The following is a 117741-nucleotide window of genomic DNA, read 5'->3' as shown; positions in this document are numbered from 1 at the left end:
ATCTGTTTTGTCAGGTGGGGAGCAGTGTGGGGAGCAGGTTGCCCTGGTGATTAGATGTAGTGGTGGAGGCTGGTCTGTTCCAGGACAGATTGATGAGCTGACAGAATGAACAGGTCTCTGGCTTCCAAGCTGGCCCCTCATGTTTGGTCTTAGTTCCTCCAGGCTGTTGATTAAATGGAGGGACCAGGGCGGGGAGGGTGGGGATCATCCTCCCTTCCACAGCCCAGCACAGCCTGTCCTCAAGCAGACAGCCCTGCCCTGCTGCTCCTTCTGTCCGCACTGCACACTCAGGGGGTGGGGCGCCCCACCTGCACCAAGAATGAGGACTGCAGGGGAATCCTGTGGGCCTCATGGCCCAGCCTTGGGTCCAAATGGCTTGACAAGGAGGCAGATATGCATACAGTCTGTGACTCCCCGACCCCTACCCCTTCCATACGGCAGACACTGCTCATCAATCGGACTCAAGATTCTCATCATGGGGTCTCCTTTGCAATGACATATGTCCTGATGGCTTATGAGAAGTGTCTGGAGACAAATGAATCCAGGCTCTACCTCAGAAGCTCCATCCCCCTTCCTTTTAGATTGATGGGGAAGTCTGATGCACAGAAAAGGGGAGACGTGTCCCACACAAGGATTGGAACCCAGGTCAGCTTCCTAGCGGAGCCTTTGAGCCAGTTCTGAGAACAGAAGGGGCTCTGGATGGAAGTAGAGGGAAGGAGGGGCCCCATGGAAGGAAGGACCCAGAGACTGGACCCTGCCCCACTCAGCACCCCCACCCAGGCCCGGTCAGCATCCTGTGCTTCCCTCTGGTCCCAGAAGTTTAGTGTGCTGCCGAAGATAAAACTCCTCCAGTGGGCCTGCCAACACTACACCGTAGTGGCCCAGGAGCAATTTGGGTCCTGGTTCCAGGACCTGGAGTGTCTCAATGAGACTGAGAGGTAAGGCCTAGGCAGAGAATTGGGCACCGCAGAGCAGGCTCTCCCTGGTGGCTGCTCTGCAGAGCCTGCAGACTTGGTTTCTTAGTCAGCGGCGGACCTCGTTCCCTGATGATAGCTGGGGTTCCTGGACTCTAGCTCCTGGGCAGAAACTGGGTGGGAGACAGTGAGGTGAGGCTCCTGGCAGCCTCACAGCTTTCTCTCTATCGTGCAGCTACAATCTGTCCTGTGAGCTAGAGCCCCAGACACAGCTGTCTAGCATCACCCACCAGTGCAGCAAGAAGACCTAGGGGATCTGGCCATCTTCAAGAGCTGGCACAAGTGAGTGCCTGGTTCTCGGTGGGCAGGGGTGGGCTACCTTGGTGCTCAGTGAGACTTCAGAGCCTGGCATGAGTGGGGCACATCTCCTCACCTCTCTGTGCTTTGGTTTTCTCCTCTGTGAAATGGGCTGATGCAAAATGATCTCTTAGATGGCTGGAGTGGTTGGGGTACCATTGATTGACCAAGCCTGTACCACAGTGCCTGATATAGACAGCATGGTGATAATTGGGGTAGGGTGGGCTATGTCTCTGGGGAGCACCTCAAGGTAAACCAACTTCAAAGCAGAGCCCAGTACCAGCGGAAGATCCCACCCCTGTGACTGGTTTATTCTGTCTCTTTTCTCGGAAATGGGGAAACAGGAAGCATGGAAGGCATTGAATACCACAGGGAAAGTTCAAAGGCAATGGACACCATCCTAAAGGTTGCCCTCTCAACTTGTTCAATCTGATCCTTTCAGAACATGAGGGGTCCGAGAACTCCTAATTCTGGGTCCCACAGCCCACCCCAGTGCGTCCCTCCTCCATCCATCTTGGTACCTCCCCAGTGAGTCCCATCCCTGTGTGCGTTGCAGATTCTGGGCTTGAGACCAGTGAAGGCCGGGACCTGGAGACCTGAGCCTGAGCAGAGCTGGATATGACCCAGTGTTTATTGTTATTTACTGTTGATTTATTACTTTATTCTTATTTATATTCATTTATGAATATTTTCTCCTCAAAATTATTAAATATTCTTATTTCAATCATCCATGTTCTTTGTTTTTTGATAATTTATGTTTGAGTGACTTAGTTTTATAGTTATAAATTTTCACTTTATATTCATTTATTTTCATGGGGATATGGTTCTAGCTATAGCAATTTGTATTTAGTTATTAGTTATATTAGTTTATTTCTTTTTCTTTAACGTCCCAGTCCTATACGTGCAGGGTCATGTCTAACAGCACCTACAGTTTTATCAGCAAATGGGTTTTGCTATTATGCAGCAGACACCAGGCTTCTGCATGGTGTCTTGTGCATATCACAGGGTCTCCACGGATTGTCCTTGAATACTTATCCATTCTACATTCAACACCACTATTTTGGAAATAACCTCTATGAAGAAAGAACTCTTAAAATTTTCTTTACTGCTTTTTTAAAATTTAAATCAGCATAATAAACACATCAGCCACATTATACCATAAATCCTATTACTGAACATCTTGAAATCATGCATATAAGTTAAGGATTATGTAGCTCAAAACCACAGGAATATTGGGCTCTTACACATGGGCTCACATTCCAGGACTTCAAAAGCGTTCTCCCAGGCTCCCTGCACTCTGGAATGTTCTGGTGTTCACTGACTGTCATTGGTGGAAGTCGTTGTAATAGATTCAAAGCTGTATCTGAAACACCCTCCTGTGTCATCTCACTTTATAGAATATTAGAGTTGGAGGGCCAAAGGCTCCAGCAGGTCATCAGTAATAGTTGTTGAGTGAATGAATGGTCGTTTAGTTCAAAGATTCTTGGTCTGTGAACAGTGGATTACTAGGTAGGTTTTAGGTGTCCATGAAGCTTCCTAAAATTGTGTTCAAATTACTTCATATGTATGCACTGTTGGCATGAAGAAAGAAAGAGAGAGAGAGAGGGAATACTCCTGGTGTCTCCAGACCTGTCATCTCTGCAGAAGGTAAGATAAATGGGGATTAGAAGGGCCCAGACAGGTACAGTCCCTCTGACCTCTGAGTCCCATGGCCTGCAGCTCAGCTGGAGCTCCTTCAGTCTTCTTAGTGGTTACTCCAGAGCCCTGAGAAAGAATTCATTTTGAGTCTATAGTAGTCTTCTGTGCATATGAGAGCCACCTTGAGGGCAACATCACCAACAAAATAACCTCACGTACGAATACATGTAGCATGACATCTCCATGGTCTTTATTCACACCCTGGGTTTATTCTCAGTGTTAGCTACTATGGAGGAATCTTTTAATGTCCTTGAGATGTTCACGAGTCCCCAAAGTAAATTTCTCATACTTGATAAACCTCTACAATTTAAGGCATATTTCTCCAAAGACAATCAACTCAGAAAAAATAAAATAAAAATAGAAAATCCATATAGTCAATATATGGTAACAGAAATAATAAGAAATTTAAGTTTATACATTTAGATTAATAACTTTGAGTCCTACCTACCCTACTAGCAAAAATTTGTGTTCGATAGCCATGTCCTCAGTTGTCCAAGAGCCCCACCAGCCAACAAAGGAAAAAAGGACTCATTTTGGAAGAGAAGGGAGTGTCTTGCACCCAACAAGGCTGCCTTAGGCTAGGTTCTCTAGAGGTGCAAAATGAGTAAAGCACATGAATATAGAGAGATTTCTATCAAGGAAATAGCTCAGGTGGTTGTAGAGGCTGGAACATTCCAAGGCCGTAGGTCAAGATAGAGGCTTCTCATGATTCATGTAGCCACAGGGGCTGGCGAACCTAAAATTGGCAGGTCAGAGAGCGGAGCTCTTGCTCATAGGCTGCAAAGATTGACAAATCCCAAGATCGGCAGGGAAGACCGAAGGTAAGCTGCTAGCTCAAGTCCCAAGAAGTGGCGGTCACATGAACAGGAGCCAGCTGCAGGATCCAGAGCGAGCAAAAGCCCATGAGCCTTGCCAGAATGTCCACTTATATTCGATGCAGGCCACACAGCTGAGGAAACTCCCTTTCAACTGATTGGCTACTCACAGCAGATCCATCATGGAGGTGATAACATTATATCAAGTCTCATCATGGAAGTGATCACATTATACAACTGCCAAACTACATCATAACTGTCAAACCACTAAGAATTATGGCTCTGCCAAGTTGACACATACCTTAACCATCACAGTCCACCCCTTGTCATCTTGGCACCTGTACATTTCTCCTTAAACCATACATAATCTCTGAATAAAGACAATTATAAAGTCATACTTGCACCTAACATGATACAATGAACACACAACTAAAAATGTACTAGCCCTGTTTACATCTTATATTTTTTAAGTGAAGAAAACAAAAATACTTGATGCACACATACAAAGCAGAAATACTCAACAATTACAGTCCTCGTTTCTGCAACTGGTCACATGGTCATAACTGGTAGTTAGAACTACCTTCTTCCACCACCCATTCTGTATTCCCTTTGCCCTCAGCAAACACCTCAGCTGGTCGTGGTTCTTTGCCTGGTAGGATGACCCAAACCTTCATTCCTGAAGGGTATGGGCCATTAGTAGTCATGTTGGAACTGAGGTGCTGTAGTTTTCCATTGGCTTTAATCACAAGGAATAGTAGTACCAAGAGACACCCTAAGGGATTGCCTGCATTCAAGACATACTCTTCTTTACTTCCATTATGTAATAATATCAATCTGATCTCCTCTTGGTAATCAGAATCAATCACACCAGGCAGTAGGGTAACTCCCTTCTTTGCCTGTTAATCCAGAGGCATAAGGAGCCCAAAGTGGCCAGGTCGCATTCTTAGCTTTCGGTTCAATGGAATAAGTGATGTGTCTCCAGGTGAGAGCAATCCTCCCTCTGGAACTAAGATCTCTAGAGGTACAGAGCATAAGGTCATAGAGACAGGAAGCAAAAATCTTGGGAGTGGGACACTAGGGGTAATGGATGCCAGTTTAGAGCATATACAACCTCCTGGAGAACACTGCCCCAACCCTGCAAGGTATTGCCACCTAGTTGGTGCCGTAATTGTGTCTTTAGGAGGCCATTCCATCATTCTACTAAGTCAGCTGCTTCAGGATGATGGGGAACATGAATTTCATGAGCATAGGCCCATTGCTGAACTTCATTTGCTGTGAAGTGAGTTCTCTGATCCGAGGCAATGCTGTGTGGGATGCCATGACAGTGGATAAGGCATTCTGTCAGGCTACAGATGGTAGTTTTGGCAGAAGCATTGCCTACAGGGAAGGCAAATCCGTATCCAGAGCAAGTGTCTAGTCCAGCAAGAACAAAACCCTACCCTTTCCATGACAGAAGTGGTCCAGTGTAATCAACTTGCCACCAGGTTGCTGGCTGATCACCTCGAGGAATGGTGCCATACCGGGGATGCAGTATTGGTCTCTGCTGCTGGCAGACTGGGCACTCAGCCATGGCTGTAGCCAAGTCAGCTTTGGTGAGTGGAAATCCATGTTGCTGACCCCATGCATAACCTCCATCCCTGCCACCATGGCCACTTTGTTCATGAGCCCATTGGGCAATGACGGGAGTAGCTGCAGAAAGGGATGACTGGTTTCCATAGAACACATCATACTATCCACTTGATTGTTAAAATCCTCCTCTTCTGAGGTCATTCTTTGGTAAGCATTCCCATGAGATACAAATATCTTCACTTCTTTGGCCCATTCAGAGAGGTCTAACCACATACCTCTTCCCCATAAATCCTTGTCTCCGGTTTTCCAATCATGTTCCTTCCAAGTCCCTGACTATCCAGCCAAACCATTGGCCACAGCCCGTGAATCGGTATACAATAATACTTCTGGCTATTTCTCCTTCCAAGCAAAATGAACAATCAGGTGCACTGCTCAAAGTTCTGCCCATTGACAGGATTTCTCTTCACCACTGTCCTTCAGGGAGGACCTGGAAAGGGGCTGTAGTGTTGTCGCTGTCCACTTTTGAGTGGTTCCTGCATATTGCGCAGAACCATCTATAAACCAGGCACGAGTATCCTCGTCAGTCAACTGATCATAAGGAATCCCCAGGAGCCATAGGTGCAGACTGCGAGGTGGAAGGTAAGGTGACAGCAGTACAGACCGTGGGCGTTTGGGCTACTTCCTCATGCAACTTGTGCCTTCAGGTTCTGCTCAGGCCCTATCTTGTATATACCGCTATAATTTAATGATGGAGTGCTGTTGTGCACATCCAACTTTATGACTCTGTGGGTCAGACAACACCCACTTCATGATGGGCAGCTCAGGCCACATGATGACTTGGTGTCCCATGGTAAAGCTTTTCAAAAACTGTTTATCAAAAGGAGAGCAGTTATCTGCAGCAGATGGTAGGGCTTCGCTCCAAAATCCTAAGGGCCTGTGCTGTGATTCACCAACAGGGACCTGCCAAAGACAGCAAACAGCATCTTTATCTGCCACTGACACTTCAAGCACCATTGGATCAGCAGGATCATATGGCCCAAAGGGCAGAGCTGCTTGCATGGCAGCCTGAACCTGCTGCAGAGCCTTCTCTTGATCTGGGTTCCAGTCAAAACCAGCAGGTTTTTGAGCCACTTGATAAATAAGCCAGAGTAGCACACCCAAATGAGGAATATGTTGCCTCCTAAATCCAAAGAGGCCCACTGGGTCTTGTGCCACCTTTTTAGTTGTGGGACGAGCCAGATGCAATAACTTATCCTTCACTTTAGAAGGAAGGAGCCCTGGTGGCACAGTGGTTAAGAGCTCAGCTGCTAACACGCCAAAAGTCAGCAGTTTGTATCCACCAGCCACTCCTTGGAAATCCTATGGGGCAGTTCTACTCTGTCCTATAGGTTTGCTATGAGTCAGAATTGACTCAACAACAGTGGGTTGGGTTTGGTCTGGTTTTTAAGAAGGAATATCTTGACATGCCCCACACCACTAGACCCCTAGAAATTTCACTGAGGTGGAATGTACCTGAATTTTTGTGAGATTAATTTCACACCCCCTAGCATGCAAGCATGCAAATATTTTACCAATAAGTCCAGAGTCATTGACACTTCTTCTTTACTAGGTCCAATCAGCATAATCACATCAATGCAACAAACCAGCGTGACATCTTGTGGAAGGGAAAGGCAATCAAGGTCTTTGCAGACTAAATTATGACATAGGGCTGAAAAGTTGATATAGCCTTGAGGTAGGTAACTGAAGGTGTACTACTGGACTTGTCAGCTAAAGGCGAACTGCTTCTGGTGGTCCTTTGAAACAGGTATGGAGAACAAGGCATTAGCCAGACCAATAGTTGCATGCCAAGTACCAAGAGATGTATTAATTTGCTCAAGCAATGAAACTACATCTGGAATGGCAACTGCAATTGAAGTCACCACCTGATTAAATTTTCAATAATCCACTGTCATTCTCCAAGATCCATCTGTTTTTTGCCCAGGCCAAATAGGCAAATTGAATAGGGATGTGGTGGGAATCACCACCCTGCATCCTTCAAGTCCTTGGTGGTGGCAGTAATCTCTGCAATCCCTCCAGGAGTGCAGAATCGCTTTTGGTTTACTATTTTGCTATGTGGGAGGAAGTTCTAATGCCTTCTGCTTGGCTTTTCCTATCATAATAGCTCTTACTCCATTTGTCAGAGCTCCAGTGTGGGGGTTCTGCCAGTTGCTAAGTATATATGTCCAATTATGCATTCTGGAATTGGGGAAATCACTACAGAATGGGTTCAGGGACCCACTGGATCCACTGTGAGATGGACATGAGCTAAGGCTCCATTAACAACCTGACCTCCATATGCCCCCAGTCTGACTGGTGGGCCACAAAGATGTTTTGGGTCTCCTGGAGTTAGTGTCAGTTCAGAGCCAGTATCCAGCAATCTCCCAAAACTCTGATTATTTCCTTCTCCTCAATGAACCATCACTCTCACAGAAGGCCATAGATCCCTTTGGGGAAGGCTGGGAGAAAGATTAACAGTATAAGTTTTTAGCAGTGTATTGGAGTCCTTCCTCAAGGGGACCTGGCCTCCCCTTCACTCAAGGGATTGTGGGTCTTTAAACTCACTCAAGTCTGGGAATTGATTAAGGGGCCATGACTGTCTATTCTGGTGACTCGAGGTAGACTGTTGTTCACTTGAACTAGAATTCTTCTGCTTGTACAGATCAAGCAAATATTTAGTAGATTTCCTATCTATTTCACTCCTAGGGACACCTTGACTAAGTAGCCAATATCATAAGTCCATATGAGTCAGACTATTCCGATTACTGCTTTGACTCTGCTGTCCATTACAGTAACCGTGCCCATCTTGTCTTGGTTGATTGAGTGCCTCCACTTGGCCCCCACTACCATGGGGTCCAATCAGTCCCATTGTAGTTAAGTGTCTTAATTCAGTTAGGGCAGTTTCCACCAGCAAATCTGACTTACATAAAATAGCAATCACAGCAGTCTTCAAGGAAGCTGGGGCTTCCTTCATAAATTTGTTCCTCACAATTATGGTAAAAGTTGTGTCCTCTGGGCACTCCGTGTGTGGGCCTGTGGGTCTAACCTGATAAATTCACTCTAGCATGCCAATTTCCCTAAGCCTTTGGATACCTTCTTCTACAGTATACCAGGGCAGGGCTGGTACTTCAAATTGATTTAATGTAGGCCACCACATAATCCATGCTTCAGTGAGTCAACCAAATAAACTGTTAGATCCTTTCCCAACCTCTCGAGCTGAAACACTGAATGAAGAATCTGTGCTTAGTGAGCCCATATCAATAAATGCAGACTGATCCATCTTTATGTTCCTTGCACCATTATCCCACACCCTTAATAGCCATTCCCACACATATTCCCCAGGTTTCTGTTTGTACATAGTAGACAAGTCAAGCAGTTCTTTTGGAGTGCAGTGTACCTCCTCCTGGGTCACCCTTTGTACTTCGCCTTTTGGGGCTCGCTGGGACTTAAGTCTAGCTATAGGTCTAGAAGCCAAAATTGGTGGTGGGGAAGTGTTTTGAGAACATTCAACATTGTCTTGTAAAGCATCTGCCTCAGGCAATGCTCCAGGCAATGGATCAGACAAAGGCTGTTCAGACACAGCTGGATTAATCTCATTAGATGGGGGTCAAAGGGCTAATGGTTTTACTGGAAAGAATGGTTTAGCAGGCTGTCTTAGTCATCTAGTGCTGCCATACCAGAAATACCACAAGTGGATGGTTTTAACAAAAAGAAATTTACTTCCTCACAGTAAAGTAGGCTAAAAGTCCAAATTCAAGGCATCAGTTCCAGGGGAAAGCTTTCTCTCTCTGTTGGCCTTTTCCTCAATCTTCCCCCAGACTAGGAACTTCTCTGCGCTCTAGTTCTGGTGCTGCTTTCTTGGTGGTATGAGGTTCCCCTGTCTCTCTGCTCGCCTTTTATATCTCAAGAGATTGCCTCAAAACACAATCCAATCTTGTAGATTGAGTCCTGCCTCACTAACACAACTGCTGCCCATCCTCCCTCATTAACATCATAGAGGCAGGATTTACAACATACAAGAAAATCACACATTACCAGGAATCATGGCCCAGCCAAATTGATAAACACATTTTTGGGGGGACATAATTCAATCCATGACACAGACAAACATGGAGTAATCTCTTCAGATGGGAGCAGGAGGGCTGGTTTTGTTGGCAGGAGTGATTCAACAGAAATTTAGGGGTTCAAACTTTCACTTCAAGCACAATAAAAATTACTTAAAAAAAAAAAAAGAATTTAGGGGTTCAGTTGTCTCCAGCTTCCTGATTGTCTGCTCATATATCCCCAGCCCAAGTTTCAGGATCCCATTTCTTTCCAATCAATGCCCTCACTTTAACTTCAGACACCTCTCAAGGTTGGCAATTGAATTGGCATTGTAATTCAGCCAGTCTTGCGATGAGACTCTGGGTCTGGTTTTCGGCAATATCAGCTTTGTTACCATAAGAAATAAGGCTTTCTTTCAATGCACAAGTGGAAAATTTGAAGTTGTTTACGCAGCACTCGAGCTTTGACTCTGAAGCCATGAGCTCATCTCTTTCTTTCACCAGTTTCTCTAGCAAAAGTAGGACCAACCAACCAGCTTCCTTATACTCCTCATTATGATAAACTTGTAGAAAGGTATCACACATGCAATTACCCAGAGCCTCGCCTTTCACCAATACCTGATCTATTGGTGGTGATATTTTGCATATTTGTATTGCTATCTCATGCCATGTATTAGCAGTGCCCTCTTTTCTATTGGAAGCAGAGTCATCAGCATCTTTAAGACTGATAAGACTTGAGAACCAATTTAGAAAACTTATCCTTACAATTTTGCTTCTCTAGCATCACTCTCAGTACCAAACACCATAGGTTAGGTTCTCTAGAGAAGCAAAACCAGTAAATATATATATGCTGTTGTTTGTTGTTAGGTGCCATCAAGTCAGTTCTGACTCATAGCAACCCTACGTACCACAGAACGAAACACTGCCTGGTCCTGCGCCATTCTTACAATCATTGCTTTGTCTGAGCCCATTTTTGCAGCCACTGTGTCAATCCATCTCGTTGAGGGTCTTCCTCTTTTCCGCTCACTCTGTACTTTACCAAACATGATATCCTTCTCCAGGGACTGTTCCCTCCTGACAACATGTTCAAAGTATGTAAGATGCAGTCTCGCCATCCTTGCCTCTAAGGAGCATTCTGGTTATACTTCTTCCAAGACAGATTTGTTCATTCTTCTAGCAGTCCATGGTATATTCAATATTCTTCACCAACACCACAATTCAAAGGCATCAATTCTTCTTTGGTCTTCCTTATTCACTGTCCAGCTTTCACATGCATATGATGCGATTGAAAACACCATGGCTTGGGTCAGATGCACCTTAGTCTTCAAGGAAACATCTTGGCTTTTCAACACCTTAAAGAGGTCCTTTGCAGCAGATCTGCCCAATGCAATGTGCCTTTTGATTTCTTGACTGCTGCTTCCATGGGTGATTGTGGATCCAAGTAAAATGAAATCCTCAACAACTTCAATCTTTTCTCCGTTTATCATGATGTAGCTTATTGGTCCAGTTGTGAGGATTTTTGTTTTCTTTATGTTGAGGTGTAATCCATACTGAAGGCTGTGGTCTTCATCAGTAAGTGCTTCAGGTCCTCTTCACATTCAGCAAGCAAGGTTGTATCATCTGGATAACGCAGGTTGTTAATGAGTCTTCCACCAATCCTGATGCCCTGTTCTTCTACATATAGTCCAGCTTTTCAGATGGAAGGTGGAAGGAATACACAGAGTCATTATACCAAAAAGAATTAGTCGATGTTCAACCATTTCAAGAGGTAGCATATGATCAGGAACCTATGGTACTCAAGGAAGAAGTCCAAGCTGCATTGAGGGTACTGGCGAGAAACAAGGCTCCAGGAGCCGATGGAATATCGATTGAGATGTTTCAACAAATGGATGCAGTGCTGGAAGTGCTCACTCATCTATGCCAAAAATTTGGAAGACAGCTAATTGGCCAACCAACTGGAAGAGGTCCATACTTATGCCTGTTCCCAAGAAAGGTGATCCAACCAAATGCGGAAATTATCAAACAATACCATTAACTTCACATGCAAGCAAAATTTTGCTGAAGATCATTCAAAAGTGGCTGTGGCAGTATATCAACAGAGAACTGCCAGAAATTCAGGCTAGATTCAGAAGAGGATGTCGAACTAGGGATATCATTGCTGATGTTGGATGGATCCTGGCTGAAAGCAGAGAATAGCAGAAGGATGTTTACCTGTATTTTATTGACTATGCAAAGGCATTTGACTGTGTGGATCATAACAAATTATGGATAACATTGCAAAGAATGGGAATTCCAGAACACTTAATTGTGCTCATGAGGAACCTGTACATAGATCAAGAGGCAGCTGTTCAGACAGAACAAGGGGATACTGAGTGGCTTAAAGTCAGGAAAGGTGTGTGTCAGTGTTGTATCCATACCTAAATATATATAGAGAGAGATTTATATCAAGGAAATGGCTCACATGTTTGTAGAGGCTGGAACTTCCCAAGTCTGTGGGTCAGGATAGAGGCTTCTCCTGATTCACTGAGCTATAGTGGCTGGCAAACACAAGATGTGCAAGTCAGAGAGCAGGGTTCCTGCTCACAGGCTTTGAAGAGTAACAAATCCCAAGATCAACAGCCAAGACTGCTGGTAAGCGGCTAGCTCAAGTTCGAAGAAACTGAAGGTCAAATGAACAGAAACCAGCTGCAGGATCCAGAGTGAGCAAAAGCCCACGAGACCTGCCTGAATGTCCACTTATATTCCATATAGGCCACATGCCCATGGAAACTTCCTTTCAATTGATTGGCTATTCACAGCAGATCCCATCATGGAAGTGATCACATTATATCAAATGACAACATCATATGACTGCCAAACTACATCAGAGCTGCCAAACAACTGAGAATCAGGCCAGCCAAGTTGACACATAACCTTAACCACTTGCCTAAACCTGATCCTGCCCACCTAACAAGACTGGACCATGGTGCAGGAAGCCTTGTAGAGACTCACCGGGATGAACAAGACAGGTTGAGCCTAATCTCTGTCAGGTCTAGACTTGGGGAATAAGACAAATGAAACTGAAGGAGGAATAAATATAAAGGAGAGAACATCTAGGCATAGCATTGAAAAACTGCTGAATAACTTAAAGAAAGCCTGAGGAGGGAAATGGACACATCTATATCCAAGATGTAAAAACACACTTCTACTGAAGTGATGGAAACCCTGGTGGTGTAGTGGTTAAGTGCTACGGCTGCTAACCAAAGGGTCGGCAGTTCGAATCTGCCAGGCGCTCCTTGGAAGCTCTATGGGGCAGTTCTACTCTGTCCTACAGGGTTGCTATGAGTTGGAATCGACTCAATGGAACTGGGTTTTACCGAAGTGATGGAAATCAGAACACACAACTTTAGTACCAAAAAATGCCAAATTGTAATTTTATTCTGAGTAGATGCCATTGTAAAGTCGCTGTGAGTTGGAATCAACTTGACAGCAATGGGTAAAGATGCTATCAAAAACAGAAAATGAAATAAAAACATTCAATTTACTATAAAACAAACAACAATAAAAGAATTCTAAAATTTCTTCTAAATGAAATAAGGTTATTCTAGATGACATGATTGTTTAAGTTTGAAATCCTAACAAATCTCTAAAAAGCTATTAAAACCATCTTGTAAGTTTAGCACCATAAGAGGCTACCAGGTCAATAATACAAAATCAATTGTATTTCCATATTCTAGCAAAGGACAATTGGACATTGAAACCAGCAAAATACCATTTGCAATAAAATTCAAAATTATACACCTTTAGTTTGATTTATTTAAAAAAGAAAAAATGTTTGATACCTGTGGTTATAATCCCATTTGGGAATGAGTTGTCTTTGTTATGTTAATGAGGCAGGATTAGTGTAGGTATATCTTGAGTCAATCTCTTTTGAGATATAATAGATTAAGCAAGCAAACGGAGAGAGAGATGGGGTAAGATAAATGCCAAGATACATGGAGATTGCCAAGGAGCCAGGAAGCAGAAGCTGAAGAAACAATGACCTTCCCCCAGAGACGACAGAGAACACCTTCCTCTTGAGCTAGTGCTCTGAATTCAGACTTCTAGCCTCCGAAAGTGTGAGAAAATAAATTTCTGTTTGTTAAAAAAAAGAAAAAAACGTTGCCATTGAGTCGATTCCGGCCATAGCAACCTGACAGGACAGAGTAGGACTGCCCCATAGAGTTTCCAAGGAGTGCCTGCTGGATTTGAACTGCTGACCTTTTGGTTAGCAGCTGTAGCTCTTAACCATTACAGCACCAGGGTTTCCTGATTTATCAAAGCATAGGTAAACCTCCACAATAAAAACTACAGAACATTCCTGAAAGAAAGAGAAGACCCAACTTAGCACAGTTCCATACGATGTTCATGGATCAGAAATCTCAACATTGTTAAGATGTCATGAAAATATCAGCGGCTTTTTTTTTTTAGCTATTTTCACAGGTTCATTTAAAATTTTATAAGAAAATGCAAAGACTTGCAATAGTAAAAACGAATTTGGAGGTCCTGCATTACTTGAGGATGAGACTACTATAAATCTATAGTAATTAAGACATTGTGGTATTGACAAAAGAGTAGCCATCTAAGAGCCGGTGGATTGGGCCAGAATCCCTGAGGGCCGAATGGCTTTGACAGATTACTGTTTTGGGAGCACTGCCAGGTAATTGTTGGTACCTAGACCCGTGTGACTGTCCAATTTTGGTGGTGCTTCCTTCCAGTGGACGAGCAGGTGACTGCCTGGCCCACAGTCGCAGATGTTGCAGCTGGCTGAATCAGCACAGATTGGGCCCAGGACCCTGACACTGAGGTGGGAGACAGAGAGGGCTGAGAGTTGTTGAGGTCATTGGACAAAGGGAGGAAGGCGGGTCCTGTGTTCCCCAGTCCCCAGCCCATAGGTCCAGTCTCCAGTCGCCTGTGCAGTGAGTGAGGAAGGTAAGGAGAGGGTCCAGGCCATGCTGGAGAGCTCTGCATCTTGAGAACCCATAGGTGGGGCCTTGCTCCCCCAAGTTTCTCATGTAGCCCCAGTAACCCCAGGAAGAAGGGGAGCCTCATTATGCAAATCAGCCCTCTCTGCTCTTTCCTCCAGCCCTTCCATAGGCCCTGAATCTGGACAGACTGCTTGAGTACATTCTCCTGAGTGGGGTCGGGAAAGGCCAGGATGAGCTCCCCACGAGTCCTGGGAGATGTTTAGTTAGCAGGGAGCAGAAGGAAATGAATCAGGGCCAGAGGCGGTTTCCCAGCTATGATCACCCCATAGACCCCTCAGGAACAGGCCCACAGCACCCAGTGTTGGCCCAGGGCCCAGATCCAACCATGTCTCCAGGTTCTCCACTGCTCCTGTCTATTCCTACCTTCCCCAAAAGGAGGCAACTGTGCAGTGTCCTAGTTTAGCTGCCTCCATCCTTATTTCTCTACGTGGAGCTCCTGCATCATGACTCATCTGCCGTGCTTCCTGAGCTGTTTCTAGGAAGTCCTGGGCACTCACTCGCACTGAAGAATGTTTTCCTAACAGGCATCAGAACCAGAAGTACAGCACAGTGACAGGGTGGCCACTAGCATGCAGGGCTGTACCTGGAGGCGCCTCCTCCTTCCCATACCCACATCAGTCCACAGCCCTCCTTTCCAGGCTGCCCAGCCCTGTTCTGGCATTCCCGGGTTCTCAGGCTGGGGCCTCCTTTTCTGGTCTCAGTCCACTGACCCCAGTATAAAAGGAATTCTGGAGTTTGGGCTCTTACTAGACAAAGGGAGAGCTGGACTTACTTCCCCAATATCTCTGTCTTGCTCCCCATTCTTACAGACGCCTGGTTGAAGCAGCCCAGTGGGAGAAGTTTCTCTGCATCTGCCAGACATGAGACTCTGATTGTGACAGGTCACAGGGTCCCTGGTCCAGGACTCTAGTGCAGCATCCCCTGGAGAGGCTCTGAGTCTGGGGGCTATGAGAATCACGGAATGAGGACTTGGGAAAGCAGGCAGACATCACTGAATGGGGATCCTATCAAGTGTGTCTATTGCTGACTGAAGCGGATATGTGAGGGTGACTGTGTTAGAGAAACTCTGTCTTGAGCTTAAGCACAGAGCAGAAGGGGGAGCCCAGCCCAGCTCTGTCTTAGACCAAACTGTGACCCCAGGTAAAGCTGCCAGATAAAATAGGGCAGTGCATGGGGCATGCATATTCCAAAATAATATCCATTGTGTATCTGAAATTCAAATTTAAATGACCTCCAGTATTTGTATCTGCTGCATCTGGGACCTTCCCCCGGGCCATGTCTTCACAATCCACTGGCCAGGAAGTGTTCGCAAAACGATCTCCAGACTAAATACGGTCACACAGTTAAAGACTTAAGCACTGGTGTAATGTTGCAATTGCACTAAAGACAAACACAGATGTGGACACACAGACACACAAGACAGACACGTGAACGTGTGGCATCTATGACCTGCTGACGCACACAGATCCTCACTGGGAGGTGAAGAAAGACGCATCATTGATCATTTCTGCTGAGACACCAAAGGGCCAGGAGAGAGTGGAGGGGGCGAGGTGTACACATAAGACACTTAGAGTGTTGGCAGTTGAAAGTTGTTATTATTTAAACAGTAAACAAGAACAGATTACTTTCAGAAAGCACACAATAAACAACAGAAACAGATTTGAGGTGAACTGGTCCCCTCCACCCCCAAGAGTACCCCACTTACCATTGTAGAAGAACCCACTTATGTCTAAAAGGGTACCCACTCACGCTTCCCAAATTACCCATGTTCATTTCTGTGTCACCAGGCGGGTACAGCATGGACCAGGTGTCAGCAGGTCTCTCTCTCTCTTAGCAGGTATGTTGCCAGGTCAGGATGGGGGCAGCAAGACTGTGTTCGTTTCTCTCTGTCTCTCTCTGTGGGTGGGTCTGGCCCTCTGTGCTTGCTGGTCCAGCTCTCAACCAGTAGCTTTGGGACAACCCTGGGTCAATGCCAAGATTAGGCCGGCATTGTGACAGCCCTCGAGGCAAAACTTCTATAGACAACCCCTGTACGGTGTATGCCCAAGCCTCTGCTCTGCTGGTGACCTCCTGCCCAGAGGTGCCCAGCTCTGTTGGAAACCTACTGCCCAGAGGTGCCCAGTTCCGCTCCGTGGGCCAACTCGCCCACCAACGCTGTCTTCTCTGTGGGCCGACTGCGCCCACCATCACCCTCTGCCCGTCTCATTGTTCCCGTCGCTTGCATCACTGCAGCCCTTTCTCTGTCTTCAGTATTATCAGTAGCTCGGTGAGTTCCACCAGCTTAGTGCTACAGCCCTTTACCTGTATTACAGCTCTTCTAGGACATTCTCAGCACAAGGTCCCGTGTCCAAAGGATTGGCTCCTCTCCTGGCTCTCCTGGATCAAAACCAAACCAAGCCCATTGCTGCCCAGTCGATGCCGACTCATAGCTACCCTAAAGGACAGAGGAAGCCCCAAACACCCTTGTGAGATTCACTAATATAGGAACACGCCTTGTCAATTTCAGGGTGTGACTTTCATAAACCAACCAATCCCTGCAAGCCGCTTATGTGGATAGTAAACCACCAATCCTCCGCAAGTTGCTTGCGCTGATAGTGAACCAATCCCTTGCAAGGTTGTGGCCCGACCAATCATCTGGGGAGAATTACAAACCTAGTAATAAAAAAACCATATAAAACCCATTGCAGCACAGGGCTGTTTGCCAGTTTGGGGCTATTATGAATAAAATTGCTATCTTTTTTTTTTAATATAATTTTTATTGTACTTTAAGTGAAAATTTACAAATCAAGTCAGTCTCTCACATAAAAACTTATATACACCTTGCTACATCCTCCCAATTACTCTCCCCTTAATAAGACAGCCTGCTCCCTCCCTCTGCTCTCTCTTTTTCTGTCCATTTTGCCAGCTTCTAAGCCCCTCTACCTTCTCATCTCCCCTCCAGGCAGGAGATGCCAACACAGTCTCAAGAGTCCACCTGACCCAAGAAGCTCACTCCTCACCAGCATCCCTCTCCAACCCATTGTCCAGTCCAATCCATGTCTGAAGAGTTGGCTTCGGGAATGGTTCCTGTCCTGGGGCAACAGAAGGTCTGGGGGCCATGACCACCGGGGTCCTTTCAGTCTCAGTCAGACCATTAAGTCTGGTCTTTTTACGAGAATTTGGGGTCTGCATCCCACTGTTCTCCTGCTCCCTCAGGGGTTCTCTGTTTTGTTCCCTGTCAGGGCAGTCATTGGTTGTAGCCGGGCACCATCTAGTTCTTCTGGTCTCAGGATGATGTAGTCTCTGGTTCATGTGGCCCTTTCTGTCTCTTGGGCTCGTAATTACCTTGTGCATGTCCAAGTCTTTTTGTGGACATCGTTTTTGTTATTAGGTGCCTCCAGTTGGTTCCGACTCATAGCAACCCTATCTATGAACAACAGAAGAAAACACTGCCTGGTCATGTGCCATCCCCATAATTCTTAGGCTTGAGCCCATTGTTGCAGCCACTGTGTCAATCCATCCAGTTGAGGGTCTTTCTCTTTTTCACTGACCCTCTACTTTACCAAGCATGATGTCCTTCTCCAGGGACTGATCCCTCCAGATAACATGTCCAAAGTGTGTGAGACATAACCTCACCATCCTTGCTTCTAGGGAGCGTTCTGGTTGTACTTCTTTCAAGACAGATTCGTTTGTTCTTTTGGTAGTCCATGGTATATTCAATATACTTTGCCAACACCATAATTCAAAGGCATCGATTCTTCTTCAGTCTTCTTTATTCATCGTCCAGCTTTCACTTGCATATGAGGCAATTGGGAACACCATGGCTTGGGTCAGGCCCACCTTAGTCCTTAAAGTGACATCTTTGCTTTTTAACACTTTAAAAGAGGTCTTTTGCAGCAGATTTGCCCAATGCAATGCATTGTTTGATTTCTTGACCGCTGCTTCGATGGGTGTTGATTGTGAATCCATGTAAAATGAAATCCTTGACGACTTGAATCTTTTCTCCATCTCGATGTTGCTTTTTGGCCCAGTTGTGAGGATCTTTGTTTTGTTTATGTTAAGGTATAATCCATACTGTAGGCTGTAGTCTTTGATCTTCGTCTATAAGAGCTTTGAGTCCTCTTCACTTTCAGCAAGCAAGGTTGTGTCATCTGCATATCACAGGTTGTTAATGAGTCTCCCTCTAGTCCTGCTGCTGCATTCTTCTTCATATAGTCCCCCTTCTCAGATTGTATGGTCAGCATATAGTATGGTAAAAGAATACAATCCTGATGCACACCTTTCCTGATTTTAAACCATGCAGTATCCCTTTGTTCTGTTCTATGGTCTATGTACAGGTTCTTGGTCTATGTACAGGTTCCTCATGAGCACAATTAAGTGTTCTGGAATTCCCATTCTTCACAACGTTATCCATAATTTTTTATGATCCATAGAGTCGAATGTCTTTGCATAGTCAATAAAACACAGGTAAACATCCTTCTGGTATTCTCTGCTTTCAGGCAGAATCCATTTGAAATCAGCAATGATATTCCTCATTTCACATCCTCTTCTGAATCCGGCTTAAATTTCTGGCAGTTCCTATCGATGTACTGCTGCAACTGCTTTTGGGTTTTTTGTTTATTTATCATTGTACTTTAGATGAAGGTTTACAGAACTAGCTTCTCATTAAACAATTAGTACACATATTGTTTTGTTACATTGGTTACCAACCTCATGACATGTCAACACTCTTCCTTCTCGACTTTGGGTTCCCTATTACTGACTTTCCCGTCTCCTCCTGCCATCTAGTCCTTGCCCCTAGCTGGTGTGCCCCTTTAGTCTTGTTTTGTTTTATGGGCCTGTCTAATCTTTGGCTGAAGGGTGAATCTCAGAAGTGACTTCATTACTGAGCTAAAAGGGTGTCCGGGGGCCATACTCCTGAGGTTTCTCCAGTCTCGGTCAGGCCAGCAAGTCTGGTCTTTTTTTGTGAGTTAGAATTTTGTTCCACGTTTTTCTCCAACTCTGTCTGGGACCCTCTATTGTGACCCCTGTCAGAGCAGTTGATGGTGGTAGCCGGGCACCATCTAGTTGTACTGGACTCAGTCTGGTGGAGGCCGTGGTAGTTGTAGTTCATTAGTCCTTTGGACTAATCATTCCCTTGTGTCTTTAGTTTTCTTCATTCTCTCTTGCTCTAGACAAGGTGAGACCAGTGGAGTCTCTTGGATGGCCACCCACAAGCTTTTAAGAGCCCAGGCCCTGCTCACCGAGGTAGCGTGCAGAACGTCGTCTTTGGGAACTGTTGTGCCAGTTGAGGTTGATGTTCCCTGATGCTGCAACTGCTTTAGAATGGCCTTCAGCAAAATGTTGCTTGTGTGTGATGTTACTGATATCGTTTGCAAATTTTCACGTTCTGTTGGATCACCTTTCTTTGGAATGGGCACAAATATGGATCTCTTTCTGTTGATTGGCCAAGTAGCTTGTCTTCCAAATTTCTTGGCACAGATGAAGGAGCTCTTCCAGTGCTGCATCCATTTGTTGAAACATCTCAACTGGTATTCCATCAATTCCCGGAGCCTTGTTTTTCACCAACGCCTTCAGTGCAGCTTGGACTTCTTCCTTCGGTACCAGAAGTTCTTGATGATATGCTACCTCCTGAAATGGTTGAATGTTGACCAATTCTTTTTGGTTCAGTGGTTCTGTGTATTTCTTCCATCTTCTTTTGATGCTTCCTGTGTCCTTTAATATTTTACCCATAGAATCCTTCAATATTGCAACTCGAGGCTTGAATTTTCTCTTCAGTTCTTTCAGCTTGAGAAATGCTGATAAGTGTGTTCTTCCCTTTCAGGTTTCTAACTCTAGATCTTTGCACACTTCACTATAATGCTTTACTTTGTCTTCTCGGGCGGCCCTTTGAAATGTTCTGTTCAGCTCTTTTACTTCATCATTTCTTCCATTTGCTTTAGCTACTCTAGATTCAAGGGCAAGTTTCTGAGTTTTCTGACATCATTTTGGTCTTTTTCTTCTTTCTGTCTTTTTAACAACAATAATAACAACCTTTAAAATATATGTGTGGTTACATCGGTAGACATGAATGCTTATATGGGTATAGGAAGGCAGATGTAGGTATAGGAGTATGCAGGTACAGGTGTACCTATAGGCATTTGTATATACATGGTTATGTGCGCTGCATATATAGTCATATGTATAATAGAGCACATAGGGGCACAGTTCGGGATATTTCCTAGACGTAGCCAATGAACTCGTGGGACTGAATAATTGGGTTTGGAGGCTCAGGACCATAGTCTTGGAAGACATCTAGGTCAATTGGCATAACATAGTTCATAAAGATAATGTTCTACATCCTAGATTGGTAAGTAGCATCTGGGATCATAAAAGTTTTGAGCAGCCACCTAAGATACAACTATGGGTCTCTTCCCATCAGGAGCAAAGGAAAGTAAAGGAAACCAAAGATTCAAAGAAAAAACTAGTCCATAGGACTAATGACCCGAAAGAACCACAGCCTCTTCTAGCCTGAGACCAGAAGAAACTAGATGGTGCCTGGATACCATTACTGACCAACCTGACCAGGTCCAGGTTAGAATGGGAGAAAAATATAAAACAAAAGTCAAATTTCTGACAAAGGCCAGACTTACTGGACCAATAGTGACTAGAGGAGTCCCTGAGATTGTTGCCCTAAAATACCCTTGGAACTTGGAGGTGAAGTCACCTTTCATCAAAAGAATAGATTGGCTTATAAACACTATCACCTGTGAATACTGTGCTCCCTTAATCAACCATATGAGACCAAATGGTCAACATTTACTCTAAAAGATGAGGATCTAAGGAGGGCCAAGGAAGCTAGATTAATGGAAACAACAAAAAGAATGGAAATAATGAGAATGTTGACACATGTGAAAAATGTAACCAATGTTATAGAAAAAGTTGTATAAAAATTGTTAAATGGGAATCGGATTTGCTATGTAAACTTTCACCTAAAACAATAAAATACAAAAAAAAAAAAATCAAGGTATATACAATGGTTCATTATAACAAACAGGTGCTCCTTTGCAATGTGCGATAAAACATTATTATTATTAGTTTTATTATGTTAAAGGTATTTTAGTGTATCTGGAAGTGTTTCTTTAATGTTTTTAAAGACAAACATTTGACTAACTAACATTAGATAGAAACCATACCTAATTGTTCCAGCTTACGTACAAATTCACCCTAGAGACAGACTTAGGAACAGAACTTGTTAGCAATCTGGGGACTGCCTATATAAACAAAGCTGTGCATCAGTCGCCACTATCTAATTCCAGAACAATCTCAGCACCCTTAAAAAAATTCCATATTCATTAGGAGTCACTCCCTATTCTTCCCTCTCCCCAACCCCTGGCGAACAATCTACTCTCTGTCTCTATAGGTTTACCTCTCCCGGACATTTCATATAAGTGGAGTCATACAACATGCGTTCTTTTCGTCTGGCTTCTTTCAATTAGCAGAATGTTTTCAAGGTTCACCCATATTGTAATTTGATGCGTCTTGACAAATGCATATAATTGTGTAACGATCAAGGGTTTCTTTATCTGCATTTTCTGGGTAAAGAGTCAAACTTTCATCGAATTCTCCAATGACTGTGTGATTCAACAAAGGAACAAGGAACCCTTGATCTAAGGGATGTGTATAGAGACTGGTACATTAGTTCGAAAGGTCACCCTAGCAAACATCTGTTAGGGAGGAGAGATTTGCCAGAAAGAGCGAATCTTTCTGCTAAAACAAGACTGAGAGTGCAGCTGAGAGGAGAACAGGACTTGTAACCTTGCCTAAGCAGCATCAAAGAAGGGCTTCCAGGACCTCCGGAAGGAAGTAGTCAATGGGAGTCGAATGCCAGTGAGGCATTCTTGCTCTTAAAATTTCTGGAGCAACACAGGAGCTCACATGCGAAATTAGTAGAGGCCAGGACCACGTTCCTCTGAGGAGACTGAGGCCGCCTTAGCCCTCCCACGGAAGAGGACCCTGAAGGAGACAGAGGTGAGGGAAGGACACAGGCAGGAAACCCCCAAAACTATGCAAGCCAAGCCAGTCTGTGGAACATAAATCTGCCCTCAAAAAAACTCATTCCGTTTCTGGCCTTTTATCCCCTCATAGTCCCCCAGCTTTATGGATTGAATTGTGTCCCTCAGAAATACGTGTTGTAAGTTCTAACTCCTATACCTGTAGTTGGAGCCCTGGTGGTGTAGTGGTTAAGAGCTTAATTGCTAACCAAAATGTTGGCCGTTCAAATCCACCAGCTGCTCTTTGGAAACCCTATGGGGCAGTTCTGCTCTGTCCTATAAGGTCGCTATGAGTTGGAATCGACTCAACAGCAAGGGATTTTTTTCTGTATGTTTGTACCTGTAGTTATAATCCCATCTGGGAATAGCGTTTTCTTTGTTATGTTAATGAGGCAGTATTAGTGTAGGTGTGTCTTAAATCAATCTCTTTTGAGATATAAAAAGCAGATTGAGTAAGCAAGCAGGCATCAAGGAGGAAAGATAGATGACAAACCACATGAAGATCGTGGAGAGCCAACAGAGAGAGAAACCCTTCCCCTAGAGCCGGCACCCTGAAGTTGGACTTCTGGCCTCCTAACTGTGAGACATATTGCACTGGGCAAATCTGCTGCAAGACCTCTTTAAAGTGTTAAAAAGCAAGATGTCACTTTGAAGACTAAGTTGCTCCTCACCCAAACTGTGGTGTTTTCAATCACCTCACATGCATACCAAAGCTGGGCAATGAATAAGGAAGACTGAAGAAGAATTGATGCCTTTGAATTATGGTGTTGGTGAAGAATACTGAATATACCATGGACTGCTAGAAGAATGAACAAATCTGTCTTGGAAGAAGTATAGCCAGAACGCTCCTTAGAAACAAGTATGGGAAGACTTCGTCTCATGTACTTTGGACACATTATAAAGAGGGACCAGTCCCTGGAGAAGGGCATTATGCTTGGTAGAGGGTCAGTGAAAAAGAGGAAGACTCTCAAGGAGATAGATTGACACAGTGGCTGCAACAATGGGCTCAAAGATAGTAATGATTGTGAGGATGGCACAGGACCTGGCAGTGTTTTGTTCTGTTGTATGTAGGGTTGCTATGAGTGTCTTTGGCATCTAGCACTGCTTTAACGGAAATACAAGTGGATGGCTTTAACAGAGAGAAAATTTCTCACAGTCTAGTAGGCTAGAAGTCCAAATTCAGGGTGTCAGCTTCAGGGGAAGACTTTCGCCCTCTGTCGGCTCTGGAGGAAGGCCCTTGTCATCAATATTCCCCTGGACTGAGTATGTGGCAAAGTGTATATAAGTTTTCGTGTGAGAGACTGGCTTAATTTGTAAACTTTTACTTAAAGCACAATTAAAAAAAAAAAAAAATTCCCCTGGACTAGGAGCTTCTCTGCGCAGGAACCTCGAGTCCAAAAGATGCCCTCTGCTCCTGGCATTAATTTCTCCATGGTATGAGGTCCCCAACTCTATGCTTAGTTTCCTTTCTTTTTATCTCTTGTAAGATAAAAGGTGGTGCAGGCCACACCCCAGGGAAACTCCCTTTACGTTGGATCAGGGATGTGACCTGACCAATGGTGTTACATCCCACCCTAATCCTCTTTAATCACAGGCAGAGATTATAATTTATAACACATAGGAAAATCACAAAATGGAGGACAACCACACGATACTGGGAATCACGGCCTAACCAAGTTGGCACATATCTTGGGGGGATACAACTCAATCCATTACAATGAGTAAGAACCAACTCAATGGCACCCAGCAACGACGAGCAATTTGTTTGTTGAAGCTACCCACTTGTGGTATTTCTGTTACAGGAGCACTAGATAACTAAGCTAAGACACCAAGGAAAAATTTTTTTGAAAAATCACAGCCTAGTGGAAACTTCTGTCCTGTCAAGGCAAAGGGGCTCCTATACTAGCCACAGTCCTAGGTGGCCCCACCTGGCACTCCCAACATAGACAACACCAGCCCTGCCACAGGGAACAGTGCTATTTAAGAAATAATGTCATTTCTTTTTTAAAGCCATGAGGCAAATACGGCACAACGTTAACACCCAACAGAGCTGGGTGGTGAGTACACAGGTGTTTGCCATTTTCTCCTACTTGTGAGGGAAAGATTGCATTTAAAACCCCTATTTGAAGGAATGAAACAGGGACAGGTGAGTTCACTCAGTCACGTTTATTGACATTTCTGTGTGCTCAGCACTGTCTGAGGCAGTAACACGAGAAAATTACAAAACAGGTTATCGACAAGGGAAAGATACACTCTACATTGTATTAATGTGCGATCATCTCCACGTCGCCTTTTAAAGTGTTCTTAGGTTGTTTTGGGGTATGTGGTCTCCCCTTTCTCCATGTCCCCCGAAATCTCGTGGCACTGCCAGACCGTGTGCCCACTGTGACCATCCACTAGAGAGGAGAGAGCAGGGCAGGAAGACAGGCTTCCTGCCAGTGGGGCAGCTAAGGGTTGGCAGGGCTGGGGCCCCAGCAGGGTGGGGCATTTTGAGAGGCAAACCATGAACCCGAGCGCACAGGGCACTCACAGTGCATCCTAGGAAGGCCAGACTTGGGGGAAGTCACAAAGGGGGTCTGGGGTCCTTGTCACCCCCTTCCCCATGGGATGTGCTTAAGGTGCTAACACTGGAAGAAAAGCTGCAGAGCCGCATGCCGGACCCCGCCAGACTTCTCTCCGCCCGAACTTGTGCTAATGCCAGGCCAGTGAGGAAGTCTAGTGCCCAGTGAAGAGGTGGAGAAAGTCCAGTGTATAACCCATAATGCCCACAAGGAGCCGGGGCGGGACCGAGAGGGGCAGAAAGGTATGCAGCAGAAGGGACTGGTTTGTGCTTGGCCAGTGCCCCTGGGTCAGGGGTTGGTTCCTGTGCAAAGAGCAGTTTATCCTATACAGCTAGCAAGGCCCTAAATTTTCCCCGAAGGAAGGAAGCTGCATAGCATGGGAAGGAAATCCAAGACATGCAGGGTCCTCCTGTCCCCCAACCAGGCATGCCCCCATGCCCACTGGGCAAGGTGCAGAGGAGTGCTGGCCCAAGCCAACAAGGCCACGCCACATTTGGATGGTGGGTGACATCTGAGCACACCTGGTCAAAGAGCTCCATGTGCTTGGCACAGTCATCCCAGGCAGTGGCTAACCCATGTTGGAATAAGACGCTTAGGTCTGGCTGACAGCCTTGCAAAGGACACCTGTGTTCCCTGTGGGTCAGATCCCAGTGAAACTCATTGTGGGGATGACACAGAGGACACCCCAGCCAGGAAGGCAAGCCAAAGTGGCAGCAGTGTGGCCTCTTCATGTTGTCAACAAGGCCAAGCAGGAGGGTGCCCAAGGGCCACCTGTGCCTGGCCTCCACTCACAGCCAGATCTCATCGCTGCTCACACTGGACACTCGGTAGATATAGCCCAGCATCGGGAGACGGATGAATCCTGTGATGTCAGAGATGCCCAGGGTCTCAGTGACCCTCATTCCTTGGAAGTTAGGAGACCCCTCTCTGCCCCCGGGGACTCAGAGGCCTTTGGCACAAGCACAGGGCTGGGGAGCAGAGGAGGGCAGCAGGCCTTGCCTGGTACCTCGGCTGGTGAGGAGGCCACCAGGCTCAGGGTCCAGAAGCTCTGGCCGGCTGCTGTTCGGAGCCATTTGCCGGTCTGCTGGTTTCCCTGCTGGGTGATAAAGGGGGTGGTGACCAGGACGAGGAGCAAGCTGGCCCACACCTAGCCCCTCCTAAGCACCGAGGTGGTCTCTTTTTCTCAGAAGCAGCTTTGCGACAGCAGGGACAATTAGCAGTATCCCAAGTGTACCTCTGGAATCCGAGGTGAGGTCATTGAGCTGCAGGTTGGACGGAAGGGACATGTTCTCCCGTGGCAAGCGCACGTTGCTAAGTTTCAGGTTGTTGGAGTCGCTGCAGGGCAGACACGGGCTTGGCTACGCCCTGGCAGTGGCAGGAACAGCTTCCTGCTTTGGGGCATGCTCCAGACCTCCCAGAAATCCCAGGTTCCCCCTGGGGCCTGCATTTCAGTCTTGCCCCTCCACCCAGCCTCAGGGACTTACCTGGAGATGAGAGATGGGCGCCGGGAGGGGCCTGAGAACAAAGAAACCATGCCACTGACTCTCAATGTGTCCACCCACTCTGGCACTGCCTGATGCCCTTTCTGACCCAGGACCCTCAGACAAATGTCTCTCCAATGCCCAGCACTGACCCTGGGACCAGAGATTGGGTTCCCATTGCCTAGTCCTGTTCCCTGGATGCATGTTGCCTCATCCATGTACAGATGGAAGCCCTCTGCAATCTGTCAGTGATGATCTGCTCTGCCCAGCTCCACTTGCTGCCCTTGCTGCCCACCCCTTGCCCTGCTCACCTCCCTCAGCTACCCTCTGTCTCCAGGGGCCCCAGTCCTACCTTTGGTCTTCCGCTCTTTCCTGCAGACCAGGCAGGCCACCAAGGTGCTGAATCCCACCAGGGCGCCCAGGGCAAGCCCTCCAGCCACAACAATGCCCAGCAGTGGTACTTCCACTCGCGTGGCCAGGAGCCCTGCAGGTAATCCCTTGGTTAGATCCCAAGCAGACAGTGTCCCCAATCCCAAGACACCACAGGTGCCACTCTGTCCTCCTTGCCCAAGGTGGCTGTGGACAGTTCATCCACGAGACTCACTGAAAGGACAAACACCCCATTTCTTACTGTGACCCTGCACCCACCTGAGGCTTGGCTATGCCTGCTGCTGGCAGTGCTCACCTGGGGCTGGAAGAGAGGCAGTAGTGACACCCACATCATTGGTGGCCACCACCGAGAGGTTGTGCGCCAGGCTACGGAGCTGCAACTGAACGGTGTGGTTGGTGAGCCAGGGGTAGTTCTGGGCATCCAGCACCAGGAAGTCAGTGGTGTTGACAGTCACTGGCCCATCCTGGTCGATCCAGGTAACATTGGCAGGAGGGTTGGCACGCACCAGAGCAAAGAGGACAACCAGGAGGCCTGGGTCCTGAGCTTCCTGGTACTTGGCCCCAACCTGGGCAATCTCTGGTTTAACTGGTACAAAGCAGAAGACAACATGCTTTCACCACAACCCCTCATACTATGCCCCTTTCTTCCTAAACCCAGAAGGGAGCCTGGGGCCTGGACAGCTCTTCAGAGGGGCACTGGGAAGCAGGACAACTCACTCTGCCAGAGCGGCAGCATTTCATAGTGACCAAGAGTATGGACATTAGAGCCAGAATGTCTGAATTCGAATCATGGCTCTGCTACTTACCAGCTGTATGACCTCAGGCACGTTATTCTCTTTGTGCCTCAGTTTCCTCATTTGTAAAATGTGAATAACAGTACAAATAACATTTGTAAAATATTCACATTTGTAAAATGTGAATAAACTCTCATAAGATTATGTTGAGGATCAAGAGAGTTAATATTTGCAGAGTGCTCAGAAAGCACCTGGCACACAGCATGTGCTGTTTGTTAAATATCCTGCTGGGCCACTTGCCCAGTGACTGCAGGGACCCCTGGGCAGAGAACCTTTCTCCCTGCCTACCTCGGGGCACTCACATTGCACGTTAAGGATGACAGAGGCGTTCGCTGACCGGCCACTGCCCAGGTCCTGCAAGGAGCAGTTCAGCTCATGTTGGGCCCTCTGGGCAGTAACAGTGAAGGTGCTGGTGCTTCTAGAGAAGGCCTCCTTGCCCACAGTCAGCAGTCTTGAGGTGCTGGTCTCCTGCAGTTGTCCATCCAGGTACCAGGCCAGCTGGGGGGTACCATGCCCCCCGGTCACCCGGCAAGTGAAGGCATGGCGCTCATTCTCTCGAAGTGCCCGCTCAGCCCAGGCCTGACCATCAATTTGTGGTGCCAACTCCCCCCAACCTGGAACACAGCAGGGGGCCTCTGGGAAGGGGTGGGGGAGGGTTGGTACTGTGCTGTGACCAGGATGAGGTCCCCTTACAGACGCAGCAGGCCAAGAGACAAGGTTTGCTGACCAGGGACTGGCTGGGCCTTGGGTAGGTGGCTGGTGGGAACCTGGCTCTGGAGCCTGAAGTGTGTACCCACACTGAAGGTGCAGGCAAGGAGGGGAGAGAGGGTGCTTGGCCCAGAGAAGTGCTTGGCCAAGGGATGAACAGGGGCATACCTGAGCTCAGAAGGGCGGGCAGGAGCAGCAGTGTGTGCGGGACGGTAGCAGAACCTGGAGGCGGTGCCATGGTGGCCCCAGCCTGGGCCCCAGGCTGCTGAGAGAAGGGGGTGGGCTTTGAGTCAGCGCAGGTGAGAGCAGACGGGCCTCCAACACTGCTCCTCCAGGTACTTACTCTCCAGAAACAAAAAGGACGGTGCACGGAAACACAGACCCACAGAGACAAAGGCAGACACGAACAACAAAGCCCCAAACCTGGACACCCTGCAGGCGCAGAGCCCCGCACTGAGTCCCCAGGGGCCAGGCACAAACCCGCCAACAACGCGCAACCACGCAGCCCGGCCCAGACAGAGACAGAGACAGAGACAGAGACAGACAGACACACACACACACACAGTCGATGCACGCGTGCCGCCCCCTCCCCCCGGGGCACCGTCCTTCTCGCGGCCCCGGTCTCTCTCCTGCCCCACTTCCCCTCCCGTTGGTCGCACTACGCCCCTCCCCAGCCCTTTAGGTCACTAGTGAGCTTGTGTCGAAGCGGAGGGGAGCGGGGACAAGGGTCCCCGCAGCAGCTGTGGCCCAGCCCCGCCCCCAGGAGCCCGGAGCGGCTCACCTGGCTCGCTCCCCGAGCGCAGCCCGAGCAACTGCTCAGGTCTGACGGGCTCCGCAGTCTGCTGCGGGGGCTCGGGCTGCGCCAGGCACGGCCAGTCGATGCCCGACCCGCGGGCCCGATGCGCCCCGCCCCCAGGGCATGCGGACGCAGCTCGCTCGCCCCCCGCGCCCCGGCCGGGCCTGGGCACGTGCAGGCTTTCCACCTGCGAGGCGCGCGCCGGCGCCAGACGCAAGGACAGGCAGAGTCGGCTGAGGAGCCAGCAGCTTTATTGGCTCGGGGCCGCCCGCCCCGCCCCGCCCCCGCCCTCCCCCCCCACCCCGCCCTCCCCCCCCCGCCCGCGTCCGCCGTCGCGCTCAGGGCCCGTCGCGGGTGCCGCGCAGCCGCCCCATCACGTCGGCCAGCATGCGGTTGCAGAGCGCGGCATAGGGGTTGAGCAGCACCAGCTGTCGCCGCGCGAAGGGGCTGCCCAGCCGCGCCGCACGCTCCAAGTCCCTGCGGGCGTCGTCGTCGCGGCCCTGCAGCCGCGCCAGGAGCCCGCGCTGCACGAAGCTCTGGCGGGCAGCGCGGCCCCGGCCTCCGCTCAGCGCCAGCGCGCGCTCCAGGTCCTCCAGGGCGCCTGCGGGGCGGACGGGGGCGGTTAGCGCCGAGCCTCCCGCCCACCGGCGGCTGCGGGGTTGCAGAGCCGGGGCGGGCGCCATCATCCGTGGTCGAAATTGTGGCAACGGGTCTGGGCCTTTTACTGCACAGGCGCAGATGTTTGGTGCGAGAGGTAGGTATTGTCCCCGTCACACAGATGAAGACTGAAAGAGCTGGGCAGCCTTGCTTTGGCCTGCGCAACCAGTTAGTGGCCGAGCTGGGACCAAAGTCCAGGTCCGTCCTTGCCCCTATTATTTTCCCACCACCTGATAACCAAGGCCTGGCGATCGACTTCTAAAAAAATTGGCTAGTGAAAACATGAATAGGTACATAGAGTCGCTTTGAGTAGCAACGACTCGGCACCTAACAAAAATAACCAAAAAGCAGCACTGATGGCGGAATGGTTAAGTGCTGAGCTGCTAATCGAAATACTGGCAGTTGGAACCCGCACCCAGCAGCTACGTGGGAGAAAGACCTGGTGATTTGTGCCCCTAAAGAGTACAAGCCTAGAAAACCGTACGGAGCAGTTATACTTTGTCATACGGAGTTGCTATAGTCGAAATCGACTCCGTGACACCGAAAAACAACTACACCAAAACACAAATACTGTGGGGAGGATTTTGAATGGCCAGGTTAATGAACCTGGCACATAGCAGGCAATTTAATCCACACATACGTTGTTGAGTACCTATCATGTGCAGGGCGACTGAATCTGAATCCCAAGTTCCAAAAAATACATAGTTAACTGCATAAACTATTTCTTACAATAAAGTCATTTCTCATTCTTTTGCTTTTTAGGGTTTTTTTTTTCCTTCCTATTATCTGCTTTAAAACAGCTTGTCTCTCACCTGTTTCCTAGATTCTGTTCCTCATTCTTTATAATCTAAATCATTTAGTATCTAATTTCCTTTGAAAGAAGTGTGGAGCCAGAACTGGCTTGCACGGTGTTTAATTTTTACCGTTCTCATACAACAGAGTTTGGCCTCTGAACTCGGAACCTAGTGGCAGCCAGTGGGTGTCATTTGTAAGGTTTACCAGGCTGCATTTCTTTTGGGCTCTGACTCAATTCACTCTCATTCTCTAGTCTTCTAAAGAATCTGGCAGGGTGCTTGGGGAGCTCCAGCACCCTCCTGGAGCAAGACTAGTTTTCCTGTCCTGTTAATGTGTGGTTTGGTCCCCAGATGGTTGAGAAGCTCTGTGATTGCAGGGTCTTTGTTTTCCCTCAGAGGGAAACCCTGGTGTGGACGAATGGAAGGCCTATCCAGGTAGAATGGCCTCTGCATCTCTTAGGTTTGGGCTTGCAGCCTGTCCCCAATGGCCTTTATGGCCCTACCCTGGACAAGCCTGGAAAAGGGAGCCTCGGGGTTCCCCATTGTTCCACCCCCAGAATTGAGTCTAAATTCCCCAGCCTTGCATGGAGGGCCCCGGAACAACACCTCCACCACCCACCACCAACAGCAATGATCAAGTAGCTCCCCACCAGGCCTCCATGGTTTACACCTCTGCATTGGCCTGGACTCCAGCCTCCAGCATGGCCCCTTTGTCCCCTTATCCCCTCCAGCCAGAGTAACCTGAATACAGCAAGTTTGATCCAGTCACACTCCCCAGTTAAAACCCTTTAGTGATTACCCATGTTTTCAAGATACAGTCCTATCTCGGCCTGACATTCCCAGGTCTTCACCATCTGGCCCCTGCCTACCTCTGCAGGCTCTGCTTTCCATCCTTCCACCACTCCCTGGAGATCTGAAGTCTCCCATACACCTTCATGCCTACTGGGCTCTGCAGGCTGTACCTTCTCCCATTCCCACCCCTCATCCAGCTCACTCCGACTCATCCTTCAAAACTTACCCTTCAGGAGCAAGTCCCATGATGAGCCCTGTCCCTGCCCCATTAGGCTAGTATTGTAATGCTGGGTCTGTCCTACCTCCTAGATATGAGCTCCTGGAGCAGTATCATGGGGGGATTAAGAGCACCCATTCTGGAGTCCCACCTCCTGGGTTCAAATGCTAGTTCTTCCACTTTCTTACTGTGTGATAGTGGGCAAGCTACTTAACTCTCCATGCTTCCGTTGCTCATCTGTAAAATGGGAATAAGAATAGTACGTACGTTTTACGGTTATGAGAATTAACTGATCAGCTTATATGCTTAGCCCAGTGCCCGGCACACAGTAAATGCTCTATAAATGCTAGCTACAAATAGCATCTCTTATCTTTGTGTCCTCAGCACCTAGTCCATTGTCACATGGTAGGCTCTCAATAAACATTTGTTAAATGAGTAAATGGAATGTAATCTCTTCTGACTTTCACAATAGCCCCATGAGACTAACAGGGCTGATAATAGATCTGTTATTCTAGAGTAAGAACACAAGCTTCAGAGGGGTTGAATGACACTCCCCCATGCCCCAGCCCTACAACCATTTCATCTCTGGTCTGTGTGTGCCAGGTCCTTCTGCACAGGCTCCACAGTGTATCTCCCTCACCTGCCACGTCTCCCTGTAGTCGCCGGGCCTGGGCTCGGTTGTTGTAGGGAGAGGCCCTCTCAGGCAGCAGGCAGATGGCTTGGCCAAACCTTTCCAGGGCTGTATTGAGGTCCCCAGCCTCTGCTGCCATCACCCCCTGGAGCTCCAGGGCCTTGGACTGCATCAGCTGTTCTCCAGAGAAAATTCCGTCTGGGCCAGGGAAGGATCCAGGAAGGGACAGGTACGAGGTTGGGAACAAGAAGCAAAAGCCACCTCAGGGTTCAGGTGCAGTGTTTGGGGCAGGGAGAACTGAGGTCATCAAGGATGGGAGTTAGCATTGCCTAAGTGCCAAAGGGACCTGGGAAAGGGATCTTCGTTGGTTCCCCGTTGCCAAGAGAATGAAGCCCAAACTCCATAGCCTGTGTTCTGGTGCTCTCTCCTTCCACTTTTACAGCCTTATTTCTCTCTTCCCTGTTCCAGTCAGAAACATCTACTCATTTCCCAAACATATACACGTGCCTTCCCACCTCTAACTTCACCTACCCCTCTCCACTTGGCTAAATCCTTGCCCTCCTCCAAACCCCTTCTCAATTCCCAACTCTGGCATGATGACAAAAATTTATCATCTGCACTTTCCCTCAGCCACGTTGCCAACCATGTTGGCCATCTTCCTGTGTAGTCTGGATATGTGATCTGGGCTCTGGCTCTCAGTGAGTTACCTTCTTCCTGAGGGAAGGAATTTGTACCACACATCACTCCATCTCTAGCACCTAGTACAGTAGCTCATAGTAGGGCCTCAATATTTATTGATAAAATCTCCAAAGGGGGGCAAAGTAGAATCTAAACTTAAAAAAAAGAAGGGCAGGGGCAGTTGTTCATGAAGGCAATTAGCCATGCATTCCATTTCTTCCCTCTATTCCTGACTCTCCTTTTTCTGTTGTTCCAGATGAACGAATTGTTGTACCTTGGATATACTACCCCTTTGACCATGAGACCAAAGGAACTATGTGGTGCCTGGCTACCATTACTGAGCATTTTGATCAAAAATTTTTTACAAGAATTCTGATCAAAAGGGGAAAAATACAGAACAGAATTTCACATTTTCATAGAATCCAGACTTTCTGGAGCTATTGAGGCTAGATGAACCCCTGAAACTATTGCCCTGAGACAATCTTTAAACCTTAAACCAAAAATATCCCCCGAGGTCTTTTTTAAACCAAACAATATTTTAGCTTAATTAGTAAAGAATGTCCACCTTGAGCACTGTGCCATTTTAAAGAACCATCTATATGGGATCAAATTGACAACAGCAACTTGAAAGGTTAGACAGGAACTCAGGGGGTAGTGAGTTTATGTTGACTGGGGGGAGGAACAATCTGGAAAGGGAAGGTGAAAATAGCTGTACAGCACCACTGAGTTGTTCATGTAGAAATTGTTGAACTGGCGTATGCTTTGCTGCTTTTTTCAACAACAAAATAAAATAAAATATTTTTTAAAAAGGACCAGAAAATATTTTTGAATTGAATTATTGAATATTTTTCACTCCACAATTCAGCAATGTAGTTATTAGTGGCCCTATTTCATCAAAAACCTCTCCATTACGGACGGACGGAAAAGCCTGAGTGCACTCACTTTGTGAAAGTCTGCTCAGTGCTTGGCTTGTAATCAAACCAAACCAAACCCACTGCCGTTGAGTCAATTCTGACTCACGGTGAGGACAGAGTAGAACCGCCTCATAGGGTTTCCAAGTCTGTCATCTTTATAGAAGCAGACTGCCGTTATCTTTCTCCCGCAAAGTGACTGGTGGGTTCGAACCACCAACCTTTTGGTTAGCAGCCGAATGCTGGTTCTTTGGCTTGTAAAGGAGCTTAACAAATGCTGGTTCTTGCTTTTGTTGGAAGCTGTTCAACTGAGCCACCCCCTGCCCTGTTTTTGTCTTCCATTCTGTGCAGTGTGATAACTCTCTGTTATGACAAAGATGTGTAGTCTAACATTCCCTCCCTACCCAATACACACAAAGTTAAACTTAGATCACGGGATGAATTAAGTGGTGAGGTAATTTCAGAGGTGAGGGCGCTAAAGGACTGAGACAAATCCTGGTTTTCCCCTCTCAGCAGTGACTCCTGTCGAACCTGTCAGTGCACTCAAGATCAGCCAACTTCTTTGATTTCAATCTCAATCATATTCCCAGGGTCAGGGGACAGGAGGTCTTATAAAGCACTTCCCCCTGCTACCCTGGGGAGGCCAGAGGGCTAGCCTACGGGGAGAGCTACACTCCAAGGTCAAATGCTCACCTTCATCTGCTTCCTCCTCTGCTTCCTCTCCCAGGTCCAACCCAGCAACGTCTCCAAATGGGGCGTCAGGGTTGAAGATGGCCTGCAACACTGCCTGATCATTTGGAGTCCCCATGGTGCTGAACTCCAAAAACCAAAACGGTGGCTTAGAGTAAGAGGAAAGGAAGGAGTTTGGGACTGAGCCTCCTGCACCTGATAGAGAGGGAGGTTCCGTTTGATGACCGTCCCCCAAAGAGGAGTGTCTTCCATCTCTTGGCTGTAGGGTAAACTCAACCCCTTCAGCCTGGGGTTAGTGGCCCTGATTCTGCCAGGATATTTACAAATGTTTCTTTCTCAACTACAACCCCCACCTTATCCCAGTAAACAAATCTACTTTGGGCCTTAAGGTGGAGCAAAGAGAAGCCACTCTCCAGCTTTTCCCTGCAATGCTTTTATTACACTCACAGATTGGGTGAAAATTGTTAGAAGCCACTGCTTGACCTCTGTTGGATAAAGGAGGCTATATAGATGGTAAGGGAACTATTCTTTTGTCCTCCCGACCCCTTTCTCATGTCCAGAATCAATTAGGTCCTGAACATCCATTAAAAAAAAAAAAAAAATACTAAGGAGTAAAGGGAGAAAATATAGTTAAGCGAGCCAGAGCAGAGTAGAGCCTGAGGGAGGATAAAGGAAATGATTTACTGATTCCACCTTAAAGGACTGTGGAAGGTACTTTGCAGTCAGGTCCCAGGCCACCCCTCTCCCTGTTTTCCACCCCAGCAGTGGCCAAAAGAAAGCTCAACCATCTGCAGCAATAAACTTGACATGTTTATTAATTAAACTATCACTTAAATAAAAAAAAGTGCATAGAAAATAAACATGTTTAAAAACTCCTTTTTTTTTTTTTACAACTATGTACACTTTTTACTTTTACATTCAGTCTTTCGTAGAGAGCTTTCAGCATTATTATTTTTTGAACTATTAAAGTATTTTCCTTCATCCCTGTCACAGGGAGTTAACACTGATGGACTTTAGACACGTTTTCCTTTTTTTTTTTTTTTTTTTCTTTCTCTTTTTCTTTAACCAGAAGCTTGGAAGAACACAAGGAAAAAAGAAAACAAAAGATCTGTTATACGTGATAAAGTTGTCAAGAAATGTCTTATTTCTAGAAAAGAAGCTTGTCATCTGTTGAGTTCTTGAAACAATTATTCAACTACCTGTATTTACTAAAGAGACTGTTAAAAGTTCAATAAAAGAAACACCACAAGTCTATTTTCTTGGTTGAAAGACAGAACTAGAGTACCTCGGAACAAGATACCAGGAAAGCACAGAACACAATTTTCCCCTAAATGCAGGTGGTAACCCCAACATTCATAACGAAAAAGAGAGCAACAAGGAGTACAGGTACTGACTGGCAACATTCATGGGCAGAAAAAATCCAGGTGACACCATTTTCACATTTGTCTCTGATCCTGGGAATGGACCGTTACCATTCCTTTAGGGTTTGGTTGCCCCCCGCCCCCGGGGGGGGGGGGTGGGAATCAGAGGAATGCCAGGCTGCCATTCTCCTGCCTCTACTAGCAACTGTAACACAATCCTTATCTATAGTGTTAAGAGAATTAAAAGCCATGGACTGAGCTAGGCTTTGTTACATGGTGCATTACTATATTAGTTCCTATATATATCATATTTATATTTATTTGAAAACCAAAATGAACAAAAAAGTTGCAAGTTTTCAGAGCGTGAGACTTGACTGCTATTCATGATTCGGCACAAAACCATCTGCTCAATAACCTCGTATTGCTTTAAAACGAAGGAAATTAAACATAAAATTACACCCAGCCCTTTGCAATGACCCGCTTTTCTTTAAAATAACAAACTTGATTTCTATTTGGAAAAAAAAAAAAATCCCAAATCAAACTTTAAAGTTAACATGTGACTCGGTTTTGACCTTTAGTATTTTCAGGTATTTGATTGAAGTCAGTCCTTTAGAAAGATACATTCATTAAAAGTTTTTTTTTTTGTTGTTGTGTTTTTTTTAATTTTATTTTAAATCAAGAGAGCTGCGTGGTGCTCACTGCACTGGCCGGGGGGCGACTGAGGCAGGCAGGGCGGCGGAGTGGACTCCGGCAGAGGAGTGTGGTTGGAAACTTAATAGCTGCCAAGGCTTCCCCCTTAAATCTTGTTATTGGTCTAAAAACAGGAGGGGCTGTGCTGGAGGTGGTGGACCATAAGGGAGGATGCCAAGGGACCAGATTCCGGCCACAGGTTCAGCGCCATGCAGCTATTCTAGTTACACAGTTTTCACTGGCCACCAGGAAACGCAGCCACAACAGATTCTAGCAGCAAAGCTAAAAGTGAGCTGGCTTTCTCACTGAGAACTGACCAGGTTTGCAGCTGTTACTCCTTAGGGATTTGGGATGCCCCTTGGGGGATTCTTGGGAATGACCCACCACAGTTCCTCAGTCTGCACTACTGTGCAGGGATTCCCTTGGTCACCTTCAAAACCAACTCAGAGATGTTCTGGAGATAGCTATGCCATTTTTGCCTTCTTTCCCTCTCATAGAGAAACTTTGGCTTATCCCCCAAGTAGCTGGCAGGTACGCTGAAGTTTGGCAATGGACTCAAGGCTGAGCTATAGAGGAATCTCTCAGTTCTGTGGTTGACGATTAGGGGGTAGAAAGGCAAGGCAAACCATCTGCAGCTGGTAGGAGAAGGAAGGATGTGGGTTCCTCCCCTGTCCTCAGGGTTTGGGACTGGCAGAAAGAGAGTGAGGCGGGGGCTCCCAGTCCAGCACGGCCTAGCAGGGCAGTATCTAGGTCTAGTTAGCTGAGTTCCCCACCCCTGACTGGCCTTTGGGTCCTTCTCAATGTGAATTCATGACCCATCAGTGCATTAATCATTTCAGTAACAAATGCAGCTAAAGTATTTTTTTTCTTAAAAAAAAAAAAAGGAATAAAAGGATTTACAAAAAACCTCACACAGTGCAATAATAAAGGGAACAAGACCTTGTGGGACCCCGAGGGCCACTGTATCTTGTTCATGCAAAAGGAGGAAGGGAGGTGAGGTCTGGGGAGAGTGCTTTTTCCCAGTCCCCTGCTGGCACTTCTCCATGATGACAAGGAAGTTTCTGCCATCCTGGCCACAGTGCTAGGCTCCCTGCATGACAGTGAAAACAGTGACAATGTTCCAGCAAAGCCACCAGACAAAGTTCTTAAGGTCATGGAAGAGAAGGGAACCCAGGATGGAAGGCACAGCAGAGCCACGAGTCCTGGGGCAGAGTGTCCTGGGCTGAGTTGTATTGCTTCGCTAGACTTCCAGCGGAATGGGCTTCTTGTGGCGAGAAAAGGATGCCCCACCCTCTACAGGACTCCACTGCTCTGAAACCTTGTGGCAGAGGCAGAGAAAAATCTGCTTTATCGTGAGTGGTCAGACTGTGCTTCAGTTTCAATGGGCTGCCCCAAAAGAGGGCGCAAGGAGATCAATGGGTTCTTTGCAGATATGAGGACTTGGTGGGCAGAGGGAGAGGGAGGAGGTGACCTATGAGGCAGATGGTGATGGAAAATGTCAAGTTGCCATTCAACTTGTTGGTTGCTAACTCCGAAGGTGGAAAGATCAGGGAAATGTAGAAGAGTACCACCTCTCACCACTCTGGAGCTGGAGCCAGAAAGGAGAGAGAGAATGTGGGAAAGATGAGGAGAAACTGCTGCGTCAAGACACTACTATAGCCTTTTGAGGAGCTTCAATAGCGGAAGGAGGGGAGTGGCCCAAAGGAGTTGGGTGACCTTCCTTCTCCACTTATTGTCGAAAAGCAAACCCAGGAAAGTTACTTATGTCAATAGGGCACAAACAAGCTACACACTGAACAACAAAAAGTACACCTTCCAGGCGGAAGTTGGGCAGGAAAACCAGACTTTGTGTGTACAGCTGAATATTTTCTCTAACTTCATCCTATGAAAATAAAAAATTATTAAAAACCGATCATCTTCTTTTAAATTAGGATAATACCGCGGTTTAAAAAATAGCCTTGTCATAAGTGCTTCTCCCTATGAAGTGCTTCTCATAGAAAAATATACAAAATATATTTACATTTATAAAACCTTAAATAGGAAACTGTAAACAGAACAGAGTAAAATCCAATGACTTAATTTAACAGCTTCAGGACACTGTCTTGGGGGAAGGAAGAGAAGAAACATTTGATGATGTTTTGACCACATCCTAAGGAGTAATCAGGGTAGTAGTGTTATTTAATTTGCTTTATCCATGCATTTCACACACGTGGCAGAGTCTCCTCAACAACAGGTGGTCTAGTCCCCAAGTTTTGGGCCTTGAAATCTGCTTAGTGTTCTGCCTTCAACTGGACATTGACCTTTTAAAAGTTCAGTCTTCCTATGTCTGAATAAGGGAAAATGAAAGTAACTGTGTCCTAGCAATGGGGTCCAGAGGTCACCCTGGCTGTGATACTCTGGTTGTTGCATGATCCAAATCCTATTTAAATAATCTTTTTCCTCTTCTAGAAAATCATGCTACATATATTTCTTTAAAACTCTCAGTGGAGCTTTATAAAAACTTCTCCAAATTCTGTCTGGTTATATCCAATGGCTCCTGTCCACTTCCTCACCTGGAGTGCTTACAGGCTCATGGAACTTTCTGTAGGCACGTACTATGCCCAATAGGGAGTATCCTTGAGCAGGGAGGCAATCTCCCTTACCACCCAGAAAGAAGAAAGGGAAAGCAGTGGGATGAAGGACAGGGGAAACGAAGAAAGTGGGTGAAGAGAAGGAAAGAGAGAAGGAAGCCGCTCCTACTGTCAAGAAAGGTAATTGGCTGAGATAAGGCTCACGGGGATAAGACTCCCATTTAAAGCCCACAGGCTCAATGTTTTGTAATAGATTGGCACAACCCCAAGAAAGCCTTTTGTCACCCAAGGTGCTAGGAATCCTGTCTCCCAACCAGAAGTGAATCAAGTGGGAGGATACTAGTGAAATCCACCAAATCTTCTCTGTTTGTTCGACAGACAGCTACAGGCTGGGCCTGGCTGGCAAACTATCAGGTATCCAATCAACCCTTCTTTGGGGCCTTGCCTGCCCCCTCACTGATAGTGCTTGGGAAAAGGCTAAGCCAAGGCTGGCAGCTTCTCTCTGAGGAGGTGCTCACGCCAGTCCTGAGCTCAGGGCCAACCTCCCCCCATAACTAACCCTCCACAGGCTCCTTCCAGGCAAGTCAGCTAGGGACCCCATTTCCCACTTTTTAACAGCATACAATCAGAGGGGCCCCAGGAGAAAGCTGATCATGGATATTTTCTTTGAGACCTCATCTCTCTCTCCAGGTCTATGATCACATGTACAATGTGAATATGGGACATAAGGGAGCTTAGCCATCACAGAGGCCCCTCAACTGTGCCCACTCAATCCTAGAACTCCTATTTGCTGGCAAAGGCCTTCAGCATTGCTTTAGATGGCCTTGGGTCCTAGTACTCCAACACTGGGGGAGAAGAGCAGCTTTAGTTTAGGAACTTCCGGCATTTCTTGGCGCCACAGTTGCAAGGCAGCTTGTTGCTGGCATCCTCAATAGGGAACTTATAGTCGTAAGTGAGTTCCTCCCCTCGGTAGATCTTACGCATGGCAAAGATGACAATGTGCTTCTGTCCATCAATATTGATGACCCGAGAATAGCAGTTAGGCTCACAAGAGTGATTGATGAAGCGTGCAGCGTTTCCATGCATGGTGGCATCCACTACCTCTGAGTCATCGATTCGGAACATGTAGCAACCAATGCCCTATACAGGCAGGAAAGAGGAGAACTTGTTACCTTCCTCAGCCTCTTTCTGATATGACCTACAGCTGCTGATGAACAAAGTTTCTTTTTAAAATTTCCAGATTTCTCCCAGTAAATACTATCTTTCAAGATGGTTCTGTGAAGAATCCTAGATTATATGTGCTAGACTAGAGGTTTCTTATTGTCTCTGCAGAAAGGGAAACCTAAAAATTGTGTAGCTATGTGCTTTAGATACCGAGGTCCACTCTGACAAATCTTCCAAGAGTATCTTTGTCTACTAATCCTTAGAGTGGACTCTGAACTCTTACTGGGCTCATCACAAACTTCAAGGATGTTAAAATGTTAGGGGGGAAAAAAGCATTTTTAAATCAATAAAATGCTGTTTCTTCTGGGCTTCAGGGATCCTATTTATAGCGGATGGCCCCTTTCTACAGCAAAACAAGAGAACTGGGAGAGTGAAGGTGAGCAACTCACCTTGCTGTCATAATACTTCTCTCGTTTGTCAGTCTGGATGGAACGGATGACATTGCCTGCATACTCAATCACCATCTCACCTGCATCAATGTTTCTCTTACAGAACAGACCCCGGCCATGGATGGGAGACCTGGCTCATACAGATGGGAAAGAGATCAGTCAAGAACTTTGCAAATAAAGTTAACTACGTGGATATGTGAATAAATGAATGAAATCTTCTGGTCTGTTAGTCCTCCAGGAAGGACAGACATTTGGGAGAAAAAAAAAAAAAGGAATTTGGACCCACATGATTTAATTAACTGTTCCAGCAAATAGCCAAGGATAAAAGATTTCTCTATTCTGTAGCCCACTAGAAGCAGCAATATTGTGATCCTAACTGTGTTAAGGAAACCCTGGTGGCGTAGTGGTTAAGTGCTACGGCTGCTAGCCAAGAGGCCAGCAGTTTGAATCCGCGAGGCGCTCCTTGGAAACTCTATCGGGCAGTTCTATTCTGTCCTATAGGGTTGCTAGGAGTCGGAATCGACTCGACGGCAGTGGGTTTTTTTTTGGGTGGGTAATTGTGTTCAATTCCTTGTTCAACACAAAGAGTTACTGGATCTCAAGACATCAGTTTCAATATACCTAAAAACCTCACTTAACTGCATGAGGGAGGTTGTCCCAGAGTTCGGTTCACTTTGATTTTGGAAAGCTTCATTAGTTTTATATAATTCTTGTCAGAATTTTCGCCATACCTGTAGACACCAACTGCCTCCTTAGAAGTCTTTTTTAAGTGCCGGAAACGCATGGGCATTGGCAGATCCATGCTAGTTGCCCTCCTAAAGAGACAAGGCATATTATTAACGAATTCTCTTCAGGAAATAATGTGTTTTCAGTCTTGGAGTGAAAATTACTAGAGAATATAACTACACTATTCTCTTTGCTCAATGCTAAGCTTAACAAGTGTCCTAAAATTAGTACTATATATATAGTACTTTCTGACCATGGGAGCCCTGGTGGCGCAGCAGTTAAGAGCTCAGGCTGCTAACCAAAAGGCTGGCAGTTCAAATCCACCAGCTGTTCTTTGGAAACCCTATGGGGCAGTTCTACTCTGTCCTATAGGGTTGCTATGAGCCAGAATTGACTCAATGGCAATGAGTTTGGTTTTGGTTTTTGGTTTCTGACCATGACGACCGTGGTGGTACATCTAAAGTGGACAAAGCACACTATGGATAAAGAAAATAAATTATAGCTTATAGTTATTTGAATTTCTCTATAACATATATTCCTCTCTTATTATCAGCCAGCTACCGCTACTTCAATACAAATTATCATTTTCGTCTTCTTAAATGTTATTCAGAAAATTCTGATCCAAGCAAAACTACACCTTGCCCTGAACAGCTGGGTAGAGGGAAGCAGAGTATTTCTAACGACCTCTCTCCACTCAAGGCTTACCGAGCGGACTTCAGCTGTACCTCCTCCTCTTCCTCATCATTGGGGTTATATTCAGGAGGCTGCCGATGTTTAGAAGCCAGGAAATTAAACATGTCAAATGCTGACTTCCTGGAGTCAAAAGATTAAAACATCTTTAGAGAAATGCTTTAATAGAAGCAATGCAGGACAGTGTTAACACTGGAAATCCCAAAGGTTACATGGGAAAATAATTATATCATCAGATGCAAACTCAGGCCCCAAAGCTGCTTACAGAGAAGAATGGAACTTGCCTCAGGTGGACTTCAGCCCTGGCTGAGCCATGAGGGTTCAGGGGGGGTTCATTGGCCTCCTCTGGTTTGTGGAAGCGGAATTTGTAATTCCTACAGTGCTTGGCACCAGAGAGCTGCTCAATCAGGAACACAACTGCATCGTGGAGAATCCCCAGCATCCTCACACCATTAACACCTGTAGGATCAAAAGCAGCGGGGTGGTGAGGAGTGCCACCAACAGGAAACTGGATAATACTGACGCAATCCTTGTGTTAGAGAATGACTCTGCCAGAAGCTGCTCAAGGGCAAATTATATTAAATACTAGCCAGATATTTGCACTAAATACCTATTTAAAATAATGCTGATAATGGATTTATTGATATGGAAAACATTCATGATAGGCTGTTAAACGAAAACAGCAAGCCACTAAACTCTGGACTATTTTCTATTTGCTGTATGTACACAGAAATTCTGTATGTGTTATTTCATTTCATATCAGAATGACCACATGAGGCAAGAATTACTTGCTTCATTTTAAGATGAGTAAACCTGGGCTCGGAGAATTTAAATAACATGCCCAAAATCACAGAGCTAATGTGACAAGATTTGAACCTTGAAATGTATGATTCCAAAAATGATCCCATTTTTTATTATGGGTAATGGAGTACTTGGGCTCTGCAATCTCATATTCACTAAAATTTAGAGGGAATGTCAGTACAATCCAACACAAAAGTCTTTTTTGTGTTGTTATTGTGTTATAGTCAACGTATGGAGTAATACACTCAATAGCAGCTTTGTTTTGCCTGGTCTTATGCTATTAATGAGCACTTTTTACTTATTTTTTATTTTATAAAAATAACATTTGTATAAGTCTGCTAGCACAGACATTGAAAGACTTTCTAAAAGGATTGGCTTCTTCCATTACACGGAAAGGGCTTAGTAACAACTGCCATACCTCTTTTGAACACTAGAAGACAGCTTATATTCTTCATATTGTTATTAAACAAACATTTCATTTACAAATATTGTTTTTGGTATCGTTAATAGATACAGAAACAATGATGGTGTCTGCTATGAGTAAGATATGTATTTCATAGGCATAATTGTGTCAGGGTCACTTATGCAATTCTGGTAAGACATACAAATTGTGTTACAAAGAATATTTACAGATATAACCTTACTGTAATTTGGGGAGGAGGCCTGATGGCGCAGTGGTTAAGAGCTTGGCTGCTAACCGAACAGATTGGCAGTTCGAATCCACAAGCTACTCCTTGGAAACTCAATGAGGCAGTTGTATTCTGTCTTGTAGGGTCACTATGAGTTGGAATTGGCTTGATGGCAACAGGTTTATGCTATGTCTAAAAGGACATCCATGTTTAAATGTTAACAATAGTTACTTCTGGGAGGTGGGACCCTCTCCACCTTTTAATTTGCTATCATGGCTGTTTGCTTTTATACATAATACACACACACGTATATAAAAAAATATTTTATTGTGTTTTTGGTGAAAGTTTACACAGCAAATTAGCTTCCTGTTTGACAATTTCTATACAAATTATTCAGTGACATTAGTTACATTTTTCACAATGTGTCAACATTCTCTTTAATTGTGTTCTGGTTGTTCTGTATCTGGGGCTCTAGTTTCCCTGCCCCCGTACCTTCTCATCTTTGCTTTAGAGTAACGGCTGACCTTTTGGTCTCTATAGATGGTTTTTTTAATGGAGCACCACACTCACAGGTAATAGCCTTTATTTTGTGTGGAAATCTATGTTAAGCTAAAAGGTGACCTTGTTTACAGTTTCTGTTCCAGGTTTAAAGAGTATCTTGGGCATAGCCTCAGGAAGTCCTCTAGTCTCAACTGATGCAGTAAGTCTGGACTTCTTTAGAATTTGAGTTCTGTTCCATGTTTTTCTCCCTTTCTATCAGGGTCCATCTATCGTGGCCCAGGTCAGCATGGTTGGAGGTTGTAGTTGGGCACCATCTAGTTCTTCTGGTGTCAGGATGGATGAGGCTGTGGCTCGTGTAGGCTATTAGCCCTGTAGACTAGCTTCTTCTCTGACACTCTGGTTTCCTTCTTTCACTTCTGCTTCTTTCAAGTAGAGACCAACAGCTGTATCTTAAAGATCTGCTCATAAGCTTTTAAGACCTCAGACGCAACTTACCTCTTACCAGGATGCAGAACGTGACCTTTGTAAACTGTATTATGCCAACTGACTGAGTTGTCCCATGAGACTAAGGTCCTAAGCCTTCAAACCCAGAAAACCAATCTCACAAGGTGTTTCGTTAAGTCTGAGAAGTATCTGTAACTGTGTCCTCTGTGAATATGTATGTGTGCCCACACATAACACTGTACCTATCCATATATATATATGCCTATACACATATGCATGTGACCATACACTCGTTTTTTGGTTATTGTTGGTGCTGTTGCCAAATTATATGTGTCATATTCTTTAGCATAAACATTCTCTTACGTGCTTCTTAGTGGCATCGATTACTTCGGTCAATCTGTGTTCATTACACCCACATTCGGTGCTACTTTTCCTATCACCACAAATAACAAGTATCTACGATCTAGAGAGTGACTTTTCTTTATTTTTTAATTCTTCTACTTTTGGGGTAATTTTTTAGAAAAGGGAAATAGTTATTATTAGATGTCTGTTTTCTATTTCATTTAGAGAATTTCTAAAGGAGATGACTTGGTTTCAGTGATAAACAGAAAGTCACCATTGCCATGTCTGAACCCTGAGAACTGCTGCAGCCACTTGCTATCAGCCTGAGGATGAAGCTTCGCCATGGACAGCAAAGTGGGAAGAAGGAAAGAATCTAGCTCTTTGACGACATTACAAATTCCTGAAATCAACCAGTCTTGACACCTGAACTTTCTGTCATTTAGATAAATTATCTTACTGTTTAAATCACTTAGAGTTGTGGTTTCTGTAACATGAGATCAAAAGCATCAAGCGATAAGGCGGTAAGCACAGGGAAGAAATTGCCAAAAAGGGCTAAAGAGCAGCAGTGACTTGCGCAGGTCCTTGAAGGATTAGGAGTTTGTCAAGCCAAAGGGAATCAGGGGAGCAAGAGTGAGAAGATGGAGGGAAGCAGGTCATTCCTGGGAAATGCACGAACCATGGTGTGCTGGCGTGAAGGCACACGTAACATAAACACATGTAGACACATGTCAAAAATTCCTATTTCTTAGCTCCGAAGCTCAGAGATTCCGACTGACATCCAGAGAACACAGTTGTGGACACACTGATGGATCTGGAACAGTCAGCAGCATAGTGTGGCTACAGGACAAGGAATTCTGAGGGTGAGCAAACTGGTGAGAGCAGAGGCGGACCAGATAAGCTGGCGTGAGGGAGCCGTAGGTGGGAAACCTTGAGAAAGCAGGGCTGAGTCTGCTTCTGAGCAGTGATCAGTTTAACACGGGGACGAGCACACTGCCGTAAATATGAACTAACAATGACTATTTAAGGACTGAAGATTTTATTCCACAATCAGTAGGGAAGTTTTTGCAGTACCTCTGGTGACACTGAGGATACACTACAAGGAGAAGAGATGGGTGATTCAGGGACCAGTTATAAGCTTACAGAGAAGAGGATAACAAGAGCTGAGGAAGGAGAGAAAGAGAAGAGAGGAACGTGACTGGTGCTCTCAGGGCAGAGTCAACAGTAGTGACTAAGTGGATATGAATGATGAAGGGAAGGAAGGATGTAAAGAGTTACTGGGTCTTTTGAACCTGAGCAATTTAATGAGGGACAGTAGAACACACGGAGGGGTGGAAAATAAAGATTTGTGAATCAGCAGTTTGTAAGACGAGAACGTGGGGATGGCTGAGTCCAGTAAGAGGAAGAGAGCCCAGGAGAATACTAACATTTTTCTTTTTTATTTATTTCTCATCTGTTCTTTCAAAAACTGACTAGTTTTATTTATTTTTTTTATTATAAAAGTAATACACACTCATGGTAATAAAATGAAATAGTTCTGAGAAGTACAGTAAAAGCTGACTATTCTAACTTCTCAAGTCCCACCACTCAGAGGCAACCACTATACACACATAATGTAAAAGTAGCTAAAGGGAGTCACGGTCATACCAGACACACACTGTTTTAACTTGCTTTTTCAATTAGTTTACTACTGATGGGTATTTGGGTTGCTTCCAGTTTTTTGTTACTACAATATATGTTGTAATAAACATTCTTATCCATTTTTATGACCTGGGTGAGACTACCTAGGATAAATTCCTAGAAGAGGAATTGTTCAGTGGAAGGGTGTGTGACTTCAAAATGTGGATAGCTATTGCTTAACTGCTCCATGAAATAACTGTATTAATAATTTATAGATCCACTATTAATGTCAGAGCCCATCACCTCCATCTTTATTTATATTAATTATCTCTAAATTTTGAATCTTTATTAATCAAGGTAGAAAATGTTTATCATTGTCCTAATTTGCATTTTAAAAATTATGAGTGAGATTGACTATCTTAACATATGTTATTGGTCATTTGTATTTTGGGGGGGATAAATTCACCGTTGGGTTTTTGTCCTTTATTTGAAGTTAAAAAAAAATTCTGAAAAACGTCTAACAATACAGAAAAGTGCATAACCTGTTACAACAGTTGCACATGCACCCGCCACTAATATAAACAAAAAAAAAAAAAAATTTTTTTTTTTTAACAAATGTTAGTGTTTTGTCATATATGCTTCAAAAATGTTCCCTCTCTTCCTTCTTAAAACAAAAACATTCTAAATAACGTTAAATTCCTCTAAGTACTGATCCCTTTCCCTCCACAGGGACATTCTAAAAAGGGCTGGAGGACCAGACAAGATGTGGAAAAAACAGAGTCAATGGAAGGTTTCTACTTTAGGTTAATTAGAATCTTTAAGGGTCACTCAAAACAATTGTATTAATGATGTTTTTATATTGCCGACATTGAATTTGAAGTCTAATACCAATGAGAAACGGTTTCAACTTTGAAGAGAAGGTATAACAAAACCACTACAAGGTGCCATTTCATACCCACTAGGCTAGCTATAATTAAAAAAAAAAAAAAAGACACATAATAACAAGTCTTAGCAAGGACTAGAAAAACTGGAGCCCTTGTACATTGCCGGTGGGAGTGTGAAATGGTGCAGCCACTTTGGAAAACAGTTTGGTAAGTCCTTAAAAAGCTAAACCTAGAGTTACCATATGACCCAGCAATTCCACTCCTAGGCATAGACACGAGAGAAACGAGAACATACGTCTACACAAAAACTTGTACATGAGCGATCATAGATAGCTGCGTTACTCCTAACAGCCAAAAAGGAGAAACAACCCAAGTTGTTTATCAACTGATGAATGGATACACAAAAATCTGCTATATCCACACAGCAGAATGTTATCTGGCAATAAAAAGGAATGAAGTACTGACGCATGCTACAACATGGAGAAATTCTGAAAGCATTATGCCACGTGAAAGATGCCAGTCACGAAAAGACACATATTTTATGATTCCATTTATATGAGATGTCCAGAATAGGCAAACCCATAGAGACAGAGAGACTAGTGGTTGCCAGGGGCTGGGAGGTGAGGGATGAGGAATGGCTGTTACTGGGCACCGGGTTTCTTTCTGGGCTGATGAAAAATGCTCTGGAATTATATGGTGGCGATGGTTGCAGTGGCCCAACTCCGTGAACCCTAAAACCACTGACCGTACACTTTAAACGAGTGGATTACATCACAGCAACCCTACAGGACAGAGCAGAACTGCCCCCATAAGGTTTCCAAGGAGTGGCTGGCGGATTCAAATGGTTGACTTTTTGGTTAGCAGCCGTAGCTCTGAACCACTGTGTCACCAGGGCTCCACATGGTATATGAATTATATCTCAATAAAGCTGTTAAAAATCATTAAAAAAAAAAAAAAAAAAAAGTTGATTCTTTGTAGAATCAGCTCTTTGGCCAAGATCAACACGTTACCAGAATATTCTGAGACGGGAATAAAATAACAGCTCCAGCCATTACCTGCAAATGAGAGTTGCTTTAGGCGGGCGTTAGATCGAGCTTCCTGGACTTTGTCTGTCAATGACTTCCAGGCATCTGTAAGAAAATAAAAGAAAACTATAGGCCAGAAATATTCAAATAAACATTTCTCAATACCAATGGCCTGTACAAGTATTGTGCTGAGGATCCCCACCCTGTGAAGAAAGACCCCGCTAGCGCAGTGTTTCGTTGTTTTTCTTGCACCTTTAGTGACATCGGTTTGATGTACAAGCAAATAGCTGGAAAGCTGCACTATCCAGCAGGGCTTTTTTCTGCTAGAGAGGGTAGGGCTGTGCCCAGGTCTGAGCCTTCAGGGCCATCTGTGACTCCTTCCTCTCCTTTACGCCCCATATCCAAGCAGTTGCCAAGTCTGTCCATTCTTCTTTCCTTTCTTTTCTTTTCCTACTGGAAATGGGCTTGATTACCTGACATTTCTACTGTAGAAATAACACACTTATCAGTGAGATCTCTTGCCCTCTAGCAACTCCAATTTAATCTATCTTATATGGAGCTGCCACATTAAGCTTCTTGAAATTCCACTTTTATTCTACCACTGAAACTTTCAAAGGCGCTCCAAGACCTGTGCCCAATCTCCCCTCAATTTGCTCTTTCACTACCACAATCCTAATACGGATTTCAATGTCATCCTCCCACCTGACACTCCTCTAAACCCGCCAAATGCAATCCTATCTCTATAACTATGCTCACATCTCTTTTTCTTAGAAAATCCTTCCCATTCCTCTTTGCCTAACCCAAATTCTATTATTTCCTTTAATGTCCAGCATCTTCATTGGTTTTTTGATAATTCTACCTCGCACACGGTGATTTTTCCTTTCTCTGAACTCCTCTAGAACTTACTCCCTAGAGAACACGCACTGGTCCTTCAACAGCTGATGAGCACTTACGTGCCTTGATACAAAGATGGGTACAAAAACAAAGCTCCGGCCTTTATGGGAAGTTTACTGCTGAATGAGTGACACATAAAGGTAAACAAACACTTACAAAACAAATTTTGAGCTACGAGGGAGGAACACATCGGAGCCTAAAGGAGCAGAAAGAATGGAGTAGGGATGCTTATCTGCCTCAGAAGGTCAGAGAAACCTTTCTGAGCTGAATCTTGAAGGACGGGCTGGAGTTCACCAGGTGAATGAAGGTAAGGAGAGCATTCCAGGCAGAAGGAACAGCATATGTGAAGGCACAGAGGTGAGAGAGTGGAAGTGTTAGAAGACTGGTGAGAGAAGCCAATACCCCATGTGCTATTTGAGGGTGTGTGTGCCATTTTTTTAAAAATATCATCTGTATCATTAACTTTTCACATAAATTATGGACTATTTCCTCAACAAGACTACCTTCTCAAGGATAAGGAAAATGCATAATGGTTCTAAAAGTGTCTTTTATAGCCCCTAGCACAAATCTGCCCACATAAATGGTTTGTAAAATGTAGACCTTGCTGAAACAGGGCCTGTGCTGGCGGGTCAACCTAACTGAATCCACGCACCTTCAATACTTTCAGCACAGATCTGAAAGCCATCATCGCTTGAAATTTCAAACACAAGTCCTTTCTTTGGCTTCTTCTCAGCAATGCTCTCCTTCCGTTTTTGTTCTTGCTGGAGCCAAAGCATCAGTGGAGAGCTGAAATTACTTTCTTCTTCTTCCACCGTTTTAGGTTCTAGGAAGGACAGAAAGATAGGGGCCAAAGTGGTTGCAATAACAAATGTTTACTGAGTACCAACTACATGCAGAGCACTTTACATACATTATCTCTAAGCCTAGTAACATTCCGTAGCTGGTATGATTGTTCTTATTTTACGGGTAACAAAACTGAGGCTCAAAGACGTGGAACAGCTTGCCCTAGGGCACAGCTCTTGTTGGTGGAGGCCATGGAGTCAATTCCGGCTCATAGAGACCCAATATGACAGAGCAGAACTGTCTCATAGGGTTTTCTTGGCTGTAATCTTTACTGAAGCAGACCACCAGGTCTTTCTCCTGGGAGCCACTAGGTGGGTGGGTTAGAACTCCCAGCTTTTGGGTTAAATGCCAAGCACATAACAGCTTGTGCCACCAGTGACTACACTAGAATTTTTTTTTTTTTTTTTAAATGAAGTTATGCTGTCTCTGTGGTAGAGTTTCTATTTCTGGTATGATAATTTGATAGTTTTTCAGTAAGTAGTTGCCCTCAGTAGGGTCAAGGCCAAAAAACAATAATGGTTACTATGTGTATAGGGTCACTATGAGTCGGAATCGACTCAGTGGCACTGGGTTTGGGTTTTTTTTTCGTTATGTGTGAAGCACTTACTATATACGAGGCACTCTTCTAGGAAGGTCACATACAGTAACTCATTTAAATCTCACAACAATCCAGTGAGGTAGATGCTATTATCACCATCTCCATTTTAACCATAAGGAAACTGAGGCTGAGATGTTAAGTAATGAGCCCACCTTCATACAGCTGAGAAGTGGTAAAGCTGGGATTTCAACCCACCTGGCTCCAGGGTATGCACTATCAATCACCAGCCCTCACTGCCTTCTTACATGAGATTATCACTTCTTGAGGAATGAGCAAATCAGGAGTTATGCCTAAACATTTTCTCTACCTGATTCTTTTTTTGGGAAGTTCTCTCTACGGAATCTATGGAACTGGGCAAAGTCTTATATCCCTAGCTCTCTAATCATTAACTAGCCAGTTGTTTGCTGATCAAATTCAGTAGACTAGACAGAAAATGTTATGGAGATATATCTGGTATTGTATCCAAAATATGACATAATAAAAATGGTTGGTCTCAACCCACCTGGATCAAAGGTGAATGAAGAACACCAAGGACACAGGGTAATTACACGCCCAAGAGACATAAAGGGCCACATAAACCAGAGACTACATCAGCCTGAGACCAGAAGAACTAGATGATGCCTGGGTACAACCAATGAGTGCCCTGACAGGGAACACAACCGAGGACCCCTGAGGGAGCAGGAGAGCAGTGGGATGCAGACCCCAAATTCTCGTAACAAGACCAGATTTAATGGTCTGACTGAGACTAGAAGGATCCTGGTGGTCCTGGCCCCCTGACCTACTGTTGGCTCAGGACAGGAAACATTCCCGAAGCCAACTCTTCAGACATGGATTGGACTGGACAATGGGTTGGAGAGGGATGCTGGTGAGGAGTGAGGCTCTTGGATCAGGTGAACACTTGAGACTATGTTGGTATCTCCTGCCTGGATGGGAGATGAGAGGGTAGAGGGGATTAGAAGCTGGGGAAATGGATAGGAAAAGAGAGAGTGGAGGGAGGGAGCGGGCTGTATGAGGAGAGTAATTGGGAGTATGTAGCAAGGTGTATGTAAGTTTTTATGTGACAGACTGACTTGATTTGTAAACTTTCATTTAAAGCACAATAAAAATTATTTAAAAATGTCCTTAGCAACACAACAGAGAACCCCTGAGGGAGCAGGAGAGCACTGGGATGCAGACCCCAAATTCTCATAAAAAGACCAGACTTAACGGTCTGACTGAGACTAGAAGGATCCCGGTGGTCATGGCCCCCAGACCTTCTGTTGGCCCAGGACAGAAACCATTCCCAAAGCCAACTCTCCAGACAGGGACTGGACTGGACAATGGGTTGGAGAGGGATGCTGGGGAGGAGTGAACTTCTTGACCAGGTGGACACTTGAGACTATGTTGGCATCCCCTCCCTGGAGGGGAGATGAAAGGGTAGAGGGGGTTAAAAGCTGGCAAAATGGACACAAAAAGAGAGAGTGAAGGGAGGGTGCGGGCTGTCTCACTAGGGGGAGAGCGATTGGGAGTGTGTAGCAAGGTGTATATAAGTTTTTGTGTGAGAGACTGACTTGATTTGTAAACTTTCACTTAAAGCACAATAAAATGAAAAAAAAAAAAGGTTGCCGGTTTTCTACAGTGACAACTAATGGATGAAGTCAGGTCATAACCAGTTATTTAAATCTCACTGCTGTTAGGGGAAGTACAGCAGAAGAGTATTTTAGGTTTTAATTTTGTGTCCTTTAGGAGACAATATGATCACAGATAACAGAGCACAAGGGCACTGGACCAGGAGACAGGTGCTCTGAGTTTCAGTCTACAACTCTGGCAAATGTATTTATTTTGGAGGTTAGATTTTTTTTTTGAAAAATGTTTTTCTAGAAAATCAGGAGGTGAAGTAGATGATTTTTATTGTCCTTTTAGCTTTGAAATTCTCTAACCACATACCTGTACTCTCCTGTTCACTTGCTGGATTTCGTGTGGCCTGAGCCTCTGGAAGAACAGCCACTTGCCTAGGTAAAAAGGAAACCACATGTGAGCCAAAACAGCACCTAGTTCTTTAATTCCGAGACAATGGCATCTTGAAAAAGAACCAGATGGTGCTTTCTGTAGAACCTGTTGAATGAACACCACTACCGCCACAGTACTGTATATAGCATAAAGCTATCTTTTTTAAGACTCTTTCCCAAATATTGACACTAAGTTTCTGGTTTTGAAGTTATAGATTATGTCCTTGAGATTCTCCTTATATCCTTAAACTCATTGCCATCAAGTCAATTCTGACGTATAGCGACCCTACAGGACAGAGTAGAGCTGCCCCATAGAGTTTCCAGGGAGCGGCTGGTAGATTTAAACTGCTGAACTTTTGGTTAGCAGCCAAGCTCTTAACCACTACACCACCAGGGCTCCAATCAATACCCTTAGCATTAAAAAAAAAAAAAAAAAAAGACACTTGTCAGAAATAGTTCTGGATTTACTTAAATAAGTTAGCTGGTTTATCTAAAAAGTAAGCTGTATGAGCTAGCGAACCACCACCAATGTTCATTTCTTAAAACTAAATAAATCCTGGAATCAATCCAAATGTATATCAATAGGGGACTGACTAAATAAATTACTGTAGAGCCATACAATAGAATTAAAAAAAAAAAGTGTACCTATACTGGCACAAAGAAATGTACACACTGTGTTAAGTGAAAAAAACAAGTTCAGAACAGTATGTATTGTTCCTTTTATATTAAAAAAAGATACATATATATTCACATATATATTATATGCATATAAACATGTAGATAAAAACAAATTATTAACAATGGCTACCTCTAGGGAATAGATTGGAGGGTGGCCAGGACAGACAACCATTACCCATTCTTTCATATAATTCTATGCTATGATTGCTTTTACAAGCATGTTATTACTTCCCTTAAAAAAAAAAAAAATTCTGACAACAAGACAAAAATCATACAAATCAGGAAGACCAATTTTTTTTAAAGTGAGGTGGACAGAACGAAGGGCTTACCTTGCAGGCTGTCCACACTCCTTCTGTGATGACTGTTCCCCGTTAGCAGTATCCTGCTGCTCAGCCTCTGTTCCTGGAGTCCTGGAACAGAATTATTTATGTCTTTTCAAAAAAAAATCACTAGCAAATATGTATCGAATTAAATACGGAGGTCAGTCTAAAGACATGACTCTATCAGGATCTGATAAAATGTTTGAGTGGGCAAAACCAACCTATGGAGACAGAGGTTAGGTCGGTGGTTAGGCACAGGAGTGAGCCGAGGTGCCAGAAATGTTTAATATCTCGATCTGAGTGGTGGTTACATGGGTGCATACATATATACACACACATATGTAAAAACTCACTTGTGTACTTCATGTATGTTATACTTCAACGACAGTCAAAAAAAAAAAAAAAACCTCCATCAGGATCTGCAACAGGTGGCTTTGCCCTCCAGACAGAAAGGATCATGCCCTAGTATCCTAAACCTCAGCAAAACAGAAACAAGAGCAAACAGCAACACTGTTTCAAAGCAGAGCAAAGAGTAGAGATGATGTGGTTCTATCCAAAAGACAAACTCACCGCTGATGGAACAAAGCTTTTCTCTATAAATCACTACCGGAACGGGGGAAAAAAAAATCAGATCCCAGAAACCCCCAACTAATGCCACCTGGACAGATGGACAGAAGAGTGCCCCTCCCATAAGACTACCACTTCCCCAGTCTCTAACCCAGGGCACAAAATCCCACAGAGCCAGCACAGGGAATGTTTGGGTCACTTTTTCTTACCCTGTGGATGACATCAGGGGTGCTGCGCTGGCTTCTTGGTCTGGAATGTGTGCTTCCGAAGAACTGGTCCGCAAATGGGAAACTTTGTGCTTCTTGCCATTCCCTTTGTCCAAAGGCAGCTGAATCCGTTTGATTTTTGGTTTGGGTTTAGTGGGACCCGGCACTGAGGGGCTTGCTGACTGCTGTCCCGAGGGTGGAGAGCCCCCAGGAGAGGCTGAGCTGGCTTGCATAGCTGAGGGTAAAGCCTTGTTCTGCTCTAGCCCCGTGCTGTTGGGAGCATCTACTGTCTGGGTAAAATTAGACACCTGGGTCCCGGAAGCAGAATCCAGATCACACTGGGAAGAGAGAATCCCAGTTTTGCTGGCAAGGAGCTGGTTCACGTGCTGAAGCTGGTAGTGCTCTTCTGCTTCCCCAGAAGGTGAAGCAGCTGTTATGCCCGTAGTTTGAGTTGAGGGGAGCACACAGATGCTAGATGCTGCTGTCATTGCAGCAGTAGAGGGAGTCTGTGATGTCCCCAGCTGTGGAAACATTCCTGAACTTGGCGGTAAAGCCACAGGCTGGTCCTGAATCCCTAGGCTCTGCTGGCTAGCTTTGATTAAAAGATTGCTTATTGAACCAATATCTGGGTTACCAAGCAACCTTGGGTTGGTCAAAGTGACATGTCCTGGACCTGATGCACTACTTGTAGGGGTTGTTGTGGTTTGCATGGATACAACATTCAAAACGGAGGAACCAGATGCCAAGCCAGACACGGGCCCTGATGCGAGGTTGCTAGTATCCTGGCTTATGGTTGATGTGCCCGCCGCTGGGGCAGCAGTTCCTCCCATACTCGGTGGTAACAGGGGCGCCTGTTCAAAATACATGATGCCAGATTTAGACCTTTTTATGATGTTGGGGACAGTTCGGTGAGATGAAGTATTAAGTGACCCCAAATCTAATAGATTGGGGTGGTTTGAAAGCTGGGAGGGTGTGAAGTTAATCAATGTCATATTAGAAACCACATCGGAAGGGGCAACGTTTGAAGGGGTACTAGAGGGAGCAAGTTTTTTATTCTTTCGGGTCTGTAGACGAGATATGGGTCTTTTCTTGAGTCCAGAGGATGGAGTGGCTACTGTGGTACTGAGGTCTGTCCTCTGGCTGGCTTCTGAAACCAGAAGTTGGGGGTCTGGAGGAGGCTGAACCCCAATCAGTAGGCCTGAAGGAGGACTGCTGATGTTGGGTGGGAAACTACTTTGAGTAGCTGCAGAGAAGGAATGTAAGTGCTGGTGATGTGGCATGGGGAGCAGTCCTTTGCTAGCAGGAGGGAACAAAGATTGAGAAGTTGGCAAGCTTGGATTTAGTCCTGTGGTTAGGGTGAGACCAGTTCCCATGGGCCCCAATACTGAAGTATTTGTCTCCATCACACTGGGTGTAGAACTAACAGAAGAGGTCAATTGGATTTTCTGGGTCACTCCATTTGGAAGAGTTTGGAGAACATAAAGTGGCTGCATGTTCTGGTTAACAACAATTAGTTTCTCAGTGGCTGGTTTCAGGTGGGGTGGAGTGGTCTGGACAGCTGCATTAGAAATCTGAGATGGGCCAGGACTGTCAGTAGAATTGGGCACATATTTCTGGTTCTGGATAGGAACAGTAGGGGAAACAGGTACCTGAAGGCCAGGGGTGCTACTGTTTCTAGTTAAATCCTGACTGCTGCCATGACCTTGTTCCACTGAACAAGGAGGGCTGGAGATGTGATCTGCATCCATGTGTCCTTGGATAAAATGATCAGGAGTCATGTGGCCTTCAGGGGTTGGATCTACCCCTGGACTCAACAGTGCCGGGTCACCTTCAGAGGAGGCCACAGATTTTTCAGTGATGGTTACTCTCTTCTCCCCTGAGTCTGAGATCACAGCTAGTCTGCTGGGGTTCTGGCTAGGGACAGTGGGACTCCGGGTGGTCAGGACTGAGAGATCAGACGGTAGCTCTAGCGGCAACTCAAACTGCTCCTCAGCTGAGATTGAGGAAGAGACACTACTGTCCACAGGTTCTGTTGTTGGCAGCTGCTGGGAAAATACTTCAAAAAGACCCATGTCTTTCCCACGATTACTATCAAGACCCAAACCTTCACCAAGATTCAGGAGTTCTGATGAAGATGACTCTGGGCTCTCACCCAAAGCCTGCATGGATGGAGTATTCTTTAGCACAAAGTCCATAATGTCTGAAGGCAAGATGTTTCCACAGTCATCACTGTTGTTATTATCGGAATCAGATTTCAGGAGCTCAGTATTATAGGTGTCCAGTAAATTTTTGTCTGAGGGGGTGCTTGTGTGGACTCTGCGGCTTGACTCCAATGAGCTGAGTTGAGCTTCCAAGGAATCCTGTCCCTGTGTTTTAACCCTGCTGACAGAGTGGCAGTTATCCATCTTTGGCTCATTTTTGTGGCCAGCAGAACTCTTAATGACATGTTCTTTTTCACCAGCATCCTCAGGTCGATCAATCTTTAAGCTTTCTGTTCCATTCTCTTTACCATTTCTTTTTGGAATCTGGCTGCTTTTCCTTGTTGTGGCTGTAACACTAGTATCACTCTCTGTCCCATCATCAACACCATCCAACTGTGAAATTTTTGGAAGATCACACTGTTCCTCCTCCCGAAATAAATTATGAGATGCCAGCCGTTCCTCTCCACTTGAGGAAATCACTGTTCTAGTGAAATTGTAGTAGTATAAGTCATCTTCATCTGATGTGCTAAGGTCATCGGCCCCATCCACCTGTCCTTCAGCTGATCTCTTGCCTCGTTTCTTCCCAGTTGAGCTGCTGTAGAATGGAATGTCTTCTTCACCATAGGATCTTACTCCATAGAGTGGGGTGAGCCCAAAGAACATATTAGAACGTGCTCTTGCACTGCGGCGAGGATATCTCCTCTTAAAAGAACCATCTTCCTGAGGTTTGGGGCCATCTGGAAGCATTAGGTTTCTGTCCTGAACTGGAAGATTCTGATAGTTGTTACTTTGAGAATCTTGGGATGAGGTGTCGTTGGGGCTTGGCTGGGCCACTGGACCATCTCCCGGACTTTCAGAGGCTGACATTGGTTCTGTTGGAGATGCTGACTCTCCTTGCAGAGGGGAAGCAGGACTACTTTCTTTCAAAGTATTTTTGGACTGGTTTTCACTTTCCATTTTTAGAGGTGTCAGTGTTACTTTGACTGTGCGTTTCCGGGGTGTCTGTAATTCCTTGGCAGATCCTTCCACTTGCATGGATGAAGCTTTGGGGACTCCCGGAATAGAAAGGACTTTATCCCCAATCTTATCAGAAGAAACATTATTACATGGCGGTTGCCCAATAAGCTCAGGAGCCAAAACCTCATCAACAAACTCTGGCTTTAAGTTTCCTTCCTCACCAGTTGCTACCTGACCAGGTTCCAAAAAAGATTTAGTGGAATGCTTTTCTTTGAAAGTTTCTTTACAAGATTTTTTCCCTTTTTGTCTCCTGTCTCTGGAACTAGATCCCACATGTTCATTGATAATAGACGATCTGTTGCTCACTCCAGACAGCTTTAAGGTTTTGACTTCAGTATCTGCCTCTGAAGAGAGGTCTGCTGGTTGGCTAAGATCTGTGTGTTGGTCTCGATCGCGCCTCTGCCCTCTCGAATGGAGTGATGGAAAGGAGAGGGCCTCTTTAGAAGAATATGGCACCGAAGACGGTTCTGTAAAGGTTCCAATTTTACTAACATTTAATTCTCCAGATGCTGTATTATGAACCTGTGGGGCCAGTTTAGGAATTCCAGGGTAAGCCACATTATGTGCAGATCCCTCTAAGCCCTTGGAACTCAGCATTTTGGTCTTCTCTCCCTTCAAAGAGGAGCTCTTGGACCCCAAGTCTGAGGCACTGGTATGCTTCATTTCCGAAGAAGAAGATCCAGCCAAGTGGCTGGTTTTAGTGCCTACAGTAACCACTGTCCTTTGTAAATTTGAAGAGGTGAGAGTGTTTTGCCCTAAATTAGTACTTGAATTCAGTGACCCTAATACATGATCAACTGCTTTGGCACTTTTCTCAAGATCTGAAACAGTCCCAGTGGTGGAAACTGAGGAAAGACTGCTCCTGGAGTAAGTATTTCCAGTTCTCATTGGAGACATTATCCGGAGTTTGGACCGCTGAGGTGACAAGGAAGAAGTACTATGACGCCTGGAGCCAATGCTTCGAAGTCCAGAGGAGAGTAAAGGATCACCCACTGTGACTATTTCATGAGTGGTTGGGGTAGGACTTCCTGAACAAGAGAGGAAAAGCAATGACGTCTATTATAGATAGAACAAATATGTGGTAATCATTGGTTTCTATGACTTGCCTATATATATTTATAAACCCAAAACCCACTGTTATTGATTCCCACTCATAACAACCTCATAGGGTCTCCAAGGCTGTAAATCTTTACGGAAGCAGACTGCCACATCTTTCTCCCGCGGAGCTGTCGGTGGCTTCACATGGCTGACCTTGCAGTTCGCAGTCGAACACTAACCATTGTACCACCAGGGCCCCCGTATGTATTTACAGGTATCTGAAAATCTGCATTTTCAATTAGCAAAAATCACCAAGATAAAGTCTCCTGGAAGAATTATCAACTAATCTTGAGGCTGACTTTGAGTCAAGTAGGTCAATGAAGTCCTTTACCTGCAGAAGGCAATGGCCGACAGCCAGGGGATCTCTGTGTTGCAGAATAACTGGGTGTTCGAATCCGAGGGACCTTTGAGATGACATGATAAAAACAGGAGCTGGAGGTTTGAGAATGAGGAGGTCGGTCTGGTGATGGAGGACTTACAATTTCAGCTGTGTTTTGACTCTCTTTAGATGAAATTTCTGTAGTAGAAATAAAAATGCTTATAAAAAATGTCCAATTAAGGGGAAAGAGGAAGCTTTTGCTCAAAGTGCATTGAAGGTATGTTAATAGTGGTGGAATAACTTGGAAAATGAGAGTAAAATGGTTGCAGAACTTGAAGAATGTAATCAAGTCACTGAAGCACTTAAAAAAAAAAAGGAAGGAAACAATCAGTTGTTAGCGCAGAGTTACTGCTTAACGGGTGCTGAGTTTGCAGTGATCAAAAACTTTCTGAAATGGATAGTGGCGATGGTTGGACAACACGGTGAGTGTAATTAACATCGAATTTTACACTTAAGAATGGTTAAAGTGGCAAATTTTTAGTTATATATATTTTACCACAATAAAATTAAAAACGGAAAAAGTAAAAAAAAATCTAAAACACTGAATAAACCAATAAGAATCCAGCTATTAGGTAAATATCAAAGTAGAGACAAACACGATCTCCCAAATAAATGTTCTCCCCACCCCTCCAATCACATCACTCCCCAAAATCTAACTCAAGTCCCAGCTGGATTAAAAACTAACCTGTAAAAGATGTTGGACTATGGGCAATGGTCCTATTTTCATCATGTTCAACAGTGCTGTTGATATCTGGCTCTACAACTGGAGGACGGCATTCCACTATCTTGCACGTATATACACAGCGCTTGCGAGCATCTGTGGTGCTCCAGTATACCCTGGAACACCTGGCAAACAGATTTGGAAAAATCACCCTGAGAGTATAGAAGCAGAAACTAATGTTTGTCAAAACCTCTCCTCCATCCTAGGCTGCCTGGCTTCTTTGATTTACAGCATTCACCTTTACTTCATAGTTCTTATTATAGATTCCCCAAGCTCTTTGAAGTCCTTGGTTTTTCCTAGCCTTTCGAAAAACAGCATAAGATTTGTTGTTGTATTGTAGGCAGCGGCCAAATATAGTAAAATATCCTAAAACTCAAACAAAGGAAAATGCTAACTACCGCAATAGTTACTGGCCTTTGGGATGGCACTGCTGCCCCACAATGAGTACAAAGTGAGGTCCTAAAATAAAACAAAGACCTACCCTGTGGTGTTTCCTTGGGAGAAAAGCCCCATGAGACAAGGAAATAGCTTCAAATTTGCCAGATACTGATGGAGCCCAGTTTGTACCAGCTAAGCATGGAGTAGAAACCGTGTCATCAGAATTGGAATGCAGGATAAATTGGAGTATATATAGCGAAGTGAGACTTCAAAGAGGGGGAGGTAGAAAGAAAGTTTTTGACTTATATTGTCAGCTTAATAGAAGTTTAAACAAGTTGCTTCATATAGGAAAGATTACTAGAGAATCCGATTATTATTGTGGAGTTCCGTATTTTTAGAAGGGCCTATAAAATATAAAATTGGGGCCAGAAGCAGGAGTGTTTGACCCAGGACAACAGTTTGGACTTTTGCATCCAGAATGGAATTCAGAGGGATCTCAAGAGGCTGACACTGCACATCTCTGTGTTTTCTATTTAGGTTTTATTTGGAAATGATTCTGGAATTATGCCAACAATACTTTTCTCCTGTAACTGGATTTAGCTGACCTAAGATGCTGCTTTAGTCCCACTCTACAAACTGAAGGAACCAGAGAACTAGTTAAAAAAAAAAAAAAGTTAATTTTTAGTAGTAGTTAAAAGTAGCTAGCAAGTACGTCTCTACATGTAATGATCTGCTCAGCATTTCAGGATGCTCCAGTTGCTGTCTTCTCTTTACAGTGCTACTTACTGATAGCCAATAGGAAAGAGCTTATCTTCACAGTCAGAGAGATCATTCAGAATTCCCAAGCAGTCAATCGTCATCGAGCCTGATCAAAGAAAGAATAACTGATTAGAGGAGATAATGAGAAGGCTCATTTTATAACTAAGGACTACAAAGCACCCCAGTGATACATACAGTCTTCCCCAGTAATCGAGGCCTAGGTCATACCAATCATCATGTGGATATTTTCTGGTTCCAAGCCATTGAGAAACTTCCTTCTCAAGCTGATTCCTTCAAAGTCCACAAACACTCTTCTAAAAACTTCAAATCCGTTCTCAGGAACCACCTTAAATGAAAATCCAGAGTAGCTGTTAATACGCTATCTCTTTACACATTACATTCATCACATCGATCCTCTCAGGGGAAAAGTATAAAACGTATCTCAAAACCACCATTCTGCTTTACCAGCAGGACTTCCGTATTTCTTGTAAAAGGACGTGACTCTAGCAATAGCTAACAGGGAGGCAAAACTAAGTTTACCATCTTGCTATTTTCCATCTATTTGCCCTAACCTCCTAAGGAATTTAAAAAGCAACTGAAGCTCTCTCACCTCTCCTTTGATCAAATCCCGATGTCGTTGACAATACACCTTTTTATCATCTAGAAAGACGCAGTTCTTGGCTCGGGAACACATGAAGTGATAGTTGCTGGTGCAGGATGTGAGACAGCAACCCACGGTGGCTCCCGGCTTTTGGCAGAATTCACATCTCTAAAAATCCAGACAGAACAGAGCTTTGTTCAGACTTTAAGTCGTTTACCACCTCCTCCATAGAATCATCCCACTCTGGTTTCCTACAGTTCATTTCATTTATTGGGAATCTGCTGAATTACAGAGACGTTATGAGCCATGAAGCCTCCTCTACAATTCCTCTCTCTCCCTCATTGTTCACGGAACCCTGTAACTATTAAATTTGGATTTAGAACCTAGCCCAAAACATAGGTTTTTTTCCTAGGATGAAGTATTGATTTAGAGAAGATGAAATTTTGAAGATCAATGCTAAAAACATCATTCTACTAGAAAGCTGTTATACATCCCAAAGAGACTCAGTTCTAGAAAGATGACACTGGTTAGAAACATAATGGTGCTCTAATTACTAGGCTTAATAGTATAACTCAAACTTATCACGTAATGCAAAGATTTCCTTCACCTGTCTCTATGTGGGCTCTAAAGACTTTTTGTTTGTGATCGCCATACAACTTATAGTTATGCTTCTTTGCGTGTGCTATTTCCTTGATGAGCCTTCATCTTCTTCCTTCCTTCAGAATATAGCTTTTAAAATTTTACTCCTTCATAGCTTTTTTAAATTACTCTCATCTGCTATTGATCACTCTCCACACATATATTTTGTGGGTTTATTCTATGGACCCTCAGAATGATTCAACTGGGACCTTTGAGATAATTTAGTCTAAGTCCTTTAATAAATGAACATTTTCTTCACACATGTGGATCATTTACCAAATTAGATTATACTTTGTTTTCTATTTATTTTGCATCCTTCCTCCAAGGGTCAGAGCAGCAATCTGCCTACAGTGTAGACGAATGCTTGCCATGGATCAGCTATTCTAGAGGCCTTATGAAAAGCATCAGTGGGCCAGCATCTGGCCACAGAAGGGACATCTGGCAACTAAGAGGGAATCTCTTTCATACAGTTCACTCACAAGCTCTTACCAATTGCTTGCCCCTGATCACAGCCATATGCACATTCTTCAGCGATCCGTCATCATCTTCGAACACTTCCGCTGACCACAAAGCACAATTTACATGTGTCCACTCATTCTGGCCAATGTATAGCAAACGACCAGCATCCTATGGAATAAAGAGATTGATCTAATTTTTCCTAAAGAATAGAATGCCAAAGAAGGTTTTCTTTGCTATTAGCTTTACCTCAATCAAGATAATCACAAGAAATTAAGTCCTTTAACTTAGGAATGTTTATTAAAATCACAATTCATTTTTCAATGTTTCTCTGTCTCTTCCCTCCTTTCTAGATTACTTTTTTCCATACACTAGAAATATTTTATAAATCTAAAGGAGAAAAAAAAATACGTGATAACTTTATAAAAATGTGAACTTTTTTAAAAAAACATTATTTGAAAGCCAGTGCTCTCGGTCTGCATTAAAAGACTTTTTTTTTTTAATTGTAAGCTTACTATGTGCCAGACACTAAATAAGGCTTTATATAATTTCATTTAATTCTCACAACCACTCTGAGGTAGGCATTATGGCTGCCCTCATTTTTAAGATGAAACTGAGGCTTGGAGAGGTTAAACTGCTTGCCTGAGGATAACAAGTAGGCTGTAAGGCACAGAAACAAATCCAGGCAGCCTGCCAAAACCAGGCTGTTAACCATTCTGCTATACTACATTAAACACAAGCTATTTAATATGCATCTTGTATTTTACTTACAAAATCTTTCTGAGGAATTCTAGTAGATAACTAGACACCAGCAGGTTAATTTAAGGCAAATCATCATTAAACACCCACTGCCCCCGAGTCAATTCCGACTCATAGCGACCCTATAGGACAGAGTAGAACTGCCCCATAGAGTTTCTAAGGAACGCCTGGTGGGTTTGAACTGCCGACCTCTTGGTTAGCAGCCGTGGCACTTGACCAGTACGCCACCAGGGTTTCTAAACCATCATTAAGTACAAAAAACTCTAAGTGCCACAAACTGACAGATAAATATTAATTAAATAAATGGTACTCAACCATGAAGTTTAGACACAAAGGATGCGCAGTCCCTTCTGGATCTCTATGAACTAAGATCCTGTGTTACTCTATACTTACATTAGCACTGTCATCGCCATATGTCAAACATAATGCACACTGTCTGTTATCTTCTATGCCTGGGGGTGGGTTCAGCTCCGGACTGTCTTCTCGGCTCCTGTCAGTATCTTGGAACCCAAAAGATACCAGTTAAAATTAGCAATAATATGTCTGGTTTTCAGGAAAAAAGAAAACAATCCAGCTTAAATAGGCTGTAGCCTATAAAATAAATACTTTCAAATAATGTTCAAAGTTATCTATGTTATCTACATTCAAAGCTATCTCATCATCTATGTTACAATACTCAGAGTATTTATGTCAATTCCTTGTTAACACCCAAGTGAAGCAAAAATAACGATTTCATTACTTATAAGGATGACTTGAAAATTCCTTTCAAATATCCAAGTGTATTAAATTTAGATTCACAAAGCCAATTGCTTGCTTTTGGAGGGAAATGGGTAATGACTTTTCATTCAGCGCCTTACTCAAAATTGGTGGTGTAGGAGGGTGTAGAGGAGTTGGTGAGTCTGGTTCTCCAGGCCCTTTGGGTTTGGGAGCTGGAATGATTTTCTTCATTAAAGGAGGCTGCTCAGTGTGGCTGTTTTCCTCTCGCTCCTGCCACTGAGCATAATTATGGTCAAGTGAAGGTGGAAGCACTGCGTTTGGTAACATCCCACTGCTGAAAATAATTGATTCAACAAGTATTTATTGAACTCCTATAATACACCTAGAACTCCTACAATATACCTAGAACTGTACAAGATAATCATGTTTTTTACATCATTGGGTCTTGGCCCCATCCACGAACCATTGGCAGAACATAAGAACAAACCATAGAATATGAAAACTGCCTAAATACACAGAACGTACTATTTTTAAAAATATAATTTCAATATGGTTAAACTCCCAGAAACAAATGATAATCCTACCGAAGAATCAAAAGGATTTACTGGAATAAAAATTAAAGGTTATATATGAAAAATTCAAGAGAAGTAGAAAACACCATTTGAAATAAGTAAAACAGAACTCAGTTAAAACAAAGCCAATTATAAGGCTGTACCATACATTTAGTATACATACATATGCCAAAAGTTACACCAAGGTCCCCAAAATATAACAAATACATAGAATAAAAAAATAGACAATAGCCTGTAATAAACATCAAGTGTTGTCTCCAAGCCAGCACCAAAAAGGCATTTCAAAGGATCCATTTTTAATACGAAAACCTAGTCTAAAAATAAAACTTAAGCTAGAAATTTGAAAACTCTCAGATTTCCAGCTGACAAGAAGAAAAAAAAGTTCTACTAAAATTACTCACTTGCTTGATACTTTATTTGGCTCCCAAAACCTGGACTTTTTGACACTGAACCATGGAAAAACACGTTCCATTTGCTAAAAGAAAAACAAAAAAAAATGTAAGCACGTGAGCATTCATTTGGAGACCACATAAAAACCAACAACTTCACACTAGCTTCTCTGTCAATATGAAGATGATTTCAGGAAAAGTCTATGTACTTGGGCAACTCACCAACTTCCTCCCAAAGAATCAGGGGAACAAATTAAACCACAACATGTTTCATCCACATGGCAAAGCAAAAAAGTACAAGAGAAGAAATCTGTTCTATTCACAGGGATAATCACTCATAGATAAGCATTAAGAACATGAACTATTAATATCACTCACCCGAATGAAGAAGGACTTGACCATGCTGTTGGCTTTTTTAATTTCTGGCTGCCCTCCATCTGAATTAATGGCTGCTTGAATGATCTTCACGATATCATCACTGAACTCCAACTGTATACAAAAACAAAGTCTTCATTATTCATAAAACAGCTTACTCTCAGCACTGTTTCCTCTTCTTCCTAAGTCATCCAGCACAGATTCAAGAGAAAACTGACATCTTATATTAACACAGTGTGATTTCTTTCTGGCTGAGGCCTTGGCGATTCAGTCTACTATTAACTTGTGTCAGTCAAGAGATGCCAGGCTAATAAGGCAATAAGGCGAATAAATTAGCTGTATCACAGTAAGTTAGCCAAACAGGCCCACAATTTTTTTATTTGAACTCAAATGAATAAATAAATGGATAGCAAATACAGACAATGGGATACCGGATGATCATTTCCTACACATTCTTATAACCATACAATTAAAAGGCAACCATCTAGAAATGAATAGCCTGCAAAGAAAGATACAATATTCAGGTCTGATTTCAAAAGGGGCCAACTAATTAACTTCCCATTAACATTTTTATCCCCATAAACAGTTTTCTCAGTGCTTCCTCTTAATATAAAAATAATTTTCAGAGAATTCAAATGAAAACTAAATAAATGAGCTATTTTAAGACATTACCTTCCCTATCAAAATCCATCTTCTGAAACACAGAACAAACTCACATATTTTAGCTATCTAAAGCAACATGACATTTCTAAAAATAATACAAGCCATCTTCTGGTTTATTTACACACAGCCTCATCTCCCGAAAGACCCTAAGAAGCTAAACCAGCCCTAGAAATACTGGTGCTTTGTTCTAGAGACATACCACAGATGTGTAGCTCCCTTGGTCCATTTTTCTCTTGACTCCCTCCAGATCTAGAGGCTGCTGATCTTCCTGTTTGCTGACCTCAGTAAGAACTGGTGGGTCAGGCCCTTCTGGGGAGCTGCGAGAGGGTATGCTCTCCTCTGTCTCAGGATTTAAGTCTGGAGGCTTGGCAGCCTGTTGCCAGGAAAGATATGTTTCTTTTATCAACACTGAAAATGAGGCATCCATGCAAATTTTATTAAAATTAATAAATATAGCATTGAGTGATTCAGATTTATAAAACCTAAAGAACATAAAAATAACCAGATTTTTCAAATTACAGAAGTTAAAATAGCCTGTTATCTAATAGATTGGCTAGGCTAATTTAGTAGCTTCGCTTGATAACGTCCGAACCCAGTATGAAGAAATCCAAACTGTGTTCAGTTCTTTTTGAGTAAGATACAGATAACAGTTGAATTTCCTATTCAAAAATGAGTTCTATTAAAAGATAACTCAGCCTAACCCATTGCTGTCAAGTGAATTCAAACTCACAGTGACCCTATATGACAGAGTAGAACTGCCCCATAGGGTTTCCAAGGAGCAGCTGCTAGATTCGAACTGCCGGCCTTTTGGTTAGCGGCCAAGTTCTTAACTACTGTGCCACAAGGGCTCCAACTCAGCCTAGCTGAGATAAAATTATTCATGTGGCTCTTCCAACATTATACCTTATGTTCCCAATAACTACTTTATAGATGTATCATTCACAACTTAAATGGACTAAGAGCTGTGGTTTTCAAACTGTGTCCTGAGAAGCCCTAGGGATTCCCAGAGCCAAAGGGCTCTCTACTAACCATTTTGGTTCAGGCCAGCATTCTCTCTCCTACCTAGATTACTACAACTGCCTTCTAACCACTACTCTTGCCTCCATGCTAAAGTCTGTCTTTTATCCTTTCCACTTCTGCCAGAATAATTTTTGTCTAAAAAGCAACTGCGATCAGGTTACTCCCTTGGGTAAAGTCTGTCATTTTGGTTCCCCATAGCCTTCAGGGTATAAAGTCCAAATTTCTCATAACAGCAAGAAATTTCTTCAAAAAGACCTTTGAAGGTATGGCCCCTTCCTATTTCTTACCCCAGTAAAGTCCTACTCTTGGTCCAAAAATGTTCCTGATGGCTATGGCCAAAACAGGTAACTCTACAAAACAAAGCAACCCATTCCATTACAAGGTAAACATCAACTGAGACTAAGCTGTCAGAAAACAAAATGAGACTCAGGCTTACCTGCCGGTAGCGTAGCAAGTGACTGGTGGTCCGAGAATTCAACAAGGCTGTCAGAACTTGCTTCAGAGAAATCTGTAGCTCTTTTTCAAGGGCTAGTCGCCACTCTGCAGGGTGCCGCTCAGTACAGTTCACACAAGTGTAGGCCACACTTTCTGGCAGATTAGATAGAATCTCATACATTTCATCTAGGAAAACAAAAACCTACAATGAGAGGTGCTCTGCAGACATGCAAGAGAGACAAAAGAAACTACTCCACTGAGTTTACTATAAAATTGTATGTCAGGAACAGCGTTAAGACTCTAAAATTCCCTAGCAGCTCACATATATTGATCTCCAAAAGGGGCATCATTAATTAACACTAATCCAGGATCTGGTTAGTAAAGAGTCAGTAAATCATGCTACCCACGAAGGACAGCAAATGGATATTTTAAAAGAATGTACTCATGATAAATGAGCATGAACTTAACCCAATGCCACTTATTCAGGAGACCAGAACATAAACTTAAGAAGACCTCAAACGATAACATTACACTACCATAACTTTAGGTGCATATTGCCTTGGAGGCTGTAAGTGTAGCTGTACTCAGAGAAGGAAATGGTAATAAAAAGACTCCAACCTTCTGTACCTGAAAGATTCTCACATTTGGAATGGACCCAGCGATCACACTTCCCACACTGCATCATCTTACTCTCATAGTCATCATCATCGTAACACTTATCACAGAGAGGACAGAAGTTTCCTGAAAGCAAAGCAAAGTTTCACAAGTGCTTGGGCTCACACGCCAGTGCTTTTAAGGCCCGAGACTTATGTAAGGCACTATGGTCTAACACGCAAGCCACTATATTCTTCTGGAATCACTTAGACTATATGGATGCCAGCATGGACCTACTATGGAATGTTCATGCATCTGCAAAGGGTCAAGATTATTCTGAAATGCTTCATATATGCTGGTACTTCTGCTCTTTAGACCCATTTATAAAAGTCATGAGGTGGGTTTAATAGGAAAAGAATGAAAGAGAACTTTATCTCTCAACATTCCAAAGAAATGTTTAAATATTAAAGAAATGGCAATATGAGAGTAAAAAACAGCTAAACTTTTTCCTTATTCCTAGCGCTTTTACATTAGCTTAAAGAAGCACTTCCAAGTATCTTTTCTATTACTTTTCGCTTAATACCAAACCAAAACCAAACCCACTGCCGTCGAGTCGATTCGGACTCACAGCAGCCCTATAGGACAGAGTAGAACTGCCCCATAGAGTTTCCACGCAGCGCCTGGCGGATCTGAACTGCTGCCTCTTAGTTAGCAGCTGTAGCACTTAACCACTACACCACCAGGGTTTCCCTTCATTTAACAGACTTCTTTAAATTGATTTGCTCATTTTACTTAAATTTTAATAGTGAACTTTACATCATTACTATAGTAAGTCGGGAAACCTTGGTGGCGTAGTGGTTAAGTGCTACGGCTGCTAACCAAAAGGTCAGTAGTTCAAATCCGCCAGGCACTCCTTGGAAACTGTATGGGGCAGTTCTACTCTGTTCTATAGGGTCGCCATGAGTCTGAATCGACTCGATGGCACTGGGTTTGGTTTTTGGTTTATAGTAAGTCAGTAAAATAATGAGTTTAACGTGTTACTCGTTAATTTTTTTTTCTAGTGTAACTATTCAAACAAAATGTTTGACCTAGAATCATTCCCGAAACAATCAAATGTACATGTACTACACTTTGAGAAATGCTGGCTTACAGCATTTCACTGTGATTAAAAAAAACCTACTGCCGTCGAGTCAATTCCAACTTATGCCGACCCTACAGGACAGAGTAGAACTGCCCCATAGAGTTTCCAAAAAGCGCCTGGCAGATTCGATCTGCCAACCTCTTGGTTAGCAGCCGTATCACTTAACCACTACGTCACCAGGGTTTCCTCACTGTGATTAGCAGTTATAAAAAGTCCCCTTAATTCTTCCCATACAAGCTACCCAAACATTTCTAGTTGCTATAATTCTCTATGCAAAGGGAAGAGCAAACCCAGGAATTTAGAAAATGCATTCGAAATGATGGGATGTGTAAAATTTTTCATTTCATTCTACTGGAACGTCCAGTTCACCTCCAAAACACCAAGTACAACCTCTACAAGTTGACAAAACTGACTGTTTTGGGGTACCTTTAGCAAAGAGTTTGGCACAATCATGGCACAGCGAGAAATCATGAGACCACTGCGCATCCCACCCTTTGCCTGGAGTGGTGGATCCACAGCTTTTGCAGCGAACACACTTGGTACAGATCTGGAAGAGAAGAAAAGAAATTCAGTAGGAATTTATTTTTAATACCCTTACTTATTAAAGAAAAAATCTTTACTGCAATCTATTTCTAGATCTGACTTCTTCACTGGGATGGCTCGTCCTATTAATTACAGCAAACAATCATTACACCACCATCCTCAATGGCGAGTTGTGCAGACCCGACAGTCAAAGGACAATTCTTCTTGAAACAGCACAATGTGTGTACTCACCCAAACTTTCTTTTTCTTCGTGGGTTTGGTGGGGTAGTTTGGTCCCAGGCACTCAGGGTGATAGCTGTTTCGGCACTTATTACACTCCAGCAGCTGCTGTAAGAAAATATAACAGCAAAAAGGTGGGCATTACATCACCTTCACTAAATGCCTATTATTTAGTATCTCATTTCACATTTATTTTCAAATAAGTACAAAAAGACAAACTTACTGCCGCTGAGTTGATTTCGACTCGTAGCAACCCTACACGACAGAGTAGAACTGCCCCAAAGGGCTTCCAAGGCTGTAAATCTTTACAGAAGCAGACTGCCACATCGTTCTCCAGTGGAGCAACTGGTGAGCTCAAACTGCCAACCTTTCGGTTAGCAGCTGAGCGCTTAACCACCATACCATTGTAGCACATCATTATAACAGTTTGAATTTCCTCATAATTATTTACTCTCAATTAAAGCATAGGGATTTATCTCTGGCCAAAGGCACTCAGCAGTGAGTCTTCTTGTAAAATACACAGGTTTTTTGTTTGTTTTGGTATTTTATTCAATGACATGTTTTCTGCTGTATTTCCAAAATTAAAACACAAAAATAGGCAACTGGTTACACCCAATTAATAGACTAATTCAACAGAGAAAAGAATATATATACAAAAATTCTAACAGTAATATTCTCAGTTCCATTATTTAGTTCTTTGTACCTTTGTAGCCTGATGCTGCCTTCCACAAACGTGACAGAACTTGCAACGACGACAACACCAATTTTCCAGCTGGTCCTCCAGAGGGCGCTCGTTCTCCTCTAAACAAAACTTGTGGAAGGGCTCACAACAGACTTGGCAGTAAACAAACTGTAGTAAGGAGACGGGAACACAAAAGTGCATCAAATAACATGTAGCAATATCAACCAAACTCCACCTGTATACTCTGGGTTTTAAGAGTCCAGCAGTATACATTTAATTCAATACATATTTATTAAACAAAGACTATGTAAAAAAGCACAATGTTGGGCACTGCAGGAGATTCAGGGGAGTAAAGTGGTAATTACAGAATTACTTAATCATAATGTAACAAAGTAAAATATATCTGAGATGTAACAGAATGCACTAAGTGCCATAAGAGTTATAAACAAAGAGCTACAGGAACGTAAAGGAGTGGGGCAGAGACAGGTAGCGAGGAGAGGAAGAGAATGGGGTGAGAAGAGGGGGATGGAGAGAGAGACAGGATACGAATAGATTGATCTAAGCTCTACTTCATCTGGTTGGAAGCAGAAACGACATCACGAAAAAGGCAAAGTTTCAGATAGGTCTCCCAGGACTGACAATATGTTCACAAGGGAAACGGGAGAGGGAGTGGACAGAATCTCAGGTACAGGTAAAGGTGTTAAGGCAGCATTCTTGCATTTTACAAACATTTTAATGATTGCCTATTAAGTAGAAGGCAAAGGAGTGTTGTTTCAACTGGTGCAGAGCATGCAATGGGTGCTAAACTGGAAAAAGAAAGAGAAGGGCTATGTCACAGAGGACTAAACTCGGACCAGACCAAACCCAGTGCCGCCGAGTGGATTCCGACTCACAGCGACCCTACAGGACAGAGTAGAACTGCCCCACAGAGTTTCCAAGGAGCGCCTGGTGGATCTGAACTACCGACCCTTTCATCAGCAGCCATAGCACTTAACCAGTACGCCACCAGGGTCTCCCATAGAGGACTAGAGATAGGAAAAATCTGTGCTTGGTACAATCGGCTTTTGAAGGTCTTTGTACAATATACTGAACAGTTGTGAGCTCTGGTTTATCCTTCCCATCTCTAACTTTAGAAATCAATTCTTCTTATATTGATAAAAGATTTTCAAAAACTTTAATGAGGATAACCTGAAATTTTCTTCTGCCAGAAAATAATTATTGGGATGACTCATGAAATTTAATTAAGGTCTATAGACAATAGTATTGTATCAATGCTAATTTTCTGATTTTGACAAGAGGTCACGTTAAGGAACTGTCCTTGATTTTAGGAAATTCACATTAAAGTATTTAGAGGCAAAAGGGCATACTGTCGGCAACTTGCTCTCAAATTCTCAGAAAAAAAATCGGTCTACATATAAGATGGTTGTGTATATTTTCTCTCTTAATTTGTAAAATGTGTATACACACATGCACACAGAAAGAAAAGGATAAAGTAAAGGTAGTAAAATATTAACATTTGAGGAATCTAGGTGAAGGGAATATTACTGCAACTTTTTTGTAAATCTGAAATCATTAGCAACATAAAAAGTTACAAAAAAAGATTTGAATGGAGGGAGAATTCATCAAGCACTGGTCATGCTTTAGGTCTGCAGTATGGGCAGTGAGCCATGCATCCTCCAGTTCAGTTTCTACGACTCCTGTAGGATTGCTGTGCACAATATACACAGTTTAAACTAGAGCAATGATACTCGGGGGAAAAAATCTGTTTTATCATAGAAGTTGAAGGACTGGTGCCGGAAAACTAAGTTATTCCCATAGGTGGCAAGGTGTGGATGCGAAGCGTTAGATACTGAGGAAGATATACGGCAGACCCCTGGGACTTGCAGATTGAATATTTTTTGTCTCCATTATATCTGAAACAACACCAGCATTTTAGAACAATGTGCTACTTCTAATAGGCACTAGGAAGTTATCCGCTTAGTGAACAATACCAGGCAATAATTTGTAATTTTGCTAATACATAATTTAAAATTGCAAGCAGGTGGGACTGAGCCTCTGAGCTAGGGAGTGAGTCTCACTATCTGCTCAACATCCAGATTTCAACTTGGCTTTGGATTTTCTTCACCCCCTGTTGAATACACATCTTATGTGATAAATACTAAGCTAAGGAGGTATTTGGGAATTTGAGAATTATAAATTGCAAACTACTGCTACCTATTTAAAATTGTATGTGTGGTTTTTTTTTTTTTTGGTCCCACTGTAAAAGTAGTACATACTTACTGCAAAAAACTAAAAAAGTTTAAAAAAAAAAGAAAACTATATAGAGAAAAAAAAGTCCACCCATAATCCAACCACACTCAATATTTTGGGGTAAATCCTTCCAGAATTTTTTCTACATGGATATTTTAAAAACATTTTTTCCAAACCAAAATGGAATCACAGTTTACCTACTTTTTTTAATGTGCTGTTTTCACTTAGTGATATAGCACAGACCTCTTTCCACACTGATATGTATCTACATGGCTATACCTTTAGGACTTCGTATTTGCCATTATATGCATATCCTATAATAATTTTAACCAAGGCCCCTACTGACAGACTTTCGGGTGTTTCCAATTTTTTATTATCATGACCAATGCTGAAATAAACCCTTCTTTATGTATACAGATTTGCCAGCCTATCTACATCCTTAAGATAAATACCTGGAGTCGAATTGCTGGGTTAGAGGGTATACTCATTTTAAAGACAATAATGTATTTTCAAATACCCATCCCAGAAAGATTGTAATTAATCTACATTTCCACTAACAGCAAGTCCCCGTTTCCACACTATCCTTATCATCATGCTTTAATTTTTAGTTTTTGGCCATCAGAAGGCTTAATTTTTTATTTCTCACTTTGTGAATTATCTATTCCTATCCTTTGCCTATTTTTTACTGTCATTCCTTTTTTTTTTTATTAATTGCTAAGAGCTCTTTAGACAAGGGGGTTTTGGGATACAATATATAAGACAGTCATCAACAGCAGTCCTTTTTCTAGAAGAAAACTATCACTTTATTCTATGTTTAGACATCTAGCAGGAAAATCAAAACTCATAAAGAGTGAATTTAAGCGATGAGACTATTAAACTTTTCACACTCAATGTCTTTGCTACTCTAATAAGAAGCAGACTCTTTGCTGAAATCTCTGAAAAACTTCAAAATCATTGTATTAGCTGGTTTAAACTGGGGTTACTACCTGCTATCCTTAAATAAAACAGAATGTAAGAATTTCTTTCATTCATAGCAAAATAATCTACTATTACGTTTTCTGGGGTACAAAGAAGCAGGATACCTTACCTCGACATGCCCACTGCTGGCACAGAGAAAGCAAACCACCCTGGGTGTTATAGGAATGGAGGTCAAGATACCCAAGCCTCCCATCTCCCACACATTCTCTGCTTCACAGTCCTCCTGTGGAGAGAGGGAGAAAGATCATCTATGAAAGCTTTACAATGATATAACTTTGGATAGAAAGTAAGGACCGAAACCCATTGCCGTGAGTCAATTCTGACTCACGGTGACCCTATACAAAAAGTATAAAATTCAGATGTCTATGTAATGATTCACATCCTCTTTCAAGTGACTAGGATGGAGGCCTGGTTCATGAAGAAGCTGGGGGTGGCAGTGGGGTTGGGGAGAACATTTAACAACTTGGGGACCAGTCAGGGGAATCCCATTATTTCTGTTTTACATGAGGAACCCTAGAGCAGCCAGCTGAGGCTCTCTAGTTTAATAAAAATCATGGGAAGAGTCTTATGAAGACTCTTTATAAGCGTTAATGGGGATTTTATCAGCTTATTCTAGTTGCAGTTTCCAATTTTTAAAAAATGTTCAGGCAATCTTTTCCACCTTCCCAAAATCCTAATTCTTGTAGATTCATTAGTGTTGAACCAATGCTTTTTCGTGTCATAATTCTTTGTGTATGCATTCTTTTCAGATGTATTAAACAAATTACAACAAAGCCCCCCCCAAAAGCATAAAATTAATAGTGACACCAAAAATGTCAAGAGTATTTCATTTTTGGTGAGTTCAAAAATAACTGCTATCTTAAAAAAATTTAATCTCCCACACAAACTATTAAAAGGCTTGCCTGCTCGTTTAATTCTTTTTAAATTTACTGCAAAAATGTAGTGGGATTGCATTTCTCTTAAGAGTTTTGCTGATTCAAGCAATCATTATGGTTTGCTGATTTCTATGTGAATGAATTATTTCCTCAATACTGTTCTCACCTAAATACAACTATTGCCCAGGACGGGTAGCCACGTTTCAGAGCTTATATTCTCCAGGCAGTTCAGAAACCATGCCTTCCCAACACTGACCAAAGCTCTAACGTGCCTGAAGGCACGTACTAACAGCAGTTCTTATTCATTTCTCCCTCCTTGCTTAGTGCTGACTTCCCTTTTTTTCAATAACTTCAGTGACATCATTTTCCTTATTTAAAGTCCATGACATTCAATATACTATATGGTCACTTAACACCTTTACCTTAAAGTCCACTCTGATCCTGTGGACTCCATCTGCTGGGATTTTTTGCTTAGAACTAGTGCCATTGGAGAGAGTGCTGAGGATATTCAAAGTGCCTGCATTCTCCTGCTTATTGACTGGAGGTGGTTTTTCCTAAGGAGACACAAGATGGCTAAAGAACAAAAGCCCATCCCACTAGCCTTCATATTTGCAACAGACAATAAAGCAAATAGTATCTTATTAATACATCTGAAAAGGTTTCCAACTTAAGTATCCTATAGCAACAGAGAAGGGATCTTCAGAAAATTCTTAAGGACTTTTCTCTCTCTACCCATAATAAAAAAAATAGACACAAGGAAGCGGGATTGTTAGAGACAGTATTACCAAAGGATATTATGGGTAAAAATACAACTATGCCAAGCGGCCTGCAGTATAAGCACATTCTTGAGCTAGAACATATAGAGTCTTAAAGGCAAAGCAATGAGGGGAAAGAGACAAAAAAACAAATGTCTGGCTAAAGCTGAAACCTGAATTTTGTTGATTAATTTGAAGAAATTCCACTGCTATCTACATGAAAGCAGGATTGCGGTTTCATTCACTCAATCACGTAAACATCAAGGAAAAGGCTATTTTTCTACAGAATAGAATAACATCCTTAGGAAAGGGCAGAGAAACAAAGGTCTCCTCACCTTTTCTTTTGGTTTTTGTTTTACAGGGATACTTGGGCGGGGAGCCACTTTCTTCTGCTTGCTTTGCTCTGGACCTAAAAAATTGAAAACAAATTTAAGTCAGATGCTACGGAACTTCCAGTCGATGCTAAATAACAATGGCTGCTTTAGCAATGATCGACCTGTGAAGAAAGGTGCTTTAGGGGGAAAAAAAAACTATTTAAACTCAAGGGTCTGAATAGGAAATTAAGACAATAGCTCCAATTTGACAGGTGTTTTACTTCTATTTATTTATTATTACTTCATAGTTAAAAAGAGAGCTAATTTTCTTGAGCCCAAGGCTTAACATTATACATTTCAGGTTTCCAAAGCCTGTTTGTTTCAGACATCAGCGCTTTTCCGCTGGGACGTCCTTCTGGCCTTCCTCACTCACCTGATTCCGGAGGTGGAGGCTGCTTTTTCTTGGGCTCACTAGGAGTGGACCTGGGAACTTCTTTTTTCAGTGGTCCTGTGCTTGGCGGCTGTGGGGGGGTAACTGGTGCTGGCTGAGAGACCTGTTTGCTGGACTTCCTGGAAGCTGGGGTGGTGACTTGTTTGGATTCGGGCCCTGGGACAGACATACTTCCATCTTCACTCTTCTCCTCAGTGGGCTTTCGTGGGGGAGGCTCACTGCCGCTCTTCTTTGGGGCAGGATCCTCTCTTGTTGATGGGGTAGGTTTCTGACTGGAGTCCACTACGTTCTTCACAACATTGCTCTCTTTCTTTTCACTGGTCTTAGACTTTTTCTCTTTCTTTTTCACAGCTAGGAAGAACAAACAAACAAGAAAAGATCATCTACCCCATAAGTAACAGAAAAATTTCATTTAAAATAGAAGCACAGGAATGTAATATAATGTTATTTCCAGTTTCCTGAGGCTAAAGTTGGTGCTGAGAGGCTCAAGAAAGTTAATGCCAAATCGATCTGGTGAAATAGGTATACGTCCACTGGTCACGGAAACGGAACACTCTAAATTTTACATGAATTAAAAAAACTCTTTATTATGGAAATTTTCAAACATACTCCAAAATAAAGGGAGTAGTAAAATGAACTGCCATGCACCTATCACCTAGCTTCAGAAACCATCGACTTCCGGGGAAAGAGCAGTATGTTTTAAAAAACGAGTGTTCTCTTTACACTGGATGTCCACAACTCTACGGCATTAAAGCAAAAAGCATTTTTACCACACTACCTTTAGCTTGTTTCTGAAGGTAGGCTTTCGAAGGCATCCACTGTAGATTCTGGCATTTTCTCATCCTAGGATAACAAGGATAAGCCATAAAATAAATTACATTTAGAAGGAAGAGTCTGAAACAAGTGTGAATTTAACAGTTGAAAAAGGAGACAGCTCATTATTCAGATTAAATCTGAGACTTTGATCCTTGGATCAGCTCTTTTGCCTACCTTTAGTCTAAAAGGAGCAAACATCAAACTGTTTTTCAAATAGGAGTCATATTTCCTGTAACCAGTCCTGACCACGAAAGTCTAGTACCACACAATGGCCGTCAGGATTTTCTGTGGTCCAGTCAGCACTTGTTCCCTTATGATGAATATTCACATAAGAACCTGAATGCAGAATGGACTCAAATTGCCCAACGAGTCCTTTGTTTGCCACTACTGGACTACAGTCCTACCTCATAGATTTCATGTGTATTTCACCCCTCACTTTATATTTAGTGAGACTCAATTTAAAGCCTAAAAATTGAACTGAAAAAAAAAAAAAAATGCACTGAATCCACTTCAACTCTAAATTTAGCACACTTTTATCTTGCTCACATGTACCTTTTTGCTGATCTGTGAATTGCCTTACTTCTTCCCACTGAAGGGACTGAGACAAGATTCTCGCTTAAGGCCACATAAAGCCAAAACACATAATTAGTAAATGTCTGCCTTGAGCACTGTGCTCTTTTAAAGAACTATCTAGCGGTATACGGGATCACGCTGACAACAGCAAACTTAAAACATCAGAGAGGAAGCTTAAGGGATGGTGGGTTTATGTTAATGGGGAGGAAAATTAAGAAAACGAAGGTGAGAATGATTGCACAACTTGAAGAATGTAATCAACGTCACTGAATCGCACACGTAAAAATTGAACTGCTATATGTTTTGCTGTGTATATTTTCAACAAAGACAAAAAATTGAATAATTAAAAAAAACCCCAAAGCACAGAACTACTTATTGTTTCCTAGAAGCTGTTTCCCCTGAAGTAAATAACAGTATTTCTCCCAACTATGCTTTCTAAATCCCTTTCATGTCCATTCGTTCAGCGGGTATCTACTGATTGATAACATCTACTCCTGTGCCAGGCACTATGTGAGATGCCGCATCACCAAAACTTCTGCGTATGCAGCTCTCTTGATCCATTTTTAAACAAATCACCCCAGGTGGCAGAAAGAACACCCACAAACTGACTATAACATGGGGGAGGAAAGGTAAAACAATAAAAAATTCCATGTCAAGTGACAATATGCACGAAAATATTTTGGAAGAATACTGAGAGGGCAGAGCAGCTTATGTAAGATATTTTTAATATATTCTGGAAGCCACACAGATAAAAAGGACTTATTAGTCGACCCAAAAAATATGTCTAAATTTGTCAGTTTTTAAGTAGAAGCCCTCCAGAGCCACACTGTCCAATATAATAAAACTAAAATTAAACCAAATTTAAAATTTAGTCTCTCAGTCACACTAACCACATTCCAAGCTCTCAACAGCCACATCTGGCTACATTTCCATCAATGCAGAAAGTTCTATTGAACAGCACTGTTCCAGAATATTTCTTATTTAAGCATAGCCCAAACCTAGCCACATCAAAACATCCAGCCCTGCAACTAGCAATTTCAGGAAATTCAATACACCATATTCAGTTTTCTGATGCATCTCTGCAACGAACCAGGGATAAATAACCTTCATGGCGGAGAGGGCAACACCTCAGAGTAAGACACCCACTCACTTGCAGCACTGCTTCTTTATATTGCGGCCACCAAACTTGGGCTTGTCTAAGCAATTAGTACAAACACCACAGTCCTCAGGCACCTGGCAGCCAGAACACTGCCCACACCGCCTTGATCGCCGTCCTTTCTTTACTGGAGGTTCCTGAGGCGCCTTGTTTCTGGTGACAGGTTTAATTGGTTTGATGGGTGGAGCAAGAGGTTCAGCATCTTCTGAGCCAGCAACTGATGACTTGTCTGTCAAAAGAATGTGCCATTAGTTCCGAGGGAGTATCTCTAATCCCTCCTTGAGAGCAGAGAGGGAGAACCTCAAGACCTGTTTGTATTATTCTATACGTTCAAACCTTGTTTTAATTGGGACTCCAAAATGAAATACATTGTAATAAAATATTCATATGCAGCAACACTCAGAAGCCTGAGTGTTCACCTGAAAACTCAGATGTGTGTTTTAATTATTTAAATGTTTTAGAATGCATATTACTTGCAGTTTGATGAAAGCAAAAATCTGAACACAGAAAACAAAGCACAGTCTAACCTAAAATCAAGAATATGAACTGAATGCCTCTAAAAGTTCTCTAGACCTCTAAATTCTATATGAGCAGCTACCCAGCATTTCAGAACTATATGGTGGCCATGAGAACGTACCTCACAGCCCTCCAACTACAGGACGCATAACTAACCAAGGGCCCCAGCTGCTGCACAACAGGGAAACTAAGATAGGCCTATTCCTGACACAAGGCTCCTCTGACAACCAGTTTTGGCTTAAGGGCTCCCCAGTGGCCTTGCTAAACCTTCTTTCCACTGCATGACAATCTGGAATGCTTCCACCCAATCTTCCTTCCCTCAGGGCAGACTTGTAACACAGTCTGAAAGGTCCCCACCCCTCATCGGCTCTCACAGGTATTTTCTCTAATAAAATCCTTGCACATTTAATCTTATCTCGCCATCTGCTTTTCGGAGGACCCAGACTAATATATATTGTTATGAAGAACCTACTGGGCATCCCTGAATGATCGGCAAACAAATCAAATGTCTGCTCAGACTCCAAGGCCGCCATCTCTAACCTACCGTCATTCCCCATGGAAGACAGAATCTTTTCCCGTTCTTCCCATGGTAAGGCACTCAGGGTGGGCATGTCATCAGGAAATACAGCTCGTTTTCGGCCAAGGGCAACAGCAGCTCTTCTGCAGACATGTTTAATCCGGGGTCCTCGCACAGAAGTCTCTGATGAATCGCTTTCTTGACCCTGAATACAAGGTAAGCAAATAACAAACAATAAAACCATACATGTTGCAATATAATTAAATGAAGCCAAGGCATAGCTGGTTAACTTATCATGATCTAGAATCAAAACCACACTACACTAGTACATACCAGCTGATCGGCCATATCAATACAGCAAAAGCAATTATTTCTGTATCCTAAAATTGGCAGCAAATAAGGCTTCTAATTAAAAGAAAACAACTATGCTTTTACTTCCAATTACATACTTCTTACAATTCCCCTCAAAATTCAAGCTGCCAATCTACATCATCAAAAAGTTCAGTCTGGTATAAACAGGGCTTATCTAACCACAGGCTATGTCTTACATTTTCCTCAACAACAGAGAAGGGGAAAGGACCTATCAATGGGAGTATAAAAGGTCATGCCCCATATTTTAAAGAGCTGCTGCTCCTATTACTATGAGGCTAACCAAAACACACCCAAAGAAAAACATCTCTCAACTGGTGGATCTACTACATGCAAACATAGCCTAGGCCAAATGACATTAAAAACCTAAGTTTGTGGCCACATGATATGTTGGTATAAATACACATTTATTACATGAGCATTTTTTAAAAGTACCTAAAAATCGGTGCATTTTCCCAGAAAACTCTAATGCCTAGCTCTGCTAAGGCCACATTGTTCTTTGAAAAAAATCTGTCTTAACTTACTGACTTCTGATAACTATCAACTTAACTAACTAACTTCTACAGCTTTCCTGTCTCCCAGCTTCTAAGGGCTTGCATTTTGGTATTCTGCAAATACCTATTACCTAGTGCTCTCATCACTCCCTAATCAGAGGAAGAGAATGTTTCCCTCCAGTTTTCTATTTTATCAGGGATAATAAAACAATCTGACCATAACAATAACCAAAACCTAAAACCCAATACCATCGAGTTGGTTCCTACTCATACCAACTCAACCGGACAGAGGAGAACTGCCCCATAGGGTTTCCAGGCTGTAAATCTTTATGGAAGCAGACTGCCACGTCTTTCTCCCGATGAGTGGCTGGTGGGTTGGAACTGCCGACTTTTTGGTTAGCAGCAGAGTGCTTTTAACCACTGCACAACAAAACACCTTCTAAATTAAATCATAGATTTCATTACACCAAGCCCATTAAGTACAAACAGCTCAGCATCCTCTATAATATGACCCCGACCTACCTTCAGTCTTCAGTCACCGCTTTCCTGTGTGTACCAATCCAGCTACTCCCTGTTCCTCAAGCATGTTTTACTTTTCCACCTCTACCCACACTGTTCCCTCTACTTACAATGTTCTCCCCTGGCATTTTCTACCTATCAAAACCCTACTGGTCCCTAAAGGACCACTGCAAATGCCATTATCTCCATCGTACTTTTCCTAATCCCCATAACTGGATGTAACTGAAACACTTAGCCTAGGACTTGCCCATAAAAGAAACTCAGTAAACTTGACTTTAATACGCAAGGTAGAAAATATTACCTGTGCTTTGGGTTGGTCAGTTTGCTTAAGACTCTTACTCTTCTCAATCTTGCAGAGCTGGGCTTTGGCCTTTTTTAGGAGGCTGGCAACCCTCTTGTCAGTCATTGGAAGCTTGTCTGCCTGAGCCAACATGGAGCCTATGGAGGAAGTGGAATGTTTAACAGTGCTAGATGAAGGAGTGGAAAGGCAGAGGGTTTTCTCCTTCTCCAGGGATGGGGCAGTTGGGCCGAGGTCCAAGTTGGTTTTTTCCAGATTTCCTCTCCCTTTCTTTATAAGTATTTTGGTTTTGACAGCTGTTGTATCCCCAAGAGTCACAGAAGCAATATCAGTCCCAGAATCAAGTGATGAAGACTTCTTCCGCCCTGTTGTTTTTTTGGCAGAAGATGAAGTGGCAACATCTTCACCAACAAGAACCTTCTCTTTGGAAACCCTACCCACAGGATACAAAGCAGGACTACTCTGAATTTCTGATCCCTTTTTTCTTTTCTCTTTCCTTGACTCCCGCTTATTTTCTTTTTCTCTCTCCCGGTCTCTCTCTCTACTCTTGTCCTTCTCCACGCTCTTATCAGCATCTCGATCTTTGGACAGTTCCTCAGGGGCCTTGTCTTTATTTCTCCCTCTTTCCGTCTGAGAGCCTGGGGTAAACCAAGGGAAGAGAGGAGTAGGACTGCTTGATGAAAATGGCTCTGCTGGAGCACTAGTCTGCTTCCTTGGTCTCTGATTTTTCTCTGCAGATTCCCCAGACTGAGTCAGGGAATGAGAAGGGAAAGTAAAAGTTGGGTTTAAGGCACTAGTGGCAAGAGGACTAACAGAAATGCTTAATGAGGAAGAGACAGAAGACGGTGGGGTGAGAGGTGATAGCTCAGAAGTACTAAGCCTTCCACTTCTTGTCCTCATGGAGTGAGAAGGAGATCTTGGTTCAGATCGAATAGGGCTAAACACTTTTCTTTTCCTTTTTCTATTAGATACTCCTGAAGATGTTCCAGCAGAATTTCGATTACCAGGCAAGGTTACAGACTCAAATATTCTAGAGTGAGCCTCACTTGGAGTAAATCTTGGAGCTCTCAGAAGAGGGCTCCTTTTGTGCATATCAAACCTAGTTCCAGAATGGAGTGGTGAAAACAATCGGGCTGAAGCAGCAGTACCAGATGTAGAAAAACCAGATGCGAAGCCAACATCCTCAGGAGTCAGCGGAGGGGGTCGGAAATTATCAAATATGGGTTTGCGAATGAGACCTTCTTTGGCATACTTTGCTGAGGAAAAGTATTGTGGCTCTGACCTAGAATGCTTCAAAGAAGTCCACCTAAATGTTGGTTCTCGCAAAATAGATTTTCGCTTCTCTTGCATGGGAGCAGCAGAAGCAGGCAAAAATGGTGATGCTAAGGGGATTGTTGGAGGCATAAGCCAAGGTGTGTGGTCAGAGATACTGGAGGCTGGCTGCAGTGGTGGGGGTGGAGTGAGCAGAGGTGGAGGTGGAGAGGAGGAGGTCTGCTGCTGGGGGGCGCTTTGTAGAGTCGATAATTTTTTAGTTGTTCTAGATCCAAAACTTCTTTCTGACACTGAATACCTTCTGCTTCTCCTATCATTACTATCATTTTCTGGGGACTGGGAAATAGGCAGTGGAGTATGAACTTCAGGGGTGTTGCTCCGCTCTTCAGGAAGTACCTGAATCTCCTCAGAGGCCTGAGAGTCTGTGGAGGTATCGACACTGGGGCTACTAGATCGGGAGGAATCTGAGGACAGCTGAGAGGAGTGCTGAGAAGCTGCGCTTGACTTTTCAGAAGATCCACAGGATGCGGCACTGAATCTACTGTTCGGGGTAGACTCGAGTCGGGCGATTTTAATCGGTGGGTCATAGTCCTCATCCTCTATAAATCGACGAGGGGTTTTAATGATCCGTGAGGAGATAGCACTGACAACAGGCATGATGAACTGTCGAATATTTTTGACCTGTGTTTTCACTTTTCTTCCTTGCAGCTGAGCTGCTTCTTTTTCAATTTTCTTTTGAGCCCCCTTTTTTGCCCTTTGCAAGAGTTGCTTAGCAATTGTTGCATCTGTCCTTTTTGAAGAAGGAATAATCCTAACTGGCTTAATCCTTCGAGGGCTTTGTCTGACAACTGTCTTATCTTCTTTTGTAAGCGGAGGTGTACCTTCCTTGTCTTTCCGGACCTTCTGAGGCTTCTCCAGTTCAGAGTTAATGAGGAGACCTGAAGGGGTCTTTACCCTCTCTGTTGATGGAGGCCTTCCTCGCCGGCGTACAATCTGTACCCCCTTCCTTCCTATTTGAAGCTTCCCTGTCTTAAATTTAGACTTGAGAGGAGAGAGTTTACCTGCTCTTAATTTTTTAATCTTTGTGGCTTGCTGAAATGTAGCAGAAGGTGTCCGTTTAATTTTTTTCAGGCTATCTTCTTTATTTCCCTTTGGTAACTCTGAAATGTCCTTTCCGTGTGTTATTTTGATTTTTACTCCAGGGAAGGTGGGAGGTCTTCCTCTCTTCTTTTCTATACTTTTAGAATCTTTCTTCTTGATTTTATCTCCAGATTTGGTCTCTGATTTATTTAGAGGGGAAAATACAGCTGGATCTGAGAGGATAGCTGAATTTCGGTCAGAGCCACTTCTAGGTCTCCCACGAGGTTTTCGAGGACTAGTTTTAACTGTGTATAGAAATTAAACAATGAAGAGCATATATTTAGCTGTATGGTTCAGGTCTTAACTAAGCTGAATATAATTTAGCACAAGCCATTTTGTACTGAACTCTACTTGGGTCTAATGAGGCAATAAAACATCTTATGTTTGGATTCTTTTCACCAAAAACTTATCTCAAAGAAATCAAGTAAATAACACTCTACTTAAAAGAATGTTTATTTACTTTTTTGATATGCAAATCAATGCAATAATAAAGATTTTTAATTGAGTAATTAATCTACAAAACTGATTCTGCAACTTTAGCTGAGCAAGAAGTTTTTTCTGAATTGAAAATAATACATATTTAGAAAAAAAATCTGTGCTACCTTTCCATATCTAGCCACCAAGATTAACATTTAAGAACATGAGAACATATTTATAGTAAGTCATCGTACCACTTGAATTCAGAATTTTGGCTTTGAATAAATTTGAACAAGGAGCTATGTAGCTTCAATCAATAATATATCAACTCCCATAGGAAAAGGATCTGGGGCAGCTCGGCCTCTTGTATTTCCAATCTGTTTTACCAAAGTGCAAAGAAAGTTTTACTGAATAGAAAAGTTCATGAGAGATCAGAATAAGTTCATTGGGCTCTACAGCATGTGAACTCATCAGGGAAGTGACATGATGTGCTCATTAGTCTCCACTCCTACCTACAGGTCCTTGAAGTAGTTAGCCCAAATTACAGAATTGATTTCTAGCCCAAATTACAGAAGCGATTTCAACTTACTTGACGTCAAGAGTGAATTGACAATTTACTAAATCAGATCTCTTCTACTCCAAATAAAAGGAATTTTCCAATTTATAAATCAGCTGTTTAACAAGAGATTTAAAACAAGACTTTCCATAAAACGTTTTGTATAATTTTTTTTTAAGTATTACGCGTGCCCGTTCTATCATATCTTCTCTTCCCTCTTTACTTTTCAATGTTTCATGATTCACTGTTGTTCTGAAATGAACATCTCCCCTAACAGACACCAAAAGAGATTTATGCCTTTATGATGGCTATTTAGACTAAAGAACCAACCTCCTAACAAAACAGAAATCAACCCAGGTCTTATCGCTGAGCTTTCTAAATATAAAGGCTTTCCTCATCAATTATGAGATTTCCCAAATAGATTAAGGATTCACAAATCCATTCTAATTACAACAAAAGTAATGGGCTAGGAGACAGCACAGAAACTATGGTTTATTTCTTAAATAATAAAGCATATTCAGATGGTTTCAATTTTATAAAAATGAGACAACATTCAAGGTAGACCGACAACCAAGAAAAAAACTTAAGAAAAAACCATCATGAAAAACTTGTCAATTAACAAAATGAATCTCCTAGTCAGAAGCGCATCACAAGGTTCCTTGTCATTGTAGTAGACCTGAACCTGGCCACTCAGAGGGCTTTATCAATTCTGAAAACCTCTCTTATCCAACCTTTAAAAGAAGCATTTGGTGGATAATTAGAAAAAGCAGAACAGAGTTCCAGTTCTGCTACTAACTTTCATAATCCACTACATTCAAAGAACTCACAAATCAGCTATAAGTAAGTGCTCATCATATATTTTCTGTCATCTATAAATGAAGGGTTAGACCAGATGATCCCTAAAGCCACTTTCTGACATGAAGTTTTAAAATTTCATCACATCTTAAAGAGAACATTGCTACTGTCTAAACAGCACAAATACTGTTTATTGGCTAATGCCGCCCAACTAGAGTGGCAATACCACCACAATTTGGGAAAAGAAAAATTGTCAACTTACATGTTCGAATCAGATTACTATAAAAATATATATATATATACATATAACGATACTTTTCGAATGAAATCCAAATGCTAGCAAACATCAGAAACTAAGTCAATGTCAAAGAGCAAAAGCACAGCTAACAATGTCCAACACGATTATTTCTCCCTGTAAAGTTAAAGAAGTCCAAACGGCAGCACAGATGGGGAGGATATTTTCCACCAAAAGGGCTCTAGTCCTTTCCTACACAGAACCAAATTCTGCAAACCATTAAATGTTATTTCCACTGAGAATCTTCTCTTAGGAAACTGCTTGTAAGTCCAGAATTTCAAGACATTCTTGTTATTTTGTTGATGAGAACAATGACAAATACTGCTAACAAATGGCAACAATCCCATTATCATTTTTATTTTCTTTATTTAAAACAGCCTTTCAAAAGATCAGGTAAACAGTTTCATATAATGCCAACGTTTTGTTCTTAGTTCTTTGAAAATAGTAGACCAAATTTCCTCTGTAAAAAATAATGGCTGAATTATTCCCAAAGGCACATATGCCACCTTATAATGTAAAATATGTAACTCCGGGGATAGTTTTAATAAGTTATCTTCAGCTTGCCCACCAAGTTTCCCAATCATTCAGTGGAAACCTACCTCCCATGATACAAGTGGTTGCCAGAGAAATACACCAAAGAATAAACCAAATGTGGCCTGACAAAGAGTCCCACAGAGAAGTCCAATTCATAAGTCATTTCCTATTTAGTGTGAGGGAAAGAGAATCATGTACAAAAACCCCCAGTATCTTAGATCATCCTTTGCATGCAAAGAAGGCAAGGGGAAGTCACAAATCACCTCACAAATAAAACGTGAAGGCATCACGAGCGTAACTGGCCATACCTGAAGGAGACCTTGTGGGACTTCGCACTCTGACTTCTTCATCTGAGCCAAAACCTAAGAACTGCTCATCCTACAACAAAGGAAAATTATTTTAAAATCAGAAGCAAAAATACTAATCTGAACATACCCCAAAGAAATGCCCAGAGGGGACACAAGTGAATCTGGAAAACTGGCCTCTATATATTAATCATCATCATTCAAATGGATGCTATAAAATAAATTGACCCAGCCATACAGCTTCATTATGGACAAACAGGAGCTGTGAATAACTGAACAATGCATTGGAATGTCATCTTTGGTGCATCGTACACAGGGTGTAGTCCTAAATTTCAAAGTAGGTACAGCCCAAAACAATTAAACAATGACTTAAATTTAGGTAAGCAAATCAGTACAGTGGCAGAATTACACAGCCCCAATAAAACAAACATGCTTTTCAACAAATATTAAGTCTACAGACATCACAAATAACATAAACAATATCATAACCTATTGCCTACTAAATATTAATAGAGACTGAAAGTGCCATAACTGTCAGTTCCTTAACTCAGGAATTGACCTTTAGATGTGATTTCTGTACATTTGAGATTCAAAGATTCTCAATATGCACTTTGTAGCATAATTCTTAAATGCCCTGTGATAAGAGACTTAATGGTGGGCAGCAGTATTTGTGAAAGGGATCCTGAATTGACCATATACAGGGTGAAATCCTATCACTAACAACTCAGGAAAACATTTTCTTTTCACTTACATTTGGAAGAGACAAAAGGCAAAAAAACTTCTCCTTACCTCTAACTTTTATCTTGTCCTTTAAAAAAAATTACTAATGATTCATTTAACCTACTTGGGACAAGTTCTCAAGAAAGATGGTCTATTTAAACAAACTGATTAATAGAAATACACTCGCTCGGAGACTAAGAGTTCGTTCCAGGGCAAGAGACAAAACTCACACAAAATAAGAACAAAATGAGGAATAAAGGACAGATTTTCTTGACCCTCCAATTTATATCGATAGGCAGGCCCCAGCCTGAGTTCCCATGATCAAAGCACCAAAAGTCTCCTTTCAAGAACTGAGACCACATGTATAGACAACGACATCTGCACATTTTCTGTTATCTACCCAGTTAGTCTAAAGGTGGAGTTAGGTGCAAATCTGTTTAAATTTCAACCAGGAAAATATTAAAAGCGAAATGTAGACTCTGAGCACGTTCATCTCCTAAATTGAAATGCCTTTGAGGAGCACAAAAAATTGTGAAAAAAGTCTTTGTATACTATGGAACTAAGAGACAATTCCCATCAGGAGCCAAAAAGGGCTTTGCTCTGAGATTGCTAAAATTACTGAAGTATTGAACTATTAAAAAAAAGTTGAAATTCTCCTCTTCTAAGAGATTTGTTTGAAAAAATACTATAATTCTAAAAAATGTTAGCCTAGTACATCTACAATAAACCTACATTTAGGAAATACATACTAGAGTACTTCCTAGAGTCTCCACTTTCATAACATTTAAAGTAAATTCTGAAAATGTTCACCTCTTCCTCTTAATTAAAACAAGTTGGACATAATCTAGAACTTGTGGGGCTTAGCCCCAAATATATTTCAGGAATGATTTTCAGGGTTTACACTTTAGGCTATAACATTACCAAAAAAAAAAAAAAAGTAGTAGCTAAAACTCAAAAGATATCATAAATCCAAAATCCTATCACAGTAATGGAAATCCCAATTTGGGAAAACTGTACTTTTCAGCAGGAAGAAAAAAAAAAAAGACATATAAAATAAAAATAGTAATCGTAAAATGTACTGAGAAAAAAGCAGATCAATAAATAGGCAACGGTAAACTACCTCGAATGCTTTAAAAAAAAAAAAAATTCCTGGAATCTTAGAATTTTAGAGGGGGCCAGGCCAATCCTCTCGTTTGCTGCCTTGGGACACCACCAAGGAGAGTGGTAGATCAGCAGAGGGAAGGGCTAGTTTAGGGTCTCAGCTCTAGCACTTGCAAGTTACATGATCTCAGACAAGTCACTTACTATCGCTGTATCTCAATTTATTTGCTAGGGTGTGGTAAGGAATAAATGAGGTAATTTACATAAAATCACTTGGAAAACTGAAAAGCAACATACACGTAGTGGTTGTTATTACTGTTGTGGCTGAAGAAGCTGAAGCTCTAAGAGGCCAAACGAGCCACCCAAGATCTTACAGGTAGCTACAAAGAACCTATTTACCTAAACTTGGATGTATTAATGACCTTGCTAACATAATAGTTACTATTTAAAACTAGAAAAAAATATTTAAAGGCATCCAATAAACCACCTGTAGTTTAAAAAAATATATATATTCTTTCAGCTACTACTAAGTAGTAACATCATGCTCCTGCTCAGATACCTCACGTTTCTGTTCATTCTTTCCCCACATTATCCCTCATGGAACAACCTGTTAATCTATGCATTTCACGAAGACATCTGGGGACTTCCCAACACTTACCAGGGAAATCAACATTGCTGAATGCATAACATTTTGTGCTCCAAGTGCCACAATGACAATTCAAGCAACTACACATACAATAACCAACAGGTAAGGTAACCAACAGGTGAAGTAATGAAAGATTATTTTTAAAAGAAATATAAGAGATAAACACTGCTATGTTCATTATCAGCAACCTTAGTAGGTCACATTTCCATATTTCAAACTTCCACAAAATGTAACTATACCGCCCTACTCTGATGTGCTCCAGAAGAGCAGAGTATGGCTGAACTGTCAAGCAGTAATTAACTCTGCCAATGCTTAAAGTGTGCGAATAGTTTTCAAAATGACCGAAAACATTAACACTTTTCCCTTCTGGCCTTGAAAGAAAAGAATGAGCGGTCAAAGGGAACTACACTTCTACCCAAGAATTTTCTCTTCATTTGAAATATCTGTTGACTTCTTGAAGCATGGTTTAAAAAAAAAAAGTATCCGTTGTTTAAAGAATCCAGGCAGTTGAGCGCCCCCCCCCCAAAAAAAAGGCCATCATTGTTACGTCCAAAAGCGTCAGTCTTCTAACTCTGAACTTCCAATTCAACATTAAAAAAGTTAATTCTGACTCACAACAATCCTGTAGGACAGAGTAGAACTGCCCCACAGGGTTTCCAAGGAGCAGGTGGTAGATTTGAACTGTTGATGTTTTGGTTTGCAGGAGTTACTCTTAACCACTGCGCCACCAGGGCTCCAATTCAACATAAAACCAAAAAACACCAAACCCGTTGCCATCGAGCTGATTCCAACTCATAGTCACCCTACAGGACAGAGCAAAGCTGCCCCACAGGGTTTCCAGGGAGCGCCTGGTGGATTCGAACTGCTGACCTATAAGGTCCCCCCAAAATTTAAGGAAGGGCAAACTGAGAAAGCACTGGGAAAGAATGCTGCATGGGGGTGCTGAACAGAAGTCCTTTCTGCTGCACACACTGCACAGGCTTTTCATCTCCCTCCCTTGAAACACGCAGGGTCTCTGGAAGATGTAAACAGGGTAACTGCTGGCTTCCCAAAGATTTAGATTTGCCTAGGAAAAAAAAACCTACAGAAAAACGTCTACAAAAAAGACAAAAGAAGCTGCAATTAAATCCATGCCTGGTACCGTGGCATCATAAGCCTGGGCAGCCCTCAGGAGAGAGTACAAGAAACATCATGCTTCACAGACCAGGTGTTCCTGGGAACCGGGCCCAGACAGCCACTCATCACACATACTTTCCCTCTTAATATGGCCTTCTCTGATGAGCACAGCATTCCAAGACAGAGCACAGACAAGAGCCATCAAACCTATTCTCTCCAAACAGTGAGAGACAAGATCGCCAAGTTTTCAACACCTTCTTACCTTCAAAAACAGAAAAATACCCTTGCTAAGCAGAGCACTGTATGATACTGTTAAATCATACTTAGCTTCCAGTGATTAAGGCTACAATGAAGCTACCTAATGTCACTTCTTAAGTGAAACCCAATTGTAAAAATAATAAATCTGTAGAACTTTTTTTAATTACTCCCACCCCTAACTAGGGTAGCCAGCCATCTAAGAATGTCCAAGCATGCCTTTACCAGTAAATTCTACTTTATTCATAAATATCTTAACATTTGAGGATTTTTATTTTAACGGCAGAATTTATTTATAAGAGATGAGCAATAGGAGTATTTTTTCACAAGAGAATCAAAGTGAACTCAAAAGTATTACAGATAATATGTTTACATGCAAAATATAATGAAGACATTTTAGAAAAATACATGAAATTTTGTCTTCCAAGGAATTATGTACTCTGAGGACAACTTTTCAAATAAAGCATTATTTCATTTTCTTGTTCACTCATTCATAAAACATTTATATGCTTGTTACAGGGCTACATGTTCCCAGATGCAAAGATGAGTAAAACATGAGTCCTTCTCCAAAGAAGTAGCTAAGGAAAAGACAGGCAGGCACACAATTTCAGCCTTCCTTTTAAACACCAAATTCACATTAAAATGTCACTAAGAGATAAAATACTATGTAATAAATATTCTGGAATTTTTAAAAAGTTGCTTAAATACTGAAATAATTCATCTGCCTCATATTAGTATTTGGTTTGTGGAGAAGAAATATTCAACAAATGCCAAAATATTCATTCAAAGGATGGCAAGTTCTATTTCCATCCCTCAGGATTATAACCAGGCACCACTCTAGCGTTAGAAATCAGAGAGTTTAAGTAATCGAGACTTAAACCATCTGCAGTGATTAGATGTGACATGGTTCCTAGTAATACCGGTGACCTGATAAAAGTTCAACTGATAGACCTCAACTCCCTTTCCTCCCCATTCCTAACTAAGATAAGTAGATTTTAGTTTCTCCCTTAGATTCTTCCCAACTTACCATACAAAACCAAACCCATTGCCGTTGCCATGGAGTCAATTCTGATTCATAGTGGCCCTACAGGACAGAGAACTGCCCCAGAGGGTTTCCAAGGCTGTAATCTTCACGAAAGCAGACTGCTGCATCTTTCTCCCATGGAGCGGCTAGTGGGTTCAAACTCACCAGTACTCCTTCCAACTTACCATGAGAAAAAAAAAACAAAAAAAACCAAACCCGTTGCCATCAAGTGGATTCTGACACACAGCGACCCCATAGGGCAGAGCAGAACTGCCCCACAGGGTTTCCAAGGAGTGCCGAGGATTCAAACTGCCGACCTTTTGGTTAGCAGCCACATAGCTCTTAGCCACTACGCTACCAGGGTTTCCCAACCTACCATAAACCTACCATAGTCAGAGCAAAAACCACTCACCTGAAGTTCTTCACCTCCCAGGCTAAGGTGAAGGTTCCAAAGCTACTTTGAAAACTCCTCTATTAACAAGCTCAGCCACTCCTGGCCTCACATGAACAAAGCCCAGGATGACTCTGCTCATACTCTTCTATCAAGAGACTCCTCAGCACTTCAGAGCACTTAAGTGGTAAATATCTCAAACATGCCCAGCTTTAGAAGCCGTATCGTAGCACTCTCTCTCCAAAATCTTCAGTCTTGGAGTTTGAAAAATCAAATTCTTTCAACTACAAAGGTTTTCCGACGAATCAAGTGAAAATAACATCAATAACTATAAAAGAAGAAGAAGAAAAAAAAAACCCATTGCCATCAATTCTGACTCACAGCGACCCTGTAGGACAGAGCTGAACTGCTCATCGGGTTTCCAAGGAGCGGCTGGTAGATTCGAACTGCCTGTCTTTTGGTTCGCAGCCTGAGCTCTTAACCACTGGTGCCACCTCTTTCATTTGAAGGCTTTTAATTTTTGGTGTCATCATACATAGTTCTACCATATGAGGAGGCCACAGGAGAACTAAGAGAATTACTACGAACAATTAAATTTGAAGAAACATTTAGGAGGCATATTGTACATCTCAGCAGCTACAGTTAAAAAAGAGTAACACTTCCCCTTTGGGAACTGATTCCACAGTTAGTTATCACTTCTGCTGGCATATTTCCGTTTGTGTCTACTGCTACAAGCTCTTGATGTTGCATTTGAATGACACACACACATAATTACTAGTATTTAATTAGCAGAAGGGATTTTAAAAATGTGTTTACATGTTTGTCTCCTTCTCTAGGGTGCGTGCTCTTTGAGGACAGGGACAATTTCCTTATTCATTTTTGTATTCCTAGTATCTGGCACAAACTTGGCACCCAATAAATGTTTGCAAGTTGAAAGTAAAGGAAATGCAATCCACTAACTGTTTAAAAAGCATTAAGTACTTACTGCGGTAATAGCACTGTAGTGGAAAATACTGGTGGACTCCAAAAAATTAGACAATAGGCGGCCTACTTGGAAGACCGCATATTCAGGTGGGGAGACAGAATCAGCCAATTCATTCATTCATTCATTCACTGAAATATGTGAGCCTATAACTGGGTTAAGGAGTCCTGGTGGCACAACGGTTACCATTTTGTCTGCTAACCAAAAGTTTGGTCGTTCGAACCCACCTAGTGGCTCTAAGGGAGAAAGACCTGGCAGTCAGCTCCCATAGGTTACGGTCTAGAAAACCCTATGGGACAGTTCTACTCTGTCACATGGGATTGCTATGAGTCAAAATGAACTTAATGGCACTCAGCAAAAGCTGGCTTCTGCCTTCAAGGACCTGCCAGCCTGTTTAGGGAAGAGATGAGTAAATTAACGCAACACAGTTGTTGCCTTTTATGCTAGAGGAACGTATAAGGGGACACAGCAGTAAGACAACTAACCGAGGCATGGAGAAAGGATCAGGAAAGCCATTGCACAGACAATGAAAACTTAATCTAATTTTTGAAGGATGATACAGTGTAGAGGAGGGGGAGAAGACAGTACATTCCAGGCAGAAAGAACAACATGCACGAAGACACAGAGGCACAAAATAGCATGGCATGGAGTGAAATTATAAACAATTCAGCATGGCTGAGGCCCTAAGCTGGCGTGGGAAACCGGCAGAAGATACTAAAGAAAAAAAAAAGGCAGGAGGTAGATCATCACAGGTCTTATAATAAGACTGACTGTGTGTTTGAAGTTTACCTTCATGGAAGTGTGGACCTTATCCCGGAGGCTATAATGCAGCAGTGACTCAGGCAGGAGAGAAGCATGATCAGATTTATATTTTCAAAAGAGCACTGTGACAGCAGCGGGCAAGTAGAGGCTGCCTTTAAAACCAGAAGCAGGTAGAAAAGCTATAAAATTACTGTAGTGGATGCGGATTGAGGGAAAAGGACACATTCCATAGATATTTAGGAGGCAAAATGGACAAGGTTTGATGACCGTTTCGACATAAAGGGTTAAGGGAATGGAAAGAATCAGTAAAGACTTAGAGGTGTTTGGCTTGGGTTGATTAGGTTTATGGCAACATTTACCAAGACCGGGAAAACAGAAAGAACACAGGTTATGGAGTGGGGAGGCAGTTTGTTTCGACACTTGCATTTGAAATGTCTATCCAGGTTGTTCACAGGATAGAGTGATCTGGAGAAAGTACATTCGGCTCAGCGAGTATGTGGTTGCTGAAGCTGTGTGGATGAATGCAATGACCCAGAGAAGGAACGCTGAGAAAAGAAGGGGAGATGGCAGAGCCCTGAGATATATCTACACTTAACAGAACACTTGGCAGGGGATGAGGAGGGTGGGTAACCCTAGGAGGGAAAGTAAGATGGAGTGGCCAGGGAGGAAGATCATACATGATAAGTACAAAACTGTCAAGGGAAGAATACATGTCAAGGGGTGGTCGAGATGGGTAAAGACTGAAACTTGTAGAGCGGGATATGGAAATTTGTGACCTTATCAAGACCAAAATTCAACGCAGCAGCGTTAGAGGCAGGAGTCGTCAAACTGCAGAGGGCTGAGGTGTGATTAGAAAGTAAGAAAATGGAAATGAGTATAGACTACTCTTTTGAGAAACTCAGTTATATGGGGAAGAGAGAGAAAGACTAGCTTGGGAGGACTATTTTTTTACTTGATCATGTTTATATGCTGAGGGTAACATAGCAGCAGAAAAAAAAGAGACTGAAAATCCTGAAAAGCAAAGGAGTAATAAATGGAAAAGTGGCCCTGGGTGGGGGGGGCGGGGTGCGGCAGCAGTGAGAGAGAAGAGTACAAAGCACAATGGAGGGGAATTCTCCTCCCTGGAGAAAGGAGGAAAGAGGCTAGACGTGGACCAAGTTGCAGAAAAGTTTACAGGCAGGAGGAGTAAACTTAGAAATTTCTTTGAAAGCACAGGCAAAATTTTGTGTATATATGCATCTGTCAGGTGAGAAACAACAGAGTTCTTCAGCTTCTCAAGCAGGCTCTCAATCTAAAAAGTTTTAAGAATGCAGCTTTGAAGGAAATAAATCATATGAAAGGTAATAGGATATCCATTGATTAATAAGAAGGGAAAAAATGCGAAGAAGCAGAAAAGTCAGACGCAGGACCAGGATAAAAGACAAGTATGACAACCTCATCAATTCTAGGATGGTATGGTCAAAACCGATATGATAAACAGAGGGGAGCTACCTTAGGTTCTCCAATGGAGAAAAGGCGTAACTGTGAAGTTTATTCTGGAAATGGTATATATAATAGAGTTGGAAAGAGACTGAATAAAGAGATTCTGCCACCTGTTTTGTTTGGTCCATGAGCTAAGAATGGTTTTTTACCATTTTTAAACAGTTTCGTGCACATGAAAATTATATGAAACTCCATTTTATATAAAAAATAAAGTTTAACTGGAACACAACCATGCTCATCCATTTATGTATTGTCTATGGTTGGTTTTGTGGTACACTGGCAGAGTTGCAGCAGAATTAAGCAGTTGCAACAGAGACCTTCTGGCCCTCTGCAGAAAAAATTTGCCGACCCCTGGTTTAGAGCTAAATGATGAGAAAAAGCCAGGCATATAAAGATCTAGGTGAAGTAGTGTTCTAGCCTGACAGCAAGTACAAAGGTCCAGAGGCAGCAACAAGCACGGCATGAGTGAAAGACAGAAAAAGGCGAGTGTGGCTCTGCAACAGAGGGAGAATGTAAAGAGATGGTGCTAGAGAAGCAGGCTGACCAGCCATGTGGGCCACAGTGAGGAATTTGGATTTATTCTGGCAGTGGGGAGACAAGACAGGCTTAAGAAAAGGAATAATATGATGTGATTTACACTTGGGATGCATAGTTGCTGCGTGAAAAACAAACTTCAGTGAGGTAAGAACACAAGCAGGGAGATGGGAGAGTACTAGAGTCAAGAGCCTACAATGGGGTTTTGGCAGTAGAGCTGAAGAGAGAAAGTTGGAGTTAGGAAGTATTTTTTTTTTTTTTTTGCTTTACAGACAAAAGTTTGCTCCCAGATTATCACTGGGATATGAACGAAAGAGAAATCAAGGATGACTCTTAAATTCTATGCCTGAGCAAATGGGTAAATGGTGGAGTCATTGAGAAACTGGGAGACAGGTAATGGAAAATATTTGAGGGAGAAAATAAAGGCTTCTGTTCTGGACATGCTAAACGTGAGAATGACATCTAAGTGCTTCAAGTATATCTGCTTCCTTGTCTGTAACGGACAGCAGTGGTTACCTCAGAGTCGTCATGGAGATTAGGTGAGATGATATATGTGAAGTGCTTAGAATAGTGCCTGGCCCACCACAATAAATGTTAGTCCCTCTCATTATTATTATCCAGGTGGAAATGTCATATATGCAATTGGGTATACCAGTCTGGAACTCGAAAGTAGTAGCCAGGGCTAGAGACAAAGATTTAGTAGTTCTCAGCATTTAGGTGAGGCATGAATAAGATCACCTACATCGTATTAGATAAATATGAAGGTTGCCAAAGGTCAACTCCTGGGTGACTCCAACATTCACAGAGTAAGCACAGAAAATTAATAACCAATGAGTACGAAGAAAAGCAGGTGAGTATAGTGTTACAGAATCCAAGAAAAGAGTGTTTGAAGAAGGGAGTGGTCAGCTGATTCAAGTGTTGCCAAAAGGTTTAACAGGATGAAGACTGGGAATTATCTATTCAATCTGACAAGACGGAGGTCCTTGAGGACCTTGATAAGAGCTATTTCAGTGGAGTCATGAGAATAAAAGCCCAACTGGAGTGGCTGAGGAGAGGATGAGAGGTAAGAAAAGTGGAGACAGCAATTACAGACAGCACTTTCAAGGAGTTCTGCTACGAAAGAGCAGAGAATTGGTAGTAGCTAGAGGAGGACGTGGGGTCAAGGGTTTTTTAAAAGGATTATATTAAGGCAGTTTTGTATGTTGACAGGGCCAATCTAGTTGTGAGAAATTGAGGGTGCAGGAAAGGGGATAAACGCAGGAACAACCCTTAGTAGAAGAGAGGGAATGGGATCCAGAGCGTAAGTGGAGAGGTTGGTCTCAGAGAGGAGAGAGGTACTTCTTCGATTGTAGAAGGCAGCAGAAAATGTAGTAGTGCCCTTTTAACAGGAAGAGAAAGCTCTTAAATACCTTGAGAATATTTAAAATATCTTGATTCATATATTACACTTTGGTATAATATAACTGACTCAAGAATCAGTAACTGAAGAAAACTGGCTGACCTGCTCCCAAGGACAATTCTGTTAATATTATTTTTGAGAGCTTCAACCTTTGAATCATCAATTTCCAAACTAGCTTGCAAAGTATTAGAATTAATTTTAGTATTTATAGTAATGCTATATTTTAAGCTGTAGCCACCGGCAATGGTTAAGAGCTTGGCTGCTAACCAAAAGGGCAGCAGTTTGAATCTACCAGCCACTCCTTGGAAACCCTATGGGGCAGTTCTACTCTGTCCTATAGGGTCGCTATGAGTCAGAATCAACTCGACGACATAGGGTTTGGTCTTTTATTTTAAGCTGCACTCAGGGGTTTGGTTTTTCGTTTGGAACTTACTAAAAAGAAATTAGATACTAAGTTCCACGAAGGAAAGGGCTTGTTCTATGCTAAAGCCCCAGCACTTAGTCATCTGCCTGCTGCCTAAAACATGTTCTTTGAAAAATGAATTAGGTTTTCCAATCTCTCTCCATTCCTTACTTTGTAGAGTTCTAGATTTATGAATGTCATTTAGAAGGAAGATGTACCTGAAGAAATGTAGTGGCACCTGTAAATCATTTCCAAAAGTGGAACATAACAACAATGCTGCTGAATTTGTAAGAAGCACAAAGTATCATATACTCGAGCATAGTCAAACACACAGGCATCAACAGGCAAACTTCTTAAGCCAAAATGGGGACCGAAATGAACCACTCAAGAAACTGACGCAGTTCCTGAACTGCCACCATAGTCTCCTGTGAAGAGTGGCAGAGGCAAGGGCAGGGGCTCTGGTTGTTGGTGCATCAAAGAAAACGGTGGTCGTCTGAATGCATAAGAGATAAGAAGAAATTTAAACTGTTTTAAATACAAGCGCCTGATATTGAGAAACGTTGACACAAAAAGGTCACCTAGAACTAGAGTGCAAATACAACAATACGTTGCTCTCTGATAACAACATTTAGGTAAAATTTTCACCCACACAAGAATCAACCCCAGTTTCAAATATTTAATTCAATTCTACCTAGCATCTGTCACCTAAGAAACACAAATGCTACCCATTTTGTAACTAGAGGAAGAGGTAGTACTCCTTATGCCCACTCCATGTCAACAAGAATAAGAACCAAAGATGCTCAAAACAGCTAAGCAAATGAGCCAGGTGAACTCCACCCATCCTGCTTCAGAAAAAAGAGGCAGTCATAAAGTAGCTCATTTGTCTTCTAAAAAAAAAGGCAAAATGAAGGCACTACTTCAGACAGTAAGCTATACAACTCTTGGCAGTGCTCCAAATTACTCTGCAGGATCTTTAAAAAAAAATCAAGAAAAGTGTACTTCCAGACTTCTCAGGTTCCGAGTCTGCAACGGTTTATCTACTTGCTGAAGCAGAAGAAATAAGCCCACTTAAGAGATAAACTGTAGAAATGAAGTTAATCATCACAATCATTGGGTTTATTCTTCTCTGTCTAACAGGAAAGTACCGCAAAATGACTAGATCCATTTGAGTAGGCTGGAAAAACTAAACAAACAAACAAACACCAATATTGTTTTCAGAGATGGTTCTTTTATTATAAGAGGTTGTGGTTCCCCATATACCAACTTAGGCAGTCAACTTTATTTTGAGCTATATCCTCATTCAACTATAAGTTTCTACCATAAGCATTCGGTTTTTCTCTTCCAGCTTGTTGTCCTGATCCTGGTGCAAAAGTCAGGCTGCAAGGCTGCATCTTTCCTTCTGGGAAAATGGGCTGTTGAATGACCAATAGCAACTGGAGTAACTCTGAGGGCTTCACGACTCCCTTCCCTCTAAAGGTAAACAGGGTTATCTTTCCATACAGTCAGTTTTCTGAAGCAGCACAGATGACGAAAAGTAAACATTCCCACTGGCAAAACAACAAAGCTACCAAGTTAGCCAATACAGTTTTGACCCATTAAATTAATTTTAAGAATTATGTTCAAATATACGGGTTGGGAAGTTTTGTGTTCTTACAAAACAGACATTTTGAAAAACCAATCCGTCTCTTCTGACTACCACATCATATTTGGAAGTGTGCCATCACATTCTGAGAAGCCCACATTAGGTGGCATTAATCTTTTTTTTTTTTTTTAAAAAGTCCCTGGTATTTTCTATTACTCCAACACTAGAGTCTTTCAAGTAGAATAAAGAATCATAAGAGAACTACTCTTTGCTTTTATAATCTCTTGCTTTCCAAATTTATACTTTATGACTAGCAATTAAAAGTCATAGGAAAAGCAGTATGCATCTGTTATATTTCCAATTATCAGTGTTGCTCAAATGACACCTAATTTTAGAATTAGGGAGTATAACTGCCCTTCACTTTGCTATACCTTGCAGAATTCCTGCAACAAGCCAGCTTCACCTATGAACGCCAGTAACTTTATGAGACTGTGCAACTGGTTAAGAGCAGACAGTATTTACCATAGGAAGCTTAGGAAATATTCCATATATATAACTAATCTTAAATAGCCTATTATCGATTCACCTTTAAGAAGGAATTCAGAAGTCCTAAAGCATCAACAGCTCAGTCAAGGTTTTGGAGCTAAAAGTTTGTAGGAAAATGGCCTATTGTTAATATCAGCTCTGCCCAGACTTTTGGTAATCTATATGAATAATCCCAATTCACAGTTTTCATTCTGACTGCACAGGAAATGCTTTCTGCAACCCAACATATCTAAAAAGGTTTCATTCTGAGTGATGCAAGCCCTCCACACAGCCTCAAAAGCCAAGGGTCAGAGGCTTCTGTAACACTAATTCACATGAAGCAAATTTAGATTGGAATGGACCACAGGCACTTATTATAATGCATCCATCAAGCAGTGATAACCTTAACAGGGATATTCTGAAGCACATCTGTTTACACTGCAATTGAAAATGGGCATAAAAGCTACAAATACTTGTTTCCTATATTTAGACCACACCTACTATTTTTCCTGGTTTCTCTTATCTCCACTTACTAAATGTTTATTCGCCTACAAAACCACTACAAAATCGTTATTTCATAAAGAGATTTCTCTGGAAGATTACTACTGAAAATTATCTATTGCCATAAATTGACAATTCATATCAAATACTTCCTTAGAGAGCCAACAAGGCCCTAGGACTCCTTGGGGAATACTAAAAAGTACAAGACATGATCCATGCCCTCAAGGAGCTGATAAGAATATATTTATTGATTCACAGATTGGGAAGGCAGTTTGAAAGGTCATTTTATATATCTTTAGGCAGGGCTGTACTTTAAAAATTCATCTCCAGAGAAGATGATAAAATTTATGTTGGTAACCTTTCTTCCATCACTATAATGACAAACTTCATTAGCAATGAATTTTCAGTTTAAATCTATTTTCTCTTATTCTAGTATCAGTGGAACTGGAAAACAGCTGGTTACCATTCCTAATAAGGGATCCATTCACATTTTTTTGAAGAGTTATTAAGTTGCCTCTTAACCTTTCATTCTCCCAACCTTTCCTCACAGGACTGACTTCCAATCATATAATCATCTTTTGAGTCTCCTCAGAACCGTCTCCAAGGTCTCCTCATCCCTTCTAAGTTGAGGAACCTAGAAATGGAAACAACACTCAAGTAAGGGGATGACCGTGCTAAGTATTATCTACATAAAAGATAATACTATCCCATAAGGATACCTCAACATCACTTTTAAAACCCCAGTAATACTCTTACAAAAATGGTCTTTGACAGCTCTTAAGACTTTCCTCTGCCATATTTAAATTCGCACGCTATTTTTTAAAAACTAGTCAAAATGACCCTGGCTAACGGTCTGTACAAGTTCTCCTGGCTCATGTAACATGTCCTTGCAAAGTATCATTAGAAGTTGTATGACATCAAATTTTCCATTTAACATTCACTGACTACCTTCTATATGCAAACTTATCATTGTAAACAATGTAATACATAAATGATGTCTTAGAAATGGTCCCTGTCTTAAGGAACTGACAATCCAACAGGGAAAGGACAAATACATTCAAAACTACTTACAACACATTGTATCTTGGAGTAGGTTCTTTAAGCGTAAGATGTAAAGTACAAGAAAACAGGGAAGAAGAAGTAGAGTTTCAACTAGTAGCAGCATCTGTGAGAGTTTCATGGAAGAGCTGAGATCTGGGGATCTGAGTTGAACCATGGAAGGTGAATAAGCCAGAGGCGGGCCAAGACAGGAAGGACCCTGAGGCAAAGCAGAACCATCAGCAAAGGTAGAGACTGAGGTACACAAAGGCAGTGGAGAACACCTAATAGTTCGATAATCCAATGTGCTTGAAGCACTGAGTGAGTGTGCATTCAGGAGATAAGGTTCAAAATGTAGAAATATAGGTCAGCTAGATTATGAAGGGCTGAAAATTTTAAAGCTTATTTTATACTCAGTGAGAAGCTAAAGGGTTTTAGGAATAAAGTGACATGATCAGATCTGTACTTAAGAAAACCACTGGCAACACTCTGTAGGATGAAAAGGAAAGCAGGGAGACCAGTTAGGAGATTACTGCAATAATGCATGCAAAGGTAGTAGAAATTTAAACAAGGACAGTACAAAACAGAAAAGCAGGGACAGATTAAAGAAACACTACAATAGTATAATGGACAAGACTCAGAAACTGATTGGGTAGAGGTAGGAAGAACAAGGAGTTAAAGATAGCACAGTGCAGAAAACATGAATGAGCTTTCAAATAGATGTACACTTCAATTCCAGCCATATAATTTAAGAAAAATTATTTAACTTGTCTTTGCCTCAGATTCTTCATCTGTAAAAGAAGGTGTCTCTTTCAGTAAAATATACTGAGTATTTTTATTTAAGAGAGGTACCGAAGAATTGTTTTTCCTCCTTAAGTATAATACCTATGCTACTTATTTTTAATCTTTTTTTGACCATTCTTTTTTATGGTTGTTTTTATTTCTCAAGATAAGTTCCGACCCCCAGAATTTACAACCTACAAACTTAGCATTTCTCCTATAATTGGTAATTGCATTGATCTCTTTAGGGCAACACTTATTCTCCCCAAGCTGAAACTTGAGAGTAAATGTCAAATAGTCACCAAGTACAGACTAATGGATCTGAACCTGGAGGCCAAGAACCCTGAAGAGTTTCAGAGTTGTTGCAAGGGATTACCAAATGCTCATATACACAAAAAGATTAGGAACACTAGTTATAGAGACCAAGACTAGTAACCCCAACATAGCTGCCGTGGTCTCATAACTAGGCAACTCATGTATTCCCTGGTATCATACCTGTCTATGTACTCTCTTGTGTTCTTTCTCCTCCCTTTTTTCTTATCTCTAATTACGTTTCAGTTGGACACCAGTGGTACCCAGTGTTAAAGACAGGTGGCTGGCCTTTGTTCAGTTCCACCTAGCTTATTAACAAACTTGGCACCCAGACCAACATCAAGAACACTCTAAAGTCAAGACTGTATCACTTGTGTCTTTTCAATCTCTCCATCCTATCAATAATTACGATGTCCTATGTGCCAGAACAGTGCTAAGGACTTTGCAATTAACTCTCAGGATAATCTCAAGAGGCATTATTACCCATAATTTATTTGTAAATAAATTATGGAGGAGTTAAGAAACTTTTCTAAGGTTACTCAGCCTATAAATGGCAAAGTCAATATTTGAAACTAGGCAGTCTAAATCCAGAACCTACAACCTTAACAGCTTTGATTACTGTGTTATACTGTCTCACACTATTACATATTAGATTATGAGATTTTCCTTCTCTTTTGTAAAGGTATTTATATGTGCAGAAATAAAAAATCCTAGATGGAGAGATTACAAAGGGATTTCCTCATTAATTAAACTCAAAGAGATGTTATCCACATGGTTTTACTGCTTATAGTTAAAGACAGTAATCTAGAGACAATGTTGTATATTCAATCTAAAAATTAGTCAATACTCACGGATGGACAGAAGTTGGAAAAAAAAAACCCACTGCCATCGTGTCGATTCTGACTCAGCAACCCTGGAGGACAGAGTAGAACCGCCCCATAGGGCTTCCAAGGCTGCAAATCTTTACAGAAGCAGACTGCCACATCTTTCTCCAGCAGAGCAGCTGGTGGATTCAAACCGCCAACCTTTCCGTTAGCAGCCAAGCGCTTAACCATTGTGCTACCAGGGTTCCTAGAAGTTGAATAAACCAAAAAAAAAAAAAAAAAAAAACCCAAACCCACTGCCAGTGAGTCAATTCTGACTCATGGCAACCCTATAGGACAGAGCAGAACTGCCCCATAGGGTTTCCAAGGAGTGGTTGGTGGATCTGAACTGCCAATCTTTTGGTTAGCAGCCGAGCTCTTAACTACCAGAGCTCCAGAAGTTGAATGAACAGTCAAGTGTAAATATTTATTTTTATTAACTATTCCTCTAGATGTAGAAATTTATTTATTATTATAGATATTTGCGATTTAGCTTCCCCCTGGTTTTCAGGACTAAGATAGTACAAAGGAGAGCCTAGAGAAAAAATTTCCTCCAAGAGCACTCCTTGCAAGTAATATTACTCTCCTAGTTTGAGACAGAAAGTCAAAACTACTTTGATGCTGTAAAATGAGACTAAAACAATGATGCTTCAGCAAAACATGGATATCTGAGGATGAATCTCTCTAAAACAATTTGAAGGCTAGAAAAGTTCACAGCTCTTAGTGCTGAAAGATCTCAAAAACACCTATCGCCAAAAAGTCTAACAAAACACAAAGCAATAAAATATACAGAAGAAACTCCAACCGCTTAAATAAATGCCAGTGGAATAGATCCCACCCACTGCTATACACAAGGTACTGCTGCAGCAATAATAAAGGTAAGCCAGCTGGGGAAATCCCTTCGGTCTATTTGTCAAATAGAAAAACAACTATTCATTTCAAGGAAAGGGGAATTTTCACACACAGCACAGAAAACTGCCAACTAACTCTTACATTTATACCTTTGTTAACTGGTTCCCGAAAACTAAAACTTATCAAGGTAGTATATTCAACCTCTAAAAAGTAAAACCAGGTTTGGCCTCTAAGAAGTTTTGTACCAATCCTACAAAGGGACTTATACCATCCAAAACAACTATACATCGTAAGATTCTTCTTTCAAATGTCTTAGTCTTTAAAAGCAAACATTTGGCAAAGGCTATAATCTCATGGTTGGCTTCCCCTGGTGTGTAACCTGACAAGGTAAAAAGCTCGATGAAATATTTAATAGTAGTGGTATGGATTTCTCTGGACAGATCAAGAAAAGCTGCTCGTCCTTTTGAAAAACATAAAGAATCATTTTATGGGATGTCATTCCCTCAGTTGGAGTGTCTGTGTATTTCCTCAGGGCTTTCACAGAGACCTTATTGAGAGGGAAAATGAGAAGGGTAACAAAAGGACCCCTTTTCTCTTCCTATTCCCAACATAATCCACCTCAGCCACAGAGCCAGTAGCATCCACACTGTCATAAATGCCAGCAATTAAAGAATTAGGCCATAAAACCACCCACTCAGGTATAAGAGTGCAGGCCTCCAGCTTTATTTAATGCCGTAAAAGATCCTGTACTTCCTTCTTTCAGGCCTTCTTCACATCCAATGAAATGACAATAACAAAAAAAGTAGCACTTTGTCTGCCTGCCTCATATTGATGTGATCAATGAAACCATCTGGGTCCAGGTGAAGGCTTTCAGATTCCTTTTTCTTAATAAAAGACTACACTTCCTCTGGCATGCCACATATCGATGTATTAAAGGACATGCTGCCCTAATATAATGAAAACTAAAGTAAAACTACTTTTTGCAGAAAACTGATTCTAATATTATTCTGAAATTACTCTAGAAGCCCAGCGAATTCCCGAACTGCTCAAGAAATACTGGAGTACATAATAAATAAACAAGTAAACATACAAGAGTATTCTTAATCAGCTCAGCAATTTCTAGAGCCTCCTGGAGTCTTTTCAAATAAAAAAAATTTAGTTAAAATCTCAAAATCAACTTCCATTCAATCTGTTTCAAAATCTGATAGCATTTAGGAAAAATCAATAATTTCACATGATTGTCTTCACAACCTATTAGTCCACAAAAATCATGACTCTGTGATTTATTCCATGGTAAGATTTGATCAAGTTTCATAAACTAGTCTAGATAAGATTCAAGCAAATAATTTTTAACAGTGAACTCTTTAGCACCCTCTCTCCTACTAGTGCCTACAGGGTTAAGAATCTGATTAAAACATAGGAATGTCACACCAGACGCATTAGTAATTTTAACCTTTCTTAATTCCTGAAAATAACATATACAAAGGAAGGTGCCATCCCAGCAATCCCAGAATAAATTCCTCCCCAAGTACTGATAGTCACAAAGCTTCCCCTTTTCCCTAAGGTCTATGCCACTGGGCTCTCTACCTTGGCAGAGGAAGAATGAAAAGAGACAAGATATTCACAAAAGGCCCAACTGAAGGCCTTCAGTTAAGTGCTAAAAGGAACCTGAAGTTTTGTGCCAATGCTAGTGGAATGTGGGCAGGCACAAAGAGATCTTAATTAGGAGACCTACAATTAAAACACAGTGAGCCTCAAAAGGAGAGAGAGGCACCACAGTCCGCTATGCCTCAGAGCAAGCAAAGCACTGTTGCCATCCCCTCTAGCCACAGGGCAAGGAAGGCAATTGGTATAAAGTCTACACAGCAGTGCTCCCGAAGGACAGCTCCTAGGTGAGCAAAAAGATGGGAATTAAGTCAAGATGGGAGTATTTTCCTTCCTCAATTTCCAATCAGGAGATAAATCACTATACTATGAATGATGATCTCCCATAGGAACATGTGCCTTAAAATAAATGGAAGAGAAAGGTGAAGAAGCGTCATATGGTTTTCAGTCATAGGTGAAGAAAAGGTCTGAAGGCTCTGCATTTATGATCCTCAGCACAAAACAAACCTAAGTACGGTACTTCCCTTCAAAACGTATTCACACCTATCTCCTGCAAAGTAGGTACTATCACTTTGGATTTCTAAATATTTGGACGTATTGGATATTTTTCTCACTTTTTAAAAGCTTAGACACCTAAAGGAATATACCACCTAGACTGAAAATAATTTCCCCTTTGAATAGTCAGGAATCCGTAGTGTTGAAAACACGAAACAAATTCGGCCGAACAGGAGGGCCTCTAAACACCAGGATAACGCCCGGGGGTCTACAGGCTTTCACAGCTGTGTTGAAAACTCTTCATTTTTCTTATAAATGAAAGTGGTCAACTTCGGCAAAGAACTCTTCCCATACGGTATGCCCTTATGTTCTGTCAACGCAATAAAAACTTTCCCGCCAAGTTGAAATTTCTCTTCCTAATAATAATCCCAGAAACCCTGGTGGTATAGTGGTTAAGTGCTACGGCCGCTAACCAAAGGGTCGGCAGTTCAAATCCACCAGGCGCTCCTTGGAAACTCTATGGGGCAGTTCTACCCTGTCCTACAGGGTCGCTATGAGTCGAAATGACTCGACAGCACTGGGTTTGGTTTGATTTTTGGAATAATAATGCCTTAAGCGGGCAACTACACAATCTTATGTTAAAAACTACCAAGTAGACTCGCTGACTCTGACTCTTTAAATAAACTCAGAATGAGAAATTCTGACCTAACCAAAACCCACAGGGTTTCCAAGGAGCAGCTGGTAGATTCGAACTGCCGACCTCTTGGTTAGTAGCCTGAGCTCTTACCCACTGCGCCACCAGGGCTCCAACAATGATCCCAGTTAAATGGGCAAATGTACAATCTTAAATTAAAAACCACCAAACAGACTCGCTTACTCTGACTCTTTAAAAAAGCTCAGAATAAGAAATTCTGATCCAACCAAAATATTAATATAATAGAAATGAATCAGAATACTGAAGCAGAAAAGATTCATGAACTATTTAGCCCAAGCTTTTCATTTCACAGATCAGAAATCGAAGATTAAAAGTGAATTGCCCAAAGTCACAGCCTGGTCAGTGACAGAAATGAGAGCCCATGTCCACTGACTTCACTCCAAGCCTCCTTCCACTCCACTTGTGCTCTCTGCTTTATTTTCCTTCTGCCAAGCTTAGATTTAGCTATGAAGGAAATGAAGAAGCCACTCCCGCTCTTGATGTTCACTGGTTCCTGCCCAGTGAACATCAAAAAAGAAAAGTCACACACAATTTCCAACTACCTTTCGGCTGTAGGGCCACCATCTTTTCTAAACACAACCCAAAAGCCTTAGTCCACCTCAACTGAACTGCAATTTCAAATGAAAAGAAACAAAAAATACATATCAATACTGTAATTCCGTTTCAATTTATAACTAATTAAAGTATCCCATGTTATGATCAGGGTGGAAATTCTGCTTTTTATATTTTGTGTAGGTGGTAGGGAAGTTAACCGAATTATGAAATTAATAAAGAATAGCTGCTGGTAAATTATATCTGAAGTTTATATTAAACCAAACTCGCTGCTGTGGAGTTGATTCGGATTAATAGTGACCCTATAAGACAGGGTAGAACTGCCCCATAGGGTTTCCAAGGAGTGCATGGTGGATTTGAACTGCCGATCTTTTGGTTAGCAGCCATACGCTTAACCACTGCGCTACCAGGGCTCCGAGGTTTATATTAGAACAGTCCAGATTGTAGTCAACAGAGAGGATGCACTAATAATGCTTATTTAGATGACAAAGTATAATAGTGTGAACATTACCTGAGACAATCCTCAGAAAGGTGGGACACTGAAACTATGGAACAGAGAGGAATAAGAAGGCAAAAAACAGATCTCTGTGATTTCTTGCAGTGCTCTATAAAATAAAACTTTTATTCCCTAATTGTGATACAGAAAGCCCAAATAGAAGACCCGCAACACCTAACCCGTTAAACCCGTTGCCATAGAGTCAATTCCAACTCACAGCGACCCTATAGGACAGAGCAGAACTGCCCCATAGAGTTTCCACAGAGCGCCTGGTGGATTCGAACTGCTGACTTTTGGTTAGCAGCCGTAGCACTTAACCACTACACCACCAGGGTTTCCCTGCAAGACCTAGGTATACCCATTCTCACAGAATTTTGTCACGAAGAACTCTTACATGTAGTTGTTACCCAGAGAGATATTCAATACAAGGGAACTTAGGGACATGTGGCGGTAAAGTACAAGTCTCCTATGGTTAAAGGAGTTGACAGAGAAAGTGATTTGGAGGCTCTGTCACCTTTCAACCACCTTTACTAGTTCCATAAATATTACTTAGGTTAGACAGAGTTATAGTCATTATTCACTTAAAGCCAAGCAGAAATTAAAGAGGCTAGAATCATTTTGGGTCATATAACCATGTCTTCATGAATCTAGACAAGACTTTGCACAGAACTGTGAGAGAGTTCTAAGAGACAATCTTTAGAATTCTATGTCAGCCCAGGGTGAACCCTAAACTTCCCTTCTGGAACGTTATCACTGATTTGTAATACTATGTAACATATGCTTGGTTCCTACAGAAAAGTTACCAGTTCTGAGGATATAATCACTATGGTTTAGTACTTAAGCACTAATTAACCCATACCACCAACCCATACTAGCCTGCCTCCACATAAACTACCACATAAAAAGTTCGCCAATGGAACAACAGCTCACTCAATCCCAATTCTGAAAAAAATAACTGAAGTTTTAACGTTAAGGAGTCAACCACTCTTCTCATGATGAAATAACAACTCTTCAGGCAAAAGTTTTAAAGAAAAAAAAATCCTTATTAATATGACCTTATTTGACATAACTGCAATTCCTTGATATGCTTTATACTACATACTACTGTTAAGCAAAATAAAACAGTTTACAATCACCTCATAACGCCAGTGGATAAGAAAATGTTAGCACCTGATTAACATGATCAAGGTGGCTTGTCAGAGATCAGCAGATAACGTATTCTGGTGCCCAGGCATTAGGTCCCTGAATCCAGGTGGCTCTCTTTCTAACCAGTCTCTTGAAAGGCTATGATTGCAAGCTGTCAGCATAACACTTTCTTTTGAATATGTGATAACAACATTTGGAATGTGGATACTTGGTCCTTCAATACAAAATACAGAAGCATGCTAAACATGAAGCAATGCTTCTTAGATCCCCTTAAAATGGGCTACCTTCTCCTAATACTTTCTTATACTCCAAATATACATGAGGCTAAAATTCTACATATAACCAGGTAAGTCTCAATTTTGAAAATAAGCAGGTAAATGAAATGTCAGCAAGTCTTTTTTTTTTTTTTTTGCTGCTGTATCTTTTTAAAAAAGCAAAATCAACTCACATTTAAGCACCAACTCCATGCAAGTAACCTGAACGGTTCAGTCTTTTTGTCATGTATGTGGCCTTTGGTTCTCCAACTACATGGGATCTGTGTTGTTAGCTTAAAAAATACAGAATTGGCCTTTCAAAAAAAAAATAATAATCTACAGCAACCAATAACTAGTCTCAAACAACCCTGCTGACTGCAGCTGCCTCCTGAAGGCTGGGAAAGGCGGTGGAGATAGAGCAGAGAGAGGCAGGGAAAGGGGCCGGCGCAGCTAGCTACACAGCAAGGAACACGCCCCCGTCATGTCCTCCTAGCTCTGTCAGAAGGCGGGTTGTTGTCAGTCTCCTGATCAGGCTGCCTTAGGAACGCTTTAAAAAAAGGAGGCAGGAAGACTAACAACCAAAAAATGCCCGCTCCTTGAAATGTCCCTGGGGTCTCCTCCCTCTCCTTCTTCCCAAGATCCTTCAGTAAATATAAAGGGGTGCAGGGCACAAGAGGGAACAAGGGATTTTGCCCAGGATATTCTGTGAGCACCAACGGCAGAGCACGCAGGAAACGGCTGGTTGTTATCTTTCCCTTTCTGTTTCAATCAAGAGCACTCCAGAGCAGCAACCCCCTACCCCCCTTTGCTTCAGCCCCTAGCAGCTGCTCTTCCTTCTCCTAGCATCCCCCATCCCACTCTCCCCCCTCCTCTACAATTCAAACTCCCCCTTCTGCACCCAATGGAAAACAAATGCACCAGGAGACTGACTGAACCTGAACTCAACTTCTCTTCCCAGGGCAACTTTCCTTTTTGTCAGAGGAGGTTGAATAATGCTTATCAGACCATCCCCATTCTTGCCCCAGTACTAATGGGAAGAAAGCTCTCGGCCCTTCATCCACCTTGGGTCCCCTTATAAGAACCAGAGAGCTAACCCCAACTTCTCTAAGGAACAACTTTGCTTCATAACCCTCCTGTTTCTCCCAACCAAAAGCAACCACCACCACGCTAAAGTAAAACTGTCCCTTATCTAGTCTCCTCGCCCCAGCCCTGCTTTCCCCACCCCTTCCAAGCCCCAGGATTGGCCTAGGAAAAGGTGGATCAATAATGAAATGACGGAGAAAAGGAGAAGGCGGGAGGCAGCTAGGGTTGGAGACTGCGTGCTCTCAAGCGCAGTGGGTGGGGTAGGAGAGCAGCTGCTTCCCCTGGGAGGATGCAGCCCAAGTCCCCCCACAGACACCTCCCCTCGCAGGGGCCCCCTTGCCCTAAGCTGGAGGGAAAGCCTGCCCCTCTCCAGGGGGAGTAATGGAAAGCTGCTCTTCCCTGAGCCTGGGGGACAGTGGGCTATTTTCTCCTCAAAGATGTCACTAATCCTTCATTCTAAAGGAGGGAAAGGGTGGAGTGAAGGTAGAGTAATTCCCTGCCACCGACAGGCTAGAAGCTGTAGTCCTGGAAGGGGGGGGGGGGACAGACCGCTGTGCGAGATCACCGTTATCTTCAGAGGAAAAGGGGTGAGGGAAGCAAGGTGGAGGGGAAAGGAGATTTTTCGGGGGAGGGGGGAGGCGGGGGGGGCGAGAGGAGGCTCTATCTGCACCGGGTAGGGGTGGAGGTGAAGGAAGGGGGAGTGGCTGGCAATGCAGGGACCTGGCCCAGGGACGGGGCGAGGGTTTATTAGGTTTTCCGAAGCGAGGTGCTGGAAGGGACACAGGTCTCCAAGGGCTAGAAGAACGTGGCCCTGGATGAGGACATCACCCGAGAGATGCCGGAGAGGAAAACTGCCCTAGGAGTGAAACATCTGCCCAGAGAGGGAGGAGGGGATGTGGCGGGATCAGGTCTCCAGGAGGGAGGGAGGGCGGAATCTTGCTCGGATGAGGTAATCTGTGAAAGGGAGGAGGGGTTCAGTCCCGGGATGGGAAACCCCAGCGAGGGGGTCTGTGCCAAGGGATTTGGGGAAGGGGCAGGGGAAGGAGGGAGAAAGAGAAATACCCCTAGCCAGATGGGTCCGAACCCCGGGGTGGGGGCGCCTGGGGGTCTGCACCCACGTATGGGGGTCCCAAGATGGGAGGGCCATTTGCCCCGGGTCAAGGACCCCAGGAAGAACCCCAAATTGGGATGCTCCACAATCTTGGATGGGGGAGGGGGTGCTCCACAGAGGGTCGAGACCCCGGACCCGGGGGTTCCTCGCCCCCTTACCTCTCCGCTGCCGCCTCCCCCGCCGCTCTCCCCAAACACGGCCCGGAACCGGCGCAGGTTGGTGCCGATGGCGGCCGAGACCTGCAGCGCCGCGTCGAAGCCCGGGCCCACCCGGAGCAGGGCCGGCCCGGAGGAGGCTGAGGACGATGACGAAGACGAAGACGAGGAGGACGAAGAGGCTGCTGAGGCGGCGGCCGCTCCCCCTGGAACCCCGGCCCCGCTGCTTCCCGCCGCCGCCGCCGCCGCCGCCACAGCCGGGGGGGAGGGGGGCGCCCCGGGGCCGCCACCGCCGACCGGGGGCCCGGGGGGAAGCAGCAGAGCCGGGACGCGTTGCCGCGGGGCGCCCCCTAGGCCCCGGCGCCCCCCACCGCCGCCGCCCCCGGTGGTCCCGGGTCGGGCGGGGAAGCGCCACCGACAGCTGTGCGCCATGTTCGCCCCGTGAAGTGAAGCAGCGAGAGGGAGAAGCGACAACACAGGGGGGCGGGGAGGCGGAGGGGGGGCAGAGGGCCCCGGAACCTGCCTAACCCGCTCGGCGCCGCCCGGCCGCCCGCACCCTGCCGGCCGCTATACACAGCTCCGGGCCGCGCCCGGCGGCCCCGCAATCTGTATACGGGGCTCGGGCCCACGTTTCCGCCGCCCGGACGCTGCCGCTCCATCCAGAGTCCGGGGCCGCCTCCTCCTGCCCTCCCGCCCGCCCCGCAACCTGTATAACTGCATGCCCCGCCCTCCGGGAGCGGCATTGCTAGGGAAAAGGGGGGGGAGGAAGCCCAGGAGCCCGGAGCGGAGCGCGGGTTCCGGGGAGAGGGGGAGGGGGCGAGGGCTCGCGGGACGAGGGAGGCCGCCGGGCTCCCTCTGCCTCCAGCCTCGGGAGCCGGGGGGCGATTACACACGTTCCCGGGATGCACTGGGAATCGAACTGCCCGGGAGAGCAGCTTCCAGTGTAACGCGGCTGCTGGGTCGGGAGCAGTGAGCCTTTTCTTATCCGCCTCGGGGCACGTATACGAGATGCGTTACCCCTAATTTATCGCTTCTAGAATAAAAGAGCCCTTACTGTATTGGGTTTATTGGGCTACATTGCAAAACAGAAGCGTTGACCAGTTTGATATATGCCAAATAGGCCCTCAACACGCTTAAAAAAGAAGAGCCCCTCCCATTTTCACTGGACCTGTCTCCAAAATGCACAAACGGGGTGGCAGGTCTCCCGCCACTTCCTCGCCCTACTATGCACTACACCTGAGGAGCCTCTAGCTTTCGTGTCATTCTGCAAAGAGCAGAGCTGTGTTTCCCCAGCCCGGGTATTGGGGACACAGCGTGCTCTGCTAATGACGCGGGGTTACAACGAAGCCGAGGCTGGGTGGCTAACGGGGCCTGGAGGGAAGAGGCGGGCAAACGCGCCCCCGCCCCTTCTTCCTCCGCTCTGCCTGCCGCTGCATGCAAAGCAGACCCTAATGTATGCACGGAGAGGGAGGGGGCTCGCGAGCACGTTTCTGATTAAGAGACGGGGGAGGAGAAGAACGTTGGGCATTATGATACTCTGGGTGGAAGGGGCCCGCCAGCGGCGAGCTCTGCGAGCGGGGGTTAGTAGGCTGAGGGGGGAGGGGGAGGGGGAGGGGGAAGGAAGGAGGAGGGTTAGAGCGGGGGATGAATATCCACCGGGTTTACTTATTGCGGGAAAGAGTAGAGGGCGCCTCAAGCTAGGCGTTAGAAGCCTGCAAGGCTGGGAGAGCAGAGAAGGGATGGAGGGGATTGTACAGGGAGAATTGGCGTTGGCCGAGGCTGGGGGATCAATACACAGCCTGCAAGCCCTCGGGCAGCCCCCACCCCCCCAGCCGAGGTGGAGTTCGCTGGAAGGTCACCCAGCCTTCTTGGACTCCCGCACCCGTACAGCACACCGCCTGTAATTTTACGGCCTGGGGCGTCGAATTTGGGAAGGAGGGGGAGAGTCGTGGTGAGCAGGTTGCAATCAGCTCTGGCCCTCTGTAGGGTGCACTGCACGCCTCCAGAGAAGGTCCACGGCCTTCTGGTGCTGAAAACCTGCGTCCCTCCACTGGCGAAACATTTGTGCAAAGCGAGTGATGGGGTGGGGGCTAGAGGAGAGCAGAGAAAAGGGAAAAATACATGCAAGCTTCAACTCCCCCCAACTTGTCCTGGATCGATCGTCGTTCCAACCGCACAGGATGGGGCCCAGATGGTTTGCAAAGCGCACACTCTCACAACGCACACACAGAACCAGATTCCGTTGTTACATCGCGTGGTTTACTAGGTGCAAAAAGGATGGGAGTTGCAGGAGAGTCTCATAAACGGCAGCCCCAGGACTCTGCTAAGGACATAGACACCCCATTGTGGACGGTTTCTCCATTGCAATATATTTAGCGTTAGGCTCCGGGGTTTTTGCTTCGGTGTAGCTGCTCTGATCAGTTACAGATTGGCGACCACGTGGATTCCCTTAAGCATCCTGAGTTGTTCTCTCACTCACTCTCTCGCGTATTTTCCTTTTGTATTTGCCTTCCCCCTTTATTTAATGTGCGTAACAGACTGCAGAGGTAATAGGCAGGGGACTGGTGACAGGCTTTATATAATTGTATCAACAGGATTTCTTTTCCGCCCCCCAACCCCAGTCCTAAGAAAACATAAACCGCATGGGTTCTGAGTAATCTCCTTTGCTTCAGGCACACTTCCTTTAGCACAGGTGGGAAGTCTGCAGGTTGGGTGGGGGGCAGCAAGAAGAACGTCTCTAAGATTGTACGGAGTCCCCAGATTGAAGCCTCTGGGTAGAAAGACTCCTTAAGAAATCATCTAGTTTGTCTCTTTGCCTCCCAGCTAATCCAAAAGGAACCAAAGCAAATCAGAATTTGTTTTATTGTTGGAACTTTAAGGTCCGAAATAATAACAACTAACATTTATTGAGCTCTGTCTATGAGCCTAAGCCCTTTATGGCTTTCTATTCTCACTACAATCCTATGAGATAATTTTGATTTTACCCATGGGGAACGGAGGCTTGGAGTAGTTTGCCCAAGGCCACACAGCTAGTAAGTTGCAAGGCCAAAACTCTTTGGGGTCTGACATCAATATCCATTAAATAATCATGAAAAGAAACTCTATGCCTTATTCATAGCTTAAGCTGCAAGTGCTTTATTTACTTTTTATTTTAAGATTTAATTCAGTTTATTTTTCTTTAATACTTACTACACCCATGTAGTTAAAAAGTTTACCCTCCACCCCACTCCCATTCTGAACCATCCTCCCAACCCAGCCATATTTTACCCTTTTGTAGGGGCAACTAACGTTATCAGTTTCTTATATATCCTTCCAGAAATAGTCTGTGCCTACACAGGCAAATACATATACAAGTTTTCCCATAAATGAAAACATATCAAATGCATTTTCCTGGACAATTATTTCACTTGTGTATCTCGGAAATAATTTCTATCAGTATACCTACCGAGAGCCTCCTTCATTCTTGGGGCAGCATACAATACATGTAGCATCATTTACTTAACCGATTCCCTGTTGCCGAGCATTTAAGTTGTTTCTAGTCTCCTGCTACTTCAAGCAATGCCGCAGTGGGTAATCTTGAATATATGCCGTTTTGCAAAAGTGAAAATGTCTTTGTAGTATAAATTTCTGCAAGTGTAATTGCTGAGTCAAAAGGTATATATATTTTTAATTTTGATAGATGCTGCCAAGTTGCCCCCCATTAAAAAATTTTTTTAAAAAACCAACCCATTGCCATCAAGTCGATTCCAACTCCTAGTGACCCTATAGGACAGAGTGGAACTGCCCCACAGGGTTTCCAAGGCTGTCGTCTTTATGAAAGCAGGCTGTGCTTTAGCCATTGTGCCACCAGCATTCCTTTGCCCCCTGTTGATTGTACTAATTTATATTTCCACCAGCAATGTGTAAAAGTGCCTCTTTCCCCACACCATTCCAACAGGTTTAAATTTATTGATCTTTGCCGACCTAATAGAAATGCACATATTTTAATTATTTCCAAATTACAGAATGAAATTCTTAAGAAGGGAACCCCAAATTTTGCCCATTTCTGCAAACTGATAAATCACTTCTGGTCTGAAGGATCTCCCTTTTCTCCGCCCCTGGACAGATTTCTCATTGGAAACCTGTATTGTGGTAGAACAAATGTGGGTTCAGAGTCACAAAGCTGGGCTTGAAGTGCAGGTCCAATAACTGTAGCTCTTTGATCTTGAACCAGGCATCTAACTTCATTATGCCTCGGTTTTCTTTTGTAAAAGTAAGGATATTAATAACAACTTCACAGAATTATTATGAAGATTGAAAGACATAATCTAAGTAAAGTGTCTTCTTTCTCATTGAGATAGAAACATTTTCTCCTCAGCGTTTCTTTAATCACTGTTAAGGATGCCCTCTCTCAAATCAGCCATTTCCCTTCTCCAAGGGGGGCCCCAAATGGACACATTGCATCATTAATCCCAAAGATCCTCTAACTAAGAAAAGAATGGTGGCTGAGCCATTGAAGCTCGTCCAAAGAAAGGCTTGATCATCACCGAACAGAGGACTGCATAGAATCCTTAGTTGCTGCTTTCTTCTGGGGAAGGAAGGATCGAGAACTCCCAAACACATTAGCCTTCCACAAAGATGACTTTCTGTTAAGGAAGCAATGGATGCACTTTGTTATTGCCCTGATTCCGTGAGTTTCCATTACTGAGCTCCAAGAGAATCACATATAGCCACTTAAATATGCCTTTCTGTAAAGGATTAGGCATAAATAGTCCTGCTCAAAGGTAAAAACCAGATGGTTTTTGGACCATAAGCTCTTTGAGGACAGGAACCGTGTATTTCTTATCTTTGTATCCTCTATGTCAAGCAGTTTCTGTACCAGCCCAATTAATATTTGCAGAATAAATGACCCTTTCCACTGCACTCTTGTACCCTGAGATTCATACCCAAGGGGTCTTGTTTTGTCAGAGGGTTTTGGCAGCGGCACTTGCTGAGCTTTTTTTTTTTTTTTTTAAGCATTTTATTTAAAATCATTTAAATTGTCTCCATTTGAAATTGTACTAGTGACCAAGTTCATATTTTTCAAAGACAGAAAAATAAGAATAATTATTATTTGATAATTACCGTTTCACCTTGTAGAACCTTTAAGGAAAATGTTGAACTAAAGCGTTTCCTTTCCTTCTCCTAACCGTCCCCCACCAAAAAAAAAAAAAAAAAAACCAAACCTATTGCCATCGAATGGATTCCAACTTATAGTGACCCTACAGGACAGAACAGAACTGCCCCATAGGGATTCTGAGGAGCACCTGGTGGATTCAAACCGCCATTCTTTTGGTTGGTAGCTGAACTCTTAACCACTATGTTGCTAGAGTTTCCTTCCTTCTCCTAGTTTTCTCTAAATTGTCTTCTGATTGGTGTCCCTACCTCCCATCTCTGTGCTTTCCCATTTCTTCTGTCCTTTTATTTACACAACAAGCATTTATTGAGCACCTACTTTGTATCAGGTACTATGTTAGAACTAGAGATAAAAAGGTACTAATACACAAAACTTTTACAGGAACATGAAAGGGCACGGGGTGTTTGCGCAACAGAGAGGATTTCAATGTTGTTTGAACTCAAGGTACAAGGGGGAAAGTATCAAGAGATGACTAGCCAGATCATACTAAAGGGTTTGGATTTCATCCCTTAAAAGCTAAGAAAAAATTGAAAGGTTTCATGCAGGGACTGACATATAGAATTTGTGTATGAGAAACGTCACTGGGGCAGCTGGTGGTGAGACTAGAGGCAGAAAG

General features: G+C 43.1%; 3 protein-coding genes across 16 annotated transcripts; all 3 read right to left on the bottom strand.

The window, feature by feature from the left end:
* Positions 1-24607: 24607 nt before the first annotated feature.
* On the bottom strand, positions 24608-29299 carry TMEM25 (transmembrane protein 25). Of its 7 annotated transcripts, XM_049857486.1 has the most exons (10): positions 29166-29299; positions 28553-28649; positions 27979-28311; positions 27389-27468; positions 27178-27262; positions 26845-26976; positions 26496-26526; positions 26246-26346; positions 26018-26107; positions 24608-25873 (listed from the first exon to the last, which is right to left on the bottom strand). In XM_049857486.1, the coding sequence occupies exons 2-10, from the start codon at positions 28620-28622 to the stop codon at positions 25800-25802; spliced, it is 996 nt and encodes a 331-aa protein (XP_049713443.1). In that variant the 5' UTR covers positions 28623-28649; positions 29166-29299; the 3' UTR covers positions 24608-25799. The 7 variants fall into 7 exon arrangements, with proteins under 7 accessions (XP_049713443.1, XP_049713440.1, XP_049713439.1 ...); XM_049857483.1 differs by having other exon boundaries at positions 26011-26107; positions 27178-27468; positions 29166-29298; XM_049857482.1 differs by having other exon boundaries at positions 26018-26104; positions 27178-27468; positions 29166-29297.
* TTC36 (tetratricopeptide repeat domain 36) lies at positions 29071-34754 on the bottom strand. Its single transcript, XM_049857352.1, has 4 exons — positions 34554-34754; positions 32281-32469; positions 29526-29781; positions 29071-29413 (listed from the first exon to the last, which is right to left on the bottom strand). Exons 1-4 carry the CDS (start codon positions 34666-34668, stop codon positions 29071-29073), a joined length of 903 nt encoding a protein of 300 aa, XP_049713309.1. The 5' UTR covers positions 34669-34754.
* A 2717-nt stretch (positions 34755-37471) lies between these two features.
* Positions 37472-112533, bottom strand: KMT2A (lysine methyltransferase 2A). 8 transcript variants are annotated; one of them, XM_049856432.1, is made up of 37 exons: positions 111974-112533; positions 109816-109914; positions 87094-87163; positions 81780-84433; positions 80124-80301; positions 79058-79292; positions 77297-77361; positions 76501-76869; positions 76089-76162; positions 75421-75552; positions 74233-74346; positions 70917-71063; positions 70226-70321; positions 69878-69998; positions 68335-68457; positions 67718-67902; positions 66461-66634; positions 65602-65712; positions 65236-65309; positions 64403-64596; positions 63939-64045; positions 62820-62957; positions 61701-61859; positions 61319-61436; positions 61118-61196; positions 59918-60078; positions 59185-59370; positions 54541-58783; positions 53774-53854; positions 52705-52769; positions 49990-50160; positions 48474-48548; positions 42481-42659; positions 42216-42319; positions 41516-41599; positions 40785-40914; positions 37472-40311 (listed from the first exon to the last, which is right to left on the bottom strand). In XM_049856432.1, the coding sequence occupies exons 1-37, from the start codon at positions 112400-112402 to the stop codon at positions 40036-40038; spliced, it is 12000 nt and encodes a 3999-aa protein (XP_049712389.1). In that variant the 5' UTR covers positions 112403-112533; the 3' UTR covers positions 37472-40035. The 8 variants fall into 8 exon arrangements, with proteins under 8 accessions (XP_049712389.1, XP_049712395.1, XP_049712390.1 ...); XM_049856438.1 differs by having other exon boundaries at positions 81780-81916; XM_049856433.1 differs by having other exon boundaries at positions 70226-70318; positions 111974-112532.
* Positions 112534-117741: the final 5208 nt, after the last annotated feature.

The sequence above is a fragment of the Elephas maximus genome, chromosome 17, assembly GCF_024166365.1.
Source record: "Elephas maximus indicus isolate mEleMax1 chromosome 17, mEleMax1 primary haplotype, whole genome shotgun sequence".
NCBI lineage: Eukaryota > Metazoa > Chordata > Mammalia > Proboscidea > Elephantidae > Elephas > Elephas maximus.
This window is presented reverse-complemented; position numbering and strand designations above follow the sequence as displayed.

What these genes read in the sequence shown, in the direction of transcription:
- TMEM25 (XM_049857480.1), bottom strand. Translation starts at nt 28,622, where the DNA reads ATGGCACCGCCTCCAGGTTCTGCTACCGTCCCGCACACACTGCTGCTC. An exon ending in CGCCCATCTCTCATCTCCAG is followed by an intron (nt 26,347 to 26,495) that starts GTAAGTCCCTGA and finishes TCTGCCCTGCAG; the next exon opens with CGACTCCAACAACCTGAAAC. An exon ending in CCTCACCTCGGATTCCAGAG is followed by an intron (nt 26,108 to 26,245) that starts GTACACTTGGGA and finishes TTTATCACCCAG; the next exon opens with CAGGGAAACCAGCAGACCGG.
- TTC36 (XM_049857352.1), bottom strand. Translation starts at nt 34,668, where the DNA reads ATGGGGACTCCAAATGATCAGGCAGTGTTGCAGGCCATCTTCAACCCT. An exon ending in ACTACAGGGAGACGTGGCAG is followed by an intron (nt 29,782 to 32,280) that starts GTGAGGGAGATA and finishes TCCGCCCCGCAG; the next exon opens with GCGCCCTGGAGGACCTGGAG. An exon ending in CTGCGCGGCACCCGCGACGG is followed by an intron (nt 29,414 to 29,525) that starts GCCCTGAGCGCG and finishes CTGGCTCCTCAG; the next exon opens with CCGACTCTGCCTGTCCTTGC.
- KMT2A (XM_049856432.1), bottom strand. Translation starts at nt 112,402, where the DNA reads ATGGCGCACAGCTGTCGGTGGCGCTTCCCCGCCCGACCCGGGACCACC. An exon ending in CTGACCAACCCAAAGCACAG is followed by an intron (nt 80,302 to 81,779) that starts GTAATATTTTCT and finishes CCTTGTATTCAG; the next exon opens with GGTCAAGAAAGCGATTCATC. An exon ending in GAGTGTGGACAGCCTGCAAG is followed by an intron (nt 52,770 to 53,773) that starts GTAAGCCCTTCG and finishes CTTTTTACCTAG; the next exon opens with GCAAGTGGCTGTTCTTCCAG.